General features: G+C 38.1%; 2 protein-coding genes and 3 long non-coding RNA genes across 14 annotated transcripts; 4 read left to right on the forward strand and 1 right to left on the reverse strand.

Annotated features, from left to right (window-relative positions):
* The first annotated feature begins 4,241 nt into the window (after nt 1–4,241).
* LOC149771665 (uncharacterized) lies at nt 4,242–54,266 on the forward strand. 5 transcript variants are annotated; one of them, XR_016418185.1, is made up of 4 exons: nt 4,242–4,337; nt 6,558–6,620; nt 14,333–14,431; nt 48,796–54,266. It is a non-coding gene; the product is annotated as an uncharacterized LOC149771665 (long non-coding RNA). The 5 variants fall into 5 exon arrangements; XR_016418187.1 differs by lacking the exon at nt 6,558–6,620 and having other exon boundaries at nt 4,243–4,638; XR_016418188.1 differs by lacking the exons at nt 4,242–4,337; nt 6,558–6,620 and adding an exon at nt 4,679–4,786.
* Nucleotides 28,948–40,244, reverse strand: LOC149771666 (uncharacterized). 5 transcript variants are annotated; one of them, XR_016418181.1, is made up of 4 exons: nt 40,184–40,244; nt 36,100–36,259; nt 34,652–34,744; nt 28,948–31,253 (listed from the first exon to the last, which is right to left on the reverse strand). It is a non-coding gene; the product is annotated as an uncharacterized LOC149771666 (long non-coding RNA). The 5 variants fall into 5 exon arrangements; XR_016418180.1 differs by lacking the exon at nt 40,184–40,244 and adding an exon at nt 40,019–40,081; XR_016418182.1 differs by lacking the exon at nt 40,184–40,244 and adding an exon at nt 39,330–39,463.
* LOC149771667 (uncharacterized) lies at nt 41,400–42,576 on the forward strand. The gene is made up of 2 exons (XR_016418190.1): nt 41,400–41,538; nt 42,123–42,576. It is a non-coding gene; the product is annotated as an uncharacterized LOC149771667 (long non-coding RNA).
* Nucleotides 43,396–116,225, forward strand: LOC149771668 (E3 ubiquitin-protein ligase TRIM45-like). 2 transcript variants are annotated; one of them, XR_016418178.1, is made up of 2 exons: nt 43,396–48,865; nt 116,208–116,225. XR_016418178.1 is itself a non-coding variant. In XM_089948243.1 (1 exon), exon 1 carries the CDS (start codon nt 43,535–43,537, stop codon nt 45,374–45,376), a length of 1,842 nt encoding a protein of 613 aa, XP_089804369.1. In that variant the 5' UTR covers nt 43,396–43,534; the 3' UTR covers nt 45,377–54,266. The 2 variants fall into 2 exon arrangements, 1 of the variants encoding a protein (XP_089804369.1); XM_089948243.1 differs by lacking the exon at nt 116,208–116,225 and having other exon boundaries at nt 43,396–54,266.
* LOC149771669 (uncharacterized) lies at nt 101,851–105,609 on the forward strand. The gene has a single exon (XM_089948251.1). It carries the CDS (start codon nt 101,851–101,853, stop codon nt 105,445–105,447), a length of 3,597 nt encoding a protein of 1,198 aa, XP_089804377.1. The 3' UTR covers nt 105,448–105,609.
* Nucleotides 116,226–144,179: the final 27,954 nt, after the last annotated feature.

Below are 144,179 nucleotides of genomic sequence, written 5' to 3' on the forward strand. Positions count from 1 at the left end.
TCTGTAACATTACAGAAACTATTCTTCGGATATAATAATTCTCGCATTGGACACAATCATGAATCCTTTCAAAATACTACTATATGCGAAAAGTTCACAAATTTATGCGTTCTTGTTTAATATAAAAAGGAAACACTAACCGTAACCGCCACTCGGATTGTACTTGAAGATCAGTATTTCTTTGAGATTATAAGCCCCTGCTGATTTAAAGGAGACCAGAAACCATGATAATAAAAGCACTATAGAAGAAAACCTGATTCTGAAGTATCATCTGCGACCGTATAGCCAATATTAAAATATTGGCATATCTTTTAGGAGCTGAATTTCCGTGACCTCGTATGAAAAGTTTCCGCGCCTATTCGGTTACTTTCGGGGTGTGACGTCATAGTAGCGACTCTAGCATCCCAACTGATAATTGCCTCAGTAAAAGATAATACCGTTTAGCGTTACTTACAGGTGTAATAGCACATTAAGAAAAGCCTGTGGACAACATTTTTTTTTCTTTCCCAAAAATAAAGGCATAAAGAAAGTATGGATACATTTATTACAAGCTAGTCGATTTCAAAGCAACACCATACAGCACTCTGTGATCATTACATTTCTAAAGAAATATTACGAGAACAATCCTGACAAAAATGACAGCTCTAGGATACGCAAATGCTAGGCCTAGACTAAAAGTTGTCGCTGTTCCAGGCATAATGTTGGATATTTTAAATCCTGGGAAAAGTGTTAAACGTGTGAGTTACGAAAATAGGCAGTAATCTTAAACAAAAATTAAAAATTAAATTTTTTTCTCTCACTCTATGCCCGTTAAAGGTAGTATGTATAAACGGTAATCTGTAATGATTGGAACTGATATAAAACTATCCCATGGAATGTTTAAATAGCAGCGACTAAAAGAAAAGAGGTCAGTTATAAAATCAAAGTTTCAATTTAACTGGCTGACAATATAAATTGGGAGGAAGGTACTATTGACCCCACCCCTTGCCCCAAGGTGCGAGCGCCCATGGGACGCGCCATTTCTCCCTGTGATACGCCTTATTATCCCCCAGGACAAGACCCTTGTATCTTATTCTGGTCAGCTGTGGCTAAACTGCATAATAGCTAAAGGTTAGACTTGAGTACACAAGCATAAGGTCAGTGTGACTAATTAACAGTTAATCCTTATCAATTTATTTATCTTGTGAAAAGGACTGCCCTTCGGACATGCTTAAAAAAAAAACATGTTCTACAATATGTATATGTAAACTTCAGCATTGACTGGCAAATAGACGATGCCCTATTTTATTATACGCATCCTAGGACTTCATTTTAACAGTTAAAATCTGTTTTCCCACATTTAAATCCCACCTTATTTCCTTAGGTTTAAGTCTTAAGGCGTGTAACACTGTTTACTGAATAAAATATTTATTCTGAATTAGTTCTTTGGGGACACATATACTGCGTGGCGTATTTTCTTTTATTCTTTCTTTTAATTTAATCATGGTAATTAAACTTTACATATACGGTAGAGGAATGTTAGGCATTAACTGTGCGAGTTTATTTAGTGGAAATGGAGATTGATTTTGTTTGCAGGAAAAAAGTAGACAACCGTGATCATTCATGGAATTTAAGCTAACTGGTGACAATTTTATTTTTTTAATGTTTTTATTACTACAATTCTGTTGTGTTTTAAAAAATCTGAAATTTACGTGAATAATGTTTAATCTTAACATTCTATTTACTGAAAAATAACTCGTGTGATATTTACTATTTCATTACTACAATATTCACAAGTGATAAAACAGAATACGGCATCTGTGGATTGTATACGTTTTATCTATTTATGTATGTTGATTTTTTTCTTCTTCTGAGAAACGAAATTTGGCAGACATAATGTAATAATAGGGAGTTCTCTGCGAAAACTCGGGAGATAGTACGAGATCGGGAGGTAGGTGTGGAAATACCCCAAAAATCGGGAGTTTATTCTCCCGGCTTGAGAGTTGACAGGTATGAACTGTCCGGGCTTGTGGAATTTCAGTTAGGGCTAGTAAGTTTATTTAAGTCACCAGCCCTGGGCCTGGGCCTAAAATATTTCTTTCAGCACTGACCACTACAGTACATAAACTATTTATACCAGACATGTATATACTATCAGATTTGTCAATATGCTATATGTAGCCTGCATGTAAAATACACTGTGATTGAATCATAAGAAGGAAGCTTCGTAATGTTTAAATTAATTACTTATGATTTCTGCTTTTCAGATTTATTTGGGGTGGGGGGAGTGGGTTATGTGTGTGAAAAACTAATGCTTAAGTTTCGACCGATGAAAACCGTTCTCAATGCCTTTTACATCTCCAGGGTGATGGATATTGTTTCACACACAAGTCTGTCCCCATTCTAGTCTCTTCGCCCAGAATTCAGTATTATCTCTCAGCGTTTCAGTGTTGGATGTATATTTTCAAGATATCATACCTTCGGTGGTAGTGTGTGTGTGTGTGTGTGTGTGTGTGTGTGTGTGTGTGTGCGTGGGTGTGTGTGTGTTGGGGGTAGGTAATGAATATGGCATTTACATATAATACGATTGAACCTCATCCTTCTTAAATGAATTTATTGCATTGTGGTAAAAATTTTATTTTTACATTGGGCACCATCACTTAATCCTTATCATATTTTTGCACAACACACGATGTATAAGTGTTTATTTAAAAATTACATTGCATTTTTTAAATTCCAAAATATGAAATATGAGCACCTTCTTACTGTTGTACTTTTAAGCTGTCAGGTCTTAAACACATTGTTAACACACAATTCAACAGATATAGTTATGAGCATAACTCGGAAGCATATTCAACTTTTGAATTAGCAACCCAACTCTGGTTTCCTCCTGTCTGTCTCGCTCGCCATGTATATGTTTGTATTTGAGGACTGGCTAGTATTGCGTCATGGGACATCTGTCGTCTCATCAAAGCTCGGAAAAACTAGGCAATTTACGGAATCGTGGTATCTTCCGCGCAATATAATCACTACCCACCTACGACATTTAATTTATAAACATCACAGTCCAATTAAAATTGTTCAGAATTACATACATAAAAGGAAATTTTTTGTTTCTGGTCTCCTTTAAGCAACTTTAACAACTACTATTATCATAGTACTACTTTTAATTTACTACTCTTATTTCAGGTATAGGAATGTGGGAAATAGTAAAAATGAAAAGTAATACATATTTATATGTATTTTTATTCGCCTGCACTAGATTTTTATTTAGAGTAAATCAAAGGGATTTGTCTTCTAATGTACAATTGGGGACAATTAACCCTTAATTACCCAACACAGGAAAAAATAGTGATACGCGTTTTCATCGTCATTTTTTATTCACTCGTACAAATGTATGAATATCATGACGTTTGTTTAGTTTAAGATATTATTTCAATAAATGCTTTCAATTTTGACATGGTTGCAAAATCCCCCTCTCCTGAAGAAGAAGAAACTGTTGATTTTCCAAAGCTCAAATTTTTTAACTACACCATTACATGTAGTTATTAAAGTTGAACTGTTTTGTCAGCTGCTGACGTATTATTTTATGAGTTATTGGAGGCAGGAGTGTTATCAATATGTAATAATGAGTCCCCAGTAAAGTGAGATAAAAAATCTTTTAATATTAACTCCTTGAAAATGCACTTTTCAAAAAAAACACTGATGTCGGGCATTTCTGCGCACCTAAGGTTTTCGTTTCCAATACTGAAGCAAAACGCATACCGAATTTGAGCGATTGACAAAATTAAAATACAGTAATTCTTACCGTTTGAAAAGATGCATTTGTCACCAGAATATTCTGTTCAAAATAATATTAATTTTGGACATAGCGGATACCACCCCCCTGTTTTCCTGACTCGCGATATGTCTGCGCATAACTTTGAAAAGAAGTAATGTTTATCCATAGGGCTACAGAAATGAAATATATTACTTTGGACTGTTTCTGTCAGCATATTTATTAATTACTTGCGAGCGGCCGTTTGTCTGACAGTGCAGAAAGCTGAAAACTCCATCAAAAGTAGTACCATTAGCATCATGGGTCTCTGCCACCAGTAATGTCAGATCAGGACCGGATTAAGGCCTTTGAGGGCTCTGGAAACAGCCAACATAGTGGTACATGTACGGGGCTCCTTGAGCCTCGGGGGCCCTGCCTGCGAAATCAGACGATAATATTAGTCTCTTACATTTTAAGCGCAAGCGTAGTTGAAGCTCTACTTTCATTTTTACAGGTATGATAGCATTCAGAAAACGGCGATCAGCCTTGGTTATCAGCCTTGCTTAATTAAACTCAAAAAATCCATTGAATACGACAACTAGTATGTACAAATTGATGTAAATAAGTCACATAAAAGGATTAATGATAAAAATAATTTTTTTAATTAAATATAAAAGCTATTTATCAAATTTATTATCAGGTTCTCCAGCTAGGGGCTGGTCATTGTAATGTCATGTTTTGTAAGCGTCTGTCGACTATGATCAATCGTAGAATTTGAATGTATTACCGAATAAGATGGATAGTAACTTACCAGATAAATATTTTTACTTGCTGGGGCTTAGACGACGACAAGAGAAGACATTCGAATTTAACCAAATAGAGCACATATTCTGGAGCATGATGTATGAACGTATTGTATTTTGAAGCAATAATTGATAGGCTGAGTTCAAATCCTAGCTTTGACCTGTGTTTCTACTTTAAATGGTTCGTGCTGCTGGAATAGTCGAGAACTCGCCTTGGGATTACTCGCCTAATGAATAGTTCTACAATGTAAGACACTGCACAAGTTGGTTTTGTTTTAGTGCTAGTCCTGACGCCCAAAACATAAATATCAGCGTCATGGTCTTACATGTAGGACTAGCTCCATGGAGAACCTGTCCCTTGGAGAAATCATCATTCCAAGTGTCAGGAAAAGTCGCCCCGAAGATCATAGATACTAATTTAGAGGTATCGCCCAATGATGGATACCGCTTTATATGATCGCCTCTTGAATTGTTCAGTTACCGAATAACCGAGATACATCATGCTACATGTCTGAGGCATGATGCTCCAGTGCTAGACATCACTATAAACCGCCACATGCAGACATATCATATACACATACATACATCATTTAGGACTTAATCACACTTAAATTCAGATATACCACACACACACACACCTGTTCATTTCTATAGCAAGTGTTTACTTATGCCCTGTGTATGTTGGACTTTTATTGCCGATCATTGCAGAATAACTTTTTGCTGTTGTTGATTTTGTTTATATAGTACAAGTCACGTAGGACATGTAGGCATTCAGCACCAACTATTTCAGTAATTGGTGCCATTTTTTATACTTTGATTCTACATACCTTTGAGTAGCAAGTATTCACTTCATTTAGGTTCTTGTACATCCATATTCCTTTGGAAGGACATTATTTCGATACCCCAAGAGGTCCCAGCGGCAAAATCAATATTAAAGTATGTATATATTTTGACAAAATGAACCTAAAGGTGTGATCCAGTATAATCTGGATTGAATGGTGCGCACCGTGATGTCACAATGAAAGCTACACATATTGATAAATAAATTAGTACTAGCCTCGATTGTGATGATTACACTGGACATGCTCTTATTTTGACCCAAGTTCAGTACATGGCCACCATTGTAAAAGTTCATAGCAATAGATATTTGTCTGGAAGATTCATGGAGATGGTTAAGGTGCAGAGCATTCAGTAATTAGGATTGAATAGACTTTGGTTAAAAATAAAATTAGTGTTAAATTTTAAAAGAATTTATATTTAATTAAAAATGAGTAAATGCGCATACATGACCCATGTGACTTGTACTATAGTAATGTCACCATTGTGTGGTGTTATATCATTATATCAGACTTGTTTGTTTGAAACTTACCAAAAACAGGATAACATAATAATCTTTGTGGTATCCTAGATAGTAACAACTTAAGTGCAGCCTCATTTATTTCAGCATATATCTGATAATTTACCTCATAAGCTTTGTCTCCATCCCAAAAAAACATTGTAACTGTCTATTTAACTATTTATTTTAAATGATCCCAATTATTTTCTTTGGAATTTAATATTTGCCTCATATTTTTAGTAATAACGAAATTATATCACCAAATACCCTTTTTTATAGAAACAAACCTGGCTAAGAATAACTTAAATATGAGTATCTGAAGGCTTCACACCATCTGTTTGTCCTCTAACTTCACAGATGTGCATCAGCACCCCTACCCCCTCAATCAACTATGTAAGATGCTTTTGAGGTGTAAAATCCAGTGCTTTTTTATTTCTACTTGCAATGTTACCTACGTTTTAAGCTTCACCTGCTGGAGCTTATGCAACTGGTACATGAAGCAAATTGGTGATAACTATGCCAGTATTTATTGACAATTTCATCTTCTTTGAGAATTGATATTAATAATGATAACTGATCGATTTCTTTGTGAACACTTAAGGTATAAATTTGACAGTTTTAATCAGTATACAAGTAAGATCTCTCACTTCTAGAGAGAAGCTCTCTATCTCTCTCTCTTCAGTCAGCCAGGAGTGAATTCACCAACCAACCTAGGGCTAGTTTTCCCTAAGCAAGTTCTCCATTGGTAAGTTCTCCATTCACCAAATACATGCCACATGACATAAGATGCGACATTTAGTCCAGGGTATATAAATGGATCATTTTTTATGTCCCTGTATTATTAATATTTGCATCTTTAATATATTTTATTTCTTTCAAACACACATTATCTGCAATAATACACTTATAAGTAATAATTACAAAAATTATCCCCCAAAAATGACAATACAATACTTAGTGAAGTTTTTTAAAGATTTTTTTTTTTTATGTTACAACAGAGTTGTTTTCCTCTTAGATTAAAATATTTAAATGAAAGATTTCATTATGTATGGTTTTCAATTAGATTAATTATTCCTAAACTATTTGCATATCCGCCCATATGTAGAGATGTTAAAATTTTGGGAAATTTCTACCAGGTACCTGTCAGTCCTATCAATCAGTTACCTGGGTACCCAATCAAATGAAAATTGTATTAAATGTTAACCTGAACTGCTTTGTTGTAGGTTCACATGTGCTAACCCCCTATAAAGGTATGAGCATAATTATTACTAATATAAGCAGCAAGAAAGCATAATCTGAGCATAAAAAGAGCAATATACACCACTCCCTTGATAACTCGTGCACCATGGGTCCAAAAACAGACTGTGCTATAGGCAAGGGTGTAATTTATCGAGGGACGTCCATAACTATATGAAATGATGCCATCCTTGCTTGACACTGTGAAAGCCTCTAAGGGAGGTAGGGCTAGCTGGTCTGTTTAATGGCTGAATACTTATTTTAAAATCTCGTTGGCAATAACTGTCAGTAAAGTGCTTTGTCTAATTAAATTATTTGCTTTTATGTAAAAATGACCTTTATAGTCAAAATGCCCAACCACTGAGAGATCGATAACAATTCCAACAGGTGTCAATTACCAACTTTGATCACAATTTCCTCTGTTCAACAAATACGGGTCAGATTTTTGGTACTTTCTAGTAAAATAAAATGGGCTCTACAACTGACGCCATGTTATAAGTGGGTCTGCTACTTACCTGGATCAGTGGTTAAAAGTTTCGTCTCAGATCGTCTAAATTCATTTGAATTAGTAGTTGCACTGTATTTACAGTTTGTTTTTGGACACCGTGGAGGGGGGGGCAAATATAACATTTATATGCTTTGTAATTTTCGGATCTTGCTCCACTATAATTTTTTCTACATCTTATGCTAACAGCTGCCTTGCTTGGCGCTCAGCATTAAGAGGTTAGTGTTAGGACTGGTCAGCCTGGTGTCAGGATAATGTGACTGGTTTGGACATCATGCTACCTGTCAGCGGCATGATGCCCCTTTGCTAGACATTGCTATTAAACTGTCACACTGCAGACATCGTAACGATATAACTTAATTTTTTGTAAAGCTAGGTTAAAAATCCAAATCACACACACACACACACCTGTTTTTCATTCATTATCCTTTCCATGGTATTGGACAAAGTACTTATTTTTCTTTATGGCAGCATGTCATCATGTGAGCTAACAGTAATTTCGTTATGGATGGGGGGGGGCCCACAAATTTATCTTCCCCTGTATGTTTTCAGACATCTAATTAAAGAATTTAATGTCTTTGGACGACAAAAAAAAGTAATTATTTGTTGCCGTCTGAAAACATACTGTAAATACCGTAGTACAATAGTAAAGACAAAAGAAATTGATAGATTATTTATGCGTAACATTCACTTTAACTAGTCTACATGTCTACAGTAACTTTCGTGAATAGTTGTAAAGTCCAAATGGTGATTGTTGTGTTATACTCGACCTGCCATGGTTCGTCCCTCAATGGCAGTCCAGTGCAACAGGTTTTAAGTTTAACAAAATCCCTCTCCTAACATTTTTCAGTCGTATAACATCCATCAGTCACATCTATTCATCCCAGTTTGGTGGTTTATTATATTGCCACTAAAACACTTGTGTGTTCATTAGTACTTTCAAGACTGGACTATTGTAACTCAATTCTGTCTGGTTCATCTCAATATCTACTCCAGAAACTTCAAAAGGTTCAAAACACAGCTGCTCGGATCATACTTAGAGTACCACGATCAGAGCACACCTCCCTGCTGCTCTGTACCCTACATTGGCTATCCATTTGATCCAGAATCAAACACAAAATTTGTTCTCTGTGCTACGTTTCACTGTCTGACTCTAGTCCAACATACCTATCCGATCTCACCCATGTGTACACACCAGCAAGATACTTACGCTCCTCTTCTGATAATCGTATTGTAATAGACTCAGGATTAACCAGTTCTGCACCATAATGGGGTTGGGGTGGATTTTACTACTGTATGCGAATTCTCCATATGTTATTAGAGATGTTTCTTTTAAGATATTAGTGATGCATGTTTAGCTCATTGGACCTAGGGCAGTGCAGGAGCATGTAGTTGTGGCAAATTAGTTGCTTTGTGGTTACATGAATGTTTACGTGTAACTGCTCCCTATTTTCGATAATGCGCCACTTCATAGGCATGTTCTCAGACTTTCTGCGGTCCATGGAGTCAGATTATACTGAATTACTAGTTAGGTAATCCCATATTTATTATGTAGGTTGGAAATCTCTGTCAATACGTTTTAGCTATTACCATGTTGATCATTATATTACACTTCGCTTGTCAAGGTTTGACATTTTACATTCAGCACCGTTTCTTGCACAAATTACATGCTTGTGTTACCTCATTTAATACCAGATGTGTTTTTCCATCATGTGGTTGCTTGATGTGAACATCACGACACGTGTAGTAAATATGAAGTTTCAGGTTGTTCGTGTTTCGCGGTAAACGAACTTTTCGACGATCGAGTCAAGTTCTTATGGACGCCATCTTTGTTCGTTTGTGACCCATGATCTCGATGGTTAGATATTACAGGTATGTGATTCACATACATTTACACTTAGATGAAGTCACAGTGAACTTATTGCCGAAAGTAATATCTTAAATATACCGACTTTATATAAAAAACTGTTAGATTTATTGAGTAATGTAATTTGTGTTGTGCATAGTAGCAACCTCCCCAGCAACCGCAATTCTTTTAGTATCATTATACCCTGTCATTGGTTTGCCACAGTTTATCCATTCGAGAACTGTTGTTTTACTACTGAAAACTATATAGAAATATTAGGATACAGTGTTTTTGTCTCAGAGTTTTGTACAGAATAAGATATAAAATATGAGAATATTTTATATGTTGGAATATATTGAACCTTATTCATATGTGATCGATATCGCAAGATTTGCGATAGGCTGAGGTTTGCCAGTTTGCCACATCTGATTCGTTGGCGGATTCGGTCTGCCATTTCTGATTGGTTCAGTACTGTCACGTGGTATACAACCGAAGGTTATATATTGGAGTGGAAGACAGTACTTATCAGATAACTGCAGAGCGCGGTAAACTTCAAAACGATAATAACATCTGTGAAGTCCAATACTCCTTTTAGGTAATGACATATATAAATTGCTAAATAATAATAATAATAATAATAGTATAGGACTGACAAAGTAATAATAATACTCTGAATTACGTGGACATTAATTAGGTAAAAAGCTAGTAAAATAAGCAATACATGGAATATTTAAACGTCCATGTTTTTAACAATATGCAGAGACAAGCATTCTGGAAAATTACGTAGAAATGTTGAGTAAGTAAATTAATCTTCAGAATTATCGTGCAGTTATCTCCCACCACATTGGTAACCTGGGTTAAACGAATACAAAGCAAATCTTCCAACTCTCGTCTGTTAGGGTCACTCTATGATTTCCAATTATTATTTAATTTATTTAACATTGAAACGGACTATTATGTGCTGAGACATTTTATTGAAAAGATCCTGGAACAAGACATCGGAAATTAATGTCAGTATCAAATTGTTACAATACAAGAGTGCAAGCAACGAGTGTTTCAGGAGTATATTTGTCTTATTCCGAATGAATATTGTGTACTGGTAACAGTTTTCCAGTTTCTTAGCTATGTTACTTTCATTAAACATTTTTGGTTGACTTTACTGTTGAGTGGAATTTCTTCAATTAACCCTCCCTAGCAGACAGGAATTAGAGGTCGCTTACAGTATACTCATTATTCCCACTATGAAAACCAAGTCATATGGACAGCGTTCTTTTGCATACCAGGGCCCAGCAACGTGGAATGAATTGCCCACTAAACTTAGACACAAAGACACAGTGATCACATTCAAAAGGGCTCTCAAAACTCACTTACTTCAACTATTTAAACTGCAAGAACAAACTTAAAGACCTAATAATGTTTCCTACCTGAAATATTCTCAGCATGTTTTTTATTTTTTAATTTTTTTCTAATTTCATGGTATTTGTTTTTGTAATAATATTATTAATGTTTTTTATCTTATAGGTGTTGTCTAATGTTGTAAAGCACTTTGAGCTTCTAAAGATTATTATTATTAATGTCTGGCACCATTTATTTTCAATCTAGACTGGTTCACTATGTATGTAGTATAAAAATAGAATGAATCTGACGTTGTTTCGATGCGAGAAACCCGCCTGTTTTCTTGGAACTGTTTCATATAAAAAAATATGCAAAAATTACACATTTACACATGTGAATTTTTATTTGAATTGTTTTCTCAGTGTTATAAAATAACAGATTTTTTTACCCTTAATTTTAAACATTTCAGTGAAAAATTTCATTCTGTATAGTTTGTTCAGTTTTTCCTAACATGATATAAGAAGTGTATGTTATGGTAACCACATTTTTGTGTTACATTTGCCGTAACAAAAAATATCTGACTTAGGTTTCCTAGTAATGAAAAAAACATAGTAAACATATGAGCAGCGTCCCTGACTTGAACAGCTATCACTCACTCCAGGGCCACAAACTTGAGGCAATAATGGCATTTAGTTAAACTGGGCATTTCTATTGTGCTTTCTTTTATTTTTTTTATTTTAATTTTATTTCATCAAATATTTCTTAATCAGTACTTACTGTTGCTGTTGACAAGAGGTATTGACGAGTTGATGTCATCTGGAACTCAAAACAGGTGCATTTAGGTCGTGAGAAAAATGGCACACAATCTGAAATATCAGCATTGCTTCTTAAATAGGTCACATGAGAAAGGAGAGAAGTGTCCTCCTTTGTATTGTTATATAGTACATGTATGATAAGTAAATTGTAAGGAACCATACGAGCCCCTTTGATGATGAATAAATGAGCACACAACACAATCTTCAAACTGAAATCATTTTTCTGTGTCTCGATTTGAACTTGGAAAACTTATTTTTTTTAATGGGTACCCGGTTGTACATTATTTTACCTGGGTTATTATCAATGGGTGAATACCTGTGTACCTGTTAGCATCTTTACCCATTTGTTTGTAACCTCTACCAATTTTAAAAACAAAAAGCATCAAGAATATAAAAAATTCACAAAGTTTGTCATTTCATTCAATGTTTTAAAATTTCTAACCTGATTGACACCAAGGGGTTCCTAACACTGTCCGATTATTGGTATTTCAATGCAAACAGGAGCTTCTGATGTAAACAGACTGCTCTGTGTCCATTTCTTATTTCTAGAATAGTCTATTTCAGCCAAAACTGTGTCTATATCCAATATTTGCAATTTCTAGTTTTAATATTTCTATAACAAATTGAACACATAAATAGAAAGAACTCTTGTATACATTTGTTCAAAGATCCAAAATTTACAGAATTATTTGATTTCAAAGAGGATGAACTACATCACATACATTGCTTGTGAACATTGACTGGCCTAAGGAGATGGTGACCATGTTGCTAGAGATTCAAAATCAAAATGCGTGTGATTTGGATTTTTAACGTAGCTTTAACAATTTTTCAGTCATATCGCTACAATGTCTGCAGTGTGACAGTTTATAGTGATGTCTAGCACTGGGGCATCATGCCGCAGACATGTAGCATGATATCCCACCCAGTCACATTATCCTGACACCAGGCCGACCAGTCCTAACACTAAGCTCTTAATGCTGAGCGCCAAGCGAGGCAACTGTTAGTACCATTTTTTAAGTCTTTGGTATGACTCGGCTGGGAATCAAGCCCACGACCTCCTGCATCCGAGGCGGACGCTATAACCACTAGGCCACCAGAGCAGTGATTGAAAATGCCAATAAGTTGACTGTTTGGGAACCCCTAGTGATGATCAGATTAAAAATTATAAATCAGTTAATGAAATGACTACGTTCTGTGCATTTTTTATACTCTTGATGCCTTTTAATATTAAAAGGTGGTAGAAACAAATGGGATGGTGCAAGAATACTATAACATGGTATAAAAAGTGCATATTATAGTAACCAAGTTTTGCTTTGCCTTTGCCTTCAAAACAATATCCGTCATGGCTTTCCTCAAATAAAAAGATAAAGAAAACCAACATAACCATATGCCCTGACTTAAACAGCCAGCACTCACTCCAGAGCAACAAACTTGTTGCAAATATGGCATTAGTTAAACTGGACATTTCCATTTTGTTTTCTATTATTGTAATCGTGGTACATATTTATATTTTATTTTGTCAAATATTTCTTAATCAGCACTTACTATCAGTATTAAAAAAAAGGTGTTGATTCAGTTGGTGACATAATGATTTTGAAACAGGGATGTAAGGTTGCGAGAGACATGGGTAACAAATCAAGGACTGGTGCAAAGTTAAGACAGTCGATGATACTGTGCAGATGTACACAAAACACTGCAGGAAATAAACAGTAAACAGGTGACATTATGTAAGAAATCCACTTTCAAACTTCTAATACAGTTTTTTGCCAACTAGTTTGAACATAATGTAAAAAGATTTGTTTGTTTGAGTGAAGAACAGAAAAAGATCATCGATTGGATTTGTTACCCATTATATTTACTCAATATCTATTTTAAAATGTCTGTTTCTGGAGGAGATAAAGGACTGTAACATTGTGCAAGTTTTAACAACAGTGACCTGCAGAAACCTGAAAGACTAACATGCTTAAGCAATTAAGCCGGTTTCATGATCATCCAGATGTAGTGGGCAAAAGCTAAGATAGGTCCAAATTTAGCATTTAGTATTTGGATAATCACATTACTTAAATAATCATGCTAAAAAACTACTTATTAAGCCTGCATTTTTTCATTAGCAAGGTGTAACAGCATTGTCTTACCAGAGGTCTCCGTTCTATCAAATCAGTTGGCCATTTTAATGCATGTTTTTTTTTTTTTAACAGATGTTAATTATAGATATGATAATCATGTTTCCTGTTAAACTTCAAAGTGTGTGTCCTGCAGTATTACTGTATGCCTTTGTGCAAACATTTAGAGATAGAAACAGAACTCTTGGATATTATGATTATATTAAGGGATTTCTCAGATAAGGAAAAGTGTTGCTGTAAAATGTAATCATTTGCAACAATTAGTATATTTCGCAGTTCAGGTATGTGGTAGCCATACAGATAGCTTTACATAAATTATATACTTGGTGGCCAGTTCAATAGACTTTCTAAATGAGGCGTGAATTGTCTTTTCCAATTAAACTGAAAAGGAACTATTGAATAGCCTTGGTGAATAAATATAAATATATATAATAAAACAATATTAGTTCTACATTCCTTTGTCAACCTATCCAGATATCAGTCATGGCTTCAATATTGTGGCCATACATTGATTTAACTATAAGATGGACAATGTATGTATCTTTTTTCTCCATTAATGATCAAGATGTTCATGTATTACAATTTGTTTTTATTTAGCTGAACACTGGCAGTTTGTTTTGGGAGAATATCCCCTGGGCTGACAGTGTCCACCATTGTGCTGAATCTGCAAGTGGATTTAAAGTTCTGTCATGGCAGGTTAGTGAAAAACCTATCAACAGCAATTTTATTTTAATATTCTTTTTAAAAACATTGAATATACCATATTTACAGTATACATTGGGACAGCTTAAATTAATTTTTAAAATAATGTTTTGGTGAACTGTTTGTTTTTATGAGTTTTAGGTTGTGGGACAACTTTTAAATCATTCAAAAAGTCATGTCAGTGAATGCACTCAAATTTAAAATGTATTAAAGTGTGTTCTTGAGATAAAACACTTTTATCCACCGCAGCATCTTCTCATCAACCCAACCATTCTCCTGTACACATTCGATCCATGCTTTCGATGCATGAATGTTTTTTAGCTTCCTCATGCTGTTAAAATTACCACTGGTGACAACTCATCTCCTGAAGTGGAAACTGCAAAGACTAAAGTAAGACATTTTGTCTGCGCAATTCATGAAAATTTTCACTTTTAAGACTGGCCTGATTGCTGCGAAACTGACGGGTTTCTTGTCATTGTTCTTGAATTAAATATGTTGAGAATTATGTTCTTTCTGTATCTGTCTTTCATTTAATACTATTTAATATTTGTACAACAACATTAAAAAGAAGTATGTTGTTGATATCAGATGATTCATAGCTGCCAACCCTCACGAATTTGGTGTGAATTTCACGACTTTTTCAGCGATTCACGGATTCACGCCGTAAGACAAAAATTCACGAATTTTCCGATCCTCAATTATTTTAAATCTTTAATAAAATAATCGATTTTCTGTTAAGCGCTAGTCGTGATATTTGCAGTTGCCAAAACGGTCCGGTACCGCTGGTCACGATATTAGTAGATCTACAGCCGATTAGTACAGTTGGCCTGGTCGCAAGCATTTTAGCCTATTTTAATCTATATGTATAAGAGTAGTTTTACAAGTGCTTTTGAGAGAAACTAGGACCTAACCGGAAATTTGCTCCACGCATGCATCAAAACACTGATTCGAGTTACTGTTCAGCATCACATGTAAGATTTTGAAAATGTCTTCACCACCAAGGAAAAAGAAATGTATTACTCAAAAAGTGAAGTTTAATTTGGAATATATCAAAAATTGGCCGTGCATTCTGCCATTAAACATTGATATTCATTCATGCTTTTTGCACTCAGTGTGCCATCGCAGAGACGATGTGAGGAAGAATGTCGGTTGCAAAAAACATGTAGAAGTTTGGAAAATTAAGAATTCGCAGATTTCAGCTCTGGAATATTTTAAGTCACCAGTGGAAGACCCACAGGCTACCAACGCTTAAGCATTATTTGTGAGTTTTCTTGTGTTGAACATAATCTACCTTTATCAGCTGGAGACCATGCTAAACATTTGTTCTGACATATGTTCCCGGACTCGAAAATCGCTTCCAAATTTTCCTGTGGAAGAACCAAAAATGCTGCAGCTCCTGTGCATTCATCACAGCAACAGTGACAGCGAAAGAGTATTTTCTTTAGTGAGGAAAAAAAAGAGACTTTAGGGCCTCCTTCGCTGCAGAAAATTTTTCAACAATTTTAGTCCCCAAGATCTACCAGCAGGCAATAAGTCGGAACTGTTTAGAAAACAAATTTACGATCAAGCAGTTGAGGAAGTTCAAGTCTGCCACAGTATCATGTCTTGATAAAGAAATATTTCTGCATATATGTAGTGTTTTATTTTTATTTTGTGAACTTGATATAGTGTAGTATTGACTGTTGGAGTAGTCAGAGTGGATGGAGTTATTGTCATGGTATTTTTCACTAATTTGTGTCCAAATTCACGACTTTTTATCCCTATTTTCACTAATTGTGAGCCTGGAAGGTTGGCAGCTATGGATGATTATTGGACTTCTGATATCGTTGTTGGAGTTGTGAAGTCAACACAAATGGCTGAATTCATCTGACTAGTAACACAAATGGCAAGTACCGGGTCATGTTTCATCTATGGTGTAGTTTTGTCTAGTCTGTCAGCGGATTAAAGACATAATGATTATAATATTATTTGCCATTTTTGAGAAAATAAATCATTTTCCTATCGATTATATAACATAGTTTAAATTTGCTAGGCCTACTAGTAAGTGACTACCATATGCCGCTACCACACAGTGGCAGCAAGTTCCTATTTTTTTATATGCAATTGCTTGGCCCTCACACCTGAACCTAGAAAACCAAATGTATAAAATAGGATTTGTATATTCATAGGAAATTCAGATTAGAAAATGGACTGCTTTTCATTTTAAGCCAAATTTTGTTGTCCAAAATTTTGAATTGCTTAGCTGAACTTTGGTGTGAAACTATTACACAGTGACATGTAGCTTCAAGCATTGGTTTCATATCTTAAATAGAACACAGGAGAAATGGGAAATTGTCATCCCTTTTATTATATATTCAAAAACAAAATGAGCCCCTGTATCAGTAAAGGTTTGGGGATAGGTTTATCAATTACAAGAAGACAATTTGATTTTAAAGAAATTCAGTTGTTCATGCAGCAGTTATCATTTTGAAGGCTTTTTTTTCTCAAAATTTAAATCAACCCTTTTTGTAAATGTTTTTAAATGATTGATGTTAAACTAGATCATCTTAATGAGTTTAGGTTGTTTGAAAAATTTTGTTTGGGTTTTTGGCACAGGTAAATTTAAAGTTAAACTGTTTTCGTTTCAAGAAAAGATTTTAATACTTAGCTTTTATTTTATTTTCCTACTGTGATAGGAAATGTTTACATTGTATAACATGCGTATGTTCATTATGTTGTTTCCACATAACAACATAGTGCAGGTCAGCATGGTAAAATTAGAATTTGTATTCTGTACATTGAAATGACTTTACATGCCAATTTATATGAGTGTAGTCAAACTTGTTTTGTGTGATACATTTCATGGTTTTGCACATGCTCATCTTTTCTGACTATTTTGGAGAGTCTTGAATGATAAACAGCTTTAGATTTAGAAAATGCATGTTTTATAATCCAAAATGTTCTTTAATTCCATTCAGTAATGGTCATATGTGAATCTTGAACAAAGTAATTTCATCCTGGAAATGACCTGAACATTTATCTTTTGAAAAGCATGGGAACCATGTTTGTAACTACTGCTTTTACAGTTGACCAGTGAAGGTAAAATCTGATATTTAGATTTGATCAATTTTTCCATCACTATGCTAGAATTATTATAAATAATAAGCTATTATATTTTGTTTTAATGCAGCATGGGTAACATGTATATACTTTTCCTTTTGCAGTAACATTATAACTGTTGAAACTGTTCTTTCATTGTATGTATTCTGCTGTCCTGGTTGTCCTGTGAAATTCACTAATGAAGACTTTATTTTGAACCATTAATTGTGCAGACATGTCCCTTATAGAAAGAAAATGGAGATGATTTGTATGTTTCTTGAAGCATTTATTGCAGAATCTGAAATAGCTGCAGACCTGTTTACCCGTCCATATTTCACCGTATTTGTACAGAATAAAGTCCCTTGGTATGGTCATTGATTGGAAAATACGATTTGAGGATGCATTTATTATTAATATTTTTGAACTAATTTGTAAGTGGTTTTTATTCCATTTTGTTTTGTTGTATCATCTCTTCAATCCGTGCCCGTGTCTGCAGTCTGTGCCACATCATTGATTTTAACATTCTCCGCATCTGGTTGTTTAAACAAAGAAAATTGTCAATGATAAGAAAGTTTTAGCATGAAAATAGAAAGTCTAAAATAGAAAGCAGCATTTTCTACCAGTCTATAATACTCTGTGGCCATGTCTTAAACCATCGTCTGAAAGAGAACTTAGACTTTTCCTGTGCACATGGTGGATGGAATGACTGTTCACGGCATGTGGAATCAGAAAATCATGCAAAATTGGAATCATTAGTGAAGGGAAATATAAATGTTTTGTCAATGATGAAGGGAAAGGAAGTCAGTGATCAACACATATTTCAAAAGCAAATAACACGGGCTGAGGCGATTCTCTGTGAGTTGATCATAAATATGTGATTGTGATTTTTATTTTTAACGTAGCTTTAACAATTTTTCAGTCATATCACTACGATGTCTGCAGTGTGGCAGTTTATAGTGATGTCTAGCACTGGGGCATCATGCCGCAGACATGTAGCATGATGTCCCACCCAGTCACATTATCCTGACACCAGGCCAACCAGTCCTAACACTAAGCTCTTAATGCTGAACGCCAAGCGAGGCAACTGTTAGTACCATTTTTTAAGTCTTTGGTATGACTCGGCCGGGGATTGAACCCACGACCTCCCGCATCCGAGGCGGACGCTCTAACCACTAGGCCACTGGAGCGGTCGTGATCATAAATATGAATTTGTCATTGAGCACAGCTGTCAAGTTAACAGAAGCAATGACAAATATGTTCCCAGATTCCAAAATTGCACAAGGTATTTAGAAGCAATCCATTATTGTAAATGTTAACAAAGCTGATATCAGATTTTATGAAATAAATAAGATTGCCTTCACATATCAAGATAAACTTATTATTTTCTGAGAGGATGGGTGGTGGTAACAATTTATGTCATAATGTTTTGTATTAAGTCTTCCTTAAGCGTGAAAATGTAGAGATTTGGCTTTATTTTAAATGTTACGGATATGTATGAAGTTGAGAAAACAGATTTTCTAGAGAAAGTAACAGAGGTAAATAACAGCATGAATTTGGGCGTGTGGAGGTATTCCTTTGTGGGTTTTTATCACTGTAATATAAACATGTTTAATTCAATGGTCAACATCTGCAGATTTTGCTTAGAACACAGAGGTGCCTGAATATCAATGTCTTTACAAACTAGGAGTTATTTACAGAATAGTGTGGGGCGCCGAGTGGTCTAAAGCGCTATCCATTACGGATCACTGCCATCTCACCTGTGTCTGCGTGGGTTTGAGTCTCGGATTCAGCCAATGTGTGCATGTGAGAAAGCTTGCCAGTAGCTTCTAGTGGTTCGGTAGTTCTTTCCTGGGTTTTCCCGGGTTCTTCCTCCACCATATATACTGGCCGCCATGTATAGCCTATCTTGTGCTGAAAAATGGTATGTCGTGCAATACTACATAATGGTAATTATAGTGTATTTATAGTGTCTACAGTTTGTGCCCTGTTTCATAGGTGATATGTGCTAAGATGCTAGAAACACTGAATGAAAATACTGACAGACACTGCTTAAAATACTGACAAGAAAATGTATGGGTAAACAAGTCTGTAACTGTTCGAAATGAGCCCATTTAATTTGCTTCTTCTGGGCACTATACATGCATTAGAATTTTGTTGTATTATATATTTGGTGTTTTCTGTGATACAAAGTTTTATTGGTTGCATTTTTGAGTATAAGTACAAAAGTATTTTTTTTTCTTAAAGAACTAATCAGCTCTTTGTTTCTTCCATATAAACTTTTTTGAAAAGAATGTGAAAATGTGAATTATTAATTTTGAAACAATACAATATCAATGTATTATGTATTATATACATATTTGTGTTACATAAAAATGTGAACTAAAAATATTTATTTTGTGTCCTTGGGTTATGGCTGTCATCACCAGTTTTGAATGAGGAAAACTTGTACTACTTCACTATTTTCCTGATTTTTACTGAAAACCCTACTTAACTAATTCGGTTGTGCATTTTTTTAATTAATTAAACAGATTCTTGTAAAACTCAGTTTGGCTCATATTGTATTTATTGATCACTCAATCTAAAAATCACCCACAACATCTTTATCAGATTTGACTTTTTCAAAGAAACATTTTAAATGACATGTGTTGTTCTTTGCACTTTTTGATTTGTAAACAGTGCATCTTTCCTTGTGATTACCTGTCCTGCAAACAATCCAATGGATTTTGTTGGTATCAGGACCATCTCTTACATGCATTACAAGCTGCAATTGTTTGATCTTTGTTGGCATCGTGCCACAGAAACTTCTGCAGACAAGAATCTTTGAAGTTCCATTTCTTTATTTATCATATTTTCCATGTTAAAGTCAGGTTTAGTTTTAAGCCTTTTTTTAATATAACATTTTATTTAACTTTTCTTCATCTTGCACAGGCTTTATAAGAAAACAATCCATCCAGATGCATTCTATGGAAAAGCCATCATAGTCGCACATAAAATGGTTTCAAGGAATCAGTTGACTGGTTCAAAACAGCAGATTCCTTGGGGGAAACCCTATCCTCCAGTCAGTGAAATTTGTTCTTGTGTAAAACAGCACTGTCTGCTTCCATTGTTTGTATCTACAAAACCTGTGGCTGCTTTCAGCCCTAATCAATACATTTCAGTAAATAGACAATGCACTGGTATTGTACATGCTGGTAAGAATGAATGACATTTGACCAAGTCATATCAGAGACTTATAAAAATGGTACTCGCAGCTGCCTCGCTTGGTGCTTAGTATTAAGAGGTTAGTGTTAGGACTGATCGGCCTGGTGACAGGATAATGTGACTGGGTGGGGCATGATGCTACATATCTGCGGCATCATGCCCCAGTGCTTGATATCACTACAAAATGTCACACTGCAGATATTATAGCGATATGACTGAAAAATTGTTAATGATGCACTAAAAATCTAAAACACTTATACTTGATGTCTTTTTTTCATTTATTTTCTTGATTGTAACTGACACAACAGTTGTGGTATTAATCAACAAAAAACCTAATAGAGAGTCGGAAATCTTTTCATTTCTTTGATGTAATAGATTTGATAGCTGTTCCAGTTCAGAATATTTCCGTATATATTGGACAGTTTGTTTTCCTTTTATTTATTATTGTCTTCCAGTACTAATTCTAGAGTGACTGCATGTCAGTTCCTACTGGGCATGATGACATAGTTAATGGGTCTCACTGCTCAGCTCCTTAAACTGCAGGTAGTCTACACAGTATTAGGTTTTTTTCTCCTCCTTTCATCATGGTATATAGTAATTCTTTTGTTAACCCCAAACTTTTATTTACATTTCAATCACATCAATAAATGGGTCTTGATTTTGCTCTGTTATGTGATGTCCACATGAAATTGACCAGAGCTATTTGCCCTTCAAATATTGACCCACTGTTTCTTTTTCATGTTATCAGCTGTCATCTGTTGTATCGGTTTTTAGTGAAACTCATCAAACGTCTTCATGAGATGAACATTTGTAAAACTTTATTTTCAATATTTGTATTTGAACCGCTCTATTGATGTTACCATTGTTGAAAATTATTAATGTTTTATAAATTCTTTTATGTTGTTCTTGTGGTTGGGAATGCATAATAAAAGTTTCAAACGGCTATTATTTGTTTTTCTCACCCATGCAACAGAAAAATATAGTTGTTTTGCTAACCTTACTTTTCTTATCTCAGACCAATCGTCTCAGTCAAGGTGTTCACGCGTTCAGAACTACTTTAAAAAAAAGAAACCCTTGTTGTCTTCTGCTGTGCCTGACGTAGTTCTTTTAAAATCAAACAACAACGAATATATAACAAAAAACATAGAACTTAGGTCAATCCATCTTTGAGAACACACCATACAAAACCATTTTGAGAGAGATAGAGATACACATGCATATGATGTCGAGCTTTTTGATATTATGCTAGTTTGTTCCACGCATTGTTCGGTACATTTTCAGGTCAGCGTCATTAAATGTAGCTAAAGCTACCTAACTAGTTTTAGATACTTTGTGTGAAAAATATACTGTTTGCAACAATTATGACGCTGACCTGAAAATTTACTGTGCTACAGATAGGACAAAATTCTCAATGCTGTGTGAAATGAACTATGACGGAAAACATTGATCTATGCACACAGACTATAGACCTATACACTTCATAGCTCCCAACTCTCTTAACAACTATGGAAAACTTAGTAACAGACAGAAATGTGTTGTCAAACATGCTTTGTTCTAATTTTGTTAAGCATATCCGTTGTGTCCCAGTTGAATCAAAAATAAATTTGCAATATTTAATGACAAATATTGTACTTACCCGTCAGAAGGAATCATTTATCCGTCGACACATCCATAAGCAAATTTCACTATAGCACTTGCTATATTTCCAAGACAGAAAAATAAATTTTCAAAGAATCCATGAACTTGAAAGTTTAGCACATGATTATCTGCTTGGGTCCGTATTTGGAGGGTGTTTTATACACGGGGGTAATTTTACAATCAATATTAAGGACAACACAAGTATGTCACAAACAGTTTCACCACCTCCAAAGAAAAGAAGAGTTATATACCACAGTGACACAGATTATTAATTACCTGTGAATAACCCAAGCATGAACACATGCTACATGTTACTTTTCGTTATAATAATAGCCTCTACTGCTACAACAGAGGTGTGGGCCCAGTATCGTTCCATTATTTACAACAAAATTTTCTAAATCGGATCTGATGAAAATGAAACATTCTCTTATAATAAATATTAGCTATTTCTTGTTAATTCATATAACATCCATATGTTAAATGTAATAATACCTCAATACTATGCAACGTTTTATGTTATTATTATTTTTTGCGGGCTCGCGCATAACTACTGTGTCCTTCGGATGACACGGTCACACCACAGTCCTCATAAACATGTTTGTACTAATGGAGCGTATGTAAATATTTGCGCGTAAACTATATTGCAAAAGTGAGTTCTTTTTTACTTTAAAGGAAATTATTGGGTGAGAAAAAGAATCTACGTTGGGTTATGGACAGAGACAAGGACATCCCAATCAAGGGGTTACATTATATTGTCTCCCCCTCGGCAAGCCTCGTGGGGAGACAAATAATATAACCCCTTGACTAGGATTTCCATGTCTCGGTCCAAACCCCAACATAGATTATATGTCTTTTTCTCACTCTGTCTCCATATGTATGTCTCATGCTCTCTCTATATCTGTCTATTTTGCTCATTATCTTGTGCTCTGTCTCTCTTATTCAATCCCTCTCTCCCTCTTGCTCTGTCCCACTTGCTTTTTCTGTCCATCTTCTCCCTGTATCACTTTGTCTCATGCTTTCTCTCGTTCTGTCTCGCTCGCTCTTACGCTCTCGCTTTCTGTCTCTCGTGCTTTGCGTCTCTCTCACTCGTTCTCTGCACCTGTCTCAAGCTTGCTGTCTTTCACTCGCTCTCTTGCTCTGTCTCAAGTTTTCTTTCGCTCTTTCTCTTGCTCTCTCTCGTGCTGTTTCTCTCACACACACATTGTCTCTCGCTCGCTCTGTATCTCACACTGTCTCTCTCTGCTCTTCTGTTATATACATTTTGAGCTTCTGTGTACTGTATGCTGTGTCCTGTTAGTTCTAGTGTACATGTATGTGCACATTGGTTTTGGTTTTTTCTTTATCCGTATGACCCAGAAAAACATAGATGACACCAATTCTTCACTAATTGCATTGCACCTAGGTAAATACCAGTTCACGCCTTCCAAGTGATAAGGTGCGTAGACAAACACTTCAAGCACGTACGTTCAGAAAATGACTATCATCCAACTTGTATTCGTACCCTTCATTGGTGACTGCGCCGCCCCCTACCCCGCCCGGTCACATAAACCCGGTCACTTTTCTAGCCACATGGCCAAAAAAATCAGTTTTTAATTCAACAGACGGGTAATCTCAAGGTCTAAGCTCCTGTACACTAATCATTTACAAATTCTCCAATAAGTAATTATTTGCATTTATTCAATAAAATAATGATATTTGTTCATAACTAATATCGATACAACAAACATTCAATCAATAATGTATTTTAAAATTTAATTTCCTTACAAACCCGCATAAATATATACACATATGTCCAATCACTATATATATAGGAAAGTAACTAATTCAATAATTTTCTTGACAACATCATATTCCTGAGTCCAGGGAGTGTTGAAGATGTTAGCAGAAGACAACATTTAATGGTCAGTAACTGTATGTTACATATTTTTCAATAGGAATTATCAACTGCAGATTAATTGAAATTTTATAAAACAAAAACATTGCATACGTATAACTGGTGTGAACTAGTACTTGACATGTCGTCGATACCAGGGATAAAACTTAGTTCCATATGATTAACTATGATTACAGATTTACCTTTATCCAGCATAGGAAACCTCTTATGACAAAAGGGGCATATGTATCGTAGAACTCCGATGATCCGTCTGCCAGATACAGCACCAAACACTCATTTCACATTACAGGGGGCGCTGTACAGACATACAGACGAACCATTTTTAATTAGGCCTCGCCAAAGCTGATCTAGCAAAGCAAACCACATGACAAAATCCCATGAGTTACTGAAATATTGATGTTACTTCACAGATAACCCTAACTCTAAATGACAAAATCCATTTTCCTATCCAACCTCAGGACTGATTTTTATGAAGTAACTACCTATCCATCAGGCTCCATGAGACATATATCGTAGTGAAAACTGCATCCAGATCGTCCCATCCGTTCATAGGCTATTAACTGCAAAATGTAACCTTAAGCCTAACCTATGCTACATCTGTGGGAAATCACAGGAATCTGAATTTCTCCCAGACTACTAAAAACAATTTTTATGAACCAAGTACTGATCTTTCGGGCTCCATGAGACACGTATTGCTGTAAAAACAGCATTCAAATCGTATTGTCTGTTCTTGCGTTATTACCAGAAGCACATACCCCTAACCCTAAACCCTAACCCTAAGTCACAAGAATCCGATTTTCTAACGAATGCATCAACCGGTTCTCACCAACGAGGTATTGTTGGGTTACTCTCATGAAGACGCATCTTTGGACATAAGTATCATAGAATTCCGACGATCCGTCCGCTACCTTAGTACCAAACACTCATTTTTTATTATGGGGGCATTGTAGGTCGCAGACAGGCAGACAAACCATTCTTAAGTTTGTCTCACCAAGGCCGATCTAGCAAAGCAAACCGCATGTCAAAATTCCAAGGCGGTATCGAGATAATCAGAAAATAGTGATGTGGCAACTTGGCCAATTTACCTCCAGCAGACTGTCTTACGGTGCTAGTTTGGAAGACAGGCTTTATTCAGATTTAAGTAGTACAGGGTCTGTTTGTTACTTGAATCCAAGTAACTCCATAAGCCCTCAAGCTACCTTCATAGGCTAGGTGTCTCAGCATGCGTCTTTACTGGGCTCATTTGGTAGGGCCAGTGTCAGCAAGCAATTCAAAGGGGTTATCAAGATATTCACCAAAAAAGACGAAATTCATCTAAAAACGATGAAGTCAAAATTTTATTAGAAAGGCTATAACTTAGCAAAAGAAAATCAAGCTCTCTATCTCAACAAAGTATCAGTAGATTTATCTCCTTAAGATCCGTATTTGGATACAGGTATCATAAAACTCTGATGATCCGTCTGCTCACTATAATACCAAACACTCATTTCGCATTATAATGGGTGCTGCAGGTCGCAGAAAGACATACGCACCATCTTTACATAGGTTTACCCAAGCCAGATCAAGCAAAGCACACCGCATGAAAAATTCCCAAGATCTTGAGAAAATAGTTACTTCATGGGTAACCCTAATTCCTAACACAACATGACAAAAAAAAAATTTTTTTTGCTCCAAAATCTCTCGATCGATTTTCATGAACCAAGTACCTATCTATCGGGCTCCATAAGACATGTATTGCAGGGAAAAGACCATAAAAATCGCCGGGTCCATTCTTACGTATTACCATAAAACTACAACACTAACCCTAACCTATGATAAACATAAGGGAAATCACAAGAATCCAGTTTTCTCCCAAAGCACTTGACCGTGTTTCATGAAAGAAATACCTATCTATTGGGCTCTATGACACACGTACTGCAGCAAAAAGCGCATCAGAATTGCCAGGTCCATTCGTACGTTATACCAGAAAACCGTAACCCTAACAATAACCTATATAAATATATGGGAAATCACAAGAATTCAATTTCTCATAAACCACTTGACCGATTTTCATGAGCGAAATACCTTTCTATCGGACTCCATGAGAAGTATTTCAGTGAATACGGTATCCAAAATGGCACTATCTGTTCGGAAAACCGTAACCCTATCCCTGTCACAAGAACACAATTTTCTCAAAAATGCCTCAACTGATTTTTATCAACTAGGTATCATTGGATTCGTCTCCTCAAGATGCATCTTTACATTATAAATTCTCTACTTGATTATTTCAATTCCAGTCTCTCTGCTTTTTCCCCAGTACATAGTAAAAAAATAAATATGAAAAAGGTGCAAAATGCTCCTTATTTTGTCAGTGAATTCCTATCAGTGAGTACTTATTTTCTATGTGTAGCATCCTTGACAGGCTTCTGGTTATATCAAGATTAAATAAAAAGTGACTTCTTTGTTACAACATTTTTAATATGTCAAACCCTAAGTACATTGTTGAGTTCATCGTGTATACACACTTTCCAGACAATTGCACTCATCTCCTGTATTCATATCATCATTATTCCCAATGTTAGATTAAAATACATTGGAAAGCATCCTTTTGATTACCAGGGCCCAACTTTCTGGAATTGGCTGCCTCTTCAACTTAATCATAATGTAACTGCAACAAGATTCATGAAAGCTCACCTTTTCTGCAGTGAATCAACTTGAGCTATTTTTCACCTGTATTCTTTTCTTAAGCATTTTTGTCTCAGTATGTGGTATTTTCCATTGATACATTTATCCAGACTATACTAATACTTGGATTATTATTATTATTATTATCATATTAGTAGTAGTAGTAGTAGTAGTACTTGTGTATAATACTTACCTTTCTGCTTTGCATTGTACGTGTCTTTTCCATGTTACACTGTTATCTTATTTTGTGTATAATGTAATTTTTTGTGCTTATTTAACAAGATCTTAATGGAACTAATTGTCATCTTGTTTATGTTAAAAGTCTATTTAGATTAAAAGAGATTTTTATAACTGGAAGATGATTTATGTATCCTTTCAAAACCTCTTCTCTGCTTAACCACTAATGTCATTATTAGTATACTGGTAGCTCACCATTTAGTGTATTACGTGTTTTGAAGGAAAGATGTAAGCCTGTTTCTTTAAGTCAATGCAAACACGGATGGGACTGAACTTTGGCCGCATGTGTCCCAGTTAAATATTAATGTTTTACGCAGATGCTGTAAGAAATATTAAAGAATCTGTCGTCCCCGAATCATGTGGACGTTTATGCATTTATGGCAACTTTTTTCCATTAGATGTGTTACATCAAAACACACATGGAGTTGAACTTAAAATTCAGGATATATATATATATATATATATATATATATATATATATATATATATATATATATATATATATATATATAGTAAAGCCAAACATTTAGTTTGTTGAATAAATCGTCAAGCCTCTTTCAGTAAACAAATAACAAATAACCACAATTATTTGCTCTGTTTGACTGATATTAATGTCATTCACTTAGTAAACAAATAATATTTTCTCAATCTTAAGTCAGTTAGCATGTTGATTGCCTTCATGTTTGAGTCATTCTCCTGTTCTCACCATGAAAGTAAGACAGCATATATACATTGTATGAAGATGCTGAAATATACAACGTATTTTCCTCAATACAGGACCTGCACTTGGGAGAATTAGACAGTTAAGGTTTTGAAGTTTCAGCTTGAGGGTTGTGGTTGGGAAAGGAGTGTGCTGTTCTTTTAACCATTTCTACATTTGTAACTTCTGAACTGGAGAGGAAAAAACAAATGCAGTTATTGTCGTTGAATTTAGCATGGGAATTTTGTTTATAGTCATGCATGCAGACTACCAATCCAACATAATGCAAGAAATTATTTTGTCAAAAGACTTTCTATGAAGTGCCAGTTGGGGTGGGGTGGGGAATAGAAACAATAATGGTAGAATGATATGCGAGAAGGTCAAGAAATCAGATGAGGATCTCACTACAATAATTCAGAACCCTTTATTTACCATAATTCCTATGATACAAATGTAGGAATTGAATACTGATGGAATATAATTACAGAATTACCCGGGTTTCTGTGAGTTATTAGGGTTTCTGTAGCTTTATGGGCTTTACGTGTTGGTAATATTAATGAGAGTGTATAAACCCAGAGCTTGTATGGTGATGTCTTTAAGCAATCAGCCACCAGGGGCCTGTTTATGGTGGTGTCAAGTACTGGGGCATCACAGCCACATTATCCTGACACTGGGCAACCAGACCACCAGAGTAGTCTGAGAAAATAGTAGTCTTGTAATACACACACACACACACACACACATACACACATACATACACACATCTCCTGAAATGGGAAATAATTTAACGAAAGTAAATTATTTTGCCTTAATTATCATTTCCCATTAGTAATTTTATTTCTTGGCCTGTGCACTATAGCGACTAATACTTATTTTAATTTTGATGATAAAAATAAATTTGATAATTGTGAGAAGGTAATTGTGAGAAGATAGTAGATATACCATCTAGAATGGAAACAGATAATTCAAAGAAAATAATTTCTTTTGATTCAATTATTGCCCTATCTGAAGAAACATATTGTGGATGCTTAGAATTATGACAATGTGTGGCCTGTAAGTATGGTCGTATGAACAAGCAAGTAATAAAGAAATATCGTATGATGTTAAATGTTTTATTAATTTTTTTATTTCCCACAGAAACATTAAAGACCACAACATCTGAATACAAAATGAATTTGAAATCATACAATTAAAAAGATTTCAAATATAACTAAGACAGACATTGCTATTTTTTCATTTCTTTCCTTAATACTTATTACAAGACCTCTTAGCATGTGAAACAAGTCTTTATTTAAATGCAAAAGCTCAAGCACCAAAAATGCAACTTCTTAGTATATAAATTTTAATTATGGTTACAATGAAATTAATGGTGTTTACAAATCACAATATAACTCATAGCCTCGTCAGAGGCTGTCCAGGTGTGTAAATTATTGAATAAGATTTGGGACACAATGGGTGTCAATGGAGGTGGAAAACTGGTAAAAAATTTTTGCATCTTATCTACTTGAAAACATTATTAAAGCATATACTGAGTGAAATGGTAGGAAATTATGAAGAACACAGTACAACTTGCCATTCATATAGATCACTGTTGTAGACCTAAAGGACAGATATGGTATGCATTTGTAGGCTGGGAAAAAGCCTTTCATAGTGTCCAGGGAAGCCATATAATGGTGGCTATGACAAAAAGCCAATTCTAAATATTTCTAATCATAAAATTGGAGTACAGCTTCTGCATTTATTGGGTATAAATATTGTACGCCTAATTCCTCAATTATTCATTTGCAAACACTCAATGTAACTTTCACTGCATCACTGTGCAGAGATTTAAAGTCTATAAAGCAATTAAAAGCCAAAATACTGTATACTTGCTGAAAAGAAAATTTACACTTGCAATGAATGTACCTCAATAATTTTAATCTGCACACGTTTTTTGTTTGCAGAGGTACATTGTACCATTATTTAAAAAGTTCAGTCAAAACACTTAACACGTATACTGTACTCTTATGTTAAAGAACTGTACAATATGCAATTGCAAATGGCCTGCAGTCACGATTAGAAAATCTCAATGAAATTGTTTGGACTGAATACAGAAAATATATACATTTCAAAACATGTTAAACTAGGTAAGTAAATTATGAAACAACAGTGTATATGTTTTATACACAACTGATTTTTGTTACCAAAAGAACAATTTTTCTGGGAAATTCATCAGACTAAATTTTTACCATGAAATGTTGGTCATTTGGATGTCATTTTTTTTTATAAAATCAATAAATGAAATTTATGGTATCCAAAAGTGGTTTACTGTTGCAAAGGCAACATTCTATCATGCATGTACATATTGTTCACTTTGTTACTTGACAGGAGGAACACGTCCACTACCCAATCGTTTTGTGCCCATAGGCAACTACTTTCTACCCAGATAGGCATCAAAATATTTTATGTGAATACTCTTTGGACAACAATTATTGCCCATAGTTTGATGCCTGTTCATGTTTCATATATTTACGAACATATATACATATTTAGTGCTTTAAGCCAATTACTGACACAAGTACAAGATATAAAGCATGCACATATAATAATCTAATTATTTAAATAATGGAGCTCCCCCCAGATTCTTTCAAATTAAGCTTATTCACTATATGTTCCATATTTGTAAGCTTTGCTTTTAGGGCTGTTCCATTTAAATATACATAGTACCCAGGGAAGGCAGTTTAAAACAAAATATATGTACATTGATTTCACAGATATCATATTAAAATGATAAGAAAATTCTAAACTGCATCAATGGGTGAGTATCCCACTTTGAAAGTGCCTTTCTGGGTCCCATGTATGTTTTAATGGAATAGTTGTTAATCTGGCTGCCATCATTTAAGTTTAATCAGCAATCAAAAGCAATCTGTAATATGTTTTTATATTTCCTTTACTTTCTTTACCAAGCTGAAATAATGAGCAACATCTTAACCATTATTCAATAACACAATCATGTAAAATACAGTTGGAGCAGATGCCTTTGCTAAACAAGAAAGGTAAACAATAATGAAAAATGGAGCTCTATTAATTGCTCTTGCAAAAGAGCAACATTATAACATGAGTAAACCAGTACTGCTTTGTGAAGAGTGAAATCATGGGAACAACAGAAAGTGTGGTCAGAAATGTACATCCCTTTCAGTATTACTGTATACTGAATTAGCAATACAAATAACATGTTTAGTACTAATAATTGATGATTCTTGGAAATCTGTGCTGTTGAAGACTTTAGAATTCTGCTTGTGCTCTGACAGACAAAGTAGACGTCACATTCTCTGTGTAAATCTGCAATCTGTAGCAGGTACATGGATTTCAGTGGAGCATAACTTTGTTCCTCTCAATCATGAGAATGACATTCAGCACTGGATCTGAAAGATAAACCTACAATATTTAATGACAAATAATGCACTTACCAGCCAGAAGAAATCATTAATCCATAAGCAAATTTACTGTATCACTTGCCATAATTCCAAGACAAGAATACATTTTCAAAGAATCAGTGAACTTGAAAGTTTTGGAGGGTCTTTTATACATGGGGTAATTTTACAATCAATACTAAGGACAACACATGTCACAAACAGTTTCACCTCCTCCAAAGAAAAGGAGAGTTATATACGATAGTGATATAGATCTCTAATTACCCATGAATAATCGAAAGCAAGATGTTACTCTTCGATTCAGCTTGTGCTAAGTATAACTACAGTAGAGCTGAGTAGCCATTATCGTTTCATTATTTACAATATAACTTTTCAAAATTGAAACTGATGAAAATGAAAGTTTCTTGTAATAAATATTAATTATTTATTGTCAATTTCACATAACATCCGCATAAACTGTACTTTGGATGCAATGGTCACACCACACTCCTCATTAACATATTTGTATTAATGAGCCACATGTAAACATTTGCACATGAACTATATTACACTAATGAAGAGTTCTTTTTAAAGGAAAATACTGGGTGAGAAAAATAATCTACATTGGGGTTTGGACTGAGACACGGAAATCCCAGTTGCGGGGTTACATTATATGTCTCCCCACTCAGCAAGCCTTGTGGGGAGACAAATAATGTAACCCTTGGACTGGGATTTACTTGTCACAGTTAAAACAATAACATAGATTTTATATCTATTTCCCAGAAAAGAGGAATGGATGGGTGAAAATAATGTGAACGAAGTAAGAATGATTTTATTTAACAAACAGAAAATGAATTTCTATTTTCTGAATTTCTATGAAGGAATGAATCGATTTAAAAGATTTTTTTCTCAAATCATTCCAGAACAGTTTTCTTTTTAAAAATATCATAATAAATGGAAAAAGTTATGACAATTAACATTTCAGATGAAAAGTTACTATTAGGAATTTGTATGTTAATAGATTTTAGTGTGGATTTCATCAAGAAAAGGAAAAACATTTTCTCTGCAGTATAATTGCAGCAACTTTTTTTTTCTTCACTTTTGGAAACATTTTGGTGAAATTTTTAACAGTTATAGAGCTTAGTGAACTGCATCAAAGTGTGCTGAAAAATCAATTTTATGCTGCCAAATAATAATATAAAGATCATGAAATAAATATATAACTCTTTAAATGACTAGCAAACAATTCATACAGTGACAATAGTATTGATATTTGTATGTAAGAGCACGGAAACATTATGGCAATTTCACTTACATTTAGCTATGCAACTCAATCAAAAGTTTGTTATTCATAAAAAGTTATATATACCGTTTATGTTGAGACAACATAACTCAATTCTGAATGTATATTTTTGTGCACTGTATGTTCTGGGACACATAGTTTCTTTTCCAGTCTTAAGTTGTGAGCACATTTTAAATCATTTGAAAATTACATGTTGGAAAATGCACTCCAACTTAAATTTTTATTTTAAAAAATATAAAACTGTGTACTTTTTTTTAAAATTCATTGCAGCATCATCTCATTAACCCAACCCTTCTCCTGCACATATATGATCCATTCTTTCAGTGCATGAATATCTTTTTAGCTTTGTCATAGTGAAAATTTATTGTTGGAGGCAACACATCTCCTTAAGCAGAAACTGCATGGACTAAAGTCATTTTATTTAAGATCTGCAGCAGTCATGCTAATTCTCACACTTTCAACCACCATGTTATTGACAGTCCATCTAGGAATGAGATCAAAGCACACTGGAATTTCATCCATGTTAATGATCTTATTGTCTGCAAAATCATCTTCTCTTCTGGCCTTCACAAATTCATCAAATAATTTTATTTTCTCCAAATCATCTAAGTGACCCTGGATCATCGATGTCCATGCACGAAGTACTATATTATGTCACTTTAAAAATTGTTTCATTTTTTTCATTTTATTTCCAAAATTCCTGTGAATACTGGTCAAATGGAAGCAAAATAGTTTCCCTATGTGCGCTGAATGTGTATATATATATATATATATATATATATGTATATATATCTATAAACTCAGCACACTTAAAAGAATCCAAAGTCGGCTTGCTTTGAAAAAAATAACCTTTTTATTGATATCCTTTAAAATATAATCGGCTTAAAAGTATCCAAAGTCGGTTTCCAAGGTCAGCTTGCTTTGCAATAAAATAATAATCCTTGTCTTCAATATCCTGTTGGCAAAATGACAAATAATGATTTTATTTGCAAGATACTGTCATATAATTGAACTGGATATAATACAATCTTGGTTATTTTGCACATAACACTGCGTCATGTGTGAATGGCACATACCTTCAAGCAATCATTTCACTTTTTCACTCTCGTTTGTGATTTTGTTGGATCCAGTTTTCAATCAGATAACACATTCAAACCTCTAAGTACAACCAAACACGATTTGTTTCTCTATGTTCATGTCAGATTTGTTTCTCTATGTTCATGTCAGTAAACATTGTGTCTTGTGTAATCTGATGCAAGTGAAACATGCTACTGTATAGATGTCTACGCTACATATATGGACTTTGTGGATACATTTTCATTAATGCTCATGATGGAAAAAGGAGAGGAATAAGTGATAACAATACAATGTTAACTTCTTTCATTTTATTATCAAATAAGCATTTTGTTTATCAATTTTAATGCAACATGGGGGTACAAATTAAACACAAATTTATTTCACTTTTTAAGTCTTGGAACATATGACCTAGGTGTAAAAAAGTTTCACCATAAGTTCTAGTACAGGAAATAAAAATTATTTTATTGGCTCCAATATATACAGTTATTATTAAAAGTCAAGTAACACTAATTTATAGCAATATCCATAAACAATGAAGCCTCTGCAATAATAATAATGTATATGTTGAAAATAGATCATCCATTTATTAGAAACACCCAAATTTTCTCTCTTAAATGCTGTGAAATGTAGTAGATTTTTCAAACGTTAGTTTAATTTTTCGATTATATAATACTAAGACAAAAAGTATCCCATAAATATATACCTTGTAATGAAGCAACATTGAACACTGATAAACTGAACTAATTTTTTTCCAGCAGTTTAAAATATAAAAATTGATGTTGTAAAAGTAAACTAAAATCAAAGTGCTGTCAACAATGCTCCTTACATTGCTATTGAGACAAATGATGCCTCTAACTTGCATAATATAAATTCAGACCAAAACTTGCTTTAACTGCATTCAAATACATGAAATTGGAGTGTTATCCATACAACTGAACCTGAATGATTGCAGAAAAAGTGCAGTATCCAGTGTGTTCAAGAAACAAAAATCTTAACATCCAAACCAACATTCGTCATTCTATTAACTTACCCAAAAAACTGAATGTAATCTGGTAACGCAGCATTTCACTTTACCTTTGATGATATAATCCTTCCGAAATTGCCCACTGCCTTTATTGGATCACTGAACAAATGAAAGAAAAAGAAACATTTTGCATTAGATGTCTGAACACCTTGCATACCATTGGTGGAAACAAAAAGGAATCAAAACATACCCATCTTACATAATTTATTTCACCAACATAAAGCAGAGGTCACATTTAATTGCATAAAGAGGTACCAAGTCTATTTGTAACTATCAGAAAATTTAGGTGATTAATATTTGCATCTGAGTTAACATTAAGTCAGTACTCAGAATTTAGTCCCTACCTTTTTTAACAAATACCCCTCTCCTGCTGGCCCAATAGTGTACTCATATTGTTTGTTTATTGATTGTAAAGTATTTTAGTTACTCTTTGTAACAGTGTCACTTTGGTACAGTTGTCTGTAAGTTAGAAGCTGTGCACTGTCAGTGACAAATCACCTTTTTGAATCAAAACTGTGTTGCTACATGAAGTTTTGTCACAGTACTTTGTGCTTTGATTTCATTTGGGACTTATTACAATACTGTCTATTTCTAAGCTTTTTGGACACAGGACGAAAGAGTTCTTTGTCTCTGGCAATTGTAAGATTCTTTGGTAGACTGTAATCTTTTGGGATACATCATACTAAGTTTTTTTCTTAGTAAAGTGCCTGGGAACTAACTCTCTCTCTCTGTACTTATTCCTACAATGAAAAATTGCTTTCACTCCGAACTTTAGGTAAAAGTTTGCTCTACTTGTGATACAGAGGCTATCAATATACTAGAACAGCAGTAATTAAAAGCAACAGCAGTTTATAAACATTCAAACTCATCTGCATACCCAGCATGTAAAGCTCAATATTAAATAATACTAAATCATCACTACGAATACTCCCCCCCCCAATAAAGAGTAAAATTAATACTGCACATAATACACATAATAATACGTGTGCAATAACTTATATTTACATGCAAACAATTCAAAGTGAAATATCTAAGACATAATGGAATTAATGTGTTTAATCCAGAAATGCAGCATGTGATGCCTTTAGTGTTTGTAGGAAATATTAATAATTGTTGCTCATAGAAGGTTAAACGATTTAGTGTATTGGAGTAATCACAAAAATATTGCAAATTTTTCATGTTAATGTTAAAAATAATACATAATTCAAAATGCCGATCCATAGCTTAAGGAAAATGTACCATTTTTTATGACAAATTAAAATGTTCCCACTCTATTACAAAATAAATAATATTTCCCCTTATACACATAATGTATAGCATATATGTTATGAGATGTGGCAGACGTTAGATAGCTTTTTCTGTCTCATGCAGAATATGGGATAGTCAGTCACATCCATACTTCTAGTATGGATGCTGATATGAGTCATCTATGATATATCAAATGGAAAATATACCTTTGCAGCATCACATTTTTCAGCTTGTCCTTAGCCGCTGACTCATCTACACACCTTTATCAGAGGAATGGTCATGTTAACATCTTTTTGACTATCAGGTAACTAGGCCCATTTGTAAAAGTCCATATAATTACCAAAATCAGCCGAAATCTACGCTAATCTGCAAACAAAGTTAACAAAAAGAAGAGAAAATAGTTATAATGTAGAATGAGATTTCATGCACAAATGAACTATAATGGCATTATGGTCAGCTGTTAAAACATTTAATTGATCCAATAACTTTACCCAAGAACAGTTACACTGGCAATAATAATATTCTGATAATGATGTTAGGGGTTGTCCATAAAGCACATATGCAAACAATTGGTGATTTTTTACCCCCTTTCCCATTACTCATTGCAAAGCATACATTTTTGTATCCCACCCTTGTGTATGTACACTGCTGAGTCACCACCTCCTTTCCAAGAATAGCCGGGACAATTGAATTTTAAAAGATGAACTTATTAGTACAGACATTAAAAATAAGCAAAGGTTTAAATTAATACCATGTAAAACAAACTTTGAAAATGAAGGTAGGAAAGTATTAACATCAACTATAATAGTGATACAAAGGTTGAATTTTACAGAAATCATAACCAATGCTTTTCTAAGGAAAATGTAAATATATATCTCTAATAATAGTTTTAAACAAGTGACAGCAGCTAATATTTAGTGGACCTTAACTTTAATAGTCAAGTATCAGCCAGTGACTAAAATTTTGATATCAACAGTGGAAAATTGGAATATTATCAACCTTATCATCATTTGGAATAAATGGACCTCAAATTTTTATCATCAGCTTCAATATCATCCAAATCAGGAAAAATAACAGTTCTTTTCTCAGGTGACAATTTTTGTAAGGTGTGTGCGATCATGTGACATTTCATGTTGGCTAAGGATGAGTAATAAATTTAAGACATGCTTCTGAATCTCACTCTTATAAAAGTAAAGGACAATAGGTGTCAAAAAGGCAATCCATGTGTCTATCCAAATACAATACTGTCCCAGTCTGGCAAGGTATGGCTTCACAAATTCGCATGAGGCACCAGGGTCTGGAATGCATAATCTGTTGGAATCATGAGATAAAATAACTGGTCATGTCAGAAAATGAAGAGGAAAATACGTCTTCCACAAAGTGCACCATGGGCAATAAAACTACATCATATCACACTTCATAATTTTAAGCAGATATTGGCTCTGCCTGACATGGAATACCAGCCACTTTGCATCTAACTCATCTGCTAGTTATGTTTCTGACTTGACTCTCTTCATAAACATCACAGTTATCAAGGAATATTGACCCCTACCGCTGCAGAACATACTTAGCAGTCACACTGCCACATACACAGGCTAATGCTTTTTGAATTTTTTCAACACCCCCAACCTCCACTCAGTGAATACATACTTTATGCACAACCTATTAGTGTCACAGAAAAAATAAAGCGACTAATCATGTCATTATCACAAGATTTACCAGCACATACATTATTATATATTATACAGGTGACCGCTCTGGTGACCTAGTGATTAGAGCGTCCGCCTCGGATGTGGAAGGTCGTGGGTTCAAACCCCGACTGGGTCATACCAAAGACTTCAAAAAATGGTACATGTACTAACAGCAGCCTCGCCTGGCGCTCAGCATTAAGAGGTTAGTGTTAGGACTGGTCAGCCTGGTGTCAGGATAATGTGACTTGGTGGGAGATGATGCTATATGTCTGGGGAATGATGCACCAGTGCTAGACATCACTATAAACTGCCACTGCAGACATCTTTGCGATATGACTTAAAAATTGTTAATGCTATATTAAAAATATAAAACACATACTATAATATACAGGCAAATGTACATTTATATGGACTTGTTATTTGTAAAACTTGAACAGTACTGATTGTTACTGTCACCAGATAGGGATGAGCACTGATAAAGTTATCATTCAACTTAATGCATCCGCTGAACAGACTTCTGATGAGAATGATCAGCTGACTGTAAAATATCAATACGACTACCATCAAGGTTGTAAAATGTTTGTTTTAGGAGATTTTTTGATGGATTTTGGTACATATAGGATATGGGCATATTTGGACCAGTATATAGACCCTGCAAAGTTTTTACAACTACTGTACTACTGTAACACACAGCTGAGTGATGTAGATGTATAATGTATATTTTTTTATTATTTACCATTTAAACCAACCAAAAAGGGTCTTAAAACTTGTGTAGTTATGTCACAGAATTTATGAGAATCAGTCAATTGTTTTTGATTTAAAATGATTCAAAATTTGAATTATTTCTTTCATTTTGTTTTGATTTTCTGTTCACTACTATCATGAGTGCTATGATATTTCAGGTCATGAAGTCTGCAATCAGCAAATAAGTTAATAAAAACAATGACCGTCATGATATAATTTAAGTCTGGTTGTTGTTTGTATTAAAATGAATTTATTTTCCACTATAAATCTGATAACTGTGGGAAACAAACAATAAACAGATGTTATGTACAGTCCTAATTATGAAAGGGGAGTTACTAAGATATTGCATATATATGGATGCTAATTATATGGCACTCATTATGCCACCTGTGCCATACAGCAACATAAACTTATAAGAAAGAATTAAAGAAATGCATTTGCAAATAACCACCCATGATGATTGGAGTTGCTCTGGGATGGTTGCTGAGAACGAACATTCAACATGAGCATGAAAGTACATATCAACCTAAGACTGAACAACAACCGGTGTTCCAATGAAAAGTAATAAATCGTGTACAATGCAGCTTTCAAGTCAACACCTGTTAACTGCGAAAGCCACCAAAATACGACATTAACATGTTTCACATTTTGATTCTTATTTGCTACCATAGATTCGATTTCCTAGTCCTTGACCATCACAGTAATCATGTGATCTAACTCTTGTATAACATCATTGGACATTATCAGACAACAAACTGGCTAAACAATTTGTTACAGTGATAGCAATTTTAAGAAGATTTTGATTCTATCTAAAAACATAGGTTAAGGATATTATTTAGAAACAATAATATTCATGGATTTATTTATAAAATATGTACTCGTCAGCAATCCTGACATTTTCCCAAAATAAACTGGTGATGCAGAACTAGTAACCTAGGCTATGGCCACGTAGTATATATAGGTACATGATATGTGGTGCAATAGATGAAATAAATACCTACCGAAAAGTTCAAATATCGAGATACCATAGAACCAATATTGTCAGAAGCTGGGCCACACCATACTGGTTTTTCCACAGGGGCTTGTATCGCTGCTTACAACTGACCTGTCATACATGTACTATTAGTCAGAATTTCCTCTGACCCTTGTCACCCCATTTTTGATATTTGGATAATTATGTTGGGGTGTAGGGACCCTACACCCCAATATAACTGTCCAAATATCACAAATGGGGTGACAATGGTTAGAGGAAATTCGGACTAATGTACTATATAATAACTACTATATAGCACATGTATGACAGGTCAATTGTAAGTAATGATACGAGCCCCTGCGGGTTTTTCAATGACTTTTGTCCTCGAAAACAAATAACGGTAATAAACTTAAAGTGCATTAATAGGAAAGAAATGTAATTGCTAGTACCCAAATAAAATGTAACTTATATCTTAGTAACGGTGTCAGTATAGATACTATTACGAGTACTGCCGTGCAGATAAAATAATGCGATCTTATTACTAAACCACGAAAACTGATAACGGTAATAAATGGGTATGAGGCGTATAATGATGTATCGTTTAATTTCAATTCTAATTTAAAAACGTGTCTATTAAAAAATATAAACATACAAAGAATTCATAGATACGGTTATAATAATATATAATAATTATAATAAAACTACTAGCGAAATAACCTTGCAATTCAACCAATCCACGAAAATTGATAACGCCGCCAATAGCGGTCTAATTTCAAATAGTACTTTAAAAATTGTAACAGTAAACAAAATAAAATGTAATAACCAGCGCTGAAATGAAACCTACAATGGAATTATTAGTAACGGTTAAAGTATATACACTACCGGTCTGATAACATAATACTAAATTTCTAGAAGCACACGTCTCAATGTCAACGTTATTTTTAAAAAACCACTATGTCCAATGAAAACAAAAGTTTCAACCAAATTCATTTGCATATTTGCATAAATGAATATTTAATGACTGGCAGAATTTCTCCACTATCTCAAGTGATTATATTCAGTAATAATAATAATAATAATAATGAGGACTTTGTATAGCGCCTAATCTTAAGAAGCTCTAAGCGCTTTACAACATTAGACAACTATAAAAAACATATAATGATATGATCACAAAAACAAACACCATGAAATTAGAAAATATTAAAAAACCATGCTGAGAATATTTAAGGTAGGAAACATTAATAGGTCTTTAAGTTTGTTCTTGCAGTCGAAATAAGTGAGTTTTGAGAGCACTCTTGAATGTGATCACTGTGTCTTTGTGTCTAAGTTCAGTGGGCAATTCATTCCGCATTTAATTAATCCAATCCTAACTAATCTCATATGTTTTAATTAATTAATTAATTAAGTAATTAATTAATTAATTAATTAATAATAATAATAATAACATAATTTCATTAAAAAATATATAATTTATGCTACAAATACATTAAGGGTATTTATTCATAACAAGTGATTTTAATTATTTATTTCCTAATTGATCCTACTTGTCCTGACATCAAAAACAAATTCAATTAAAGTGGATTAAAAAGAGGAATAATTGTTTCATGTTTAAAGCATGATAATTTTATTTGTAAACAAGTGAAAATAAAGATTATACAAATGGCTTCACTCACTGTGAAGTGGCAAATTTTATGTCGATCTAACAAGAATACATTAGCTGAGACCAGACAACCATTAATTAGATTTATGGAGACAAGCGCGTATCATATCGCCATACTACCGTGTACGGTAATATCCTTTAGAGGGAGAATTCTGTTCCTAATTAAACATTTGTTTATACAGCAGCCAGGCGGATTAATTTAGGACAAGGAAAACTTCATTTTCATGGTAAAGTTGTCACAATTGAGAGAATGCAGAAACTCTGTTACTCAAACTACCAGGGTCAAGTTGACCCTGACTTTGGCGCCTCTGGAAAAAAAAGGGCGGCAGAGATATTTGATTCTGATTGGTACGTTAAATGAGAGGGCGTGTTCCAACACAAAATTTCATAGGTTTTAATATCGCCCGCATCGAATTTTAGTCAGTCTAAGCTTTTCCTACAAGAGGAAACCCAAAGGTTATGACTCCGGAAATTTGCAAGAAATTTCCGTAAAACTGTTGTCCAAAAAGGGGACGATTGTCGAAAGGAACCGACGAACTAATTTACCGATTAGAGGGAGGAAACGTTGACAGCAGAGGTAGTGTGACAATTCCATGTAATTTGTTTATGCCATATATAATGCTTTGCTGAAGTTATTTATTTGTATCTGCATGAATCTTTTTTCTACATTCGTGTAATAATTTGCTTTATGACGTATAACTGTGTTGAGTTTATGCATAGGAAGTTGTACATTAATCTTCTTTAGATAAGTTTGACGAATTGTTTGAATTTGCCGTCTTGTTTGCATAAGAATTATGTTCTAAGAATTTAATGCATTATAATTAGTTAATATGATTACAAGAATCCGTGTGAATTCGCCGAATTTAGAAGATTTCACGTATGATTAAGAATAAGTGTGTATTGACGGAAAGGATCTAGTAATTGATTGACGTGATGTATCCTATTTATTCGCAGTGTATGTGGTAATGTGTAAGGTCAAGGCGTAACGAATTAGCCATTTGACTAACTAGGGTCATTATAGGACATGTGGAGTCGATTGATAGCCTTAGCGTCTGTTTAGCACTGATAGTGAAATCTAATAACGAGGGAGAATAATGAAGAATTAACCGTTTCATAAATAACGGGAAATTTAGGTTGTCTCTATTTATATTTATTTAAAAGGGAGAAAATAGCTCCAAAGACGTACGAACGAATGAGTGATGTTATTCTGAGACCTATACGGAGAAGCATAGAGAAGAGTGCAGTGAGACATATAATCCTGTGACGCAACCCTGCGACGTATTAATTTCTGAAGAAGTATTTTGAGAGTGTCCTGAGACGGGTGGTAGAAAGTATCATCCCGAGATCCAAGGGGTCTGAACAGCGACAGAGGAAGCAAAAACAGACTGAGGACGAGCAGGTTATGAAACCGTACAAGACGTTGACTTCGATTGTTCACTCGATCCTATGATGAACTAAATCTATCAGTAACAGATCGGCTATCTTATTTAGATCTATTTGCGTTTTCTTTGTATTTCGGTGAAAGTTAAATTTCTAAAAGCAGAGTACATTCCTGATGTAATGAATTTTCACAGTGTTTGTATGTAATTGATTAAATTGTTTGTTTACATGTACGTGGGCTCGTGTTGGTTTGTTCTATATACCTGCTCAGATCTTTATCTATTCGACCTATAAGTTTCACCACTTATATTTCCATTTACTCGAACCGGGCAATAACATCGAAGGCGGTCAACCCCTAGATAACGAAAACCAAATACGGAGGGACATTCACTCCCCCCGTGTAACACTCACCTTAATTAGACATGTTACATGTTTGCACCTTATGCAATTCCCATGTTGTTTCTTCATGGAACCTTTTAATTACAGTAACCTCATCATGTACAAAATGATAAATATTGTTTTAGGACTTGTTAATGAGTAATGCACTTTTAATACTTACTCTTTTGTTATCACTGAATGTTATCTTGTGAGACAAATCGCAAACCAGTAAGTCAACTTATTTTATTTCAGTCTACAATTTTAAAATTATTAAAATTGTGCTTGTTTAAATGAATGTAAATATTTAATTTCAAGTTGATTGTAAATAATTTTAAATTTGATTTTTGAATATAGCTTATTTAAAGTCAGCATTCTTGATATATGTCAGCATATTAATTATTAATGTCATTTAATTATTTTAGTTTACTAATTAAATTTAAAGAAAGAACGTGATATCATGATACATAGTGATACTGATGTAAGGTTACAAGAAAAAAGTAATGTTAAGTGGTAATTCAATATATGTTTCTTGTTGTATCATGTTTGGATAGTTACAAATAATTGTTTACTCATTGTTACAAATGCATTCTTCTCATTATTATTCTTCCGTTTCCTTAGTACGTTCGCCGGTGCATTATGTATATTAGTTATCTCAAAAGAAGCTTCTTATCTATGAAGATTACTAAACTAGAATGATCGGTCCCTCAGCCAAATACGAGAATTCGCGAGACAAAACTAGCTAAGGCTGATCGCTGGAGGCTGATCGCCAGAAATGAGTTGCTATTATACCTCATTTTTAATCCCAATATAAAAAGATGGCGGCTGCAATACGGTTAAACTGCTGGATTTGCCGCAGTCCATACAAAACGCCGAAGATACTGTCTTGCTTTCACAGTTTTTGTGAAGCTTGTCTAGAGTCTCACATTTCTAAAGCCAGGCCGAACCCAAAGTTTCAGTGTCCGATATGTAGGACGGAGATCGACGTCCCGGAAGGAGGGGCTTGCTGTTTACAGTCCAACTTTTACATAGAAACAGAAGAGGTGACAGCAGAAGAAAAGGTGATCGCAGAAAAGGAGATCGTTTTATGTGATAACTGTGATGATGAACAGAAACCTGTGGCAACAAAGTACTGCAAGGTATGTCAACAAAACATTTGTAGAGATTGTGTCCTTCTTCACGAAAAATTAAAGACAATTAGAAGTCACACCTTTGTTGATCTGGATAAGGTAGAGAAGAAAATGTGCCGCAAGAAGTCATGCGCAAAGCATTCTGCAGAGTCTGCAGAACATTATTGCTGTGATTGTGATGAATACGTTTGTCCTGTCTGCCGCGACCAAGGCCATGACCAGCATGTTATTGAAGATGTTAACACTGCTGCAGAAAAGAGAAAAAGAGACATACAAAAAACAGCCATGGAAAGCGAAACATTTTTAGATTTAACCAAGAAAAGACTAGAGGTAATTCAGGATCTGAAATCATTGGTCAAAATACATGAGAATAAAGCAGTGCAGGAACTAGAGGAGACAGCAAATAAACTGAAGGAACAGATCAATACTGGAGTGAAAGAATTAAGTTTACAAATTACGCATAATTGTGAAGAAGAACTATCTCAGCTGAATTCTATTGAGAAATCCATGACATCAGCATATGAAAACCACAAAGAAATAAAGAAATGGATAGCACATGCAAGTGATGAGGAAATACTTGCAGAAGGCATTATGATCAAGAGGAAATTAATGGCAGTCAATGCCACTGTTCCATCTTATATTCCTCCAATTAGTCTGGTTTCATTTACTAAAAAGGGTGATATAACTGCAGGAAGTATTGGGTTAATATCAAATAAAAAAACTTCCTCAGATGTTAATAAGGAAATGGAGTTAATTAATACATTTTCTTTGCCATATTCTACGCCAATAATGTCCATTTTGCCTTACAAGGAAATGCAGATCTTGATTGCACAGCAAAATGTAAATGGCCTTGCCATATATGATAGGCATGGTCCTACACAAGCTAACATACTTCAGGATCTTGCAGTCACTGCAATTGCTTCCGATGCTGATTTTAACATATTTGCCTCTGTTTCCGGAGAATCCAAACTGTACAAAATTAACAGAGACTGCACAGTAACTACTTTCTGTACTCTGCCGATAATTCCCAGATCAATTGCAGCTTGTCCTGATGGAAGGATGATTGTATGTGGCGAGAAATCAGACAGATTAGTAGTTATTGAAAAAAATTGCAAAACCATAAAATACTTACAACCAAAAAGGGGTCCATTTAAGTTGACAAAATTCCTTGCTGTATGCAACAGCACCAACATCCTGGCTACAGTTGATGAAATAAATTCTTGCAGCAATACAGTTGATCTCTTTGATTACAGAGGATTGAATGTAAACAGCATCAGCACAGGCTGTGTCTCTGGTATTGTTTCTGACAACAGAGGACATTTCTTCATTGGGCAACAAGAACGCTATGTGACACATTTTCAAGTTATCATTATGGATGCAAAAGGTACTGAATTAGCCAGGATGAAACATACTTTACAGTTATCATGTTTAGCTGTTGACACTATAAACCAGCTGTGGATTGGAGGGAATGGGTGCATCTATGTGTTCAACTATCCAGCTATTAGCATTTCAGCAACAAAGGCCATATAGATAAGAGCACAGTCAACTGCAGTATAGTCTGTTGAATTTACAAATGTATTCCTTTATATGAACAACTTGCACATGGATATATATATATATATATATATATATATATATATATATATATATATATATATATATATATATATATATATCCAAAGAGAGAGGGAGAGAGAGATCTTGTACATTTAAAACTTACATGACTGAGTATTTTGTCATTTTTCATTTCTTAATATCAGTATGTTTCGTTCTAAGATTTTATAGTAAATGAACCTATTTTGTATACCATTGTTTTTTTGTTATTATACAAAAAATTAAAAATCCCAATTCTGATTAAGATTTGGAATGTTCTTTAAGAATACTTAAAACACAAATAGTTCCTGGCCATAACCTGTGCCATACTGGATATTTTGCAAATTATAAACTTGGTGGGGGAAAATATATGGAAAAAATCTTTTTGGATACGTTACAGCATTCAGTAATTTTGTAGCTAAATTTTCATACCCTAGCAAAAATGTAAATTTGAAACAGAATCACAAGAATGTTAATATTTAAGTTGTGACAAGTACAATGTGTAATTGTCATATCTAGTAATCTTTGATCAATGATAATTTGACTTTGAATTAAAAAGTTTGGTTGTCTGTACAGCTTTTATTGCATTATCCAAAGTGCCATCCTACTAGTAGGGTATAATTGGTGATACAGGAGAAGAGATGGCTCATTAGGTATCATGTTGGACTCATGACCAGAAAGGTGTGGATTTGACAGGTTTGACTGTATTTTTTCTTAGCAGGTCATTTTAATAGAAATTATGCTGAAGCAAATCATCTGTCGGCATTATCTGAACATTGAAATGTGGCGGTTGAAAAGAAATATTCCCTTGTTCAGCCTAGGGTACTGATTAGTTGTGTCTTTAATTAGAGTTTTGGAAAGGAATTCAATTCTTCAGAATGAAAGAAACGGAAGCCAGCTATTCCACAAACAGTTTGCCATAACAATATGGACTTTAAAAATTGTAACCATTCATATCAGATCGTGGTCCATTATTGTTAGGGCCAGACTCTTGTAACAGTTGTAAAGGAGAGATCAATTCCTTGAAAAATGAAAGGATTACATGTATAAGCTGCCTTTTTGTCATTTAAAAAAAACCCCCACAAAGTTTAAGAATAAGACCAATACAAAATACATGATATATTGTATTCTTTGGCCAGAATATCAAACCACAAACCCATTACAAAATTAGGATTAGTGGATTTCTTCCTTGTGTGTTCACAAATGTTACCTGGCTTGCTTGCACTAAGTCTACTTGGAGTTATTTTGTAATGGCTGATTCCTAATATAAACTATTATTATTTGTCAGTTGACTCTGGTAGTATCATATAAGCTGTTGTTTCTTTCAAGGTATTACCTCCCCATTGTAGGTAATTTGTTTAAAAATACGTAGAACGTTGTATTGCCTTTATTTTTTGGTGATATTAGTCATGATATAACAAAATGTCTGCTATGGAAAGCAATCCATTGCCTGAAAGAGGTAATTTATACACTACACAAATGAGGAAGTTTAATGCTGAAGTAAGTGGATCCACATCATTGTACAGTTGTATATATCGACAGTTTAAAAAGAATGCTTCTTAAATGTATTGCAGTATTCTTCCCATGATATGCAAGGGTTACTGCCTTTTAAATGTAAAGAAATGTATGTGTGGAGGGGGTGGGCTTACCATTGGACATGAATTTCATGGATACATTTTTTAAAATATTTTGCCAAAGTTTTAATGGACTTGCAGTTGGAGAGAGATGGTTTCTAAATAAGCAGTGGATTCTTTGACTGACTGTATAATTTTATGAAAGTGATTTATGTCCAGAACTTTACAACTTTTATCAATTTATTTGCATTTTTGGTTATTGTCTGGTTTAAAAGAATTCAATATATATATATATATATATATATATATATATATATATATATATATATATATATATATATCGGGTCCATCATCAGGTGGGGATCATACTGTTTTATTGTCGTGCTGTGTTAACTATATTGACATGCAACAAACAGCAAGAATGTCAAAGGTTATCATTTTGTGTTTGACAATTAATGTAAAAATTTGCTGGAGCTAAACAGATGTATACTGCAGAATGCAAAAATGTCATTTCCAGCTCAAATATGAAATTCTTGCATGAAAATGTAGGAGTACAGGTCAAAGAGAAACCCTAATACATCTGCTTACCATTACCATGGAAGTTGGCCTTTATAATCTTTATAGCCTATATTTCATGCCCCACCAACTGCATCACCGTAATACTATACACTTTCATGAAGATTAGGTCTCTGGCTTGTATTTCACACTTCACTAGCATTTGGCCAATTTCTGTGTTGAAGTTGATTTTTGAGGTACTGTTCTTGATGGGTAGAGTCATGAAACTTTGAGAGATGCATCTCGGTGATAATTAAAAACAATCAGTGCTTGAGTTGGTAGCAGTGACCTATATTTCTTGCTCCATGGACATTTTGTTCATTTTTGTGTTTAAAATCTTTTTACGACTATCACTGATGATATTATTGTAAAACCTTTAGATTGTAAGCTTATAGATGAGAACTAAACACATGTATATAAGATTAGTTCACTGTAACCTCTATTTTCTGCTTTAGTCAGACATTTGTTTTGTGGTTAAAGTTATTTCTCTCCTTTTATTAATTGTACAGTTATTAAATTTGTCATCCCAATGGGTACCACATTATGTATACATGAGAGGCATTGACCTTGACTCCACAGCTGAATTTTTCTTAATTTCACTTGCTAGGCATTCTTAATGTCAGGGTCATGAAACTAACCAATTGTATGCAGCTCTGTTTTCTCCTACATAATACAAACAAGAGTTTCACACAAAGTCATCTCATGTCTCACTGAGTTTGTGTGCTTGTTTGTGTTTATGGTCATTATGGGGTCATCAGGTCAAAGTCATCGTAACTTCAATATTAATTAGCAGCTTTAGGTGACAAATAACAACTATAATGACTGTAAAAGCTGATCAATATTAAGATTTCCAACATAATGATAAGTTGGACAATGGTACAAGGTCATGTCCTGTTGACCTTTTGATTCAGTCATATTGCAGCTTACGTTCATGAAAGCTATAAACTTCATTGATAACACATCATTTATAACAGTAACTCTTTCTTGTATGAAATAAAATAATTCTTAAAGATGGCAAAAGATGAACCATATTGCTGCCTAACATATCTGCTTAATAGCACATCTCAATTTGAATTAGATTAATTGGCTTAGCATATTTCATTAACTTAACATGGGGGCACTTATTTTGTTAGTTCCAAGGTAACAGAGATCAAAATTACTTAACAGGTAAACATCCTTGTTTGTGCACTATTTAATATGTTATTGAATATTATTGTGATTTTGCAGGCAGAAAGCAGTGAGAAGGTCAGCATTTGTTTTAGAGGCCCAAAGGTCAAAGTTGTGGGTCACTCCAATGGTAATTTTTTCTTCATGAACATTCATGCTTATAATGGCCAGCTATTGTAGAATATTTAATGTTTTCATAAGTGAACTATGTAATCATCATATTAGTTTGTATATGTAGAAATAAGAGAACTTATTTTGGCATCTTGAAATGGATCATTTTTACATCCTTTTAATTAACTGAATTTCATAAGCATTTGTTATGAAAAAGATGCACCAATTTTTGCCTAACAAAGCATTTGACAGATTTTCCACTGCTGCACACTCCCATTTGGATGTTAACATCCATTATTTCATGTACACTGTAAATATAAATGAGTGTATGATAAAGCTTTTTTAAAGGACACAGCCATAGCAGCAACTTCTGTTCATAGAAAACACATTCATATTAACCATGTAACAGTAAGTTCAGAAAGATTTCTGTTAAAGAACACTTGTCTATAGTGGACAGTAGTACATTTTGTTTTAATTTTTCCTTTACAGACAGTTTTCACTGACTCAGTATCTAATAAGATGACTCTACATTACCATTGCCTTATCGTACATGTATATATATTTGCAATGTGAAATTTTCCCATGTGTTTAAGATGGTTCTACAGCATTGTTATTACCATTGCTTATTATATACCTTTTTGCAGTTTGAATATAACCCATATGTTTATGATGGCTCTACAGCATTGTTATTACTATTGCTTTATTGTATATCTATTTGCAACATTAAATTTTCCCATTTGTTTAAGATGACTCTACAGCATTGTTATTACTATTGCTTTATTGTATACCTATTTGCAATGTGAAATTTTCCCATGTGTTTAAAAAAGTTCTATAGCATTCACAGTTATTACCTTTGCTTTATTTTATACCTATTTGCAATGTGAAATTTTCCCATTTGTTTAAGATGGCTCTACAGTATTCACAGTTATTACCTTTGCTTTATTGTATACTTATTTGCAATGTGAAATTTTCCCATGTGTTTAAGATGGCTGTACAGCATTGTTATTACTATTGCTTTATTGTATAACTATTTGCAGTGTGAAATTTTCCACATTACTTTAAGATGGCTAAACAGCATTCACAGTTATTACCATTGCTTTATTGTATACCTATTTGTAATATGAAATTTTCCCATGTGTTTAAGATGGCTTTACAGCATTGTTATTGCCATTGCTTATTATATACTTATTTGCAATGTAAAATTGTCCCATGTGTTTAAGATGGCTGTACAGCATTGTTATTACTATTGCTTTATTGTAAAACTATTTGCAGTGTGAAATTTTCCCCATGTGTTTAAGATGGCTATACAGCATCGCTATTGCCATTGCTTTATTGTATACCTATTTGCAATGTGAAATTTTCCCATGTGTTTAAGATGCCTATACAGCATTGTGAAATTTTCCCATGTATTTACATTCATCTACCTAATTTTTACAACCTTTTCAGATGGGATACAAAACAATATGAGAGTTTGCAATTTTGAGGTGAAACATAGTTTTGAAATACAGGTGGCAATACTTGGTATTTACAGATCAAATATGTCTTTAGATCACTTTGGAGATTTAAATGTTGGTTACTATTTTGCAAATACCTGCATATTAAATTGTTTCTAAATTGAAAGTAGTGTGTATATATATATATATATATATATATATATATATATATATATATATATATATATATATATATATATACTCTTGCCGAATGAGATGGAACTCTGAAACTTGTCTTTTTTATATTTGATATACATTGGAGAATATTTTAAGAAAGAATATATTTAATCATAAAAGTTCATTTTATAAAAACAATTTTTGATAGAATTAAAAAAAATCAGAAAGGATGTGATTTTTTAAGGTACATTTTTTTCATGAAGTAATTCTTATAGAACGAAAAAAATTGTTTGAAATCCTTTCTTTTTACTATACTGGTCAGTCCTCCCACCACAATGTGTGTTTTTCCTATTGCACTGGTTTTTTAAAATTAGGGTAGGTAGGTTTTTAAATAACTATAAATATTTATATATATATAAAGTACTAATCACTTCAGACCACTCTGGTGGCTTAATGGTTAGAGTGCTCCAGGTACAGGAGGTCATGGGTTCGAACCCTGGCCAAGTCATACCAAAGACTTCTAAAAATGGTACTAACAGTGCCTCACTAGGTGCTCAACATTAAGAGGTTAGTGTTGGGACTAGTTGGCCTAGTGTCAGGATAATGTGACTGGGTGAGACATAATGCTGCATGTCTGCAGCATGATGCTTCAGTGCTAGACATCACTTTAAACTGCCACACTGCAGACATTGCAGTGATATGACTGGAAAATTGTTAAAGGTACATTAAAAATCTAAATCACACACACACACACACACACACACACTAATCACTTCAAGCACTGGGGAAGCAATGGTTGAATTAGATGCACAAGCTGATTTTAGGATTTCTAAAAAAATTTTACCCTGGGGGTAAAAAGTGCAAGGGTCAGCAATGAAAAACGGGGATGATCGGCTAACCAGAAACACACACATTTTTTGTGTGCCTAATAGACCAGAAGAGCTTATGGAATGGTCTTTTGTTTGTAACCCATCCATCCGTTAGCACAAGTTTATTATCACTACTCCCCCTAAACTTCTTGAAGGATTGCCATGAAACTTAGTACACACATTCATCCCATGGTGTAGGTGATCCTAGTTGAAAATGGTGATGCTTGCACATTCAGTATAGGTTGCACAGCAGCTTTCTTGAAAATCTTGTTACCGCTACTACTGAATGGATGGTCATATCAACATATCAACATGGAGTTTTCACCAAAAGACTTCTTATTATGCCTAGTTGGTGCTAACTGAAAATGGTGTTGATCTGGTGTCCAGTATGGCTACCTAGCATCCATTTTGAAAATACTGTAAGTGCCATTCCTCCTGAATAGATGGCCATATCAGCATAGAGTTTTCACTAAAAGAATTTTTATCATGTCTTAAGTTCTAAATGAAAATGGCACTGATCTGGGATCCTTGAATGCCACCACAGTGGCCATCTTAAAAAATCTTTTTATTGCTACTTCCCTTCATGGATGGTCATATCAACATGAGGTTTCCACTAAAATACTTTTTATGATCTTTACTTGGTCCCAAATGAAAATAGTGCTGATTTTATGGCACAGCAGCCATCTAGAAAATCATTTTATCATTACTCCATCTGAACAGAAAGTCATGTTGACATAGGGTACTTGGTTCTAAGTGAAATAGGTGCTGATTTGGGGTCTAATATGGCTGTCACAGTGGTGAGCTTCAAAATCTTCTTGTCACTGCTTAATGGTCATATCATGGAGTTATCACTGAAAGACTTCTTAAGTGTTTAATATTTTGTTGATCTTAAATGCTACTGAACTGACACCCAATTTGTGACCATTTATAAATTCATATTTAAGCTACTCCTTTTTAAGGGTAAGTCTTTTTGACATGGGGTTTTCATCAGAATTATGACATGGGGTTTTCATCAGAAGAGTTTTTATGGTGTCTACGTGGTCCTATATAAATATAATGAACCTTCAGATGTGGCCACTATGGTGGCTGTACTGAAAATATTGTTATCTCTGCTTCCAAATGGATGGCTTTGTCAACATGTGGTTTTACCAAGACTGCTTATGATACCTAGATGGTCCTAAATGAAAATGGTGCCAGTCATACATTCAGTATGGTGGCCATTACAGCTGTCATGTAAATTTTGTTGTCACTACTCCCCTTGAAAGGATGTTCGTTACAACATGGACTTTTGACCTAAAGACTTCTGATGATGTCTACTTTGTCCTGAGTGAAAGCTGTGCCAACCTGATATCCAAAATGTCCATCACAGCAGCTAATTTTAAAATCTTGTTATCATGGAAGATTATCAGCAGTGTTTTCAACACTTAGCAGATAATGGGATGAAATGGTCTTATCTTGAACCTTTGAGATTCTTTTCACCCAGTAGAGTATCAGTTTCTTCCATGGACTCTTGTTGTACAGAATATTAATGTAATCATATCGCCTTGCAATATATGCGCATTTCATACTGAATTTGTAATGGCTTTACATGTATATTCAAAATGTTCTGATTGCTGATTGCATCAAACTAGTGGTGTTGTGGGTTTTTTCTTGCTCCACCCGATTGTTCATGTTAGAGAATATTGAATAGAGCTCATTTCTGCATTTCAAATGAATTCTTTTATTTTCAATTTTTTCCTTATTATACCTAGATCTATATTGACATTCTAAAGTGGGTTTTGTTACATCTAGTTCACCTGGCCATAAGAACAAATTAACTTATGGTATGGCCCGGGCAACTTTGAATATGGGTTTACAACATCAGATTCTCAGACAAGTTAGGTCATCAGCAAGATCCATGAATACTAATGGGGTGGTCTTGTAACTGATTGGTTAACCCTGTTACTACTCTGGAGGTCATATTTCATATCCAGTTTTGTTTAAACATGGAATATATTCATAATAATCAAGGTCTTGAATGAGTTCAGTAATTAGTGTGATCAAACCATTAATGAGGTGATCATCAATTTGATCAATTTGATTAACTGAGCTTGCTACCACTCTGGAAGCTAGATTTATGATCCAACTTGGAACATATGTTGTTATCATGAGGATTTTGGATCAGTTGAATAAAAAGGGAGATCCATTGTTACTAATTACGTGATCTCATACCAGTTGGCTGAGCTTGAGTACAATGACCTTGTTTCTGATTTTTTTTTGGTCAGACTTTTAATATTGGGTTGTGTCATCAAGATCTTGGGTGGATTTCATAAGTAGTCTGATCCACATATATTAATCTTGCATCTGATTGGCTGTCTTTGCTATCATAATGGAGGCCAAACTGGCATTTTGCATATGGAAGCAAGGGAAGTAACCTATGATAGGTTTCTTGGAAATTGTTTGTTAGGTTGTATAAAGAGATCTAGCTTTTTTAAAAACATTTGAACTATTCATGAATTTCACTAGGGCAAGCTAAATAAATCTGTGTATGTCATTTAAAAGTTTATATATATATATATATATATATATATATATATATATATATATATATATAGCTGTATTATGCTTCAAAACCAGGTATGAAAAATGTAATGGTTATGCTTTTCTGATGCACATGTGTAATGGTTATGCTTTTCTGATGCACATGTGTAATGGTTATGCTTTTCTGATGCACATGTGTAATGGTTATGCTTTTCTGATGCAGACCATTAACTTCATTGCACAACAAATCTTACAAACCACAAAACCCCTTTAAATGCTGGTGCTGTGCGATAATTTTAAATTATTTGTTTTATGTTATAATGTATATGCATTCTTTGTTTTATTGAAATGTTAGTTAATGTTCTTTTAAATTTATATTTCATATGCTTGGCCTTTAATAAAAATAAAAACAATAACCCAACATCCTTTTCACCGAACCACTTCCAGCAGTAATACTCTACCCTCATTAACCAAAATGTTCGGACCTTACAATTTGTAGACTGCCTTGTCTTGAAATTTACTGATCATGAATAAGAATTTAAAAAACCCTAACATATTTCAAATTTTCTGAATGTTGAGACCAGAACACAGTTCATTGTGACAGTATTAGATATCATGCTCATTTAGGCATTTCTCCCAAAGTTATATAGCTCATCCTGGACATAAGCTAGAAAGCTGACTGCCCTTTGCATGCTGCTTGCCAAGTGTGCATAGACAACCACATACTAATTAGTGTATAGCTATTGGAAAACATCATGTTGTTGAGTAAAATTAACAACGTCTCCTTTTTTAAAAAGGAATAAAGTTAGGGAATGCAACCACGGTCCACTGACAGTAAATGGAGTAAATTCAAGTTTTATAAAGTCATATTCCAACCAACTAACCAACCTAAGCACTCATATTTTCATTAGCCTAATAGACAACAAAGCAGCTAAGTGTTGTCTGTTGCCCAAGTGAACAATATCTGGCCTGCTCAGACCTCTTGTTTGCTTTTCCTGCCTCATAATACATCAGGGTTCAAGTTGAAGAGCAGGTACTTGGACTTGTACATTATATGAGTGGTTTCGAAAGTGATCATATCAATTGTATGGCTTATCACGTTAAAAAGAAGAAAACATGTTATTAAGCACCATTGACATTGTCTAGCATGCAATTTTATTAAAGCTAATGGACTAGGTAAACAGGTGTTAAAAATTCCTTGATATACGTGTATAGCTATTGCATTTAGAAGGAAAAAAATGACAAATTAGCTTCTATTCCTTTCAAAGATGGGTAACTCTTTTAAAAGAAAAACACATCATGCAACTTTACAAGTATTTTTGTAGCTTGATGCATGCTTTTCAAGCTACTAGTCTGTGTGACAAGTAATTTTCAAATATAAAAGCCAAACCCTGTACATGTATATATATGAAAGTTTCTGTAAGTTCCACCTACTATCAGACTGCTAGCTTTCAATTAGTAGCTGTGGGACAAAAGGCTTTAATTGCCCACAATTGACAAGTTTCATTAAACTTCAGCTTGTCAGCAATCCATGTAGATAACTGCCCAGTCAGATTTCAGGCCACTGTGCAGTCATACATCATTGACTATACAACAGTTTGACTTTGATAGAATAATGGGTCATAGGTTGTTTTTTGTCTGTCATTTGGCACAGGTTTGTTATCATTATTCCTCCTAAATTACCTGGATGATTGTTGTGAAACTTTACAGATACATTCATCCTACCATTTAGTTGGTCCTAATTGAAAATGATGCTACTCGGAATTCTGAAGATGGTATCAGTCTGATGTCTAACATAACCACCATGGCAGCCATCTTAAAAATCTTCCTATTTCTTTCTTAAATGGAAAGTCATGTCAGCGTTGGGTTTTCAACAGGAAACTTTCCATGATGTCTAATTGGTCTTAAATGAAAATGCTGCTTGGATGGCCAATATGGCCATCACAGCAGCTGTATTGAATATCTTATTATCATTATTTCTCCTGAATGGTTGGCAATATGAACATGGTATTTTCATCACAAGACTTCTTATGATGTCCAGTGGATCCTAAATAAAAGTGGTGCTGGTCTGACATCCAATATAGCCAAAATTGCAGCCATCTTAAAACATTATTGGAACTCCTCTTGAACAGAAAATCATATTGACATGGGATTTTTACTGGAAGACTTTTTATGAGGTCTAGTTGTTCCTAAGTAAAATTGATGCTAGTCTTACATGCAATATTTCCACCATGGTAGCCATTTTGAAAATCTTGTTATAACTGCTCCTTCTGAATGGAAGGCAAGTCATATCAACATTGGGTTTTCTCCAGTAGAATGGAAGGAAAGTCATATCGACATTGGGTTTTCTCCAGTAGATTTCTTATGATGTGTACCGGTAGCTGTTCCAAAATGAAAATGGTCCTGAGATGACCTCCAGTATGATCACAACAGTGGCCATTTTAATAATACATGTATTGTTTAGCACTAATGTTAGATGGATGGTCATATAGACATGAGTGTTTTCACCAAAAGGTGTCTGGTTGGTCCTAAAAGAAATGAGGTGCTAATCTCCTATCCAGTTTGGTCACCGTAGCTGATAGCTTGATGATCTTGTTATTGTGTCTGCTCTTAATCAGAGAGTTATATCAACACAGGAGTAGTATATGGGGTCACCCTAGCGTCAAGTGGACTTACCATGCAAAAACAGTCGATGCACTCTGGCGTCAAGGGGAATTTAACATGGGGAATTTTAACATGGACGGAACTGTAGAGCGTCAAGGGGAATTAAACATGGAAATTGAACAGGACCGGTACTTTAACGTCAATGGGACTTTAACGTTAAAATATGGGGTTTGCACTTTGTCGTCAATGGAAATTGAACATGGGAATGCCACGTGGGGATCAATGGGAATTAAACATTGGTGACGTCATAGGTTTATAGGGTCAACACCTTTTATAGAGTGAAATGTATTTGTAGGGACAAAGAGTTGATAGGGACAAACATAGATATACAGAAACAAACAAATACACATCCAAACACACAAAAAAGAGGACAGAAATATTCTAAAGAAAGACTCACAGATAGAATAGAGACTCTAAAAAGAAAAGTCTGTTGTATGGGTTCAAAACATTTATTCAAGTATACACATGGGCTCTCTGGCCTGTGCTTTGGTCTAAGCACTATCCATTTAATACATAAACATTTGGACATAAAACAAACCTATTTACGAGTTGTTTAGTTATTGACTCTAGTAAACTAATGTTTAAAATAAACGTTTACTCCTTTCTAAAATCACTTCATATGCAACAAATTTACAATAAATGTTCGTTTATAAGAAAAAGCTAAACCGAAACAAGTGACAAACAAACAAATAAGAGAAAATTCATGTTTGTCTCTCTATCCGTCACACACGTTGTTTAAAATCTGGTCAGCTACCACTTGTGTCCCAGCATAGATGTTTCCCATCACGTACTCCCTTTCAATCGTAAATCTGCTGTTACGTCCATCGTGCTAGGTACACTTATCGGTAAGCGGATCAAGAGCAGTCATCGTCTTCTTCCCATGGAGGTACAACATATGCCATATGAATAGTCACTTTTCCTTCGGTGATGTTAAATTTTTCTCTCATCGACTGCACGTCTTCAATAGCCCTCAAAAGTTTGGAAGAAGTTATTTCTGCAGGTGTGCTAAATCCGAGACATACAGGAGAGTTCAAACTGTCGTGATACATAGATAGGCTCAAACGACCTCGATCTTTGACTTGGCAATGACATTTGAGTTCCTCTAACAGTGAGTCAAGTAGATCCGTAATGAAACCTGATACTTCCTCGGCTGGAACGTCAGATACGAAGTCTTTAAATTTCACCGTGTAGGTGTAAGTTGTCGTTCTAAATTTTCTCGAGGTCGCTGTCTGAGTCATTTGGATGCTAAAATACTCCTTTAGGTCTATTGAATCCTTTTCCTTCTTGAACGCACTTTGCTGTGACGGTATGGTGGTGAAAGAGGTCAATGATGTTTGTTCCTTCTCTTTTTTCTTCTGCGTAGAGTTATTCATCTTTCTCGTCGCTTGTCCTCGCAATGAAGTGTCGTTCTTGGAAGTTGTCCCTTTTTATACGCTGACCAATATCGATGTGACTGTACGGCAACGTAAAGGGAAGTCTCACTCGCTTCTGGTACACGATTTGATAGACTTTTTCCAGGGATCGACTGACGATTTGGTGAGTGGGTAAACGTACAATCTTGTTGGGTTGATAGGTGGTCACTTTAAAGTGTTGATCTTTTCGAGACTGCAAGGCTTCTTTCATTACCCCAAAGTTGACCACTCGACTGGTACGATAATTCAGAGTCAATCCTTTCACTTTACATCCAGGCTCCTAAACGGTCTCCTTCGATGTTAGGGTGTTGCTCACCCGGTCGATCGATGTAGATGCAACTGTCCGTGTCAAAGTACAGGACACGATCCCCTAACAGTTCTAAAGCTTCGTACAATTTTAAGCGAGCATGAGCTGTCACGTAAGCCGCAATGATGACATTTCCAAAGGGGTCGTCTTGTACAAAGTCCAGATCTTCTTCGTAATTGACTAAGATCAAATCCTCGCGAACGACGTCCACGTGTTTCATGAATTTGGTTTTGTCGTGAATCATCTGGAAGTAGCGGGAAGGTTCTGTCAAATATTCCGTCTTGGGTAAACACGGGCGTTGTGCCATTTTACCTCACAAGCAATTTAACATCACTTTGGCAAACGATCGCCTGCCTTCGTTTTTCTCGATGTGGTCTAAAGGGATGCCTTCTTGTGCCCAGTATTTCTCTTTGAATGTCTTTTGGTCTTCGGGAGTGTGACACCAGGAAGGATAGCCACTGGCTTCTTGCTTTAGTTTCAAAAAGGCATCCACGTAGTCTGCGAAAATGCCTTTCTGAGTGGGGTCACCCTTGTGGTATTGTTCTGTCTTGGGAAAGTGGCAAAGTTCGTACACTTCTAACAGTTGGTATCCCATGTCCATAGCTTTGAACAATTCTACGCTGACCCAGGTTCCCGTCAAGGCCCGTTCTTCCTGGGTGTGCTGACAAGGCTGATCTTGGTTGCACGTTTCGGCACAAGTACGGCACAAGGGAAACGTTAGTTTGCCTTGACAATGGTGAGGTAAGACGGGGTGGTATAGGTTCGTGGGAGGCAAAACTTTGCACTTGATCAAGCCTTCATATTGTCGAATGTTGACCAGGTCGATGTGTTCCGTCAGCAATCGCGGGTGCCCTGTAGGAAAGTGACAATATTTGCACACGTAAGGATACAGTGAACACACATCCAAGTATTTGATTTCTTCTCCTTTCTCTTCGTCGGCTTGGTACAGCAAACAGGTGGCATTGGTCCTTCCTCCGTACAAACTATCCCTCGGGTTCAGGGGGTCCATGAACTGGTAACTTTCCACGACACGTTTTAACTCGGGATCGATTTTCAAACGGTGATCGTATTCGTGTTCCCACATTTCCACCACTTGGTATCCTTGCTGTTCTAACTTCAAGCGTCGCTGACAAGTGTCCTGGTACAGGTCTTCCATGGTCCGTTGTAAAAACTGATTTTTAGTGTCACGATCAGGGTAGCAGACGGGACATCCGTGAAATAAGCAACCGTTAAACTCGTACACGATCTTGGGGTTTTTTAAGTCCCAGCCATCGACCGAATACGTTCCGATGGTCTTTTCGCTTCCTCCGTTGCGGGCATGCTGAATCCATTTGTCTTCCTTGTCGCACAAGTAACGTAACCAGCGTAGGGCTTTGACCGAGTATTGACGTTTGACATAGTTGGTCGTTTGAGGACTGATGACAGCCACGGTCTTTTGAGGCATGAATCGTTGGCGGTACACTAAGGAACACGCTTTGGCAATGGTGCAAGCTTCTTTCAAAGGATCGACCCCTCCGTGTTCCATGAACAGTTCTCGAAATTTTCCACAGCAACGTCGTAAAATGTCCACGTCGTAACGACAATACTTTAACATTTCTTCCTGAAAGTCGAATGGGTCGGAGGCATGAGCCTGGTACCAAGCGTAGAAATCTTCTCGTTGTTCGGTACGCATGTTGTCGGGGTCGTAATAGTGAGCCTCAGGCAAATGGGGTAGAACGGCATGTTGATTGGCTTCCGTATTAAAGAAGTGAGGAAAATAACCTTTAGCCATTTCTGTCATTCCAAACGTTTTAGGCATTCGACTCAAAGGCATGGCCAAGTAACTCATCGAATCTTTAAACTGCACTTGTCCCACTTGCATGAAAATGATTTTGGCTCCGTTCAAAGTGACTTTAGGATGTTCGGTATCATGTTCCGTATAGTACCTCAAAAGAAACTGTCCATCGTATCCGGAGAAATTGTGAGCCACCACTGTGGCATGGCGATGACAATCTCGGTAACGTTCGATGTCCTCTTTGCTCCATGTCTTGTCGATGGGGTCTAAGACCCATTTGACAAAAGCGTCTAGCGTCTTTGGTCCTCGAAAGATTTTTTCACGCCCTCCAGGAATTTTGCTGCAGTGAGGGCAATAACTGAAGATAGGTTCTTGAATACACTTCTCGCACGCTCGATGAGCCACGCAGAAATTAGCAATGTGAATGCCAGTCTCTTGCATGCATTCGAAATCGAAGAAGATGAAATTGCCTTTCTTCTTCTTCTTGCGACCGTCATCTTCCTCTTGTTGGGGTTGGTATTTTTGCATGTAACATTGATGTTCCAAGTCCACGATGTGGTGACAAATGTGACATTTTTTCTTTCCTGAACATACGTGTGCCTTGGCACTATTGGCACGTATGCCTTGTCCACACGCGGGGCACAATCTCAGCAGTTGACAAGCGCATTTCTTCTGTGAACCTTGTGTTTTCAAATGTTGTTGGTAACAGGTAGGACTGACAAACGTGCGCTGACAAGCTGGACAATGCACTCGTCCTTCGTCCAGACAGGGTTGAGAGGCCAAACATCCTGAGCACTTCGATCCACAATGTTTGTGTTGTTCTCGATTTTTATAGCCACAGTCACATTTCTCACAATAATAAACATATCCCAGGAATCCAGTGATACTGGTAATGGTATCGAAATGTTCATCGTGATGATAAAGGTGAATGTATTTTCCATCCTTAAAATCTTGGCCTCGAAACAACAGAGGCCCACGCACTTCTTGAGGGTGCACTTTCAAGGTGTAGCGTGGAGCTAGGACATCTTGCAAGTTTTGCATTTCAGGAATGCCACAGGGTGTGTCTTTGGACAGGCCAGCTTGTTGTAACAGGAGTTCTGCTTCGTTTCGTTGTTTGGCTCGGTCCGATTGTTGAATAGTTTTCCAGGCTCTTTTCCATTCTGCCGTGTCGTTCTTGTTGGCATAGGTTCGTCCCACCACGATGGCTCGGGCGAAGCACATCTGGTCTTGAGGGTTGTTAATTTGGACGAGACTCTTTTTGGTGCTGCAAAGGTCGTTCACCAGTAGGACCTTTTTGCGTCCTGTCCCTTGAGGAAGAGAGACGTGAGCCATTTTCAGTGTGGCTTTACCATCGGTGATGTCAAACTTGTCATTGCATTGTTGCACCTGTTGTATCTTGTCCATGACTTTGGAAGGGGTCAGTTCTGTGGGTCTGCTAAACTCAATCCAAACGGGATTTCAAGCTGTCGTGTTGTATGGATAGTGTCAAGCGATCGTCTTCTTTGGGTTGACTTTGTCGCTTCAGTGTGGTGAGCAAAGAATCCCACATCTCGGTGATGAACCCTTCTGCTTTCTCTAAGGGTACTTCGGACTTGAAATCTTTAAACTTCACCGTGTAGGTGTAAGCCGTGGTTCTAAATTTTCTAGAGGAGCGCTTTTCCGTCTCTCGCATGTGATAGTACTTTTCAGGGTTGACTGGTGAACTTTGGTTCGGAGTAGACTCTCTCTGTCTGGTCGCAGACGTGGAAGGTTTTGGTTCAGGTTCGCTCATGTCTTCTATTTGAGCGAACACTTCTTTTCGTGTGTGAGGCGATACGTCACTTCGCTGCCTCTTACGTTCTTCTTCTCTCTCACTGAAATCGTGCGATCGTTTCATCTCGATTGCTGATTCAGAAATGATTTAACCAAGTTCATTCTTTCCATATATGCCCTCTCTACCTCTTGCTGTGACAATGACTTGGTACATTGCACAAGGCAAGTGAAAGCCAAGCATATAGGAACCCAACGACAGCGGTGCGTCTTAAACACCTCATGCATCTTGACGACCCTTCGATTCAAACCCTACCACGAAAGAAAATAGTTGCAAGAAAAATAAAACAGACAGTCGGTGTCTTCAAGAGAGCTAGAGACGGCACTGTGTCGCTGGGACACGTACGTACTCTAGAAAACTACGATACTCGACAACGTGAGTGTGCTTGTCAAAATGTTTGAGTAAGATTAAAAATGTTTGTCAGTTTCAAAACGCGAACCAGTACTGTAGCCGTTTAATATTTGATGCGGCAAGAAGAAATGCTACAATACGCAACAAAGGGTTTGTACCTTTACACTCCAATCTGTCTGCACTGCAATGGTAACAGCGCTCTTGCGTTGGTAATATTTTGCCACACTACCTTAAAAAAGAAAACAATCCATCACTCATCATAAACGATTTCATTGGCTATACTTATTTTCTTACCGCTTTCGCTTCGAATTGACTTCAGTACCTTTTTGCACAGCGACAAGATCGAACGTGTTTTTTTTTTTTTAAATTCTGCGGCTGGTCGCTACACTACTGTCAACAAGCCCTGAATTTACAACCAAACAATGTGTTACACATTGTAAGTGACTTCACTGGCTAACCGATATTTTACACTTCTGTCTCTATGGATGTGAGTGTGGTTGTCAAAATGTTTGAGTAAGATTAAAAATGTTTGTCAGTTTCAAAACGCGAACCAGTACTGTGGCCGTTTAATATTTGATGTGGCAAGAAGAAAATACGCAACAAAGGGTTTGTACGTTTACACTCTAATCTGTCTGCACTGCAATGGCAACAACGCTCTTGCGTTGGTATTATTTTGCCACTACTTTAAAAGAAACAATGCATCACTCATCATAAACGATTTCATTGGCTATACTTATTTTCTTACCGCTTTCGCTTCGAATTGACTTCAGTACCTTTTCGCACAGTGGCAAGATCGGACGTGTATTTTTATTCTGCGGCTGGTCGCTACACTACATGCCCTGAATTTACAACCAAACAATGTGTTACACATTGTAAGTGACTTCATTGGCTAACCGATATTTTACACTTCTGTCTCTATGGATGTGAGAGTGCTTGTCAAAATGTTTGAGTAAGATTAAAAATGTTTGTCAGTTTCAAAACGCGAACAAGTACTGTAGCCGTTTAATATTTGATGTGGAAGAAGAAATGGTACAATACGCAACAAAGGGTTTGTACCTTTACACTCTAATCTGTCTGCACTGCAATGATAACAGCGCTCTTGCGTTGGTATTATTTTGCCACACTACCTTATAAAAAAAACAATGCATCACAGATTAGAGTGTAAAGGTACAAACCCTTTGTTGCGTATTGTACCATATCTTCTTCCACATCAAATACACTGGTCAACAGTGAAATCATTACTGACTTGAAAAGGCCCTAATCTGTAGTATTTTGGTGTGCCGAACACGAATATAACCGTGAAAAATTTGTATTGGCTCTCGTTTTGAAGATATTCATATACCTCATTTTCTATGTTTCACTGTGTAAATTTCTCCAGTAGGACTGCAGCAACATCCGGAATAATGATGTAACATTGCATAATACCATCATGCTCACATCATCCACAGTTGATTGCATCATTTTCTGATGCAATGCAATACTAATGCCATGCGGCTGCTGAAGTAAGTTGACGTCAGCAGTGTACTATACATGTGTAGGCCTATTATACTAATGCCAGGCGGCTGCTGAAGCTGACGTAAGCAGTGTACTATATAAAGCCCAATCAGATAGGTTCAGCATTTAAAATATTTTAGACGTTGTGCGAGACAGTTCAAGCTACTGTTACATAAAACTTATTATTTTATCCATTTACGTACAATAAAGAACAGTAATGCCTCGAAAGTGTGTTAATACCGCGGACAATTTTTGCTATATTTGTGGGGAAGTGACATTTGCCAACCAGAAGAAAAGTATCAATTCTCAAGTGAAGAAGGCATATCATCTTTACTTCGGATGCAAGGTGCTACATGTACAACACAGCTTTCACAGTGGTTGAATTGCAAAAGGTCATCAATGCCGTTTGCAGTCCCAATGGTGTGGAGAGAGCCAAGCAACCACCTAAATGACTGTTATTCTGCTTGGTTCCTCCTCTTTCCGGCGGAATAACGAAGCGAAAGAAGTCGAGAATAGTCTACCCAAACATTCCGTCTGCATTGAGACCAGTTCCACATGGTGAGGGACTTCCTATTCCAGAACCTCCAGCAGAATATTCTCTTGATTCATCTGACGAAGACAAAGGTGAGTCGACCTGTTCTTCTCCTGGTCCATCAGCATGCAGTGATCCAGATTTTCACTGTGGTGCATCATCAACCCCACACAGAATAACACAGGAAGAACTAAATGACCTGATTCGTGATTTGGACTTATCAAAGAACAAGGCAGAATTGCTAGGATCAAGACTCCAACAATGGAATCTTCTAGAAGAAGATGTCACAATTACTGCATATCGAAAGCGCCACCAGCAATTGGAGCCTTTCTTCAGAAAGGAAAGTAATCTGATATTCTGTTCCGATATTGAGGGCCTCATGAATGCTTTAAAAATCACTCATGACCCACAAGAATGGAGACTATTTGTGGACTCTTCGAAACTGAGTCTCAAGGCTGTGCTTTTGCACAATGGAAACATTCTTCCATCTATTCCAGTAGCGTATGCTGTCCACATGAAAGAGACATACGATAACTTAAGGCAGCTACTGAATTCCATTGAGTATAACAAGTACAGCTGGCACCTCTGTGGTGATTTGAAGGTAGTTGCCCTTTTAATGGGACTGCAGCAAGGATATACAAAATACATGTGTTTCTTATGCGAGTGGGATAGCCGAGCAAGGGAAATGCACTACATGAGGAAGGAATGGACTCACAGGCAGAATGTAGCCATTGGAGAGAAGAATATCCAACACCCAGCTCTGGTTGAGGCTCAGAAAATCTTGCTACCACCCCTTCACATCAAACTAGGTTTGATGAAGAACTTCGTGAAAGCCATTGACCGGACTTTGCCAGCATTCCGATACCTGCATGAAAAATTCCCTCGACTCAGCGAAGCAAAGATTAAAGAGGGAGTTTTTGTGGGTCCTCAGATTCGAGAGCTTTTCAAAGATGACCGGTTCAACAACTTGCTGGAAGGTGACGCGAAACAAGCATGGAATGCTTTTTGCCTAGTTTCTACAAACTTCCTCGGAAATGTTAGGGCAGAAAACTATAAGGAACTAGTAGAAGACATGTTGATGAAGTATAAGAAACTTGGCTGCAATATGTCTCTAAAGATTCACTTCCTTCATTCCCATTTGGATTTCTTTCCTAGCAACTGTGGTATTGTTAGTGATGAACACGGCGAACGTTTTCATCAAGATATCGCAACAATGGAACAAAGATACCAGGGAAAATGGTCCACTACAATGCTGGCTGACTACTGCTGGACACTCCTCAGAGATGCTCCCGAACAGCTGTACAAGAGACAGGCGAAGAAATCTAAGATGTAGTCAATGACTTGATTTTTTATAGGTAGGTTATTACAGTTGACCTTTTACTATTGGAATGTATTTCGTTATGTAAACATTAATTTCTTGCAGATTACAAAAAAACTAGAGCCAATTTTGCAATTTGACTGTCATATTCGTGTTCAGCACATAAAAATTGATAAGAATTGACTAATTTTATTTCAGTAACATGACTTTTGTAAAAATTTGTTGTCCAGTGATATTAAACGGCTACAGTACTTGTTCGCGTTTTGAAACTGACAAACATTTTTAATCTTACTCAAACATTTTGACAAGCACACTCACGTTGTCGAGTATCGTAGTTTTCTAGAGTACGTACGTGTCTCAGCGACACAGTGCCGTCTCTAGCTCTCTTGATGACACCGACTGTCTGTTTTATTTTTCTTGCAACTATTTTCTTTCGTGGTAGGGTTTGAATCGAAGGGTCGTCAAGATGCATGAGGTGTTTAAGACGCACCGCTGTCGTTGGGTTCCTATATGCTTGGCTTTCACTTGCCTTGTGCAATGTACCAAGTCATTGTCACAGCAAGAGGTAGAGAGGGCATATATGGAAAGAACGAACTTGGTTAAATCATTTCTGAATCAGCAATCGAGATGAAACGATCGCACGATTTCAGTGAGAGAGAAGAAGAACGTAAGAGGCAGCGAAGTGACGTATCGCCTCACACACGAAAAGAAGTGTTCGCTCAAATAGAAGACATGAGCGAACCTGAACCAAAACCTTCCACGTCTGCGACCAGACAGAGAGAGTCTACTCCGAACCAAAGTTCACCAGTCAACCCTGAAAAGTACTATCACATGCGAGAGACGGAAAAGCGCTCCTCTAGAAAATTTAGAACCACGGCTTACACCTACACGGTGAAGTTTAAAGATTTCAAGTCCGAAGTACCCTTAGAGAAAGCAGAAGGGTTCATCACCGAGATGTGGGATTCTTTGCTCACCACACTCAAGCGACAAAGTCAACCCAAAGAAGACGATCGCTTGACACTATCCATACAACACGACAGCTTGAAATCCCCTGTTTGGATTGAGTTTAGCAGACCCACAGAACTGACCCCTTCCAAAGTCATGGACAAGATACAACAGGTGCAACAATGCAATGACAAGTTTGACATCACCGATGGTAAAGCCACACTGAAAATGGCTCACGTCTCTCTTCCTCAAGGGACAGGATGCAAAAAGGTCCTACTGGTGAACGACCTTTGCAGCACCAAAAAGAGTCTCGTCCAAATTAACAACCCTCAAGACCAGATGTGCTTCGCCCGAGCCATCGTGGTGGGACGAACCTATGCCAACAAGAACGACACGGCAGAATGGAAAAGAGCCTGGAAAACTATTCAACAATCGGACCGAGCCAAACAACGAAACGAAGCAGAACTCCTGTTACAACAAGCTGGCCTGTCCAAAGACACACCCTGTGGCATTCCTGAAATGCAAAACTTGCAAGATGTCCTAGCTCCACGCTACACCTTGAAAGTGCACCCTCAAGAAGTGCGTGGGCCTCTGTTGTTTCGAGGCCAAGATTTTAAGGATGGAAAATACATTCACCTTTATCATCACGATGAACATTTCGATACCATTACCAGTATCACTGGATTCCTGGGATATGTTTATTATTGTGAGAAATGTGACTGTGGCTATAAAAATCGAGAACAACACAAACATTGTGGATCGAAGTGCTCAGGATGTTTGGCCTCTCAACCCTGTCTGGACGAAGGACGAGTGCATTGTCCAGCTTGTCAGCGCACGTTTGTCAGTCCTACCTGTTACCAACAACATTTGAAAACACAAGGTTCACAGAAGAAATGCGCTTGTCAACTGCTGAGATTGTGCCCCGCGTGTGGACAAGGCATACGTGCCAATAGTGCCAAGGCACACGTATGTTCAGGAAAGAAAAAATGTCACATTTGTCACCACATCGTGGACTTGGAACATCAATGTTACATGCAAAAATACCAACCCCAACAAGAGTAAGATGACGGTCGCAAGAAGAAGAAGAAAGGCAATTTCATCTTTTTCGATTTCGAATGCATGCAAGAGACTGGCATTCACATTGCTAATTTCTGCGTGGCTCATCGAGCGTGCGAGAAGTGTATTCAAGAACCTATCTTCAGTTATTGCCCTCACTGCAGCAAAATTCCTGGAGGGCGTGAAAAAATCTTTCGAGGACCAAAGACGCTAGACGCTTTTGTCAAATGGGTCTTAGACCCCATCGACAAGACATGGAGCAAAGAGGACATCGAACGTTACCGAGATTGTCATCGCCATGCCACAGTGGTGGCTCACAATTTCTCCGGATACGATGGACAGTTTCTTTTGAGGTACTATACGGAACATGATACCGAACATCCTAAAGTCACTTTGAACGGAGCCAAAATCATTTTCATGCAAGTGGGACAAGTGCAGTTTAAAGATTCGATGAGTTACTTGGCCATGCCTTTGAGTCGAATGCCTAAAACGTTTGGAATGACAGAAATGGCTAAAGGTTATTTTCCTCACTTCTTTAATACGGAAGCCACTCAACACGCCGTTCTACCCCATTTGCCTGAGGCTCACTATTACGACCCCGACAACATGCGTACCGAACAACGAGAAGATTTCTACGCTTGGTACCAGGCTCATGCCTCCGACCCATTCGACTTTCAGGAAGAAATGTTAAAGTATTGTCGTTACGACGTGGACATTTTACGACGTTGCTGTGGAAAATTTCGAGAACTGTTCATGGAACACGGAGGGGTCGATCCTTTGAAAGAAGCTTGCACCATTGCCAAAGCGTGTTCCTTAGTGTACCGCCAACGATTCATGCCTCAAAAGACCGTGGCTGTCATCAGTCCTCAAACGACCAACTATGTCAAACGTCAATACTCGGTCAAAGCCCTACGCTGGTTACGTTACTTGTGCGACAAGGAAGACAAATGGATTCAGCATGCCCGCAACGGAGGAAGCGAAAAGACCATCGGAACGTATTCGGTCGATGGCTGGGACTTAAAAAACCCCAAGATCGTGTACGAGTTTAACGGTTGCTTATTTCACGGATGTCCCGTCTGCTACCCTGATCGTGACACTAAAAATCAGTTTTTACAACGGACCATGGAAGACCTGTACCAGGACACTTGTCAGCGACGCTTGAAGTTAGAACAGCAAGGATACCAAGTGGTGGAAATGTGGGAGCACGAATACGATCACCGTTTGAAAATCGATCCCGAGTTAAAACGTGTCGTGGAAAGTTACCAGTTCATGGACCCCCTGAACCCGAGGGATAGTTTGTACGGAGGAAGGACCAATGCCACCTGTTTGCTGTACCAAGCCGACGAAGAGAAAGGAGAAGAAATCAAATACTTGGATGTGTGTTCACTGTATCCTTACGTGTGCAAATATTGTCACTTTCCTACAGGGCACCCGCGATTGCTGACGGAACACATCGACCTGGTCAACATTCGACAATATGAAGGCTTGATCAAGTGCAAAGTTTTGCCTCCCACGAACCTATACCACCCCGTCTTACCTCACCATTGTCAAGGCAAACTAACGTTTCCCTTGTGCCGTACTTGTGCCGAAACGTGCAACCAAGATCAGCCTTGTCAGCACACCCAGGAAGAACGGGCCTTGACGGGAACCTGGGTCAGCGTAGAATTGTTCAAAGCTATGGACATGGGATACCAACTGTTAGAAGTGTACGAACTTTGCCACTTTCCCAAGACAGAACAATACCACAAGGGTGACCCCACTCAGAAAGGCATTTTCGCAGACTACGTGGATGCCTTTTTGAAACTAAAGCAAGAAGCCAGTGGCTATCCTTCCTGGTGTCACACTCCCGAAGACCAAAAGACATTCAAAGAGAAATACTGGGCACAAGAAGGCATCCCTTTAGACCACATCGAGAAAAACGAAGGCAGGCGATCGTTTGCCAAAGTGATGTTAAATTGCTTGTGGGGTAAAATGGCACAACGCCCGTGTTTACCCAAGACGGAATATTTGACAGAACCTTCCCGCTACTTCCAGATGATTCACGACAAAACCAAATTCATGAAACACGTGGACGTCGTTCGCGAGGATTTGATCTTAGTCAATTACGAAGAAGATCTGGACTTTGTACAAGACGACCCCTTTGGAAATGTCATCATTGCGGCTTACGTGACAGCTCATGCTCGCTTAAAATTGTACGAAGCTTTAGAACTGTTAGGGGATCGTGTCCTGTACTTTGACACGGACAGTTGCATCTACATCGATCGACCGGGTGAGCAACACCCTAACATCGAAGGAGACCGTTTAGGAGCCTGGATGTAAAGTGAAAGGATTGACTCTGAATTATCGTACCAGTCGAGTGGTCAACTTTGGGGTAATGAAAGAAGCCTTGCAGTCTCGAAAAGATCAACACTTTAAAGTGACCACCTATCAACCCAACAAGATTGTACGTTTACCCACTCACCAAATCGTCAGTCGATCCCTGGAAAAAGTCTATCAAATCGTGTACCAGAAGCGAGTGAGACTTCCCAATCACTTTACGTTGCCGTACGGTCACATCGATATTGGTCAGCGTATAAAAAGGGACAACTTCCAAGAACGACACTTCATTGCGAGGACAAGCGACGAGAAAGATGAATAACTCTACGCAGAAGAAAAAAGAGAAGGAACAAACATCATTGACCTCTTTCACCACCATACCGTCACAGCAAAGTGCGTTCAAGAAGGAAAAGGATTCAATAGACCTAAAGGATTATTTTAGCATCCAAATGACTCAGACAGCGACCTCGAGAAAATTTAGAACGACAACTTACACCTACACGGTGAAATTTAAAGACTTCGTATCTGACGTTCCAGCCGAGGAAGTATCAGGTTTCATTACGGATCTACTTGACTCACTGTTAGAGGAACTCAAATGTCATTGCCAAGTCAAAGATCGAGGTCGTTTGAGCCTATCTATGTATCACGACAGTTTGAACTCTCCTGTATGTCTCGGATTTAGCACACCTGCAGAAATAACTTCTTCCAAACTTTTGAGGGCTATTGAAGACGTGCAGTCGATGAGAGAAAAATTTAACATCACCGAAGGAAAAGTGACTATTCATATGGCATATGTTGTACCTCCATGGGAAGAAGACGATGACTGCTCTTGATCCGCTTACCGATAAGTGTACCTAGCACGATGGACGTAACAGCAGATTTACGATTGAAAGGGAGTACGTGATGGGAAACATCTATGCTGGGACACAAGTGGTTGTTGTTGTTGTTGTGGGGTTTAACGCCATTTTTCAGCACGATAGGCTATACATGGCGGCCAGTATTAATGGTGGAGGAAGAACCCGGAAAACCCCGGAAAGAACCACCGACCCACGAGAAGCTACTGGCAAGCTTTCTCACATGCCCACATTGGCTGAATCTTAGACTCGAACCGCCGCAGACAGAGGTGAGATGGCAGTGATCCGTAACGAAGAGCGCTTTAGACCACTCGGCCACTCGGGGCCCCGACACAAGTGGTAGCTGACCAGATTTTAAACAACGTGTGTGACGGATAGAGAGACAAACATGAATTTTCTCTTATTTGTTTGTTTGTCACTTGTTTCGGTTTAGCTTTTTCTTATAAACGAACATTTATTGTAAATTTGTTGCATATGAAGTGATTTTAGAAAGGAGTAAACGTTTATTTTAAACATTAGTTTACTAGAGTCAATAACTAAACAACTCGTAAATAGGTTTGTTTTATGTCCAAATGTTTATGTATTAAATGGATAGTGCTTAGACCAAAGCACAGGCCAGAGAGCCCATGTGTATACTTGAATAAATGTTTTGAACCCATACAACAGACTTTTCTTTTTAGAGTCTCTATTCTATCTGTGAGTCTTTCTTTAGAATATTTCTGTCCTCTTTTTTGTGTGTTTGGATGCGTATTTGTTTGTTTCTGTATATCTATGTTTGTCCCTATCAACTCTTTGTCCCTACAAATACATTTCACTCTATAAAAGGTGTTGACCCTATAAACCTATGACGTCACCAATGTTTAATTCCCATTGATCCCCACGTGGCATTCCCATGTTCAATTTCCATTGACGACAAAGTGCAAACCCCATATTTTAACGTTAAAGTCCCATTGACGTTAAAGTACCGGTCCTGTTCAATTTCCATGTTTAATTCCCCTTGACGCTCTACAGTTCCGTCCATGTTAAAATTCCCCATGTTAAATTCCCCTTGACGCCAGAGTGCATCGACTGTTTTTGCATGGTAAGTCCACTTGACGCTAGGGTGACCCCATATACTACTCACAGGGTTTCACCAAAAGACTAATTATGATGACTACTTGGTTCTAAATTAAAAATATGATGATTTGAATTCCTGTATAGCTAAGCTACCATTGCAACCATCTTGAAATTCTTTCTTATCTTAAATGGAAAGTCATATCAGCTAGAGATTTTAACTAATAGACTTCTTACAGTGTATAGTGTCTGAAACAAAAATGGTGCACAATTGGCATCACGTATTATTATAACTACTTCTGATGATTGGATGGTCATGTTCACATGGAGTTTTCACCCAAAAACGTCTAATGATGTCTACTTGACTGTGTATGAACATAGTGCCAATCCTACATCCACTGTGACTGCCACAGCAGCTAATTTGAAAATATGATATTCCCTAAAAAATATCAGATGATTTCAACACATAACAGTTAAAAAGAAAAAATAATCATATCTTGAATTATTAGAAATTGTTTTCGTCCAGTAAGTCCCTTCAAGGAACTCATCTGTCTCAGCAGGGACCATCTTGAAAACATGTTATTGCTATTTTTCCTGAATTTATGGTCAGAGCAGCATGGGGATTTCTTTAAAGTTTTTTTTTCATATGTCTAGTTTGTCCTAAATAAAATTGGTACTGATATGATGTCAAATGTTGCTGCCACAGCAGCTATCTTAAAAATCTTATTGCCACTACTTCTACTGAATGGAAAGTCATATAGACATGGGTTTTCAACAGAAGACTAGTTATGATGTCCAGTTGATTCTTTATGAAAATAGTGCTGATCTGATATCCAGTATGGTTGCCACAGCGGCCATCTTGAAAATTTATTGCTCTTCTTTCTGAATGGATGATCTTATGAACATGAATTTTTTACTGAACGGCTTATGATATCCACTTGGTCCTAAATGAAATGGATGCCGCTCAGACATAATATGGCTAGCAAAGTAGTCATCTTGAAATCTTGTAACTACTTCTACCTGAATGGTCATATCAGCTTGGGGTTTCCACTGAAAGACTTCTTATGGTGTATAATTGGTTGAAAATGAAAATGGTGCTGATCTAACCTCCAATATGGCCACCACAATGGCCATCTTGAAAATCTCGTTATTGCACCTCTTCTAAATTTGGGTTATATTAGGATTAAAATACACTGTAATTGTTAGCTTTGAAGTTTCTTACTCATTTTTTTGTGTGGTTGTTTGCACTAAGCATACTTGTGTGTTTCTGAAAAGGTGTACCAAACATGTTGGCTAAAAATAGGCAATCATTTTTTTTTTAATTTTAATTTAGGCACCACTACACTGTCTCTTAGTTCATTCCACAACCTGCCAATCAGGTGTTTTGCTCACAGGGCCACCCAGTTTTTGCCTGAAGAGGGCTTTCATGGGTCGTATTGAAAGCTGAATGTATTCTTAACCATGGTTTTGTATCACACTGTCTTTAAAATACGTTCCTTTAGAACATGTGGTATCTCTTTCAATCAAACAAGAGCAGACGTGATATGTGTGTGTGTGTGTGTGTGTGCTCATGAGCATTCCTACAGTTTACCATAGCACAAGTACAATACCTATTGCCGATGACATAATGACAATCTATTGGAGTGCACCTGCTGCGTATAAATCATATACTCGAAGTGATAGTACCATAACAACAACTACTACCGCTGCTGTAGGTAAATACATATATTCTTCAAAAACAGGATGCTTGCAGTTTAGCTTTGGCGGATTTCCTGTCTTTGCAAGCATGTTTGCCTGTGACTGGTGTACTTCCTTCACCTCGTTCTCCATCATTACCATTGGTTCATGATTTCAGAAAGAAAGAAAAGGAAGAATTGGAGAATGTATTGCAATGACAGAAAGAAGCAGAAGTAAAATTGATTCAAGAAGAAGAATAAGAAATCAAGAAGAAGAGAAGAGAAAACTTTGAATTGTAAATATAGAGAAAACGAAACGCGTTGTGTACTATGGGCAATTTTGAAGGAGTTAAAGTGTCTGAGAGAAATGTAAACGACTGTTCTATCTCAACCCAAGATAAAGACACCTTGATCCAGACTTTTAAAACTTCTACGACTACATCGACGTTCACCGCCACTGAGATGCCACCGGCAGCATCAGTTACTACTTCCAAAGCAGTAACAGCAGTATGAAGAGTTGGAATTTACCATGGAAAGGGTTGGTTGGTTGTTTTGGATTTAACACCATTTTCCAGTGCATATTAGGTTATGCATGGTAGCCAATATATTTTGTTCAGGAAGAACCAGGGAAAAACCCGTAGAAGAACCACCATCACACGGGAAGCTACTGGCAACCTTTCCCACGTTGGCCGAGGCTGAAACTCGAACAAACATGGACAGGGTGAGATGACAGTGATCTGTACCGGTAAATGCGATCGCCTTGGATCACTCGGTCACCTGGGGTCACGACCGTGGAATTGGATTAAGACAGTTAAAGCTGATGACGTGTGTGTGTGATTTGGATTTTTAACGTAGCTTTAACAAATTTTCAGTCATATCGTTTCGATGTCTGCAGTGTGACAGTTCATAGTGATGTCCAGCGCTGGGGCATCATGCCGCAGACATGTAGCACGATGTACCACCCAGTCACATTATCCTGACACCAGGCCGACCAGTCCTAAAACTAACCTCTTAATGTTGAGCGCCAAGCGAGGCAGCTGTTAGTACCATTTTTGTAAGTCTTTGGTATGACTCGGCCGGGGGATCGAACCCACGACCTCCCGCATCCGAGGTGGACGCTCTAACCACTAGGCCACCGGAGCGGTTAAGCTGATGACGTCAAGTTCATACATGTTTTTTTTTTGTTTGTTATTAAAAAGATGCCAACGGTACTTTTCAGGGCCACCTATAGAAAGAGACACTACGCAACTCGATGATTGGCAAATCAAGTAAAATCTAAATCCATGATTTCCGTGATTCAGCTGCGTGCGTGTGAGAGTGTATTTCTGCATGTTATTCATACTAAGGCAAAAAAGAGACGATGCTTACATTTTGATCTTAGTATATTCGTGTCTAATCAGAATCACAATTACGTTTCACAACACACCATAAAATTCCGTTTTTCTTCTTTGTTTCTTTTTTCACTATGTTTTAGAATTCATTACTGGCATTGGTTTTCCCTCTTCTCCTACAATGTCTTATATTGGTCTTGGTTCCTGAACTTCTTTACTAATGGAATCCGCTTCTCCTCTTTCTGTGTCTGGAGAATGCCCTTCGTCTCCACCTTCTTGTTTTTTCTGTTCGTTTTTTTGTGTGTGATACTCTGAAGACCAATGGTCATTTTCCTGACAATTATAACATGTATCTTTATTTTTATCTTACTTTGCTTCCGTCTTTCGTTCTTCTGATGTTGTGGACACTCTTGAGCACAATGTCCTTTCTCTTGACTGACATTAGCGAGTATCTTAACTTCTGTCCGAGTGGAGTAATCAGATGTCTTGTTGGAAGTTGTTTTCTTTCGGATGACTGTAAATCACTGATCTTTTTTGCTTCTTCCATATCCACAGTCAGAAAGATGAGTGAATACTATTCTCTTAGGGTGAGATCTCTATTTACATAGAGAGAGAATGTATAAAACTAAGTAGAATCAAATTATGTATTGAAGACGAAATGATCATACGTTGCTTAGAAGAAACCAGAAGAACAAAGAGACTATGACTACTTGTGTCGCCTCATACGCTAACTGAAGTTTTAGCACAAGTGCATGCCAGAGATTTCAAAGATAAAATGAGTGAATCTCAACCAACATCCTATCCCTCTACTATAAAACTGACAGAGCATCAGGATTCACTAATAAAGAAAGTGGTTCAGTTGCTCTTAGAGATTATTTTATCTTCGAGAGACCAAAAGTGACTTCCAGTAAATTTGGAACCATCGCTGGCACATGTACAGTAAAATTTAAAGAGTTCAATTAGGAAGTGCCATCAGCGAAAGCAGCATATTTCATTACATATCTGTGGGATTAAATGTCAGAAACATTGAAATCTTACTGCCAAGCTAAATATGACGATCGTTTGCAACTCTCGTATCTTTTTGGTTTCTAACACCCCAACGAACCCTTGGGTGAAGCTTTATTTGAGCATCTTACCCTCAAGTCAGTTTTCTTGATCGCCTTGGCATCTGCAAGAATCAGGAGAGTAGTATGGTGGGACGGTCTAGGGACTAGGGGAGTTCCATGTTAAAAAGGTAATATCCACTCTGGGGACTACGTAAATTTGACATGGGAAGCAATATCCACTCTGGGGACTATATAAATTTAACATGGGAAAAGAAAGGTATCCACTCTGGGGACAAGGGAATTTAACATGGGAGAAAGGAAATATCCATTCTAGGGACAAAGGCATTTGAACAGTGGGAGACAAAAATATCCATTCTAGGGACAAAGGCAATTGAACAATGGGAGAAAAAAATATCCATTCTAGGGACAAAGGCAATTGAACATGGGATTTTTTTTTTGTTTTTTTTTAAAAATAAAAAATAAAAAAATAAAAAATAAAAATAAAAATAAAATGAGGTAGGCAATGGAAAGTCAATCTCTTTTCGAGAAATGTGGGTGGCCCTGAAAAGGGCCTTTGGGTTTCTTCTGCTTCTAATTTCTTCTATTTCTCCACCAACTTCTTATTTTCTCTCCTACACTCTTTCTCTTCTTTTCTTTCTTTTCTTCCTTTTTTTCTCTTCTTTCTTTTTCTCCTCTTCTTTCTTCCTCTTCTCATTTTCTTCTTCTTTTTCAATTTTTTCATTCCATGCTCTTATCCTTATCCTTTCCTCTTCATCCTCCTTCTCCTCCTTTATTTCTTTCATCACAGCACTTATCATTTCCTTTACTTTTCTTAAGTTGTTAATCTCCATCTTCACTCGATGGGGGCTATAAGAATAGTGATCCTCATTTAACCTCACTAACATTTGCTCCATCATACCCAAATTGTCCAGGACGTCTTGCAATGCTTTCATTTTATTAAGCTGGTTCGAAGCCATCTTCTTTTTTATTCTTTGTAGAATGGTTTGAACGACGAATACTGTGGGTTCTTATAGTGAAAGCGCGGACGTGATGGAAAACATCCCCCTAAGAAATAAAATTGATATTACCTAAATCATAACCAAACAACGCGCGGACGTGAAGGAAAACATCCCTACTTTTTTCTCATTTCATATGATCTACTATCCACATACGTGAAGCATCAATAAACAAACCCCTAATCTACTATTTACACACGCAAAGCATTAAAATTAAACCCAAATCTACTATCCACACTAACCTACGTGAGCTCTTACAAACTCACACACACACACACACACACACACACACATAAAAAACACACACTCACATAAATAAAAAGAGTCAGTGTTTATATTCACACTACTCTACATACACACATTGGCAAATCGATTATTATTTCTTTTCTAGAGCATTGGGTAGCCCTGAAAAGGGCTGTTTGTTTTTGAACTCCAGATGCACCTATCTAATGCAGGCACCTTCCTGGTCTGGCACCACACACACATCATCGACTCCAGTCTCCTTGCCAATTCACCCTTGTTGCTCTAAGCGCAGAGGCGGGTTGAGTGGCTTCACTATTCCAATCTTTTGTCTCTGGAATAGTGAAGACTTCCCTTTCTCTTCTTCTATTTCTTATTCTAGGATGAATCGGCATCCTTAGCTCCTGTTGTAAATGTGGTGCAGCTTCAGGTTGGGGAGATGTTCTTGCTTCAGGTGTCACCTTGCACACAGGGTTCATCATAGGGTGACACCAGATCTCTCTCTTTCTTTCCTCCTCTTCTTTCATTTTTCTCTCTTCCTCCTCCTGTTCTATCCTGGCTTCTTCCACAAGGGCCTCCGCAGCCAGCTCGTTCAGGAGGCATCTGGCATATTCTAGGTGCATCTGAAGTTCAAAAAGTTTTTCAAGTCTGCTACTCATTTTTTTTTAGTGTTGATCAATCAACAAGGGTAGCTAGACTGCCTAGTGATTTTTAATTTATAGTGAAAGCGCGGACGTGATGGAAAACATCCCCTTAAAAACAAAATTGATATTACCTAGATCATGACCAAAACAACGCGTTGACCTAAAAGAAACACTCACTCACTTTTTTATTCTGCCCATCACTGTTCTAAAAAAATTTATTAAACAAATAATATACTGTTCACATACACAAAGCAATCCAATCAAACCCCAAATCTACTCTCCCACACCTCAAACACCAAAAAAACAAAAACATGATCTTAATCTACTATCCACACCAACGTACGTGAGCACTTACAAAAACACACAATCCTATACACAAACACATACCCTCACACTATAAAAAAAGAGTTAGTGTTTATATTCACACTACTCTACCCACACACATTGGTAAATCGATTGTTATTTCTTTTCTAGAGTTTGGGGTAGCCCTGAAAAGGGCTGTTTTTTTTTGTTTGCTATGGCAATCTTTTAGTTTCTAAGAATACGACGTCCTCTGAGGATAGACTTTCTGACGATAGGTCTGCTTCTTCGGAAAGAGAAGAAGAACTCTTTGGTGTCGATACGACAATCGACAAAGCCTCTGTCAGGTTCAGGTTCCTGCTGCTGCTGCTGTTGTTGTTGCTGTTGCTGCTGTCTCTGAAGTCTGTACTTCTCTGTCCATTCTTCTTTCTCCCTGTTCACTTCTTCTCTGAAGAGCTCTTCTATCAGGTCTTCAGTGACTTTTAACATTCTCACATTCTCTATCTCTTCTGGCTTCGGTATCAGACTGTGTCTGACCCTATGCAAATTCACGTAGGCTTCGTTTAGCTTAGCTAGTTTGGAGCACATCTTCGTAGGAGGATGAGTCGACAATGGATGGTTAGACTAGAAACTACCCGGTTCTTAAAGTCAAAGCGCGGACGTGAAGGAAAACATCCCTCCACGGTTTTCGAGTCGAACCGTTCAAATAGTGTTATGGGAGGGATAGAGAGAAGTCAAAGAGCATGAATCAGGATACCTATAGTTAAACAAAAGACAAAGGCATTTTTTCTTCAAAACACAACATTTTTTATTCAAAATTACTTAACACTAACAAACAACTCTAACATTTTTTAACAATAATTCAACAATATAACATCAAACATTTTTTTTTCAAATCACAAAAATTTTTTTTCGATTCATACTCTACTTTAAACAGGGCTGACAACGTTGTGAATGAAATTGTGATTTCCATTGTTGGAAGTCATTAGGCCATTGATGGACACTACGTTTCCTAGCTTGAGACAAAAGATAAGCATAATAGTCACAAAACCATCGATCTACTTTCACATCGTTTCTTGAAGAAGAACGAGGATCAAAATGAGTCACTAAATGTTCTAAGGAATAGCCCAGGCTGCGATGATGCAGAAAATACACACAGTACTGTCCACACACCAAGGAATCTGTGCCTTGTAATTTCACATTATTGAATCGGGTAGTCTGAGCATTTCTTCTCATAAAGTCAATGATATTGTCTTCCAAAGGAGGTAATCCGTACGAATCAAAATATTCCACACATCCTTCTTGAGGAAAGTAGACGGCTACCCAGTGGGTTCCTGGGAGATGACTGTCGTCCGTGTTGATCACATAAGCTAGATGGTCTTGAGGTTTGCGATGAGGGAGTTCATCTTTAGCACAGACGACAGGATTCCAAGAAGCCGTATACGAAATGTGGTTCAAAAGGTAATAAAGTTCCCAGGTATCCATTGTTTTGTGTGTTTTCTTCTTCACAGGTAATAATAAGTCATCAATTCGATCCTGACTTTTTTCTTGAAAATGTCTGACAAATAACCGTTTCTTCGTTTCGTCTCCTCACTTTGATTCAGGAGAGCTTCGATACGATCGATCTCTTGAGTGGTTAATGGTGGACAAGACTGTTCACGCAAGTCTTTATACCACTGATGCAACACGACTTCGTCCGAGATGAGACTCCAAGCTTCGTCCAGATACTCGTCCAATTTAATAAAGTTCCCAGGTATCCATTGATTTGTGTTGTTTTTTATTTCTTCACAGATAATGATAAGTCATCAATTCGATCCTGACCTTTTGCTTGAAAATGTCTGACAAGTAAAAGGCGTTTGGCTCCGACTTCTTATTCTGGTCAAAGAGAGATTCGATGCGACGGCGTTCGAGAGACGTTAATGGAGGAGAAGAATTTTTATCCAAGCCTTTATACCACTCGTTCAACACGAATTCTATCTCGATGACACCCCAAGCTTTGTCCAGATATTCGTCCAATTTTTCTTCTTGGCTCAACATCAGACATTTGTCGTGTTGAATTTGACTGGGATGATCGTTGTGACATCCATAGCACTCTTCCTTGATCAATTCTTTCATTACATCTGCCAGGAATGTAGCAAAACAGGAGACTAAATGGGCTTCTTGTTCTGGCCATCTTGACTTCATCATGATAACCTCTTCTTCCATAGTCTCCTCACATTCCATCTTCAAAGTTTCTCCACTAGGTAAAGAGGGATAACAGTCTTCCATGGTTTCTAATAGTCTAGAATGACTTCTCTTAAACTGTTGATTTCTATGGTATTATCGAATTCTGCATACAGGAGGACGTTCACCGTGTTATTTACGGGTAAAGCTTCTGCAAACTGAATTTCCACACGAATCTGGCCAGATTTTATAGGGTGGAAATGTCCCTCGTCGCTGCCTTGGTCTGGAGTGAAATCAAAAGCCCACAAAGCATAGCCTCCTACATAATCCTCGTACGTAATGCCATGACTGGTGTTGGTTCATAACTGTCTGGTGGCTTCGTACAGGGACAAGTACGATCTCAAATAATTCTTTGCGTCACCAAAGTCAGGTTCGAAAGGTCGGGTACACAACGTCTTGCCATCGCGACTGACTTCAATCTTGGACACATTGTAATGATGAAAGTTGAAAGGATTTTCGTTGTCGGTTCCGTTGAAGGCTGAATTCTTGACGATACCAACAATCAAACGCTTGGGTAACTGTCCTTGGAACAGATGATCTTCGATCATGGATCGCTGTCCAGCAGGAATGGTGAACGTTTTCACTTTAACTCTTCGTATCGGATACTTGGCAGTCGTTCTGCTCAACGTGTGACTGACGTCGTTTCCCACTTTAGGTAACACTTCCACACGACGCACGTAGAGTCGAGCTTCTTGGATGACGGTTTTGTAGGTGGAATTTTCTGCAGCCATCTAATGGAAAGCGGCACTGATGCGATTCAGTCCCAAGCGGACATCCACCCCGTTCAGCAAATACTTTTCTTGTAACCACATGTCTAGATGCAAGCGATCCATCAGTTCTAAACTACGACTTAGATGAATTTCCGTTCGTCGTTCTACAAATCCCGTTGTATTTTGAGCATCCCCAGCAACTGTAATGCTGTTGAACTTAGTCGCTTTGTCAGGTTTCCATACCACGCAAGCATCCAGATGAGTGTTCTTGGCTTCTTTTCCGTACGTCAAGAGATTTTCCAGGTACGCTCGGTAGAGGTAAGTATCCATGCTGCTGCTGACCAGTTTGTTATTCAAGTACAAGTCCACTTCGCTAAACAAGGAATGCATGAAATTATTGACGGGAGCTACTACATCATCATTGTCTATGTTAGCGTTGGGTGGTTCGATCACTTTCACTTTCAAGTATAAGTAACTGCTATTCAGATCGATGTAATTTTCGGGCTGTCCTTTGATTTCAAACTCGATGGGAGCGGAATCCGTCAAAGAGGAGACGGGATGAAATTCCACCCACTGGGATTCTTGCATGGTCATCATGGTGGGGGGGCATGGCAAACATATCCAGTTCCGACTTAGAACAAGCGCAAGACTCTCGGTGTATCATTTTGTTCTGTGTCTCAATAATCGAAAACGTCTAAGTCTCGAACGGTTCTTCTTTTCTTTGCCTTTCTAGCTCTAGAAGTGTGAGGTCTGGTGAAAGGGTGTTTTCTTCGTCGTCTCTTTCTGCCTTGTCCTTGCTGAATGCCTGACTCGGTAGCGTGCAGGGCATTTATAGGTGTGTCTCGTCGGCCCAAAAGGTCTTTGCCCGTTTGCAGCAAGACATTTTTCCTGCCCTCATGAAGGCTTCTTTAGGGTTTTGTTTGTCGATGATGACATTTTGGAGAAATTCTTTGCCTTGCGTCAGTGCCGCATCTTTCAAGGCGTGCAATCCGCGTGTCACCATCGGTTTCAAGACTGGGGCCACCGAACGAAAGGCCGATTTTAACATATCTCCTAAACCTTGTCCTCGCTGTCGAGCAACCCCTCGGTACACTGGATACATGACTTAAGAGTCGTGAGAGAACCGTTTTCGAAAATGGAGTTTCACCGTGACTTTTCCTTTGGTGAATGGAATATTTTGTCCCAGATCTCCTTTTATAGCAATGTTGACCGTGTCCAAATACAACTTGCTGACAGGCAAATAGTGAGGATGTACAAATTCGCGGTGGACGTGATAAGTGTTTCCACCTTCCTCGTCAGCGCTCGTGGCAGAATCCACTTTAAAAGGAATGACACGCAGTAATGGCACAGAGGTGTGTCCCACCACGTTGTACTCCTCCACATCGGAATACACGAACATCAAATTCAGTCCTTGGTTCAGTTCTACCGGGGCACGAAATAACTTGCTAAAAGACTCGTTGTCGTAAATGATTGGTAATTCCTTTTTCTTGATCATGGCCATTCTCATGTCCATGTCTCCGCCCAACATGTCAAACAATTCAGGACAAAATAAAATAGAACAGGATTTTACTCCCGTCAAATTTCATCGAGAAGCGACGAGCTGCTTTGTGGTATTCCATGGTGACACTTTTTTTGATACTTTCCAAAGCTTTCAGAAACACGACATTAAACCTGGAGGCTATGGTGCTGACCAAATGTTGACCACTAAAATAATAGCCTGGGGGAATGAACAAGTGATAGGTGGTGTACTTTTGATTTTTTGTGCCAGGGGTTTTCTTGTCATATTTGCCATAGGTATACAAGTACTGTTACAATGAATTGTCATGAACTTCCACATCAAAAACATTTTGATTGGGAAGGACATTGAGGACTTGGGTTGGGTGAATGATTTCTACTAAAGCCACTTCCCAATGGGCTTCGTGATCTAATTGGATGGCCTGAGGTAATTTGGCCGTGTCACAACACAACGTGTTGTTGGGAAACACCTCCATGGAACTGTCACTGGGTAAGGTTAAGTAAAATTGGTTTTGGTGACTCATAATTCCAGAGTTCTGTGGCTGTCCGAGGGGTTACTGAACGTCAGAAGCGTGTCTCCGCCTAAATTGGGGTCGTTGTTGTTGTTATTGTAGTGGTGACTGGCACTGGCACTGGACACAAGGTTCCCGTGGTTCCCGTTCGAGGAGAATTTCAGGGAGGGATTGGGAAGCAGGTAACCGATGCAACTGCTTAATAAAATGGTCCACAATTGTTTGTCTCCTTGTTGCAAACTCAAATTGGCAATGGCTGCCCCGATGACACAATACACCACGAAGATTTGGCAGAAAAAGACGATTTGCGTTTTAGGCACACGTTCTCTGCACCACACCCACAAGGGTTGTTTTTGCAAATCTTGTAGAGAAGAACTGGGTGAAGGAGTGGTAGCAGTAGCTGAGTCTGTGTGAAAGGGCATGATGGTCACTTCTTTTTATAGTCGATGACTTGCGAAGCGTCGATCCAAGAATCAAAACCGGGTGGATATCCTTTCCAACGTACTTTGACTTCTTTGACACGTCGTTTGCCTACTTTACGGGTTCTGCGTTCGAGAATGCTTTCGATGTCGTACACGTCGTCTTCTTTTTTGGTGACACGTTGTAACTCGGGCAAATAAAACGTTCCTTTGAGCACTTCTCCGTTCATGTCTTTCAATTTATAGACGGCAGGATGACGGCCATGCACTCGTTCAGTGACACGAAACAATTCGGTGGTCCAGTTAGGTAAGTAACCTTTGTCGAAAGTGCGTTTGGTTTTGCCAATGCGTACCCAATCTCCTACGGTCAACTCTCCACTTTTCTTGGGGACAGCCCTCGTCGGGGACGTACCAAACAGGCGCTCAAACACCAGCACTTCGTTGTCGGGAGTCACTTCTTGCGGGGCACGTCCGATGCTTCGATGGTAAGATTGGTTGTACGCTTGCACCAGGTGCGGTAAGATGTCGATGCACTTCAGAGTGTGGTGATGCGTAAAATATTTCCACATGCGTTCTTTCAAAGTGCGTTGAAAACGTTCCACGATGCTGGCTTTGGTTTCGGGATTCTCGGTGGTAAAAAAATGAATGTCACGTTTCTTTAATTCTTTTTGGAAAGCTTGGTTCAGAAATTCGGTACCTTTGTCCGTTTGCCATCGAAGAGGGTGACGACCACTTTGTTTCAACACCCGTTGCAGGGCTCGCACTAACTCGCTGCTCGATTTGGAAGTCAAGGGCACAACCCAGGCAAATTTGGAAAAGACGTCGATGACACAAAACAAATATTTGTAGCCACGATTGTAGCTGGCCAAATGAGAGACATCGGCTAAATCGGCTTGCCATTGATGATCGATGCCTTCCACTCGGGTGCGACTTCTGGCAAACTTGCGTCGAATGGGTTTGTGTAAAGTGTAGGTAGCTTGTTCTTGTAACCATCGTTGCACTTGAGGTAAACGGAGACGTTTCAGTCGAATTTTGGCAGCACGATACAATTTTTGAACTCCTTCGTAACCTGCAGGATGGGAGGGATCGTAGTAAATGCTGGCTAACACCTTCTCCATTTTTTTTTTTTTTGGTGTGTTAATAAGTCACCCACTCTTCGGTGATGCTACTTTGGGTGGGACGAAAGGGTGGTTTGGAAACGGATTTACGTGTCCGATGGGCTACGGGAGTAGAAGTCGAAGGTAGTGGTGGTGGAGGTGGCAATGGAATGGCGTTGGTCTTCTTTTTTTTTTTCACTTCTGGTTTCCCTTCTTTCTTTTTCACTTCTGTCGAAGGAGGAGTGGACATCATCTTTTTAACCCAAGCTTTCATTTCTTCTCGTTGGGGTGTGGGGGACGGGGTCAACAAGGATGCTGCAATCTTACTCGAAATGGGAGCTGCTGACGGTGTTTGAAACACTTCTCGCATCTCTTCTTCCTCAGGTCTTCGTGGGGTAGCATCTCTGGTGACCCCTGGGGATGGTAGTAGTGGTGGTGGTGGTAGTGATGATGGTGCTGGACTTTTCATCAAGGTCTTAAAATCTTTCAGAGTGGGTAGAGCTGTTTCGTCTAAAGCTTTCTGGTGAAAGAGTTGCAGTCGTTGCAAGAGTTGATCGTACTTTAGCGATTTTTCTGTTTCGGACAAATCTTGGCGATCCATCAAGGACTGCAATTCGTGTTGTTACTGGGACATCTCGCTCAAATGGGGATTGGGAGGTAAATGCGGGGTGCGTTGTTCTTGCCAACAATGGTATTCCATCCATCGTTTGTAAGGCACTAAAGCTAGTTTTCGTCCTTCCATGGGGTTGTCAGGGGTTTATTCTGAGATCTTGGGACTTCAGAGGGCCTTTTTATCTTGCTCCCACCAGTCCTCCCAACATGGTTCCCAAGACTCCTTTCAGTAAGGGACCTAACAAGAGGGGTAAAATGCCTCCACGTTGGACCAACATCTCCTTCTTGTGACGAATGGAAATTTTCTTTTGAACCATTTGGCGAAGAACGTGACGATGTTTGCCTAAGCATTGTTTCTGGTGTTTGGACAAAGGGATCGTGCCTCTCAAGACGTTCAAACAACATTCGCACACGGTATCGATGACCTCTTTGGAGGCTGATTGAATGAGATTTTCTCGTAGAGGTGGAGAAGCTTTGGACAGGACAGATAACATGTCCCCATGTTTGACTAAACGAGGAGGCAGTCCTTTTCTTTTCTTTCCTTGGGTTGTTTAGAAGAGGGATGTTTTCTGGAGGGTGACATCTTTGAGTCTTCAGGAGCACCAAAAACACTGATACCCCCGACTTGGTCACAGGCCTGTTTTATACTGGAACGCGTCGCCACTGATTGTCTTTACGTCGTATCAGTTTGAGGACAGGCATGACACGTCGTGCAGGGGTACGCAATGGACTTAATCGAGCCAGTTCTTGCTTGGACAAATCCAGTAAATTTTGTAACATGCCCGATCTTTCTTGAACTTTGATTTTGGGAGAAGGTACTTTGTAAGCAGCAGCCACTGCCACTAAATTGGAGGGTCCTGCCACTGGGGAAGTTCTTTTTGGGTCATCAACGGAGAAGTTCTTGGTGTGATCAACGTCTCCAAGTACTCTTCAGTTCTTGGTGTCATGAACGGAGAAGTGGATGAACGTGAGGCTGCCGGAGACGCAGTCACCGTCTTGGCAGGTCGTGGTTTGCGAGTGTAAGGTTGCGTCCTGGCCGAAGAAGTGCCTCTCTTGCGACTAGTTTTCTTCTGTGGACTTTTCTTTTTCTGGGGACTTTTTCTCTGTTTCTTTTTCTGGGGGCTTCTTTTCTTTTTCCGGGGTGGTGTCTGGTAAGAGGAGGGTCCCGCCACTGGAGAAGTTCTCCTTGGGGACCTGGTCTTTTTCTTCTTCTTGGGGCTTCGTTTGACTTTTTTCTTGGGGAGAAGTTTGGGGGCATTAGGATCCCATCTTAAGAGAGAGCGAATGAGGACCCCTCCTAGAGTATCGCTCCCTTCAGGTTTCAAAATGACTTGTTTTTTGGTTTGAGTGTCGATGCGGGGATCGGCCAGTTGGGTCAAAACTACTTTGTTTCGATCAAAAAAGCGTTTGGTTTGATGAGGAATCTGAATGATTCCTTGGAGTAATTGACGTGCCGTCACCGTGAACCATCGTAAGACTTCTTTGAGACTAGCTTCTAAGACACGAGCTCGTATTTGTGGATTTTTTTCTCGACTGATGCCATCCTAACTGTTTGGCTAAGACTTGCACTTGCGATTTATCTCGAGGGCTTTTAAACAAGACCACGTAATGCACATTGAGACTGATGGTGCGATGGGCTTTACTTTGTTGAAACAAATTTTGGGTGATGTAAACGACACTGGCATTACGGTGATGCCCTTTGCGCGTGAACCACAGTTTAATTTCTTCTTCGTCTTCTCCTAACATGTCGTCGAAAATGACCAAATGGGTTTGACGGGAGTCAGAGACGATGCCGTTGTCTTCTTTAGGAATGCCTTCCACAAACACGATGGAATCGCCTTGACTTTCTCGCAAGAGGCTGTACGCCGATTGGCACTCTTTGTAACACCACACGATCCGCTGAGGTGGCCGATCGATCAAATGATGTTTATGTTCGATCAAGCGTTTGACGAATTCGGTTTTGCCAGAACCGCTAGGTCCAGCAATGACCATGTTAAAGGGATGGCGAAGATACAAAGCCTCCCAACTGGCACGATCTAAGTGTTCGTCGATGACTTTGACAGTAGAGGAAGAGGGAGCAGAGACAGCAGAGGTAGCCATAGTGTTAGGAATGTCACTTGTGACACGAAAACAAACAAGACGAGAGTTTATATACTTTTTTCAGAACACGTTTATTGAATGTTTTAAACATGAATACGAAAGACAAAAATACATAAAAGCCAAAGGCTTAAGTACAAGGATAAAAGGCACATGATAACCATTAACGTGGAACAAACACAAGTGTCTGTACAACATGTTTTGGGTAATGTTCTGACCAGTTCTATAGGGGGTAAGGTCACACAAGTGTCCTCCCGAAAGGGTCTTTCAGGCCTGTCCACGACAGTCCCGTCCTGGGTGACGGGTTCTTCTGGCACCGTCACTAACACGGGTTGAAAAGTAACTTTTTTCCTTGAACAACTCTCGTGCATACTGGGCCACTTCTTGGGTCCAAGCCTCAAAATCACATTTTTTTCCAGTCACGGACATCTGTCCAATGGGGGTGTAAGTCACAAGCTACACACACATCGTCATACACGTCTTGGGTAGCTAAAAGTTGACGAATCTTTTTTTCCCGTAGAGGTCGAGAAGTATCCAGATGAAAACGCAAGGCTTTGAGCAAAAGGAGTTTTTCGTGACCATTTAAGGCCATGGGGGTATGGTAAGTACTGATCGTAAAGAGTCCACAAAGAATCGGCTGGTAAACGAAATTCCAGAAAACAAGTCACTAAGACACACACCACTTGTCGACCCAAATTGAATGGATACAGTTCTTGTAATAATCGATGGTAATGATCCACGGTTTGAATATGGTCATTGAGTTCCTTCCACGGAATCTGTTCAATAACATGTGACATAATCCGTGGCATGGCAGCCTGATTTTATAGTCTCTTTGTTTCGGATGCAATAAAGGTAATTTCTAACTAGACATCTTCGTTCTCCAGTAGGGAATCTAAATCTTGCATACTGTAACCGAAACGTCAGAGTTTGTCTAGATGTTTCGTCTTCCGCTAAGCAGATTCCACGTAAAATATGTTGGTAATCCTTTAACTCGTCTTCCTCAATACGTTGCAGTAGGTGAATCTCGAAGTAACCAAAATTACGAACGTTTAGTTCATTCACTAACTGAAAGTGTTCAACAAGGTCTGACCACTGAAACAATTTCTGACGAATCAGTCCTCTTATACCATTCAGGTAGCAGTTGTTAAAGATCTGGTGACGTAACGGATGCAATTGTTCTTTACGTTTGACTTGTATTTTCACCAGCTCTCGGTAAATCCTTTCTCTCAACTCCACAGGCAAGCTCAAAATGTTCTCTTGTAAAGTATCCATAAGTATATACACTGTTTTTGGAATCCTTGGGTGGTGGCCAATAGCCTCGTTTACCTTTGTGCCTGATGTAATATCCACTCATAATCAGTCTTCTTATACTTTGGAACAGAGCATAATTTAAAAACGGATGAATAACTTTGCGTTTGCGTTTCACTTGTATTTTGATCAGTTCTCGGTAAATGCGTTCTCTCAACTCCACAGGCAAAGCACGAATGTTCTCTAGCAAAGTATCCATGAATAGGTCATACTAAATCCTCTTTTGTCTGACACAAGAAATGTACCGTTTGCACAGACATGGTTTTACTTCAGTGTCGAATTTAAATCGTTTAGTTACTAATTTACACATTACAATTCGTTCAGAAGTTTCCTCTTTCACTAAGTTGACATTGTGTACAAGATGTTGATAATTCGTTAACTCTTTCTCTGGAATTCGATGCAGTAAGTTTACAATGTAGTAGATAGAATCATCCATAGCAAACCAATCCTTTTTAAAACTAGGGGATCGTTGATCAATGTCTGTCCAATGGAACACTTTCAACTGAATCAGTCCTTGTATAGCATTCAGGTACCAGTGGTTCAGACACCGTTGACGTAACGGATGTAATTGTTCTTTACGTTTCACTTGTATTTTGACCAGCTCTCGGTAAATGCGTTCTCTCAACTCCACAGGCAAAGCACGAATGTTCTCGTGTAAAGTATCCATGAACAGATTATGGTAAGTTACTTCAATGTCTCGGTCCCACTAAGGGTAAGTAATGACAATTCGGTGACCATCGAGCATGTTCTACGTAGGCCGAATCTTGCGGTTCCCAGTGGTGAAGTGACACACCGCAACTGAAGCACTTGACTTTATCTCCTTCGCCCAAGTAGAAAAATCCGGCTCTGGCTAATTCTTCGGGGGTCGGGCCTCCCAGATACTTAGGCCATTTTCCTTTGAACGATTGAAGACGATTTTCAAAGTCGCAGTATTCCGACAAACGCACAGGAAACGAATATTCGTCTTTCACAGGTTCGTTTCGATGAGGGTTGGGTGACATGGACAGGAGTTTGCTCAGAGCTGGATGACATCCGTAGGGGGGTAGACGTGAAGGTGAACATTCCCCTTTAAAACGAAACCCAGTAAAATGTCCAAGAGGACGAGCGGCATCGCTTTCGCATCCCTCAGGTTTGACACGCACAGCATCACTTTCCATGATAGGGGTAGTGAGAACAAAGTTCCCATGATGCTTTACGGCATCGCTAAGGTCACAACGTACAGCATCGTACCCATCGCAAGGCTCACAATCGCATTCCACTTCCGAAGCCCCACACTTGAATTGTGCCTGTCTAAACTTGTTTTGTGTTTCTCTGAAAGTATTCATCTTGTTCGCTCGGTCTTGGTAGTCCCAATGAACTATCGATCTTGCCTAGGGTTCCTTTTTATATACAGACCAATACCAACGTGTCCATACGGTAAGGTGAAATGATTGGGAAGTCGCACTCGCTTCTGGTACACGATTTGATAGACTTTTTCCAAGGGTCGACTGACGATGTGGTGAGTGGGTAAACGTACAATCTTGTTCGGTTGATAGGTGGTCACTTTAAAGTGTTGATCTTTTCCAGACTGCAAGGGTTCTTTCAGTACCCCAAAGTTGACCACTCGACTGGTACGATAATTCAGAGTCAATCCTTTCACTTTACACTTCGTGTGCACTTCTCCTTGTTTGTCCCGGTATTCGTAGCCGTAATTTTTTGGATCGCCACTGACGAAACTTAGAATCTTGTCGTCGGGATGCTCGTCTGTCCAGGCTCCTAAACGGTCTCCTTTGATGTCAGGGTGCTGTTGGCTCGGGTGATGGATGTAAATGCAACTGTCCGTGTCAAAGTACAGGGCACGTTCCCCTAACAGTTCTAAAGCTTCGTGCAATTTTATGCGAGCATGAGCTGTCACGTAAGCCGCAATGATGACATTTCCAAAGGGGTCGTCTTGTACAAAGTCCAGATCTTCTTCGTAATTGACCAAGATCAAATTCTCTCGAACGACGTCCACGTGTTTCATGTATTTGGTTTTGTCGTGAATCATCTGGAAGTAGCGGGAAGGTTCTGTCAAATATTCCGTCTTGGATAAATACGGTCGTTGTGCCATTTTACCCCACAAACAATTTAACATCACTTTGGCAAACGATCGCCTGCCTTCGTTTTTCTCGATGTGGTCTAAAGAGATGCCTTCTTGTTCATAGTATTTCTCTTTGAATTTTATTTGGTCTTCGGGAGTGTGACACCAGGACGGATAGCCACTGGCTTCTTGCTTTAGTTTCAAAAAGGCATCCACGTAGTCTGCGAAAATGCCATTCTGCGTGGGGTCACCCTTGTGGCATTGTTGTGTCTTGGGAAAGTGGCAAATTTCGTACACTTCTAACAGTTGGTATCCCATGTCCAGAGCTTTGAACAATTCTACGCTGACCCAGGATCCCGTCAAGGCCCGTTCTTCCTGGGTGTGCTGACAAGGTTGGTCTTGGTTGCACGTTTCGGCACAAGTACGGCACAAAGGAAACATCAGTTTGCCTTGGCAATGGTGAGGTAAGACGGGATGGTATAGGTTCGTGGGAGGCAAAACTTTACACCTGATCAAGCCTTCGTATTGTCGAATGTTTTTCAGGTCGATGTGTTCCGTGAACAATTGTGGGTGCCGTACAGGAAAGCGACAATATTTGCACACGTAGAGATACAGCGAACACACGTCCAAGTATTTGATTTCTTCTCCTTTCTCTTCGTCGGCTTGGTACAGCAAACAGGTGGCATTGGTCCTTCCTCCGTACAAACTATCCCTCGGGTTCAGGGGGTCCATCAGCTTGTAACTTTCCACGATACGTTTAAACTCGGGATCGGTTTTCATACGGTGATCGTACTCGTGTTCCCACATTTCCACCACTTGGTATCCTTGCTGTTCTAACTTTAGGCGTCGCTGACAAGTGACCTGGTACAGGTCTTCCATGGTTCGTTGTAAAAACTGATTTTTAGTGCCACGGTCAGGGTAACAGACGGGACATCCGTGAAATAAGCAACCGTTAAACTCGTACACGATCTTGGGGTTTTCTAAGTCCCAGCCATCGACGGAATGCGTTCCGATGGTCTTTTCGCCTCCTCCGTTGCGGGCATGCTGAATCCATTTGTCTTCCTTGTCGCACAAGTAATGTAACCAGCGTAGGGCTTTGACCGAGTATTGACGTTTGACATAGTGGGCCGTTTGAGGACTGATGACAGCCACGGTGTTTTCAGGCATGAATCGTTGTCGATACACTAAGGAACACGCTTTGGCAATGGTGCAAGCTTCTTTCAAAGGATCGACCCCTCCGTGTTCCATGAACAATTCTCGAAATTTTTCACAGCACTGTCGTAAAATATCCACGTCGGAACGGCAATACTTTAAGATTTCGTCCTGAAAGTCGAAAGGGTCGGAGGCATGAGCCTGGTACCAAGCGTAGAAATCTTCTCGTTGTTCGGTACGCATGTTGTCGGGGTCGTAATAGTGATCCTCAGGCAAATGGGGTAGAACGGCGTGTTGAGTGGCTTCCGTATTGAAAAAGTGTGGAAAGTACCCTTTAGCCATTTCTGTCATTCCAAACGTTTTAGGCATTCGACTCAAAGGCATGGCCAAGTAACTCATCGAATCTTTAAACTGCACTTGTCCCACTTGCATGAAAATGATTTTGGCTCGGTTCAAAGTGACTTTAGGACGTTCGGTGCCATGTTCCGTATAGTATCTGAGAAGAAACTGTCCATCGTATCCGGAGAAATTGTGAGCCATCACCGTGGCATGACGATGACAATCTCCGTAACGTTCGATGTCCTCTTGGCTCCACGTCTTGTCGATGGGGTCTAAGACCCATTTGGCAAAATCGGCTAACGTGTTCGGTCCTCGAAATATTTTTTCACGCCCTCCGGGAATCTTGCTGCAGTGAGGGCAATGACTGAAGATAGGTTCTTCAATGCACTTCTCGCACGCTCGATGAGCCACGCAAAAATTAGGAATGTGAATGCCGGTCTCTTGCATGCATTCGAAATCAAAAAAGATGAAATTGCCTTTCTTCTTGTGACCGTCCTCTTTCTCTGGTGGGGATTGGTATTTTTGCACGTAGCATTGGTGTTCCAAATCCACGATGTGGTGACAAATGTGACATTTTTTCTTTCCTGAACATACGTGTGTCTTGGCATTATTGGTACGTAGGCCGTGTCCACACGTAGGGCACAATCTCAGCAGTTGACAAGCACATTTCTTCTGTGAACCTTGCGTCTTCAGATGTTGTTGGTAACAGGCAGGGCTGACAAACGTGCGCAGACAAGCAGGACAATGTACTCTTTCTTGTCCTTCGTTCAGACAGGGTGGAGAGGCCAAACATCCTGAGCATTTCAATCCGCAATGTTTGTGTTGCTCTCGATTATTATAGCCATAGTCACATTTCTCACAGTAATATTTGTATCCCAGGAATCCAGTGATAGTGGTAATGGTATCGAAATGGTCATCGTGATGATAAAGGTGAATGTATTTTCCATCCTTAAAGTCTTGGCCTCGAAACAACAGAGGCCCGCGCACTTTTTGAGGATGCACTTTCAAGGTGTAGAATGGAGGTAGGATATCTTGCAATGTTTGCATTTCAGGAAGACGGCAGGGTGTGTCTTTGGACAGGCCAGCTTGTTGTAACAGGAGTTCTGCTTCACTTCGTTGTTTGGCTTGGTTCGATTTTCGAATGTTCTCCCAGGCTCTTTTCCATTCTGTCGTGTCGTTCTTGTTGGCATAGGTTCGTCCCACTACGATAGCCCTGGCTAAACACATCTGGTCTTGAGGGTTGTGAATTCGGACGAGGCTCGTTTTGGTGATGCGAAGGTCGTTCACCAATAACACCTTATTGCGTTGTCCGGTCCCTTGAGGAGGAGAGACGTGGGTCATGTCCAGTGTGGCTTTTCCATCGGTGATGTCAAACTGGTCATTAGATTGTTGCACGTGTTGAATCTTGTCCATGACTTTGGAAGCAGTCAATTCTGCGGGTCTGCTAAACTCGATCCAAACAGGGGATTTCGAACCGTTGTGTTGTATGGAAAGTCTCAAGCGATCATCTTCTTTGGGTTGACATTGTCGCTTGAGTGCAGTGAGCAAAGAATCCCACACCCCAGTAATAAACCCTTCTGCTTTCTCTAACGGTACTTCAGCCTTGAAATCTTTAAACTTCACTGAGTATTTGTAAGCCGTAGTTCTAAATTTTCTAGAGGAGCGCTTTTCCGTCTCTCGAATGGAATAGTACTTTTCAGGGTTGACTAAGGGTGGCGAACTTTGTTTAGAGGGTTCGGATTCTGGTTCACTCATGTCCTCTTCAAAATCACTGGCATGAATTTGTGCCAAGACTTCAACCCTGGTACGAGGCGATAGATCACGTTTCTGCCTCTTACTTTCTTCTTCTTTCTTCTCGAATGAATAGGATCGTTTCATCTTGAGTGAAAAACGTCAAATGACTCAAGTTTAAACACCATAGGCTAATTTATAGTCATGGCAGACCAGCGTATATAAAAGGGTGCGTGTCTTTGTCCTTTCACTATTGATTTCACTCTCTAACCGAGCACAACGATGGAAGAGACTAGCCAAATCGAACGTTTCATCAGAGCTTTGCGAGGGGTCATTAGAAAATTCTCTTCAGACCAGCCGACGGACTACTCTCCTTCCTTTCGAGATAAAAGTGAAGATACTTGCTATATCTGTCAGAAGAAAGGGCATTGGTCTTCAGAGTGTCCAGACCGTCAAAAAAGAAAAACAGGAGCTAGAAAAGACAAAAGTCAAGATACCTGTTATTATTGTCAAGAAAAAGGACATTGGTCTCCAGATTGCCCCAAAAAGAAACAAGAGGAGTCAGAAGAAAAGAGGGATTCTTCAGAAGAAGAGAGAGATTCTTCAGAGGAAGAAAGCAGCCAGGTGAAGAAAAAGAAACAGGAGAAGAAAAGAAGAAGGGAAGAAAGTGAGGAGGAAGAAGAGGAAAAGACTGTGACGGTGAAGAAATTTAAAAAACAGAGAGACTAAACAATGAGACAGAAGAAGTGTATGAACCTTTTAAAGTGCTCTGTTGTGAATTGTGAATTGGATTGTGACTATTGATAAAAGAATACATTAATTATATGAGGTAAGTGTCTTTGAGTTTTGATTTTAAATAAGAAGCTACACTCACGCACTCATATACACGTACTATAGGGGAAAATGGTTTTTTTGGTTGATTTTTGAGTTATTGGCAAATTGAAAGGCTATCTCTTTTCGAGAGACGTGGGTGGCCCTGAAAAGGGCCTTTTTTGGTGTAGGGGTGAGTTTAAGCAGTCAACTTTAACTGCCTTAAGCCTTTGCCACGGCCAAGGCCTACTTCTGGACTGCGTACTGTTGATGATGATTGGGTTGAAATCACTAAGGGTGGTACGGTAGGCTTAGTCACAGGGTTGACGTGTTTAGCTCGGAAAGGTCGTATTCTCTTCGGTCGTAATAAAGAAGTCTGATACATTTGTTTCAGACTTCTTAACTCCGCTAAAATGTCCAACAGTACCATGACCGTTTGATTTTCACCCTCTTGTTTCTTTGCTGCTACTTCTTCTTCTTCTTGTTTTTTTCTTACCTCTTCTTCTTGCTGCTGTTGCTGTAGGAGAAAAGCTTGTTCCGCTTCCTTTTGTCGTTGTATAAATTTCTCCAATTCTTCTTTCTGTCTCTGTCTAAAATTCTCCAATTGCGGTAATGAAGGTGACGAAGGTTCCGGAACAAATTCTTGCGAGGTAAGAAAATCCACAAAATCCCAATTTACCTCTTCTGCAAGTAAGTCCGGGTTCCCTTGGGCGGTCTCCACTGCTGGTGCACCCCAATGAATCGTTTTCTGAGTTTCCGTTATGTTGAATCACTGTCGCATAGATTGACTGCACACAGGCGCTAGCGAATCTATATAGACCACGTGACGTCACAGACTGTTCTCTTCGGATTGGATGCGGACTGACTGAATTTTGTAACCCGTGTTTGGATTGGTCAATGAACTCAATCCGTTTCAATCCTTCCTCTACCTATAAATAAGCGCAATTCGCTGCATTGATTCACCTGTTCTCGTCGCCTCAAGATGTGGACCACAGTCGAATCATCCACCCTTGTGTCTTCAATGATGTTTAGGACGGACATGCTCATGTTTGTCCGATCCAAGTGGACCGATGTCCACAAGTCAGACACCAGTCTGTGGATACGAAGAGTGTACGTGGAAAGACAAGGTTGCCTCAAGAGGGCTCTGATTTATGGCCCTACACTAAGACGCAGCTTGAGGACAAGAAGATGCCGCAGATGCCCTTTATGTTAAGGGCATATTAACATAAATCCAAAGGCCTTTTTCAGGGCCACCCACATTTCTCGAAAAGAGATTGACTTTCCATTGCCTACCCCATTTTTTTTTTTTTTATTTTTATTTTTTATTTTTTTTATTTTTTTAAAAAAGAAATAAAAAAATCCCATGTTCAATTGCCTTTGTCCCTAGAATGGATATTTTTTTCTCCCATTGTTCAATTGCCTTTGTCCCTAGAATGGATATTTCCTTTCTCCCATGTTAAATTCCCTTGTCCCCAGAGTGGATACCTTTTTTTTCCCATGTTAAATTTATATAGTCCCCAGAGTGGATATTGCTTCCCATGTTAAATTTACGTAGTCCCCAGAGTGGATATTACCTTTTTAACATGGAACTCCCCTAGTCCCTAGACCGTCCCACCATACTACTCAGGAGCGAGCTCCATGCCTTATCTGCATAGCAGGGTTGTATCAGGTCCAATGGGAATTACGAGTCAGTTTCTTTGCTTTGTCAAACAGGTTTCCTAGCTAAAACTAGCTGCATTCACTTGTTCCACTTCCAATTGAGATCCCCAGTCTCAGTCGTATCTGTGCTGGGGATGACCAAGATAGACTTTTATGTCCAGTCAGGGGTCTCCGTTTTGACTTGGCAGCCTCTAAAGAGATAAGGAAGGGTATAAAACGCCTTTTGCTACCCTTTAAAGGTTCAGCTGATATTTCAGCTTCCACGATTTCTAGGAGGGTTACATTAACTATCAAGAGAGCTTACCGATGACTTACTGCTAGGACCTGCCCTTTATGAAAATTAAAGCCCATGAGGTTCGTGCCATTGCTGACCCATGTTTTGATGCTCTAGCTGCGAGTCGGCGCTCTCACACTACTTTTTCACATTTCTACCTTCTCTCATTATCCCATGAAAGATAAGTCATTTTGTCACTGGGCTCAATTGTCGTTGCTCAATATGTTGCAAAGTGAGTACATCCAGCAGTAATCTCCTGCTCTACTTCAAGGTGACTATTCCTTGTATTTGTTGTTATTCGACAGTTTTGGATCATCATTCCTCCCACCTAACTGACAAATTCAGCTATGCAATAGCAGCAGGTAAGATATTACAGATATTCAAATGTAGCTTTTGCCATATTTTCTCCTCCCTCCTGGCACTGATGTCCCTTCACGCATGCCAAAGGTATGGGGTTCTTATGCAGGGGCTTGTATGGTGTTCTAATAGTTTCTGGTTCACTCTAAAGGGAGGACATAATTTCTGTCGTTCGGTCGGGTATTTTCCTACCGAAAAGTTAATAGCTATGCAATAGCAGCAGGTAAATATTGCATCAATAAAATAGTTTTATTCCCCCAATACATTTTACAATTTATGAATGTTAGTGTATAAAAAATTTCAAAAAGAATTACCTACCTTCACTTGTAGTTACTTGTTACAAGCATTGCTACATAATTATACCCTGGACTGGGATGGTGGTGATGATAGATAGTATTATGATAAATAAACTCGATTGTTTGGATTGGAGGAAGTGGTGAAAAAATCTCTCCAATAGTCCATGAATAAAATTAAATAAGTATGTATGAAAGTAGCATGTTCTTTTGTTTTGATGAAAGTTGGCAATGAAATTGCAATATTATATATATCTAAAATGTGAGTTTAAATTTTGTCCATGATTGTAGATTGTAAGGACCATTTGTAAATAATATATTACATAGCTAACTTTTGTCCATGATAGTACATATTGTACTTTAAGATCATGCAAACTTCTTGACATGGTTCGTTGACTTTATAAGGTTATAGAGAATGTGTACCTACTTGTTTTGTAAGTTATACATCGATTATTTACTGATATTTGTTTCAATATCCATAAGTTTTAATAGAAATTTAGAATTTCTAGAAGCGAACTTGTTTATAAATTTGATGGGGGAAAATGACTAATGGCCATCAATTCAAAACACAGGACTAGTGGTAATAATAACAATTTCATCAGACCAGCACCATTTTGATTTTAGTTCGCCTTTTGGTGCAAACACCCTGTCCACATAACCATTCGTTATGGAGGAGAAGTAATAAATGATTTTCAAATTGAATATCATGGTGTAAATATTTGATGTCATAAAAGATTTTGTAAGGACCAACTACCCATAAAATAAGAAGTCGTTTAGTAAAAGACCAGTGTCCAGATGATCCTGTTCTAAAAAAACAGTATCCGTAAGATTTTCATCCTGTATTAAAAAGGAGTATCCGTAAGATTTTCAAGATGACCACCATGATAACCATATGTGGTGGGAGATGGGTACTATTTTCATTCAGGAACAAGCAGACAATACAAGTAGTATGTAAAAACCCAATATCAATATAGCCATCTTTGCTCGAGTAGTGATAATGAAATTTGTAAAATAGTTCTTGTAGTGCCAACATTTGTATTTTCATAGATAAAGATAATGGTTTTAAACATTTCTTTGCCATTACATTGAACCTAAGGCAGCTTAAACAGCAATGGTCTAATTGGTATGCAACACACAGTCGTGATATATGCTTTCTCAAGTTTCATTAAAATATCTCCTGTACTTATATTCTAAGCAAGTATACATGTCACAGAATTACACTTTCAATTGCATGTAACCTTGAATTTCTGGCAGGGGGAGATGACTAGGCACGTGACACAAGAAACTATCTAGTTGTGAGTACTTGTGACTAGTCTCAGTTAGATCTCTAAAACTGTTAAACATTAATTAAGGTCTGGACCACACCATAACATGCCAATACTTAATATGGATATTTACAAATATATGATAAATACAAAACTCTTATGATAACTGGATAATCTAATGGGGTCAAGACCTTATGACCTAGATACGTGAGTAAAACTTGGTTATAGTTTTAGTAGTCTCTGAGCTATTATGTACGGTCATATGGATGTACGGACATAAAGTGAAATGTGTTGAAATTATTACAAACAACATATCTGGTAACTGAAAGCGTAATGATTGCACTGTTTTCCACTAAGACGGATACCATTTTCATAAGACGTTTCTGGTGAAAACCTGAAACTAATATGACTTTCTATTTTGGACAAGTAATGATGAAAATATTTTCAAAATGGATGACAGTGTGGTCATATTGGCTATCAGACTGGCAACACTTCCATTTAGGACCAAGTAGAGATTGTAAGAAGTTTTTTGGTGTGAGTGAAATAATGAATAAACCATCGAACTAAGAGGAGTATCGATAACAAGTTTTTCAAGATGGCCATTGTGGTAGCCATATTGCAAATCAAAATTGTCACTATTTTAATTTACAACCAATTGGACATTATAAAAATTCTTTCATTGAAAATCTCATGGTGATATAATCATTCATTCATGAAAAGAAGTGACAGATGTATAACAACTAGACATCACAAGAAGTTTACGAGCGAGAGTGTCATGTTGATATAACCATATATTTGGAAGAAGTAGCAATAACAGGACTTTCAAGTTATTGCGGCCAAACGATATGTCCGAGCGGCTCTGTGTCATTTTTAGTATCAGCTAAATCATGGGATAAATGTGTGTAATGTTTATTGTCCATTTTCCAAAGATCATAGAGAGAATAGCGCTAATATGCACGAGGTAACGAACGGCCGGTCGGACTACAGACAATGCTATAAGCTCTCCTGGTCTTAGTCCTACAATGTAAAACGTCTCCCCTGATATTTATGTTAAAGGTCGACGTCTTACGTCCTAAATAACGGAGTTGTGTAGTGTGTTCCCCGGTCGACTGACAGAGGAACAAGAGGCCAAACTTTCAGGATTATCTCACAAACTTGGCAATTCATATTGACGCTTTTTCCCCAATTAAAGACACATTAGTTTAGTCGGACTTTACTTACTCTTACGCATTTTTCCTAATGGATTCAATCTCTGACACAATGAATGGACATATTTTAAAGTTCCGTTGTACCACATTTCAGTTTCCCGGAATGCGATGGAAGCTGGGAATGCCGAAATCGCTTATAGGGGTGATGTGTGTCCTGAACGAAGCGAATCTTTCTAAACATGTTTATAAATATTAATATAGCTTTATTAGTTTCGTTAAAGAAACATACTTCTACTCGGTCCGATTAACAAATGTAATGGCGGAAACAATTTTACAATATTGTACGTATTAGTTTTATAAATTTTCAGTCCATTTGTTACGATAAAGTGTTGAACATTGCGACATGTATATTTTATGGGAATTCGGTCTTTTGGGGTGGAAATACATTTATCTAATATTTAGTTTTCTCACTTTCACATGCAATTGTTAGTTGATATTTAGGTACAATCCTTTTATTTCCCCCATTGTAATATGAAAATGATCTCGTTTCTCTTACACAGCCTTTGTGGTATTTTTTTGTTATTTTGTAAGACATTTAGCTCTGACTATACTTTTACCTCATTCACACTTGTAGTGAAAGACATGTGATCTATTGATACCTAGGTTATTGCGTTTATGTTAAACTCATTGGATATATCTTTGACCTCTTTAAACACTGCCCAGCATTTTACAGTGCAGTATAGTGTCTTTATTTATGTTGCCAAAACGTCCCAATTATTTTGCTTTGTGATTCTGCATAATGAGAGAAATAATACTTTTTTTTTATATAAAAAAGCAGTGTTCCAGCTCTGTCAATATTCAAGGTACGAATACAAAATTGTGCGCTTACTGACAAAGAGGAAGTTCTGTCAATATACATAGCCGGAATAGCAAAATGTCGGCTTATTGATAGAGCTGTAGTGATAATTTAGGGGGGAAGGCATTTGATTTTCATCTATTGATCGTGGACATCTTACTCACTCGGAAGAGATCGGATTATTGTGCAGTGTGAGTGTTTCCGAACTGTTAATACTTCCATACCGTCCGTCCGTCCGTCCGATTATTTGTCTGCAGACATCCATTCTCCTAAACCTCTGAATCGATATTTACAAATTTATGTAGTTATCTGTCCATCAGAGTAAAAATCTACAACAGGTGTGTCATTTGTTACTTCAACCCAGTGGTACCAGCTTGGTGGGCCAAAGGTCAGATGTACAAAAGTTCAATAACAATGATATTTTAAACTTTGTTTGGACCAAATGTTTTGTATGCTGTATTCCTTGGGTCCAATATGATTAAAATCAGATCTCTATTGTCCTACGTAAAGATATGACAACAATCGCTTAGGGATCATGTTCTAGTGACCTGTTATTACCCTAATATCTAATTTTATCAGGAAATCAGATGATGCCTTATATCTTCGAGTTTGGGAAACTGAGCAGTGTGGCTGAAGAGCATCAATATGTAAAGAACAATTTGATTCACTTTCAGAGATTTGAAAGCTGCATTTCCATTGGCTACTTCAAAGGTAACAAGAAGATGACCTCTAAGCGGGCGCTATCAGATCTTCACGTAGGACAGCGGAGATCTGATTTGAATCAGATTGCTCTTAGGTCACTGTTTCGGGTATAAATGAGTACAGGAGCGTTATGGATGTGGTGGTCAGAATATCAGAATATATTGTGTAAAATTTGGGAATTTGCGATGCAATCATCAATATAAAGGAACGTGTCCTCACAACCAGTATATAAGTGACAGCATTGTCAATCATGTTCTTCGAGTTATGTTACATTAATTCAATTATGTATGAACATTTTCTTTCATATTACTCGACGCCCCAAGGGAAAAATAAATCGTTGATATCGATATTCTCCAGCTTACTCATATCAAAGTAGTCGTCATATACATGAAATTATACTAAGTACTGAATATTCAAAATGAGATCCCTGGAAGTAGTGTTGGACGTTTACTTAATGAATGTTGTTCATAGATTGTTCTGGTGTATTGGTATGGTGAAATAAAAATGTGTTAATCACGAGAACTGTCCCACGTGTTGAACCGTAGTAATAATAAATGCAAACTGTTACGCTAATATATATATGTATATATATATATATATATATATATATATATATATATATATATATATATACACACACACACACACACGGATTCATCGCGTACTTGACCTTTGGCTGCTCGTTTCGTGGAAGTGGATGGCACGTCTACTTTCGTTCTGTATCAAATATGGCGACGGCTACACACGTTCCGTTCAAGTGTGGGATTTGCCACCAACCTTACAAAAGACCTAAAATACTGCCGTGTTTTCATAGTTATTGTGAAGTCTGCTTAGAATTACACATTTCTAATGCAAAACCTGATACCAAGTTTCAATGTCCGCTCTGTAAGACGAATATTGACATTCCGGAGGGTGGAGGTTGTTCTTTTCAGACCAACTTCTACATTGAGACAACAGAGGAAGAGGGACTAGAGGAAAGGGAATCAGAAGAAGTCAACTATTCGTGTGAAAACTGTGATGGTGAGCCAAAGCCAATGGCTGCGTCGTACTGCGAGGTATGTGAACAGAAAATATGCGATGAATGCGTTCTGCTGCACAAAAAACTAAAGATAACAAAGGACCACGAATTGGCTAGTTTGAAAACTGTTAACAATAAGAGGCCGGACAAGCTAACACGCTTTATGCACGAGTCAAAAGTTGCAGATTATTATTGCTTAACTTGTGAGGAATTTGTGTGTCCCTCGTGTGACTACGAAGAACACAACCAACACAAAACGGAGACTATTAATGTTGCTGCAAACATCAAACGAAATATCTTGATTAAAACATTGCAGAGTAGGGAAATATTTATTTCAACCAAAAGGAATCTGAATATTATTTCAGAGAGAGAATCAGACGTCGAGAAAAGGGAGAAAGAGGCGAAAGACCGTTTGCAACGAAGGTCAGTTGACATGAAAGGTGAGATAGATGCCGGCGTTAAAAAATTGGAAGCTGAGATCACAACAATTTGCGAGCTTGAGAAATTAAAGTTATTTCAGTTGAAGAGAGATATAGAAGCTACAAAAGAAAAATCTGTGGCTATGAAGAGATTGGTTACATTGGCAAGTGATGCAGAAGTTTTGAGGGACGGAAATAAGATAATGTGCAAAATTAAGGACATCAACATATCATCACCCATCGATATTCCAGAAGTAAATAGTGTCAGATTTGAAGATAATTGTAAAGAGTTCGATTACAAGAGCATCGGTCATATTGCAAATGACATGAAGATATTATCACGTGGGCCTATGGAAATGAAGCTGGTAAGTGCATTTTGCACACCAGAATTTGCAGAGATAAAATGCATATTGCCATGTCGGGGAGGAAACGTTTGGATAGCGGAGGCTGGAACCGCTGGACTTATCATGTTTAATGAGCAGGGATCCAAGCAAAAGAAAATACTGGAGGGTTTTGAGATAGAATCTATGGCAATGGACAAAGATGGCACCCTGTTTGTATCTGTACCAAAAGAGAAATACATTTATAAAATTACTGAAAACTATGAGGCTAGGCAATTTTGCTCCTTATCATCAAGTCCTGGTGACCTCGCTGCTTTTGAAAATGGAAATATTGCTGTATGTTGCAATGAACCGCCTAAATTAGTAATCATTGATCAGACTGGTCAAGTTGCCAGGCAATATGCTCCACGTGCATCTTTGTTCAAGACTTTACATTGTGTTGCCGTGTGCAGATTCACCGATGTTCTCGCTGTGTACGCGCAAAACATCATCCCTTTCAGCGGAACTAAACAGATAGATGCAGCTTTAAAAGAAACGAGACAAGTTTGTAAAGCACAAATAAGACAGGGATATCATGTTCGAATGAATACAAAGGTTAGTGAGCAGCCAGCCCTAAACCCATTTAGCATTTTAGTACCATCAAACTCAAAATCATCAGTGGATACACAGGACGTTTCAAAAGCAAAATCAACGCAAGAAGTTTTGTTTGGACTTTCAGCAAAGGCTCCTATAGATCCCGCATCAAGCCGGCACGAATTTATATCAGGAACAAACTCAGATTCACCAATGGACACACCAGAAAATTCAAAAGCAAAACCAACTCAATTTTCCTTTGGAACGTCCACAAAGGCTGCTACACAAATAGCTCAAATCTCGTCTGGCATTATATCAGTAACAAGCTCAGAGTCATCAATTGACGCACCGGTTATTCCAAAAGCAAAGTCAACACAATTTTCCTTTGGAATGTCCACAAAGGCTGCTCCACAAATAGCTCAAAACCCGTCTGGGATTATATCAATAACAAGCTCAGAGTCACCAACGGACGCACCGGGTATTCCAAAGGCGAAACCAACGCAAACACTTTCGTTTGGAGCTCCTACAAATGCTGTTACACAGCCATGCCTAAACCCGTTTGGCATTATATCACCAACAAGCTCAAAATCATCAGTGGATGCACCAGAAGTTTCACAAGCAAAATCAACGCAAGAATGTTTGTTTGGAATTTCAGCAAAGGCTTCTAAAGATCCCGCATCAAGCCCGCATGGCTTTATATCAGGAACAAACTCAGAATCACCAATGGACAGACCAGAAATTTCGAAAGCAACACCAACGCAGTTTTTCTTTGGAACATTGATAAAGGCTGCTATTCCAATTGCTCCAAACCCGTCTGGCATTATATCAGCAACAATCTCAGAGTCATCAATTGACGCACCGGTTATTCCAAAGGCAAAACCAACTCAATTTTCCTTTGGAACGTCCACAAAGGCTGCTCCACAAATAGCTCAAAACCCGTCTGGGATTATATCAGTAACTAGCTCAGAGTCATCAACGGACGCGCCGGGTATTCCAAAGGCGAAATCAACGCAAACACGTTCCTTTGGAGCTCCTACAAATGCTCTTACACGACCAGACCTAAACCCGCTTGGCATTACATCACCAACAAGCTCAAAATCATCAGTGGATGCACCAGAAGTTTCACAAGCAAAACCAACGCAAGAATGTTTGTTTGGACTTTCAGCAAAGGCTCCTATAGATCCCGCATCACGTCCGCATGGCTTTATATCATCAACAAACTCAAAATCATCAATGGACACACCAGAAATTTCAAAAGCAACACCATCGCAATTTTATTTTGGAACATCGATAAAGGCTGCTACACCAATCGCCCCAAACCCGTCTGGTATTATATCGGCAACAATCTCAGAGTCATCAATTGGCGTACCGGGTATTCCAAAGGCAAAACCAACGCAGACACTTTCGTTTGGAGCTCCTACAAATGCACTTACACAACCAGGCCTAAACCCGTTTAGCATTTTATCAGCAAGAAGTTCAAATACAGCAGTGGACACAACAGAACTTCCGAAAACAAAAATAAAGGAAGAATGGCTCTTTAAAACTTCTCCAAATACCTCTACGCAACCGGTGTCATACTCTTTTGGAACTATAACAGCATCAAGCTCGAAACCATCAGCGGATAAAGCAGACAACAAGAACACTCAGTTGGTCCAATTTGGTTCAACAGAAACGAAAGGAACTATATTCGTTTTTTATCATAAAGGGAACATGTTGGCTAAAATCAATCGCCATGTTTGTGATTTGATTTTTGATCAGCGGGGTCACATGCTTGTTCCTCGTGTTGGAGGTGATATAGAGGTACTGGACCATCGGGGCAATATCCTGGCTTGCCTGAGGCCAAATGGTGGCGATTTCCTCTCCGGGAAGATGGCGCTTGATTCACTCAATCAACTGTGGATCGGGGAGTCTGGACGAATCAACGTGTTTAAGTATCCAGAGATCAGTGGTGCACAACAAGGTCAAGGGCAATAAAATGTAAAGAAAGATTTCAAAGAGCAGATTTAAACTCCAGTAATCTGCATGGAATTGGTTACTGCTCTTTTGATATTTATTCCGATTTTTGGGAAGTTTGTTTTGAATATTATGAGGGAAAATATCACTGAACTTAAGATAGTTTGTCGAAGCAACAGAGGCAGAGCACTAAAACTGTATATATATATATATATATATATATATATATATATATATATATATATATATATATATATATATTAAAGATTACTCAATTACTCGACTAGTAAAATCTTTTATGAGTTCTGTTATAAACTTTAAAATGTTTAATTCTTACCTGCTTTCACTTGATGGATTATCCTATTTAGTCTATAGTTTTCAATTATAATGTGACCCTCAATTTTATTTATGTCACAGGAATAAGTTCTTTGTTTTGTTATTTTATTTTTATAAGGTTGCTCAGAGCTTTACCGTTATTTACATCAACTTGTATGATGCCATGGTTTAGAAAACTTCTTTTGTAGTGCGTATTCTACATTCCGATTGCACAACCATGGCATTACACAATTTCAGTTCTTGTGGGAAAATAACAATTTGAAAAACAGCAAAACTTCATTTTAAATATAATTATAAGCAGGAAATAAATTGCCTGTTTACGCATATTGTAATCGGATGCTTTAGATTATAATTTTTGTCAATAATAATGTTCATAATTTTTTATAAATTTATTCTATTAAAATAAAAATAAACACTAAACTAAATGTATATACTTTCTTGCTTTATTATATTTGCAGTCGTTCTTCCTTGATGTAATAAATTGTCAAAACATAGATACCACTTTGCTAATGGTGATGCTATAATTGCTCTTGTACAAAGGGGATGCCGGATGGTGGTAGTCTGATGATTATTTTGATGGTGGTAGTGGTGGTGGTTTTGATGACATATTGTGGGGGTCCTTTGCGTTTCGGTCATGCATTTGCATGCAAAGTCGTAATAGTTAAAGATGAGGATATTTAACACAGAATAATAGTTGCATCAAGATGAATTTAAGGGCAAAGTAACCTATTTCTACAAAAAATAAATTACCTTAATTTTTTCCCTCAGGCACTCATTTTCAAGTTGTTGCAGAACAAACACATATTTTTATGTAGGAATTGTTATTTAAGAACAAAATACCCTTTTTAGGACCGTTAATTATAATAAATTGAATGGAATGCTTGCAATTTTAAGTAATAGATTAAAAAAGTCATAAGAATTCATACATTAAGTTCTACGTCCATCTTGAGAGAAGATGTAATGGCAGAAACTATGTGTCTGTGACCTTATTTTACAATGTTTAGGTTTCTAAGATTTAGGCAAATTATGTTTTTAAGTACAAGTCATTATATCACACGTAAAGGCTTTGGGTGGCCGAGGGGTCTGAGTCGCTCAACTCTGCGTTGGTTCAAGTCTTGGCTCAGCCAATGTGGAAATGTGAGAGAACTGGACAGTAGCTTTCCGTGGGTCGGTGGTTCCTTCTTGGGTTTTCCAGAACCATTTCTCCACCATTTATACTGGCTTCTAATGTATGGCCTTCCAGGTGTTATAAATGGCGTCATATCTCAGAAATCACAAGTACATGATTGTAACATGTATGATCAGAGAGAGAGAGAGACAGACAGACAGACAGATACAGAGATGTTCTGCGCGTTTCAAACCTTGCGATCTCAGCACAGTATATACATCAGCACCTGATTTAGAGTTTACTTGTAAGCACATTCCTTTGTTATATAAATGCCCACAAACGATACTTGCTCAAAATCTGTCATTTCAGTCTTGTAGTCAATGTCATGACCAGTTTGGCCAGTTTTACATTTACTCCAGCAGACATGCTACGGTGAATATATACTATTTCTTGTTAGTCTTAGCGAATACGGAATAAATCTTGATGGTATGACTTATAAGTTACATTTTAATTGTAATATTTGCATACAGAATTTGCTGACGTTTATGTTCTAAACTAGTCACGGGAGTTTGTGAGTAGGCTATACATTAGTAGGCTTACTGACTCTCAAAATGTCGGCTTGTCAGATTGTTTTGAAGCATGTCGGTGATTTCAAGGTGACTGCGTGATTATTGTTAATAATATATTTCTTTGACAGGTGTGAGTAGAAAAAAATGGCACTCTACTCTAACGATGGATTTTAAAAAGTGCAATCACTGCATCGAAATTCTAGTCCCCAGCGACAATGTTTGTCATCGATTTTGACGTAATGATTAGAAGAGACCAAAACACGATATTTAGCAACCCATTATATTAAAAAAGATAAGTGTTCTCAATTCAGTCTTAAAAATTGTCTTGTAATAGAGTATTGCGATGCATGTCACTGATCTCAAGGTGATAGTGGTTGAGTAAATGGATAAAAACAAGAGTTCTCCAACAAAACGTTTCGCTTTCAGTATCGTTGTCGTACCCCTATCAAAAAGACAGAACAAAAAATAACCAATAAAGTATTCACCAACAAATCTAAATTAGATGCACAAAAATGGTACGATATAATGAAACAAAATTAATAAAGTTCTGTTCTTTGCTATATGTAATTTTTCAGTTCAAGATCATTTACCTGAAACCCCACCCCCAAAATGTTTGATGTTTCTAAAACATTTACTATATATATATATATATATATATATATATATATATATATATATATATATATATATATATAAGCACATGTACATTTCTGATGTATTGTATACCTATCTCTTTCTAGGTTACTTTGAGAGATGGTTTTCCAGATGTTAACAACGACAAGAAGGAAACAAAACCTCTTTATATGTAAAATAAATATAACGCGATTTCTATGAAGCGTCCTATATTTTGTTTTAACTTATTTTGTAGCTTTCATGTTGATATTATGCTGTCATAATTAGGTTCAAGCTTAAATCGCACAACCTGTAATACCTGGGTTATCTATGTGAACCATAAATACCATACAGAGAACAGAACAGATTCAACTCCATTGTCTCCTTATTATTGCTAATGTACTAATGAATATAAAGATACACCCAATTGCAATTAGCAGATACCCAAATCTTTCGTCATATGTTTGCAATAGTGTAAAAATACACCCAATTATGAACATCACTGACCCAAATCTGCCATCACTTCCTATTTACTCTCGTACTAATGAATGTAAGAGGTACACCCTACCGCAAACACACAGACTCAGATAAAAGAAAGGTACGCAAGAGCCAACAGTATAATCCAGGTTCTGCTGTCACATAATATTTACATCCATATTAATCAAAATAAAACATGCACCTCGCAAACAGCGTGGGTCCAGATCTATCGTCACATAATGCGCTGTCAGATCGTGGTCTACATTGTTTACGTGAAATCACAAGAAAATGAACAGCTTCAATACCGATTTTACCGGAGCATAATATGATAGCAAGTGTGGTTCTTCGCTGTTCAGAGTTGGACACGTACTGCACACAAATAAATATAAAAGACGTGAACTTTATTTTACAAGCTGCGTACTATTTTATAGCACACGATCCCCGGGTGCTTTTTTTGCAATAGTGTTCCTTCTATTAATAATAATGTTGTCAAGATTAATAGAAGGAAAAAAATATTGGAATGAAAACCCTGGGAATCATGACAATATTCTAATTTATTCGTATCTTGTTGGAACAGTGCGATAATTAAGCAAATTAGAAGTAGTGTTCGTCATTTAGAGAAACCAAGAAACACTCAAGCTTCCATTTCATATGCATAAAATCTCAACATTAACTAATGATAAAAATGTATGAAAGAGCTGTAAGGTGAGTTTTAAAAAAAAGGTTGGTTCCATAATGTTTCACTGAGAAATCAAAACACATTTGGTCACACTGATTCAATCTGGTTTGTGGAAATATTTTTGTAGAGTGTCTGAGAACAATTGGCGAATATCAAGGAGTCAAACAACATATACCTTTCGTCCGAGAAGACTTACTTTTTGAAGAGGTCACAGCTGTTTGCCATCACATACTTTTTGCAAGTTCAAGAAATTTTCCCTACACATATTGTAGGTCTTTAAAATCTCGTCATAATGAAAGCCTTCGGATTCATTGAATAACTGGTCCAGTGGAACAAAGCTTTTAACAAGTGGCTAAAAGTGGCTAATAGTCGAATACATGTGTGACTTTGCCCCTCTGACCGAATAAAACACAGAAATCCCAAAGAGGTCTTTCTTGCGAATCAAATTTCATTGCCACCTAATTATAAATGAGAACGTTGTGTGGTGGGGAAAAGAGAATAATAAGAACTTACAAGGAAATAGGCCAGTTAATGCAGCCCAAGGCTTATGTTATGTTCCAGAGAAGAGGATGATATTTTGTTTATTGCTGTTTAGATTGTAATTTCACGGAAAGATGGATCATGAGTACACAAATATAAAGATCCGAGTTGGTACAGATTTACTTCATACTATGAAGGTTATTTAAGATCCACTATAAACATTTCCATCTTTTAAATAATGTATTTATTTGTAAGTTTCTAAAAGATAAATCTTAAATAGATTTTTCTGGGTTACAAGTTCAAAAAGGTCATGAAGTGGGTCTTCATGCTGACATTTAAAAATCACATTTTCATGTGCACTTAGAACAGATATGTGGGATATTTTTGTACACTTTATGAATATCACTTTCTTTAATTAAAGGACGAACGTTCTTTCAAACAAATTGGATTTTCTACCAGAAACAACACGTGATACTTTGTTTATAGAAATAACGTATCGTTGAATAGAATTACGCCGACACGCAGAAAATATATATATATATATATATATATATATATATATATATATATATATATATATATATATACACGCACGAACATTCCTACAGTTTCCCACTGTACAAGTTCAATACCTATTGCTGATAACATAGTGACAATGTATTAGGATGCACCTGCTGCGGAGGCATCATATACTCAAGTGATAGTACCATTACAGCAACTACTACTGCTGCTGTAGCTAAAACGTATATTCTGAAAATTAAAACCCATGAGGTTCGTGCCATTGCTGACTCGTGTTAATGCTCTAGCTGTGATTTGGTGCTCTCACACTACTTTTTCACATTTCTACCTTCGCTCGTTAGCCCATCAATGATAAGTCATTTTATCATTGGGCTCAATTGTCGTTGCGCAATAGGTGGCAAAGTGAGTATATCCAGCAGTAATCTCCTGCTCTAGTTCAAGGTGACTATTCCTTGTATTTGTTGTTATTCGACAGTTTTGGATCATCATTCCTCCCACCTAGCTGACAAATTCAGCTATGCAATAGCAGCAGGTAAGATATTACAGATATTCAAATGCAGCTTTTGCCATATTTTCTCCTCCCTCATGGTACTGATGTCCCTTCACGCATGCCAAAGGTATGGGGTTCTTACGCAGGGGCTTATATGGTGATCTAATAGTTTCTGGTTCACTCTAAAGGGAGGACATAATTTCTGTCGTTCGGTCGGGTATTTTCCTACCGAAAAGTTAATAGCTATGCAATAGCAGCAGGTAAATATTGCATCAATGAAATAGTTTTATTCCCCCAATACATTTTACAATTTCTCAATGTCAGTGTAGAAAATTTTTCAAAAAGAGTTACCTACCTTCAGTTATAGTTACTTTTTACAAGTATGATACATAATTATACCCTGGAGTGGGATGGTGGTGACGGTAAATAGTATTACGATAAATAAACTCGATTGTTTGGATTGGAGGAAGTGGTGAAAAAATATATCTACTAGTCCATGAATAAAATGAAATAAGTATGAATGAAAGTAGCATGTTCTTTTGTTTTGATGAAAGTTGGCAATGAAATTGCATTATTATATATATCTATAATGCGAGTTTAAATTTTGTCCATGATTGTAGATTGTAAGGACCATTTGTAAATAATATATTACATAGCTAACTTTTGTCCATGATTGTACATATTGTACTTTAACATAATGCAAACGTCTTGACATGGCTCGTTGACTTTATAAGGTTACAGAGAATGTGTACCTACTTGTTTTGTAAGTTATACATAGACTGTATACTGATATTTGTTTCAAGATCAATAACTTTTAGTAGAAATTTAGAATGTTCTAGAAGAGAACTTGTTTATAAATTTGATGGGGGAAAATGACCGATGTCCATCAATTCAAAATACAGGACTAGTGGTAATAATAACAATTTCATCAGACCAGCACCATTTTGATTTTAGTTCGCCTTTTGGTGCAAACACCCTGTCCACATAACCATTCATTATGGAGGATTAGTAATAAATGATTTTCAAATTGAATATCATGGTGTAAATATTTGATGTCATAAAAGATTCTGCAAGGACCAACTACCCATAAAATAAGAAGTCGTTTAGTAAAAGACCAGTGTCCAGATGATCCTGTACATAAAAAAACAGTATCCGTAAGATTTTCATCCTGTATTAAAAAACAGTATCCGTAAGATTTTCATCCTGTATTAAAAAACAGTATCCGTAAGATTTTCATCCTGTATTAAAAAGGAGTATCCGTAAGATTTTCATCCTGTATTAAAAAGGAGTATCCGTAAGATTTTCAAGATGACCACCATGATAACCATATGTGGTGGGAGATGGGTACTATTTTCATTCAGGAACAAGCAGACAATACAAGTAGTCTGTAAAAACCCAATATCAATATAGCCATCTTTGCTGGAGTAGTGATAATGAAATTTGTAAAATAGTTCTTGTAGTGCCCACATTTGTATTTTCATAGATAAAGATAACGATTTTAAACATTTCTTTGTCATTACATTGATCCTGAGGCAGCTAAAACATCAATGGTTTAATTGGTATGCAACACACAGTCGTGATATATGCTTTCTCAAGTTTCATTAAAATATCTCCTGTACTTATATTCTAAGCAATTACACTTTCCATTGCATGTAACCTTGAATTTGTGGCAGGGGGAGTGGACTAGGCACGTGACACAAGAAACTATCTAGTTGTGAGTACTTGTGACTAGTCTCAGTTAGATCTCTAAAACTGTTTAAAGTTAGTTAAGGTCTGGACCACACCATAACATGCCAATACTTAATATGTTCATATACAAATATATGATAAATAGAAAACATTTAAAATAACTGGATAATCTAATGGGGTCAAAACCTTATGGCCTAGGTAAGTGAGTAAAACGTAATGGTTATATTTTTAGTAGTCTCTGAGCTATTATGTTCAAGCCAGATATGGATGTACGGAGATACAGTAAAATGAGTTGGAATAATTACAAACAACATATCTGGCAACTGAAAGCGTAATGGTTGCACTGTTTTCCACTCAGACGGACACCATTTTCATAAGACGTTTCTGGTGAAAACCTGAAACTAATAAGGTTTTCTATTTGGACAAGTAATGATGACAAGAATTTCAAAATGGGTGCCAGTGTGGTCATATTGGCTATCAGACTGGCAACACTTCCATTTAGGACCACCAAGTAGAGATTGTAAGATGTTTTTTGGTGTGAGTGAAATAATGAATAAACCATCGAACTAAGAGGAGTATCGATAACAAGTTTTTCAAGATGGCCATTGTGGCAGCCATATTGGAAATCAAATTGTCACTATTTTAATTTACAATCAATTGGACATTATAAGAATTCTTTCATTGATATAACCATTCATTCATGAAAAGAAGTATGTTAGATGGGCACAGTTTTCGTGTAGGAAAAACTTGACATCACAAGAAGTTTACTAGCGAAAATGTCATGTTGATATAACCATATATTTGGAAGAAGTAGGAAACACAGGACTTTCAAGTTATTGCGGCCATAAGAAATGTCCGAGCGGCTCTGTGTCATCTTTAGTATCATCTAGACCAATGGATAAATATATGTGTAAAGTTTATGTCAGTTTTCCAAATATTTTAGGGAGAATGGCGCTAACAAGCGCGAGGTAACGAACGGCCGGTCGGACTACAGACAATGCTATAAGCTCTCCTGGTCTTAGTCCTACAATGTAAAACGTCTCCCCTGATATTTATGTTAAAGGTCGACGTCTTACGTCCTAAATAACGGAGTTGTGTAGTGTGTTCCCTGGTGAACTAACAGGGGAACAAGAGGCCAAACTTTCAGGATTATCTCACAAACTTTGCAATTCATATTGACGCTTTTCCACCAATTAAAGACACATTAGTTTAGCTGGACTTTACTTTGATGCATTTTTCCTAATGAATTCAATATCTGACACAATCAGATGGACGTGTTTTAAAGTTCCGTTGGCCCACATTTCAGTTTCCTGGAATGCGATGGAAGCTGGGAATGCCGAAATTGCTTATAGGGGTGATGTGTGTCCTGAACGAAGCAAATCTTTCTAAACATCTTTTTCAATATTAATATAGTTTTATTAGTTTCGTTAAAGAAACATGCTTCAACTCAATCCGATTAACAAATGCAATGGCGGAAACAACTTTACGATATCGTGCGTATTAGTTTTATAAATTTTCAGTCGATATGTTGGACATTGCGATCTGTATATTGTATGGGAATTAGGTCTTTTTGTGGTGGAAGTACATTGATGTAATATTTACTGTTTTGTCACTCTCACATGTAATTGTCAGTTGATATTTAGGTGCAATCCTTTCATTTCCACTATTGTTATATGAAAATTATCTCGTTGCTTAGACACAGACTTTGTGGTATTTTGTGTGTTATTTTGTAAGATATTTAACTCTGACTACACTTTTATCTCATTCATACATGTAGTCAAACACATGTGATCTATTGATACCTAGGTTATTGCGTTCATGTTAAACTCATTGGATATATCTTTGACCTCTTTAAACACTGCCCAGCATTTTACAGTGCAGTATTGTGTCATTATTTATGTTGCCAAAACGTCCCAATTATTTTGCTTTGTGATTCTGCATAATGAGAGAAATACTACTTTTTATATATAAAAAAGCAGTGTTTCAGCTCTGTCAATATTCAAAGCACCAATACAAAATTGTGTGCTTACTGACAAAGAGGAAGTTCTGTCAATATAGAATAACAGAACGTCAGCTTATTGATAGAGCTGTAGTGATAATTTAGGGAGGAGGACATTTTATTTTCACTTATTGAGCGTTTACGTTTTTGCTCACTACGAAGAGATCAGATTATTTTGCAGTATGAGTTTTTCTGAACTCTCAATACTTCCATACCGTCCGTCCGTCCGATTATTAAATGGTATGTATACTGTATCTCTTGGGTCAAATATGATTTAAAATCAGATCTCTATTGTCCTGCGTAAAGATCTGACATCAATCGCTTAGAGATCATGTTTTAGTGACCTATGTTATTACCCTAATATATAATTTTATCAGCAAAATCAGATGATGTCTTATATCTTCGCGTTTGGGAAACTGAGCAGTGCGGCTGAAGAGCATCAATATGTAAAGAACAATTTGATTCACTTTCAGAGATTTGAAAACTGCATTTCCATTGGGTACTTCAAAGGTCACCAGAACATGACCTTTACGCTGGCGCTATCAGATCTTCACGTAGGACAGTGGAGATCTGATTTGAATCAGATTGCTCTTTGGTCACTCTTTGGGGTATACATGAGTACAGGAGCGTTGTGTATGTGGTGGTCAGAATATATTATGTAAAACCTGGGAATTTGCGATGCAATCATCAATATAAAGGAACGTATCCTCACAACCAGTATATAAGTGACAGCACTGACAATCACGTTCTTCGATTTATGTTACATTAATGTAATTATGTATGAACATTTTCTTTCATATTACCCGACCCTCAAGGAAAACATAAATCGTTGATATCGATTTTCTTCAGCTTAATCATACAAAGTTGTCGTCATATACATGAAATTATACTAAGTACTGAATATTCAAAAGCGGATCGCTGGAAGTAGTGTTGGACGTTTACTTAATGAATGTTCTTCATGGATTGTTCTGATGTATTGATATAGTGAAATAAAATTGTGTTCATCAAGAAAACTGTCCCACGTGTTGAACGTTAGTAATAATAAATAGCAGCAGAGAGGGCGAACAGACTCTAATTGACTCACTCTCGAATCACAAAACAATCCTTCCTCTGAAGATCGCAAAAACTCTAATTGACTCACTCTCGAATCGCATAAATAAGCCTTTATGAAAATCGCAAAAAATCGCCCCCCCCCAAAAAAAAAAAATAAAAATAAAGTTCTATATTTAAATATGTCCATATCTCCGCTGCACTAAGTCTGATGAATATTTCTCAAAGTATGTGTATCAACACCATTAAATGCAACTAAAATATTGCAGTTATCTCCGATCATTTTTTGTATTAGTGTATTTCGCTGAGTGACATAAATTACATCTGTTTTTTTATGTCTACCGCGTGAACATATTATAACAGGATTTGATTGCTTATCCAGCATTACATCGTCGTATACAACTAAATTATTAATAAATCTATCAATATCATCTACAGATGGCGCTTCATTAATATCAGTAATAAAATCAATAACATCATCACCGTTTTCATCCAACAACTTTGCATTTTCATTTAAGTCTTTAAATACATCGTAGCATCGCTGATCATCTACAGACGGAGCTACTAAATAGAACTTGTCCCATTTGAGCCATCTCATTATCAAATTAAGCAGCAGTTCCGTTTTACCAGACACAGATGGACATTTTATGATCATTCGGACAGAATTTGGTAGCGCAGCATGATGCTTGACCGGCTCTTGCTTTCGTGTCGCTGGGAAATAAATTACATCCTTGTTGTATAAATATAATAAATAATATGGATTTATATTGTAGAAAATGCAGGACGCGTATCCCCACAAGTGGACTAACAACTATTACAACAAAAAATAACAGATCAGCAGTTACATATAAGAGTGAACGATGGGGTACAAAAAAAGTTAAGTTTATTTCAACAGGCGGAGTTTTAAAAACAAGGAGGTGATATTGCTGCGCAGTTAACAAAGTTACAAGGAACACCATGGGCTAAGTACCCAGGAAAAAAAAACACCTTCCAGGATATAATTATTGTGGTCCTGGTACCTGACATGATATCCGAATTGATAACCAAGATCAGCCAAGGCCTGGTTAGTATTCAGTAAATGTCATTGATAAAGCGTGTCACGCTCATGATGTAGCTTATTAAAGTAAAATCCTACAAGATAGACATATTGCAGATGTAAAATTAATTCGTGCGCTAAATTCCATTAAAAAATAAATCTTTCAAAGAATCATTAGCTAATTGGTTGGCGAGATCTGCGATGAAGGGTAAGCTTGTATTAGGAGGCGGTGATTAATCAACCGAGTATTATTAAACTGGAGTCGATTTATTATAGCTGAAGAGGATACTGGAGGGGTAGAGCAGCGATTAGCAAGCTCGCTGAAGCAAAACACGTTACACGTGTTGCTGCTGAAAAATGGTTAGCACGACAGGCAATATGGCAAATTTATCTAGCACAGCCTAAATGAATCGAGTATGCACATTTTGATGTTAGCGTTCCTAATGAAGTTCATCGGGCTGATATTTTCTTTTTACCACACGATGCTATCAAAATTGGAAGACGTCGATTAACATATAAATAAGCGGTAACTGTCTTTGATGTTGCAAGTAGATATAAAGAAGCAGAGCCACTATCAAGAAAGACAGCAACTAAAGTAGTTTCTGCGTTTGAACGAATTTATCAACGTGGTGGTCTACGATGGCCACAGCTACTACAAGTTGATCGTGGCAAAGAATTTCAGGGCGCAGAATCATCGTTAATGAAGCAATATAACGTCAAAATACGACGAGGACATACTGCAATTCATCGCGATCAGGCAATTGTTGAACGATTTAATCGAACGCTCGCTGAGAGATTGTTTGGATATCAGTATGCGAAGGAAATAATTCAAGACAAAAGATCTCGAGAGTGGCTTGCAAGATTACCAAGTGTGATAGCTGCATTAAATAATGAAATTACTCGAACAACCAACGTGAAAACTTTTATCGCGATCACAAAAAAATATACCCACACAACGACGTGATTTTTTGAAAACAACCAGTATTGGGTAATGTAACTGTAAGATATTTATATGAACCCGGTGAACTTGAAGGTGGTAAAAAAGAGCGACCAATCCTATCTGGAGTATTACGACACATACAATTTTCATCGAGACAAGATCCACGGGTAGACCTGCAATCTACAGATTAGATTCAACTGCTCCTCAACGTGGATTTATACGTGAACAATTACAAGTAATTCCTGAAGACATGCAATTACCACCGCGATCACTTAACAAGCACCCCAACGTCGATTACACTCAAGACAGGTCAGCATCACAATTTCGCGTGTATGACCAAGACTACTATCTCTTCTATCCATGGTAAATTGTCTTGGATCGTTATTTGAAATTCGCAACAACATTATACAATTACAGCTCGCACAATGATTATTCTGCTGTTGTTTCAATGCTATGATGAATTCAACATCTAGATCAAAGTCTCCTTTTTTTGTGACATTGTTTATAACCAGCTAATTTTATTTCTGACTATATCACTGTGAATAACATCATTGATGGTTTCTGTAGCGTCTATGACAATTCTCCACAGCTGAGATATTTTTCTGACTCGAGACTCTGCGAGATAAACGAAGTTTACTCATTCGACAGGATCATTGACAATCCAAACTCGCGTATCAATAATAGTTAATCCCTGAGATGAGTGAATTGTCATTGCATATCCCAATGTCCATGGGGATTTATCCGTACTCAGCGCATCGTCAACAACACAAACATCAACCAAAACAACATCATTTAATACGAGATTCTGTTTCTCAGTCTGTCCTGGTATATCTACTTCGATATTCTGTCGTCGTGTATTAGCTGGTCTATAACACAATGGTACACGTAGATCTGACATTTTTTCTTTATACAACTGAAATAACCGCTGTTGAAGTGTATCAGAACTATCTTTCTACTTGCCACTATTAAATCATTTGGTCTCCACACTTGCAGAAAATCGTTCGTAGAAGTTTCTGAAATTATTTTCCGCATTATTTCACACTGAATTTTATTCGGCTGTAGTCTGATTAATTTTTTTTAACTCCCTTAATTCTACATCAAGAGATTTATGATCATCAGTTATCTCCTCGTAATAATCCACAACATTTTTAGCCACCCGTGCGGAGATAACCCAACAAACGGCCGTGGTTGACCATGATCGCCGCACATGACCACAGTTGTATTTTTCAATAACAGTCAATCGAGAAGCATTTTTAATGTATCTAGCGACACTGTCCATATCTCACCCTAAATGATGATCCTTGGGATGTATTTCTCTCCCATTCGATCAGGAGCCCATGTGTCTCCCTTCCATCGAAAAAAGCTATGATAAGTACATGATTGCACTCATTGTTCTCTCATTTCTTTTGCGAGTCTGTGTGTAGGTGTTAAAACAACCATATCATCTGAACTCTGCCGAAATAATTTAATAATTCGCATTGTTTCACTAGAACCTCCCGGTCCGTTTAGATAGACCGTCTTGTGTCTGGATACTGGATCATACACAGATGCCGCAGACGATAATTCTGATATCTGATATTTTTGTTATAAATATCTTTGATTTCAACATCTGCGGATTCAGAATAATTATAGAACAAAATAAAATGAATCGGTTGCAACTCTGACTGTAGTGGTAGGGAATATATTTATCATCGATAATAAATTTAAAGAAACATAATCGAGCATTGAGGATCTGAAGCAACAATTGTACCTAATCTTGTTCCGTTAGACAAGTAAGCGTTTTCTCGACTTACAAATATATCTCTCTTCGTTGCATCGGCGATTATAAAATCATATTCAACATCGTCCATAATTAATCGTGCATAATGTCGTTTATGATCATATGCTCCGCCATGAGTAAATTTGCCAATTATTCTTCTACCAAGATCTTTTGCGATTTTATTTTCATCAGGTGGTGGTAACCAAACCTCTTTCTGAGGACCTTATGATATAATTGCCTCACTTACAATCAACGATATTTTACAATCAAGTATATATTGTAATAAAACTATTGGTGCCCTACCAAACCAAATATAACAGATCGGATGAAGACCTTTAGCAAACTCGAATGATACATTACCAGCGAATCTAGTTAGATCAAAATCAAGTAGTGGTCCATTTATCGATACTCTAGTCATCTCGTGTGTGTGGTGTCCGAATCTTTTAAAATATCCAGAACACTCTCCGTAACCAAGAAATCTTCCAGGATAACACGCGACCGTATCAACCGAGATAACATCTTTATGGTCATACTTAGAATTCCACAATCCACCGTGCCCGTATTGACAACAGCTAAGCTACGTAAGATTTTTCATTTCTTCGTGGAGAGATTCTTTACGATATATTTCGCCGTTAGGTCGTACAAATTGATCATATTTGTCATCATCTGAACTTTTAAATAGCCATACTGATACAGGACCGTTTTCACTTATTTCGTGAACAAAATCAAACATGATTATTCGTCGGATCAACCAAAGCTCGCCTCTGCAAGTCAGGGGTTCTTCTGTCAAGATCGAATCTGGATTTAGGAAACGAAGTTTTCCAGGGCTCGATTGTAGATAATCTCTCAAACTCCCCCATATTATATTTTAGACAAGTATTTAAATAAAAATATTATATATACAATGACTCAAATAAGGAATCAATGCAAGTGGTTGATGATAGAGTCTTCAACTCCTTGTACCAGATCCTGTGTAAAAGAATTCTGCGGGCAACATTTACGAAGCGTAAGAAAAGGGAGTCTTGGTCCAAAACCGTGTTTACGGTGTGATATTGGAGTTAGAAGGAAAACGCAGTTGTGTGTGCAATGTGGTGGTAAAAGATATAGCGAACTGAAAAGATACTATGATAAAAAAAGTAATGACGGTGACAGGGTTATAAAAACCGTAGAAGATTATCTAATTAGATTCTCAAAGTAATAATTTAGACAAATTAGTATTTAAGCAAATAATATTATTATAGAAATGAACCAAGAATTTGTAAAGCATCCAATCATCAAGGATTATCAAGCATCTCTTGATAGTGTAATTAGGCACTGTCGACGAAAAATACCAGTTGGTTATGTTAATAATCATGGTAATCTCATATTTACTGCTGGAAGTAAAACATATCTTTGTCATAGGTTCGTATTTGAATGTTTCAGTGGATTGATCTTAGACGGTTTTGTGATCGATCATATCAAAAAGTTAATAATAATTCATCCAGTCCGAGAGCTATCACGCAGAGTCAGAATTCTGCATGTGATGGGACTGGTAAATATGAAGAAAAAAAAAACAGTTTCAAGGAATGCAGTTAAATCGACGATATTTTGATATTAACCCGCGTGCAGTACAATTTCCTGCAGATAAAATATACAAATCTGCTCTCTCGAAGAAATATAAACAAATAATCATTTTCCATTACTGTTAGAGATAAATGTCAAACTAAGATATCTCCGGTGGTGTAATTAAGTAGTTATCCCGTTATATTTACTAACTATTTATTTAATTTCTTTTTTTGTTGTTGTCATTGTTCAGTAATTAATTCATTATGATACAACTGTCAATTTATCATTTCAAATTTTTTATGTGAGCTCTAAATCGCACTGAAGAGTAATCCACAAGGACATTCAAGAAGAATGTCGGCCAAAAGAAATGGTAATAGGGTGCCGAGAAGACCATAAGAATGGTCTCAAAAAAGGACCTTATGAAAGACACAAAGGCCAATGAAGGGACCACATGAATGATAACCGCTCATCATTCTACAGTTATTTTGTTCTTCTTTTAAACGTATATTTAGTATATAATGAATTACGAAAATGTCAATGATATTATGTCTGTTATTAAAAAATTATAAAAGGACGGCATAAATATATTTGATGAACTAAATCCTGAAAAAATTATTTCTGATTTTGAAATATTACAAGAACGTAAATATGAAGGGGGATACACACTACCAATAGAATACAGATTTGTAAAACGAATTCAAGGGGGAGGTGTTTCAATCGTTGGCTACAGTAAAACAAAGTGAAGTGAGGGAATTCATCCCTCTCTCTCTCTCTCTCTCGCAATAGAAAAAGTTAGATTTGAACTGTCTCGTGAATATGAGGCAAAAAAGACAATCAATACTCGCATAAGACAATTAAGAAAAATATGTCAGAAACTGTCAGTGGTAATGAAAATGAAAGTTAGAGTCATTCGTGGAAATGAAAGTGAAAGTATGTCAGATTTTAGTCTTTCTCTCACTGATTTTAGTCGATTTGTCAGTAAACAAGTGTTCACCCCAATGATTTTATCAAGGACGGGGATTAATTGTTTTTACTGTTTTTAATGTGTATCACGCGTTAGTGGCATTTTTTAAGTATGTAGTGTTCCGTTGATTTTATCAAGGGGAGATAACACTCTACGATTAAAAATCATTAAAATAGGAACTCTTTGAAAATCATAGATTTTTAGGATTTTACATACAAATTCAGATTCAGAGTTTCTCTACGAAGGTCAAACAAGTTGCCGTCAGGTCAGTTAGTTTGAAATTTATTCTTAATAATAGCGGATTATAACATCGTAGATAGACCGGATTGATCGGTTCTTGCACAATCAGATATATGGTGGGACTTGTGGTGTAAAAGTATATAAGATATATCCCTGCTACACCTGATTTGATATATCAGTTTTTGTCTGATAACTTCCACCAATTGCATCACAAATAAGATTGACCGCGATCGTTGAGGTTATATTTACAATTCCCGGAGAAATATAACGGCCTTCACCATGTTGATTATTTTTTGTATCGGAGAATACTTGGTGGCAGCGCTATTTTTCTCCATGACTCGAGTATTTTTGGAAAGTTTTCGTTAATTAGATCGTTAATTGATTTTTTTTATCTCTTTGGTTGCATGTGATAGTATCACAACTGTCGGGAATTGTTGTTCGGTTATTTTATAATGATCAAGAAATATTTTTCGAAAATCAGATGACGATGTAACCCTCTTTTTTAATTTTTAATACTTCATCACGAATTCGCTAATTAATAGACTTAATATTGCCCATGTGATTTAAATGTTGCATTGTTTAGATGATTTGTTGTTTGAATTCATCAGAATATTATTGTGTAATACTAATAAATAAATTATTTAAATTACCAAATACACGTGTAAGTTCAGGTTTAATTTTTTTCTGACATTTCATTGATATATTCTTCGATTATAATTAGGTTAAAGCCGTCTGGGTTTTGTATAAATATTTTAACTCTTCTTCAGGGTTTGTTAGATAATTACCAGGATAGTAGAAATCCACTATCTTCGTTTACAAAAAATCTTTTTTTTAATTCTGGTTCTTTTATATATTTTATTTCTTAGGTGATGAAATCAGACGTTTTTGGTTCTGGCGGCCTTGGTATTCAGGAGCAACTTTAGGCCATCATAGCACAGATTTGATCGATGACTGATATATATCAACGACGTAATCAGGTGAATTTATTTTAATTGCGGACGATAGCGTTGGTTTGTGGACTGTTATGGTTATCTTGGATTCTTTCCCCGAGACAGTTTCTGTTCTAGGTTGAAATTCATCATTGATCTGTTCGATATGATGACTGCCGGTCAGTATTCCAACAACTACCCAGTCAGGTGTTCCATAATCTTTATTTTTATTTGCAAATACCAGCGAATTATTTGATTTTAATCCACCGAACGATCTTGACCAGATATTGGACCAACTGTACTATACTCGCAATTGCGCCAGAGCTATCTCCGCTACTAGAATTGCAGTTGGAAAACTAATGCTGATCTCAGGGTTAGCGCAATTGACTGTTATCATCGTGGTTTTCAGTGGGGTTGCATTTGCGAGTATCTGCTGAAGTAGTTCTGTCATTATTTAAATTTTCATTTTCCAAATCGATGACTTCATTGTATATCTTAAGCATCACATCAAATTCAGAATCTGATATCGTCGTATCGTTAAGGCTTAATGATATCAGCGACGACAATTTAGAATACGCTGTTGTTACGGTGTGAAATTTATCAACATAATCATGCAATTTTGTGCTAGTGCACGTGGATATTTTTTTCGCGACAATATTAAAAACCCCAGCGATGTTTGCCGATGATGAAACACATTTTCACAGCTGCAGTTGCTGTCACTGGTTTTAGCGCTGATAATACTACGCCGGTACCAGCAATGATTGTAGATACCGAGTACACAATAACAGCAATACAAACTGCATGTCTTCGGAATTTTTTATACTTTCTTTGTATAATTGTCAATGATGGTTTTTAGCGCTGTTTGCCATTCACATACTTGATAATATCTAAACTTCTGAACGCTTAACTCTGTCAACATCATTATACTTTACGCAGTAACCAATTAAGGTGTTTCAGTAACAAATTCCAGACACCAATAGTAAGATGCTGCGATTAATTTCCTATCAGATGTTTCTAGTATAAATGTTTCTTCGTCTCCGCTATTTAACCCAAGAGACACAATCCCGAAAAACTTATCAGTTGAATGCCGCCAGGGATATGTAGTGTATATACTAAATTTTGCAGCGCTGAACACGGACAACCTGTACACACCAGTGACTTCCGCGGTATGTTTTATAGTATTATTTTGCTGTGACCATGTTGAGAATCCTGATGACACTGTGTATACTACGTTGATGATTTGTTTCTGAGGAATTTCAATCAGATTAATTTTCTTAACGATATCAGGAATTGCACTTACGACATCTTCTAGAGTTTTTTTAATCGCTTCAATGCTTGTCTGGATATCAGAGAGTTTCACGTCGGGAGTCAACGGGGTGCCAATGAATTCCTCTGCGGTTTCATTAATTTTTCTAAAATTTCTACGAAGATTTGTAAACGCACTTACGTGAACATCATACTCGGCTCGCAGCATTGATAATTTACCATCTACATTATGTACGTTTTTTTTCCCGCATCTTCGTCGGATGTTGGATCTTTAAGTACGACTATTTTATTTCCGTTCACGCTGAATTCACCTGTCTTTGTGTCACCGGTATTCTTCAAAGGATTATCAACACTTCTTGCGATTTCATTTCTGATCTGCGATATAGATATACTTGAGTGTCTGATCTTACCGTCGCTGGTAAACACAGGGATGTTATCCGTGGTAGCACCGAGACCCTACGAACTATATCATTCCATTTGATATTACTCGTTTTCAAAACGCCGTATTTATCCTGAAAAACAACAACTTCATCTTGGTCAACTCCAGAGAGGTTCATAATATCAACGAGTTCGTCTTTAGTTGCGTAGTTTGACAGATCGATTTCGTCGAATTTTTTTATGCTTTTAGTATCACCGCGGATCTTCCGTAAATATCTACCATTATTTTCTTCGTTCTTGATCTAAATCAATGATTTCTCAAACTGTTGACTTATATAATTAGATACGACTTTGTGAGGTGGCAACGATGGCGTAGCTGATATAGCACTGAGCACAACAATTGCTTCATAGCCACATATTGGTGGATCGTTTAATGTTTGTGTTGGTAGCGTTGAGTACCAGGTTTTTACGTGAAGTGGTGTGACATAGTTGATAAACTCCTGCGGTGAAGCTAACCCGTATGAGTCAAAATAAACAATTCCACAAGGATCAATTGCGTATGCTACCCAGTGTGTTCCAGGTCCAGTGCTGTTATCGAGGTTTATTATACCTGTTTTGGTGTTGTTTGGTTGTTGTGGTAACTGATCGCGCATAAAAACACCTCTAAAGTTTTTTTTTATTATTTTTAGTTGCTTAGCAGCATCAAGTAAATCAAAATTTGACATCGGTGTAAAACCGCTAGTTTTTAAGGAAGTGTTCCTGGACGTATCAGACCCTTTCCCCGAGGATAAGTTCCTGTAAGTCTTAAGCCCTGTCCCGTTGCTTTTTTACATGTCATTCCAGCACCTAACGCGGCCGCTTTTGCAACAGCTGGGACAGCAGCAGTTATCAGCGCAGGTATTGCTGCGAGAAGTGGAAATATACCGCCGGACTTAGTAGTATCTTTAATGGCACCGGCGGAAAGTTCAAGTCGTATTCCAGTTTTGGATTGTTTGGCTTTATAAATATGTATAAACTGACCTTCTGTCAACGACAACTTGTTTTCACCGCCTGTAATCTGACTGCTTTAGCGTTATTGTATTTCCTGTTGTTTTTTCTACTGATGCGGATTGTAGCTTTTTAATCTGTCCAGGAGTCAGACTGACATCAACATGATGATATGAGACATTAATCACAATACTCGTATTTTTAAATCACATATTTTCTACTGGTGCATTAATGACTCTCATTCGACCACCAGCACCTTGAAGTAACATTGCTTTGTCGCTAAGTATGACCACAATTTCTCTGTAATTAGTACCAGCACCTGGATTCACGTTAGCTCTGAAGTGTATATCAATGATAGGTTGCCTAAATAAATCTAATTGTTCCAGTGAAAAATAATAGATTGGATACAGTGTTGAAACATCCAGCTGTGAGATTTGTAAACCGGTATCTACGTTTTGATCACGTCCCATATACGACAACAATCGATGACACGCGCGCGCAACACTATTTTTTTTTAAATTCAGGAATATATCCTGGGATGGTTCTAGGTGTCCGTTTATGCGTAGGGATACTTCATTAACTCCACTGGTATCAAACATCATGTGGTTGAGTTCTTGACTACTCAGCCGATCAGCATTTTGCTGCGCAACAAATATATGTCTCGGTGCAGAAATACCCTGCTGAGAAACTATTTACCATGCAAATAATCCGGCAACATTACTTTTGATACTATATGTAGACATTACAAACCATGACAACAGAGACTTACCGCATGTGTTCGTAAAAGAAAGTAATCGCTGTTCTTCAGCAATCGATAGAGTCATTACTGGCATCCATATCGAGAGTTTAAACAGTATTACTTTACCAGAAGCAGTTGCATCTGATCGCCAAATGGCATCATCGTCGGTACCCTTTCGTACAAGGACAACTGTGTGTTTCTCTCCAAAGATAACTTTTCTGACATTTCTGCAAAATTCAAAGATATGCGACAGTGGAATCGCACATGAAAATCTTCTACGGTCACCTTTCAACATTAATTTACGTGTATCATATCCTAAATTGTAATTGTTGTTGAAGATATACGGCATCAAAATATTAGCGGCGGGTCTAAGTACACCCACAAGTGGTTGTAGGTCAACCGAATCATTTTGTGTTACATTTATATGACGCAATTGACTGGTATCAGGATGATCAGCATTATCTTTGGTAAACATCATTGACGGACCAGTTGATTTTGTGTAATCTTAGGAGTATCTTGCTAACCCTACTATTGTTGTGGCAACGTCAACGTCTTTTTGAATGGTCTCAATATTTTTTCCATCAGTCATGTATGTGGCACTGTCAAATAACGCCATAATGCCATTATTAACAAAACCAACTATGGCATCCCTCCCATATGCTGTATTGAGAGGAACATCTGTTACAAGTTCGCCTTCTATCTCAATAAATGCATCGGCGGGTAGAAAATATCTACTTGTATCATGAACTTGCAACTCAATTCTTTCTCGTGCGTTAGGTACACGTGCGTCATAAGAAAAATATTGATAATCACTCACGGATTCATCCTTTTGAACTGGCTCATCCATGTCGAATGCTGTATCGGATATACGTTTGAACATCTTTATTATACTGCTCATTTTTTAAATCGTGGTCGCCAAGACGTTCGGGAAACTCCGCCTTCTGAAATAAAACTCGTGTTTATGTTTTCCTCTTTAGGTTCTCCTTGATTTACCATGGCTGCTAGTTTTTGATTTGCGGCCTGATTTATTATTTTACTGACATCCGTGGGCATAACCTTGGTAGACGGTAGTTTTACGGGTTGTTGTGGTTGTACCGTCTGACGTCTGCGTAATAGTCGTGCTATTCTGTCTTTGATTGCCGTGAAGGCTTTACCAGCAGCACTTTCATTGATAATTGTTTTGCGATTGGCGCTGCTTTGGGAGCCATCCTTGTAAACAATCCCTGAATAATATTACCAAGTCCATCTCCGTAATACGCTCTGTAAGCAGGTAATCACGAGTTTACTGCTCTGCCCATCACGGGTCTGCCGTGACCGTTGTTGTGTATGATCATCTTATTTGTTATTCATTTATCTAATCATGGTGACAACTAGTCATTATGATAATCATCAACGATTTCATCAGTAAGCGCTTGATAAACATTAATATCCATGAGTAGTGTAGTGGGATACCCTAGCGTCAAGGGGACTTTAACGTTAAAATAGGAGGGTTGTACCCTGGCGTTAAGGGAAATTTAACATGGGGAAATTTTACTTTGTACCCTGGCGTCAAGGGGAATTTAACATGGGAATATATCGTGGGACTGTCTAGCGTCAAGGGGAATTGAACATGGTGGGACTGTCTAGCGTCAAGGGAAATTTAATATGGGAGATGGATATAACACAGACAATAGACAACATACATTTTAAAGAAAAGAAATTAGGCAAGAAAGTCAATTTCTTTTCGAGGCCTCTGAATGGCCCGGAAAAGGGCCTTTGGGTTTATGTTAACCTTATTCCATGTTAACATAGAGAACATCGCTTAGGTCTTCTTCTTTTCCTCAAACTCTGTCTCACTTCTGGACCATAAATTAAAAACCTCTTTAAACATTCTTGCCTCTCCACGTATATTCTTCTCTTCCAAAGGCTTGTATCTGTCATCCTGACAATAGTCCACGATGATCGGACATACCTCGGTAAGTCCGTACGAAACAGCACTGAAGAGACTAGAGTAGAGGATTAAACGTTGGTCCACATCTTGGTGACGAGGACAGCTGAAGGAATGCAGTGAACTGCGGTTATTTATAGGAGAAGGGAGGATCGAAACGGATTGAGTTCATTGACCAATCCAAACACGCGTTACAAAATTCAGTCACCATTCGTCCAATCCGAAGAGAGCGGTCTGTGACGTCACATTCCCTATATAGAGGCGCTAGCGTCTGTGCGCAGTCAATCCATGCGGCAGAGAATTTTAAACAGAGATAGAAAGAAGAATTGGAGAAATTTATACAACAGCAAAAGGAAGCAGAACAAGCTTTTCTCCTACAGCAACAGCAGCAAGAAGAAGAGGTAAGAAAGAAACAAGAAGAAGAACCAGCAAAAGAATCAAGGGTGTGAAATCCAAACGGTCACGGTACTGTTAGACATTTTAGCGGAGTTAATAAGTCTGAAACAAATGTATCAGACTTCTTTATTACGACCGAAGAAGAAAAGACCTTCCCGAGCTAAACAACCCAACCCTGTGACAACACCTACCATACCACCATTAGTGATTTCTACCAAATCATCATCGACATTACGCAGTCCAGAAGTAGGCCTTGGCCGTGGCAAAGGCTTAAGACAGTTAAAGTTGATTGTTTGAATCAACAAATACCCAAAGGCCCTTTTCAGGGCCACCCATTTCTCTTGAAAAGAGATAGTATTTCAATTGCCAACATCAATCAAAACTCAAAAATCCCTTTTTTATCCTTATGGTACGTGTGAATGGTTGAGTGCATAAGTGTAGATTCTTATTCTAAAAGTCAAAACCAAGAGACACTTACGTTTTATAGACTGTCTGTTCTTGTACAAATTTTACAATCCAATTCACAACATAACTCATTAAAAAGTTCAAAGGCTTCTCTGTCTTTGTTCACTCTCTGTTTTTTAAATGTCTTCACTTTCACAGCTTTTTCCTCCTCTTCATCCTCACTTTCTTCCCGTCTTTTTTTCTCCTGCTTCTGTTTCTTCACCTGTCTAGGTTCTTCATCTCCAGATTCCCTCTCTTCTTGCTCCTTTTGTTTCTTAGGGCATTCTGAAAAGTACTGTCCTTTTTCTTGACAATGATAACAGGTATCCTGACTTTTGTCTCTTCTAACCCCTATTTTGTTTTTTTGACGGTGTGGACACTCTGAAGACCAATGTCATTTCCTCTTACATATATAGCAAGTATCTTAACTTTATCTCGAAAGGAAGGAGAGTAGTTCGTCAGCTTATCTGAAGAAAATTTTCTAATGACCCCTCGCAAAGCTCTGACGAAAAGTTCAATCTGTGTAGTCTCTTCCATCGTTTTGCTCAGTTTAAGAGTGAAATGAATAGTGGAAGGACAAGACACACACCCTTTATATACACGCTGGTCTGACACGGATATAAAGTGACCCATGGTGTTTCACATGTAGTCATTTGACTCTTTGAGTCAAGATGAAACGATCGAATCCATTCGAGAAGAAAGAAGAAAGTAAGAGGCAGAAACGTGATCTATCTCCTCGTACCATCGCTGAAGTCTTGGCACAAATTCATGCCAGTGATTTTGAAGATGACATGAGTGAACCAGAATCCTGACCCAGAGAGTCTGTACCTAACCAAATTTCACCATCCTTAGTCAACCTTGAAAAGTACTATCACATTCGAGAGAGGGAAAAGCGCTCCTCTAGAAAATTTAGAACTACGGCTCACACTTACAGGGTGAAGTTTAAAGATTTCAAGTCCGACGTACCATTGGAGAAAGCAGAAGGGTTCATCACCGAGATGTGGGATTCTTTGTTTACCACACTAAAGCGACAACGTCAAGGCAAAGAAGACGATCGCTTGAGACTTTTCATACAACACGACGGCTTGAAATCCCGTTTGGATCGAGTTTAGCAGTCCCGCAGAAATGACCCCTTCCAAAGTCATGGACAAGATTCAACACGTGCAACAATCCAATGACCAGTTTGACATCACCGATGGAAAAGCCACACTGTTCATGACCCACGTCTCTCCTCCTCAAGGGACCGGACGCAAAAAGGTGATATTGGTGAACGACATTCGCAGCACCAAAACAAGTCTCGTCCAAATTAACAACCCTCAAGACCAGATGTATTTAGCCAGGGCTATCGTGGTTGGACGAACCTATGCCAACAAGAACGACACGACAGAATGGAAAAGAGCCTGGAAACCTATTCAACAATCGGACCGAGCCAAACAATGAAATGAAGCAGAACTCCTGTTACAACAAACCGGACAGTACAAAGACGCACACTGTGGCATTCCTGAGATGCAAAAATTGCAGGATGTCCTAGCTCCAAGATACACCTTGAAAGTGCACCCTCAAGAAGTGCGCGGACCTCTGTTGTTTCGAGGCCAAGACTTTAAGGACGGAAAATACATTCATCTCTGTCATCACGATGAACATTTCGATACCATTACCAGTGTCACCGCATTCCTGGGATACGGTTATTACTGTGAGAAATGTGACTATGGCTATAACAATCGACAGCAACAAAAACATCGTGGATCGAAATGCTCAGGATGTTTGACCTCTCAACCCTGTCTGGACGAAGGACAAGAACGAGTGCATTGTCCTGCTCCTCTGCGTACGTTTGTCAGCCCTGCCTGTTACCAACAACATCTCAAGACGCAAGGTTCACAGCAGAAAAGTGCTTGTCAACTCCTGAGAATGTGCCCTACGTGTGGACAAGGCATAGGTACCAATAATGGCAAGGAAACGTATGTTCAGGAAAGAAAAAATGTCACATTTGTCACCAAATCGTGGACTTGGAACACGAATGCTAGATGGTAAAATACCAACCACAACAAGAGGAAAATGAGGACCGCAAGAAGAAAGGGAATTTCATCTTTTTCGATTTTGAATGCATGCAAGAGACCGGCATTCATATTCCTAATTTCTGCGTGACTCATCAAGCGTGCTAGAAGTGCATCCAAGAACCTATCTTGAGTTATTGCCACAATATCTCAGGATACGATGGACAGTTTCTTCTCAGATACTATACGGAACAAGGCACCGAACGTCCTAAAGTCACTTTAAACGGAGCCAAAATCATTTCCATACAAGTGGGACAAGTGCAGTTTAAAGATTCGATGAGTTACTTGGCCATGCCTTTGAGTCGAATGCCTAAAACGTTTGGAATGACAGAAATGGTTATAGGGTACTTTCCTCACTTTTTCAATACCGAAGCCAATCAACATGCTGTTGTACCCCATCTGCCTGAGGCTAAAGACTACGACCCCGACAACATGCGTACCTAACAACGAGAAGCTTTCTACGCTTGGTACCAGGCCCATGCCTCTGACCCATTAGACTTTCAGGAAGAAATGTTAAGGTATTATCGTTCCGACGTGGATATTTTACGGCGTTGCTGTGGAAAATTTCGAGAACTGTTCATGGAACACGGGGGGGGGGGGGGTCGATCCTTTGAAAGAATCCTGCGTTATTGCCAAAGCGTGTTCCTTAGTGTACAGGCAACGATTCATGACCGAAAACACCCTAGCTGTCATTATTCTTCAAACGACCAACTTTGTCAAACTTCAATACTCGGTCAAAGCCCTACGTTGGTTACATTACTTTTGGGACAAGGAAGACAAATGCATTCAGCATGCCCGCAACGGAAGGGGCGAAAAGACCATCGGAATGCATTCGGTAGATGAATGTGACTTAGAAAACCCCAAAGATCGTGTACGAGTTTAACGGTTGTTTATTTCACGGATGTCCCGTCTTCTACCCTGATCGTAGCACTAAAAATCAGTTTTTACAACGAACCATGGAAGACTTGTACCAGGACACTTGTCAGAAACGTTTCAAGTTAGAACAGCAAGGATACCAAGTGGTGGAAATGTGGAAACACGAGTACGATCACCGTTTGAAAATCGATCCCGAGTTTAAACGCATCGTGGAAAGTTACCAGTGGGTGGACCCCCTGAACCCAAGGGATAGTTTGTACGGAGGAAGGACCAATGCCACCTGTTTGCTGTACCAAGCCGATGAAGAGAAAGGAGAAGAAATAAAATATTTGGACGTGTGTTCCCTGTATCTCTACGTGTGCAAATATTGTCACTTTCCTGCAGAGCACCCACAGTTGCTGACTGAACACATCGACCTGAAAAACATTCGACAATACGAAAGTTTGATTAAATGTAAAGTTTTGCCTCCCACGGAATTATACCATCCCGTGTTACATCACCATTGTCAAGGCAAGCTGATGTTTCCCTTGTGCCGTACTTGTGCAGAAACGTGCAACCAAGACCAACCTTGTCAGCACACTCAGGAAGAACGCACCTTGACGGGGACGTGGGTTAGCGTGGAATTGTTCAAAGCTCTGTATATGGGATACCAACTGTTAGAAGTGCACGAAATTTGTCACTTTCCCAAGACACAACAATACCACAATGGTGCCCCAAGTCAAAAAGGCATTTTCGCAGACTACGTGGATGCCTTTTTGAAAATGAAGCAAGAGGCCAGTGGCTATCCTTCCTGGTGTCACACTCCCGAGGACCAAAAGAAATTCAAAGACAAATTCTGGGAGCAGGAAGGCATTACTTTAGACCGCATTGAGAAAAACGAAGGTAGGCGATCGTTTGCCAAAGTGATGTTAAATTGCTTGTGGGGCAAAATGGCACAACGACCTTGTTTACCTAAGACGGAGTATTTGACAGAACCTTCCCGCTACTTTCAGATGATTCGCGAGAAAACCAAATACATGAAACACTTGGACGTCGTTCGTGAGGATTTGATTTTGGTCAATTACTAAGAAGATCTGGACTTTGTAGAAGCCGACGCATTTGGAAATTTCATCATTGCGGCTTACGTGACAGCTCATGCTCGCATAAAATTGCACGAAGCTTTAGGACTGTTAGAGGAACGCGTCCTGTACTTTGACACGGACAGTTGTATTTACATCGAGTGCCCGGGTCAACATCACCCTGACATCGAAGGAGATCGTTTAGGAGCCTGGACAGACGAACACCCCGACGACAAGATTCTAAGTTTCGCTAGTGGGGGTCCTAAACATTACGGCTACGAATACCGGGACAAACAAGAAGAAGTGCATAAAAGTGTAAAGTGAAATGATTGACTCTGAATTATCGTACCAGTCGAGTGGTGAACTTTGGCGTATTGAAAGAAGCCTTGCAGTCTAGAGAAGATGAAAACTTTAAAGTGACCACACGTGAACCGAACAAGATTGTACGGTTACCCACTCAACAAATCGGCAGTCGACCCTTGGAAAAAGTCTATCAAATCGTGTACCAGAAGCGAGTGCGACTTCCCAATCACTTCACTTTGCCGTATGGACATGCCGGTATTGGTCTGTATATAAAAAGGTGCAATATGCAAGATCAGTAGTTCATTGTGACTACCAAGACCAAGCGAACAAGATGAATACTTTAAGAGAAACACAAAATAAATTCAGAGAGGCAAAATTCAAGTTTGGGGCCTCGGAAGTGGAATACGATGCTGAGCCTTGCGATGTGAGCGATACTGTACGCTGTGACCTCAGTGATGCAGTAAAGCATCATGGGAACGTTGTTCTCACTACTACCACTACCCCTATCATGGAAAGTGATGCTGTGCGTGTCTCACCTGATGGATGCGAAAACGATTCTGCTCCTTATCGTGGACACTTTACTGGGTTTCATGGTAAATGTGGATGTCAACCTTCACGTTTACCACCCTACGGATGTCATCCAACCCGAGCAAACTCCTGTCGATGTCACCCTGCCCTCATCGAAACGAACCTGTGAAAGACAAATATTCGTTCCATGTGCGCTTGTCTGAATACTGCAACTTTGAAAATCGTTTTCAATCGTCCAAAAGGTAAATGGCCTAAGTGTCTGGTAGGACCAACTACCGACGAATTAGCCAAAGCCGGATTTTTCTACTTGGGGGAAGGGGTTAGAGTCAAGTGTTTCAGTTGCGGTGTGTCACTTCACCACTGGGAACCACAAGATTCGGCCTACCCGGAACATACTCGATGGTCTCCCAGTTGTCACTATTTACCTTTAGGAGGACAATATCAGTAATCCCTGAATGGATAGTTTACAAGAGAACATTTGTGGTTTGCCTGTGGAGTTGAGAGAATGCATTTACCGAGAACTGGTCAAAATACAAGTCAAACGTAAAGAACAATTGCATCCGTTACGTCACCGGTGTTTGAGGCATGGTACCTGAATGCTATAAGAGGACTGATTTAGTTGAAAGTGTTTCATTGGACAGACCTTCATCAACTATCCCGTCGTTCAAAGGATTGTTTTGTTACTGTTGATTCTTTTTGCTACCAGGTAGACTTACTGCAACAAATTTCAGAGGAAGAAGAGTTAAAGGAATACCAACATCTTTTACAGAATGTCACCTTAGTGAAAGAGGAAACTTCTAAACGAACTGTAAAGAGCGAGTTAGTGATTGAACGATTTATATTTGCTACTGGAGTAAAACCATCTCTGACCAGGCAGTACACTTATTGTCTACGACACAAAAAAGTTTTTTAGTATGACCTATTCATGGATACTTTACAAGAGAACAGTCGTGGTTTGCCTTTGGAGTTGAGAGAACGCATTTACCGAGAACTGGTCAAAATACAAGACAAACGTAAAGAACAATTGCATCCGTTATGTCACCGGTGTTTGAACCACTGGTACCTGAATGGTATAAGAGGACTGATTCGTAAGAAATTGTTTCAGTGTTCAGACCTTGTTCAATACTTCCAGGTCGCAAATGATCGACATGTTCATGAATTTTGGTTACTTCGAGATTCACCTAGTACAACGAATTGAGGAAGAAGAGTTAAAGGATTACCAACATTTTTTACGTGGAATCTGCTTAGTGGAAGAGAAAACGTCTGAACGAACTCTGAACTGTAGGTTACAATATGCAACATTTAAATTTCCTACTGAAGAACGAAGACCTCTGGGTAGAAATACATTTATTGCTTTCGAAAAAAAGAGAGTATCAAAGCAGGCTGCCATGCCAAGGGTTATATCACAAGTGATTGAACAGATTCCATGGAAGGAAATCAGTGACACTATTCAAACCGTGGAAGATTACCAACACTTAGTACGACAACTGTATCCATTGAATTTTGGTCGACGCGTAATGTGTGTCTTAGTGACTTGTTTTCTAGGATTTCGTTTACCAGCCGATTCCTTGTGGACTCTTACGAACAAGTACTTACCACCCAATTAAACATGAAAGTGGTGCCTTTAAATGTTCACGAGAGACTCATTTTACTCAAAGCCCTTGCGTTTTCATCTGGATACTTCTCGACCTCTACGGGAAAAAAAGATTCGTCAACTTTTAGCCACCGAAGACGTGTATGACGATGTGTGTGTAGCTTGTGACTTACACCCCCACTGAACAGATGTACATGACTGGAAAAAATGGGTTTTAAGGCTTGGACCCGAGAAATGGCAGTATGCTCGAGAGTTGTGATCTTTCCTTCCAACGTCCAAAGAAAAAAGTAACTTTTCAACCTGTGTTAGTGACAGTACCAGAAGAACCCGTCACCCAGGACAGGACTGTCATGGACATTCCTGAAAGACCCTTTCGGGAGGACACTTGTGTGACCTTACCTCCTGTTGAACTTGTCAGAACATTACTCAAAACATGTTGTACAGAAACTTGTTTCTATTCCACTTTGATCGTTTTCATGTGCATTTTATCGTTGTACTTAAGCCTTTGGATTTTATCTATTTTTATCTTTCGTGTTCATTTTTAAAACATCAATAAACGTGTCCTGGAAAAAGTATAAAAACTCTAGTCTTGTCTGTTTTCGTGTAACAAGTGATATTCCTGGCACTATGGCTACCTCTGCTGTCTCTGCTCCCTCTTCCTCCACTGTCAAAGTCATCGACGAACAATTAGATCGCGCCAGTTTGGAGGCTTTGTATCTTCGCCATCCCTTTAACATGCTCATTGCTGGACCTAGCGGTTCAGGCAAAACTGAATTTGTCAAACGTTTGATCGAACATAAACATCATTTGATCGATCGTCCACCTCAACGAATCGTGTGCTTTTACAAAGAGAGGCAATCAGCGTAAAGTCTCTTGCAAGAAAGTCAAGGCGATTCCATCGTGTTTGTGGAAGGCATTCCTAACGAAGACGACGGAATCGTGTCTGACTCCCGTCAAACCCATTTGGTCATTTTTGACGACATGTTAGGAGAAGACGAAGAAGAAATTAAACTGTGTGTTTACGCGCATAGGGCATCATCGTAATGCCAGTGTCATTTACATCACTCAAACTTTGTTTCAACAAAGTAAAGCCCAACTCACCATCAGTCTCAACGCTCATTACGTGGTCTCGTTTAAAAGTCCTCGAGATAAATCGCAAGTGCAAGTCTTAGCCAAACAGTTGGGAACGCCTTCGCCCACTCAGGCGTACGAGGATGCCACTCAAACTCCTCACGCCTATTTGCTGGTCGATTTAAAACCTACTACCCCATATTTGCGATTTCGTACCCATTTGTTTCACCACTGGTGTCAAGACTGAGGGCCTGTCCTGTACACGTCTCTGTCCTCGACTTAACCCCAAAAAAATTTATAAAACCTCGGACACTTTTCCTCTGTCTCACACAGTGTCAATATGACGTCCCTTCAGTCTCATCTTCCCGTCAAATTGATTCGTGCCTTGCATGGCATAAGTCGCGAAAAAATCCACAAATACGTACTCCTGTCTTAGAAGCCAGTCTCAAAGAAGCCTTAGGATGGTTCACGGTGACAATTACTGCAAGGCATCATTCATATTCTTTATCAAACCAAACGTTTTTTGATGGAAACGAAGTAGCTTGGACCCAACTGGCCAACCCCCGTATCGACACTCAAACCATAAAGCAAATCATTGTGAAATCTGGAGGGAGCGGTACTCTAGGAGGTGTCATCATTCGCTCCCTCCTAAGATCGGATCCTAATGCTCCCAAAGTTCTCCCCAACAAAAAAGTCAAACGAAGCCCCAAGAAGAAAAAGAGCAACGGTGTCAAGACCAGGTCACAACCCCGGAAAAAGAAAAGCCCCCAGAAAAAGAAACAGAGAAGACCTCCGAAAAAGAAAAGTCCACAGAAAACTAATCGCAAGAGAGGCACTTCAGCCAGAACGCAACCTTACATTCGCAAACCACGGACTGCAACGACGGTGACCGCGTCTCCGGTAGCCTCAGGTTTATCCACTTCTCCGTTGATGACTCCATGGAAGCCCGTGTCTCCAAGAACTTCTCCAGTGGCGGGACCCTCCTCTTTAGTGGCAGTGGCAGCTACTCACAAAGTACCTGCTCCCAAAATCAAATTCCAAGAGAGATCGGGCATGTTACAGAGTTTACTTGATTTATCCAAGCAAGAACTGGCTCGATTTAGTCCGTTGCGAACCCCTGCTTGACGTGTGTTGCCTGTCCTCAAGTTGATACGACGTAAAGACAATCAGTGTCGACGCATTCCAGTATAAAAAAGGTCTGCGACAAAGTAGGGGTATCAGTGTTTTTGTGCTCTTGAGAACTCAAAGATGTCATCCCCCAAAAAACATCCCTCTTCTAAACCCCAAGGAAAGAAAAGGAAAGGACTGCCTCCTCGTGTAGTCAAACATGGGGACAAGTTATCTCTCCTGTCTAAAGCTTCTCCACCCAATGCGAAAAGATTCATTCAAACGGCCACCAAAGGGGTCATCGATACCGTGTGCGAATGTTGTTTGAACATTTTGAAAGGGACGATCCCTTTGTCCAAACACCAGAAACAATACTTAGGCAAACATCGTCACGTTCTTCGCCAAATGGATCGAAAGAAAATCCTCATTCGTTAAAAGAAGAAGATGCTGGTTCAACGTGGATGAATTTTGCCACTCTTGTTAGGCCCATTACTGAAAGGAGTCTTGGGAGGCCTCGTGGGAGCTAGATAAAAAGGACTTCTGAAGTCCCAAGATCTCAGACGTAACCCTTGACATTCAATGGAAGGACGAAAACTAGCTTTAGTGCCTTACAAACGATGGATGGAATACCATCGTTGGCAAGAACAGCTGACCCCACATTTGCCTCCCAATCCCCATTTGACCGAGATGTCCCAGTTACAACACGAATTGCAGTCCTTGATGGATCGTCAAGATTTGTCCGAAACAGAAAAACCGCAAAAGTAAGGTCAACTCTTGCAACGACTGCAACTCATTCACCAGAAAGCTTCAGACGAAACAGCTCTACCCACTCTGAAAGATTTTAAGACCTTGATGAAAAGTCCAGCACCACCACCATTACCACCACTACTACTGCCAGTGACCAAGACAGAAAAAGGAAAAGAAGAAGAAGGGTTTCAAATTCCTCCAGAAAAAGTACGCAAGTTAACAACACCACCTACCTCCAGAATTGGATGGATTAAAAAGATGATGACCACCCCTTCTTCATCAGAAGAGAAAAAGAAGGCGAAGACAGAAGTGAAACAAGAACCGATATCCCCTGTTCAGATATCCTTCTCCTCGACACCTATCGCTGGTCGCACACGCAAAGCATTACAAACCAAGAAAATACCCCAGGAGAAAAAGAATAGCATCATCAAAGAGTGGGTGGCTTATTAACAAAAAAAAGGGAAAAGGTGTTAGCCAGCATTTACTACGATCCATCCCATCCTGCAGGTTACGGAGGAGTTCCAAAATTGTATCGTGCTGCCAAAACTCGACTGAAAAGTCTCCGTTTACCTCAAGTGCGACGATGGTTACAAGAACAAGCTACCTGCACTTTACAGAAACCCATTCGACGCAAGTTTTCCAGAAGTCGCTCCCAAGTGGAAGGCATCGATCATCAATGGCAAGCCGATTTAGCCGATGTCTCTCATTTGGCCAGCTACAATCGCGGCTACAAATATTTGTTTTGTGTCATCGACGTCCTTTCCAAATTTGTCTGGGTCGTGCCATTGACTTCCAAATCGAGCAACGAGTTAGTGAGAGCCCTGCAACGGGTGTTGAAACAAAGTGGTCGTCACCCTCTTCGATGGCAAACGAACAAAGGTACCGAATTTATGAACCAAGCTTTCCAAATTGAAATAAAGAAACGTGACATTCTTTTTTTTACCACCGAGAATCCTGAAACCAAAGCCAGCATCGTGGAACGTTTTCAACGTAGCTTGAAAGAACGCATGTGGAAATATTTTACGCATCACCACACTCTGAAGTACATCGACATCTTACCGTACCTGGTGCAAGCGTACAACCAATCTTACCATCGAAGCATTGGACGTGCCCCACAAGAGGTGACTCCAGACAACGAAATACTGGTTTTTGATCGCCTGTTTGGTACAACGCACTTTCGACAAAGGTTACTTACTTAACTGGACCACCGAATTTTCAGTGGAAGTTCATGATGAGCCAATGCAACAGTACTTGAATACCCATGTAAAATATGATAAGAAAACCTATCACTTGATCATTCCTCCAGGCTATTATTTTAGTGGCCAACATTTGGTGAGAACCATTGGTTACAGGTTTAATGTTGTGTTTCTTAAAGCTTTGGAGAGTGTCAGAAAAAGTGTCACCCTGGAGTGCCATAAAGTAGCTCGTCGCTTCCCGATGATATTTCCTGAGGGGAGCAGAGTGTTGTCCATTTTATTTTGTCCTGAATTGTTTGCCATGTTGGGCGGGGACATGGAAATGAGGATGGCCATGAACAAGAAAAAAGAATTACACGTCATTTCTGACAACGATTCTTTTAACAAGTTATTTCGTTCCCCAGTAAAACTGAACCAGGGACTGAATTTGATCTTTGTGAACTCCAATGTGGTGGAATATTACGTGGTGGGACACACCTCCGTACCGTTACTGCATGTCATTCCTTTCAAAGTGGATTCTGCCACGAACGCTGACGAGGAAGGTGGAAACACTTATCATGTTCACCGTGAATTTGTACATCCTCATTATTTGCCTGTCAGTAAGTCTTATTTTGACACTGTCAACATTGCTATAAAAGGAGATCTGGGACAAAATATTTCATTCACCAAAGGAAAAGTCACGGTCAATTCCCGAAAACCGTTCTCAAACGAGTTGTAAGTCACGTATCCAGTGTACCTAGGAGTTGCTCGACAGCGAGGACATGGTTTAGGAGATATGTTAAAATCAGCCTTTCGTTTAGTGGCTTCCGTGTTGAAAACGATGGTGACACGAGGGTTGCACGCCTTGAAAGATGCCGCACTGACGCAAGGCAAATAATTTCTCCAAAATGTCATCATTGACAAACAAAGCCCCAAAGAAGCTTTCTTGAGAGCAGGCAAAAATGTCTTGTTGCAAACAGGCAAGAACTTTTAGGTCGACGAGAAACTCCGATAAACGCCCTGAGCGCTAGCGAGTCAGGCATTCCTACTTCCCTGACGACACAGCAATGACAAGGCAGAAAGAGGCGACGAAGAAAACACCCTTTTGCAAGACTTCACACTTCTAAAGCTAGAAAGACAAAGAAAAGAAGAACTGGTCGAGACTTAGACGTTTTTGATTATTAAAGTATTGAGAAACAGTAACAATGATACACCGAGAGTCTTGCGCCTGTTCCAAGTCGGAACTGGATCTGTTTGCCATGCAACCTACCATGATGACGATGCAAGAATCCCAATGGGTGGAATTTCATCCCGTCTCCTCTTTGACGGATTCCGCTCCAATCGAGTTTGAAATAAAAGGGAAGCCTGAGGATTACAGCTATCTGAACAGCAGTTACTTGTACCTGAAAGTCAAAGTTATAAATAAGACTGGAGGTGCTATAGAGGGTGACGAGAACGTAGCTCCCGTCAACAATTTCATGCATTCCTTGTTTAGCGGAGTGGACGTGTACTTGAATAACAAACTAGTCAGTAGCAGCATGGATACTTACCCTTATCGTGCCTACCTGGAAAATCTCTTGACGTACGGAATAGAAGCCAAGAACACTCATCTCAATTCCTGTGTGGTATGGGAACCTGACGATGCAGGCCAGTTTGAAGAATTGGAAATTAATACAACCAAAGCACACAATGAGGGATTTGTAGAACGAAGAGAAAAAATCAAAGAGGGAAAGAGTTTAGAACTGTTGGATCGTTTGCACTTGGACATGTGGTTGCAAGAGAAGTATTTGCTGAACGGAGTGGATGTCCGCTTGAGAATGAATGGTAGCAGTACCGCTTTCCATTTAATGGCTGATAGTAGCGATTACTAAACCATCAGGGGCCCCGAGTGGCCGAGTGGTCTAAAGCGCTCACCGTTCCGGATCACTGCCATCTCACCTCTGTCTGCGTGGGTTCGAGTCCAAAGCTCGGCTAGCGTGGGTACGTGGGAAAGCCTGCCAGTAGCTTCTCGTGGGTCGGTGGTTCTTACCTGGGTTTTCCAGGGTTCTTCCTCCACCATTAATACTGGCCGCCATGTATAGCCTATCTTGTGCTGAAAAATGGCGTGAAACCTTAGAACAACAACAACAACTAAACCATCATCCAAGAAGCCAGACTCTACGTGCGACGTGTGGAAGTGTTACCTAAAGTGGGAAACGACATCAGTCACACTTTGAGTAGAACGACCGCCAAGTATCCGATACGACGAGTGGAAGTGAATACCTTCACTATTTCTGCTGGACAGCGATCCATGATCGAAGATCATCTGTTCCAAGGACAATTACCCAAACGTTTAATCCTTGGTATCGAGGAGAATTCAGCTTTCAACGGAACCTTCGAAAAAAAAATCCTTTCCACTTTCAACACTTTGGCGTGTCCAAGATCGAAGTCAGTCGCGATGGCAAGACATTGTGTACTCGACCCTTCGAGCCTAACTTTGACAAGAAGAATTACTTGAGGTCGTACTTGTCCCTGTACGATGCCACCGGACAGTTAGGAACCAACACCAGTCACGACATTACGTACGAGGATTATGCAGGAGGCAATGCTTTGTGGGCTTTTGATTTCACTCCAGCGACGAGGGACATTTCCACCCTATAAAATCCGGCCAGATTCGAGTGGAACTTCAGTTTGCAAACCGAGACCCTGATGTAACGGTGAACGTCATCCTGTATGCTGAATTTGATAATACGATAGAAATCAACAGTTTGAGAGAAGTCATTCTAGACTATTAGAAGCCATGGAAGACTGTTATCCCTCTTTACCTAGTGGAGAAACGTTGGACATGGAATGTGAGGAGACCATGAAAGAAGAATCTCAAGACAAAGACGAAGAAGTCATGATGAAGTCCAGATGGCCAGAACAAGAAGTCCATTTAGTCTCCTGTTTTGCTACAGTCCTGGGAGATAAAATTAAGGAATTGATCAAGAAAGATTACTATGGATGTGAAAACGATCATCCCAGTCAAATTCAACACGACAAATGTCTGATGCTGAGTCAAGAAGAAAAATTGGACGAGTATCTGGAAAAGCTTGGAGTCTCATCGAGATAGAATTAGTGTTTGATCAGTGGTATAAAGGCTTGCGTGAATATTCTTCTCCTCCATTAACGCCTCTGGAGATCCGTCGCATAGAAACTCTCGTGAACCAGGGCCCGAAGTCGGAGCTTGTACCCCTTTACTTGTCGGACATTTTCCAAGAGAAAATCAGGATCGAATTGATCACTTATTATCACCTGTGAAGAAAAAACAACACGAACATGGATACCTGGGAACTTTATTATCTTTTGAACCACAGTTCGTACACTGCTTCTTTGAATCCAGTCGTATGTGCTAAAGATGAACTCCCTCATCGCAAACCTCAAGACCATCAAGCTTATGTGATCTTCCAGGAACCCACTGGGTAGCCGTCCACTTTCCTCAAGAAGGATGTGTGGAATATTTCGATTCGTATGGATTGCTTCCTTTGGAAGACGATATCATTGACTTTATGAGAAGAAATGCTCAGATAACACGATTCAATACTGTGAAATTACAAGGCACAGATTCCTTGGTGTGTGGACAATATTGTGTGTAATTTCTGCATCATTGCAGCCTGGGTTATTCTTTAGAACATGTAGTGACTTATTTTGATCGTCATTCTTCTAGAAACGAAAAGAAAGTAGATCGATGGTTTTGTGACCATTATGTTTATCTTTTGTCTCTAGCTAGGAAACGTAGTGTACATCAATGGCCCAATGACTTCCAACAGTGGAAATCACAATTTCATTCACAACGTTGTCAGCCATGTCCAAAATAGAGTTTTATTTGAAAAAGAAAAAAATATTTGTTAGTTAGATTGAATGATTAATGTTGAAATTATTTTTTGCTACTTGTTAGTGTTAAGTGATTGGAATAAAAATGTTGTATTTGAAAAAAAAATACCTTTGTCGTTTGTTTTGCTATTGGTATCATGATTTATGCTATTTGACTTCTCTCTATCCCTCACATGACACTAATTTAGCCTTCCGACTCGAAAACCGTGTAGGAATGTTTTCCTTAATGTCAGCGCTTTGACCATAAAAACGGGGTAGTCTCCAGTCTGACCATCCATTGTTGACTCATCCTTCTACGAAGATGTGCTCAAGACTAGCTAAGCCAAACGAAGCCTACGTGAATTTGCATCGTGTCAGACAAAGTTTAATAGCGAAGCCTGAAGAGATAGAGAATGTCAGAATGTTAAAAGTCACTGAAGATCTGATAGAAGAGCTCTTCAGAGAAGAAATTAACAAGGATGAAGAAGAATGGACAGAGAAGTACAGACTTCAGAAACAGCAGAGAGAACAGAGAGAGCAGCAACAGCAGCAGCAACAACAACCTGAACCTGACAAAGGCTTTGTCGACTGTCTTGTCGACACCAAAGAGTTCTCCTTCTCTTTCCGAAGAAGCAGACCTTATCCTGTGAGAAAGCCTTTCGTCAGAGGAGGTCGCAATCGTAGAACCTACAAGATTGCTATAGCTCCTCGTTCACACAACAAAGCACAAAAAACAGCCCTTTTCAGGGCTACCCCATACTTTAGAAAAGAAAATTCCATTGCCTTTAATAAGTTAGAAAAAAAGAGAAGTGCGTCTATAAGCACATTAATTCTTTATCTTGGTTAGAAAG

Source organism: Sinohyriopsis cumingii, unplaced genomic scaffold (assembly GCF_028554795.1).
Source record: "Sinohyriopsis cumingii isolate HCF-2022 unplaced genomic scaffold, ASM2855479v2 utg001742l, whole genome shotgun sequence".
NCBI classification, from domain to species: Eukaryota; Metazoa; Mollusca; class Bivalvia; order Unionida; family Unionidae; genus Sinohyriopsis; species Sinohyriopsis cumingii.

Coding starts and splice junctions, on each gene's coding strand:
- LOC149771668 (XM_089948243.1), top strand. CDS start 43,535: ATGGCGGCTGCAATACGGTTAAACTGCTGGATTTGCCGCAGTCCATAC.
- LOC149771669 (XM_089948251.1), top strand. CDS start 101,851: ATGGCGACGGCTACACACGTTCCGTTCAAGTGTGGGATTTGCCACCAA.